This window comes from Triticum dicoccoides, chromosome 6B, assembly GCF_002162155.2.
Source record: "Triticum dicoccoides isolate Atlit2015 ecotype Zavitan chromosome 6B, WEW_v2.0, whole genome shotgun sequence".
In the NCBI taxonomy this organism is placed as follows: Eukaryota; Viridiplantae; Streptophyta; class Magnoliopsida; order Poales; family Poaceae; genus Triticum; species Triticum dicoccoides.
In genome coordinates this window covers 148328036-148472214 of record NC_041391.1, presented here as the reverse complement: position 1 = coordinate 148472214, position 144179 = coordinate 148328036, and positions in this window count along the sequence as shown.

Here is a 144179-nt window from a genome sequence, read left to right as displayed (position 1 = left end):
GCGGTACCCGATGGCGCACTCCTTCGTCCTGATCCCAAGCGTACACGGGGAGGGGGAAGCCAGGTGGAGGCCTCGACTGCTAAGGCCTGGTCACCTCTTGCCTCGCGCTGGTGTCGAAGGAGAGGCGAAGCCGTTTCTTCGGCGGAAGAGGAGCGCCCCTTCCCTAGGGGCCTTCCCCTTTTGGGCCGCGGAATACGGTGCCATGGGAGACGGAGAGGAGAGAAGAAGGTGGGAGAAAGACGAAGGAACGATGGACGGGGGGCTCTGCCCCTCCCTCACATTTATAGCCAGGAGAAGGTAAAATCGTCGGCCTCCCACGATTTTCAGTAATGATGATCCTCTCTGCATGCAACATATAGTTGTCAAGTTGAGCAGTTGCCGAGGCAGCATGGGGAAGCAGAGTCTCCCACGTCCCATCAATTGCCACGCGTCATCAAGGCCGCATGCAGTTAGGGCCTGCGGCACTCCGCACTTACCCTTTGGCTTCGCCTGGAAGCCAAGTCCGAGCGCGCCTTGGGCTCGAGGGCTACTGTCAGCGTCCTGGATTTGGGGGTATCTAGCCCTGCCTGCCTGCGACCCACCACGTGGCTCCATCGACGGCCCGATACGGCCCAGCTTCAACACTAGCACCACAATACCCTCGCGAGGGGATAAGCCTCGTGAGGCGGACGATGCCAAGACCCCCAAAGAAAGTAGCCTCCTTAGGAGGGCTCCTGAGGGGCGGAGAGTTCTATGAAAGATACCTCACAAGGCTCAGCTGACGTGAGCCATGGCGACCAAGGCCAGGCAGGCGCCAGGCGGGCGCAGAGCGCAGGTTTCCTTTTCGGTGCAACGAGACCAAGAACGCCAGGACGGCAGGACGGAGGTCATGAGCGAGCCCACCGCAGCGTCACAACCAGAGGCTTTTCGCAAGCGAAGACTACTTTTGTCAGGATAGACTATACTACTTGTCCCCTTTCAAATCCCGCCGTTGTGAAATCCCTTCCTGCTCATATTTGGGAAGAGGACCAAGGCCACTATAAATAGGGCTAGCCACCACCATAGGGGGGGCCCGGACCAAAAAAATCAGCAGAAGTAGAACAACACACTAGCTCAAGAACACCTCTCCTCCGGAGGCTTGTTCATCCGTTGTACTTGTTCATCCATAGCCCATCGAGGAAATGCACCACACCACACTGGAGTAGGGCAGTACACCACAATGGTGGCCTGAACCAGTATAAATCTTTGTGTCTTTGTGTCTCTTTGAGATCGACGCGCTAGGCCTAGGAGAATCACGAGTAGGCAGGCTGGGCAGGTTGAGATCTCCGCATGCACCCTAGAGTTCGAACCTCTCAAGGGTTGCCGGATCCCGAAATCCGATAGTAGAGCACCTTTATAATCACCCATTTACATTATGATGTTTGGTAGCACACAAAGTGTTCCTCCGGTATTCGGGAGTTGCATAATCTCATAGTCTGAGGAACATGTATAAGTCATGAAGAGAGTAGTAGCAATGAAACTGTAACGATCATAATGCTAAGCTAACGGATGTGTCATGTCCATCACATCATTCTCCTAATGATGTGATCCCGTTCATCAAATGACAACACATGTCTATGGTTAGGAAACATAACCATCTTTCATTAACGAGCTAGTCAACTAGAGGCATACTAGGGACACTATGTTTTGTCTATGTATTCACACATGTACTAAGTTTCCGGTTAATACAATTCTAGCATGAATAATAAGCATTTATCATGAAATAAGGAAATAAATAATAACTTTGTTATTGCCTTTAGGGCATATTTCCTTCAGTCTCCCACTTGCAGTAAAGTCAATAATCTAGTTCACATCATCATGTGATTTAACACCAATAGTTCACATCTGTATGTGATTAACACCCATAGTTCACATCGCCATGTGATCAACACCCAAAGGGTTTACTAGATTCAATAATCTAGTTCACATCGCTATGCGATTAACACCCAAAGAGTACTAAGGTGTGATCATGTTTTGCTCGTGAGAGAAGTTTAGTCAACGGGTCTGATACATTCAGAGCCGTATGCATTTTGCAAATATTCTATGTCTACAATGCTCTGCATGGAGCTACTCTAGCTAATTGCTCCCACTTTCAATATGTATCCAGATTGAACTTAGAGTCATCTGGACCGGTGTAAAAGCTTGCATCAACGTAACTCTTTACAATGAACTCTTTATCACCTCCATAACTGAGAAACATTTCCTTAGTCCTCACTAAGGATAATTTTGACCGCTATACAATGATCCACTCCTGGATCACTATCATACACTTTTGCCAAACTCATAGCAAGGCACACAACTGGTCTGGTACAAAGCATGGCATACTTTATAGAACCTATGACTGAGGCACTGGGAATGACTTTCATTCTCTTTCTATCTTCTGTCATGGTTGGTCTTTGAGTCTTACTCAACTTTACACCTTGTAATACAGACAAGAACTCCTTCTTTGACTGATCCATTTTGAACTCTTTCAAAAAAAATTTAAGGTATATACTCATTGAAAAAACTTATCAAGCGTCTTGATTTGTCTCTATAGATCTTGATGCCCAATATGTAAGCAGCTTCACCGAGGTCTTTCTTTGAAAAACTCTTATTCAAGTATCCTTTTTATGCTATCCAGAAATTTTATATCATTTCCAATCAACAATATGTCATCCACATATAATATTAGAAATGCTACAGAGCTCCCACTCACTTTCTTGTAAATACAGGCTTTACCGCAAGTGTGTATAAAACTATATGCTTTGATCATACTATCAAAGTGTTTATTCCAACTTCGAGAGGCTTGCACCAGTCCATAAATGGATCACTGGAGCTTGCACACTTTGTTAGCACCCTTTGGATCAACAAAACCTTCTGGTTGTATCATATACAACTCTTCTTTAAGAAATATACATTTAAGGAATGCAGTTTTGACATCCATTCACAAGATTCATAAAATATGGCAACTACTAACATGATTTAAACGGATTTAAGCACCATTACAGTTGAGAAAATCTTATTGTAGTCAACACCTTGAACTTGTCGAAAACCTTTTTGCGACAAGTCGAGCTTGATACGTCTCCAACGTATCTATAATTTTTGATTGTTCCATGCTATTATATTACCTGTTTTGGATGTTTATGGGCTTTATTTTATACATTTATTATCATTTTTGGGACTAACCTACTAACCGGAGGCCCAGCCCATATTGCTGTTTTTTGCCTATTTCAGTATTTCAAAGAAAAGGAATCAAACGGAGTCCAAACGGAATGAAACCTTCGGGAGCGTGATTTTTGGAACGAACAAGATCCGGAGAGCTTGGAGTGCAAGTCAAGAAACAATCGGAGCCTCCACGAGATAGGAGGGCGGCCCCCTGTAGGGCGCGCCCCCTTGTCTCGTGGGCCCCTCGGGCGTCCACCGACATACCTCTTCCTCCTATATATACCTACGGACCCCGAAAACATCGAAGGCACCACGAAACACAATTTCCACCACTGTAACCTTCTGTATCCGCGAGATCCCATCTTGGAGCCTTCGTCGGCACTCTGCCAGAGGGGGAATCAACCATGGAGGGCCTCTACATCAACATCCTTGCCCCTCCTATGAGTTGTGAGTAGTTTACCACAGACCTATGGGTCCATAGTTATTAGCTAGATGGCTTCTTCTCTCTTTTTGGATCTCAATACAATGTTCTCCCCCTATCTTGTGGAGATCTATTCGATGTAATCTCTTTTTGCGGTGTGTTTGTCGAGATCCGATGAATTGTGGGTTTATGATCAGATTTATCTATGGATATTAATTGAATCTTCTCTGAATTCTTTTATGTATGATTGAGTTATCTTTGCAAGTCTCTTCGAATTATCGGTTTGGTTTGGCCTACTAGATTGATCTTTCTTGCCATGGGAGAAGTGCTTAGCTTTGGGTTCAATCTTGCGGTGTTCTTACCCAGTGACAGAAAGGGTTGCAAGAAATGTATTGTATTGTTGCCATCGAGGATAACAAGATGGGGTTTATATCATATTGCATGAGTTTATCCCTCTACATCATGTCATCTTGCTTAATGCGTTGCTCTGTTCTTATGAACTTAATACTCTAGATTCATGCTGGATAGCGGTCGATGTGTGGAGTAATAGTAGTAGATGCAGGCAGGAGTCGGTCTACTTGTTATGGACGTGATGCCTATATACATGATCATGCCTAGATAATCACATAACTATGCGCTTTTCTATCAATTGCTCGATAGTAATTTGTTCACCCACCGTAATACTTATGCTCTTGAGAGAAGCCTCTAGTGAAACCTATGGCCCCCGGGTCTATTTCTTATCATATTTGCTTTCAATCTACTTTTATTTGCATCTTTACTTTTTTGCATCTATATTATAAAATACCAAAAATATATTTATCTTATCATACTATCTCTATCAGATCTCACTTCCGCAAGTGGCCGTGAAGGGATTAACAACCCCTTTATTGCGTTGGTTGCAAGTTCTCAGTTTGTTTGTGTAGGCGCGTGGGACTTTTGAGGAGCCTCCTACTGGATTGATAAATTGGTTCTCAAAAACTGAGGGAAATACTTACGCTACACTTGCTGCATCACCCTCTCCTCTTCGGGGAAAACCAATGCTAGCTCAAGACGTAGCAAGAAGGATTTCTGGCGCTGTTGCTGGGGAGGTCTTCGCTCAAGTCAAGACATACCAAGTGCCTATCACAAACCCATCTCCCTCGCATTTACATTATTTGCCATTTTCCTCTCATTTTCCTCTCCCCCACTTCACCCTTGCCGTTTTATTCGCCCTCTCTTTCCCAATCTCCTCTTCTCTTTTTGCTTGCCCTTTTTCTGTTTGCTTGTGTGTTGGATTGCTTTTTGCCATGGCGCAAGATAATACCAAATTGTGTGATTTCTCGAATACCAATAATAATGATTTCCTTAGTACTCCGATTGCTCCTCTTAATGATGTTGATTCTTGTGAAATGAATGCTGCTTTGCTGAATCTTGTTATGAAAGATCAATTCGCCGACCTTCCTAGTGAAGATGCCGCTACCCATCTAAATAATTTTGTTGATTTGTGTGATATGCAAAAGAAGAAAGATACAGATAAGAATATTGTCAAATTGAAGTTATTTCCGTTTTCACTTAGAGATCGTGCTAAAGTTTGGTTTTCGTCCTTGCCTAAAAATAGTATTGATTCTTGGAACAAGTGCAAAGATGCTTTTATCTCTAAGTATTTTCCTCCCGCTAAGATCATCACTCTTTGGAACGATATTATGAATTTTAAACAACTTGATCATGAGCATGTTGTCCAATCTTGGTAAAGAATGAAATTGATGCTTCGCAATTGCCCTACTCATGGTTTGAATTTATGGATGATCATACAAAATTTTTATGCCGATTTGAACTTTGCTTCTAGAAATCTCTTAGATTCGGCCGCGGGAGGCACCTTTATGGAAATCTTGCTAGGAGATGCTACAAAACTTCTTTATAATATTATGGCTAATTATTCTCAATGGCACACCGAAAGATCTTCTAGTAAAAAAGTGCATGCTATAGAAGAAATCAATATTTTGAGTGGAAAGATGGATGAACTTATGAAGATGTTTGCTACTAAAAATACTCCTATTGATCCTAATGATATGCCTTTGTCTTCCTTGATTGAGAATAATAATGAATATATGGATGTGAGTTTTGTTGGTAGGAATAGTTTTGGAAACAATGCTTATAGAGGAAATTTTAATGCTTGACCATTCCCTAGTAATTCCTCTAATAATTATGGAAATTCCTACAATAATTCTTATGGTAATTTAAATAAGATGCCCTCTAATTTTGAGAATAGTGTGAAAGAATTTATGATTTCTCAAAAGAATTTTAATGCTTTGCTTGAAGAAAAATTGCTCAAAGTTGATGATTTGGCTAGGAACGTTGATAGACTTTCGTTTGCTGTTGATTCTCTTAAACTTAGACCTTCTCCTCCTAAGCATGATATCAATGAGTCTCTCAAAGTGATGAGAATTTCCATTGACGAGTGCAAGGAAAGAACCGCTAGATTGCATGCTAAGAAAGATAACTTTATAAAAGCGTGTTCTTCTAGTTTCCGTGAAAATAATGATGAGGATCTTAAAGTTATTGATGCGTCTCCTGTAAGTGCATCTAGTGCCCCTTAGTGATTTTGGTGTATTGAAGACTTATAGGTTAAGGGACTAATGCATTTGTGAGTGTACACAGGTCTATAAGTCTATGAGGAGTTTGATATTTACAGAGAAAGTCGACCCCTAAAAATGAAGTTCTTCGACTGAGGACTTTGGATTTTTGAAGACTTTCTGAAGACTTTGAAAGTGAAGAAATTGGCGTGACCTTGAAGACTTGGTATTCATTCGAAGAACATGAAGCGCGGATACTTTTGTTTTCATAGTTTCATTTTCTCTTTCTTGAGTCATAGGAAACACCGTACTATTAAAGGGGGTCGAGGAAATAGAAAGGAGAAATTTCCATGTGATGCTCAACTCAAATCCTACACCTACCAATCCCTTCGAGTGAAGCCATTGGAAATCTCACACAGTTCAGCCACATTCTTCAGTGACAGAGATCAAGTTCTTCTGGTCTCTGAGGAATTTGTGCTGACTGAAGAGTTAGGAATTCGCTAGTGCGGATTGCCTATCAAGTGAGGAACATGATAGCCCTGAGGAATTCAAACCTCAAGAATACCGACCGTTGTTGTGCTATGCACCAGCTGTTCCAAAATATCTACCTACCTAACAGTCATATCAGACAAGGGCATTTATGTCTTATCATGTCGGGCTGCTCCCCGGCTATAAATAGCCGCCCCCTACAACCACTAGCTGGTTGGCTACTCTGAGAGAAACTGACACTTGTCATTTGAGAGCAACCCATCCTCCGAGGACTTTGGGTGAAAATTATCAAGTGAGGAAATCCCAAACCCAAACCTACAAAACCCCAAGTGATTGAGCATCACTGAAGAGATTGATCCTGCGTGGACCCGATGCTTGTTTCCTTTGAAGACTGTGCTTCTTCCAGACGGTTAGGCATCAAGGTTTAGAGCATCCAAAAGGAATTGTGGATCACCGAGTAACCGAGTTTGTGAAGGTTCGGAAGTCACCTGAAGACTTACCACGAGTGATTGGGCGAGGTCTATGTGACTTTAGCTCAAGGAGAATACGGTGAGGACTGTGTGTCCGGGACTGGGTGTCCTCGAGTTTAAATACTCAGCCGCTCCAACCAGATGTACAACTGAGACGACAGTTGGAACTGGTCTACCAAATCATTGTCTTCACCGAGCTTACTGGTTCTATTTCCTCAACTCTTTCATTTCCTCATGTATGTTGTTGTGTGCTTGTTCATATCTGTTTGAAGACATTGACTGAAGACTTTCTCAATTTCCTCATCTCTATTTCTTCAGTCTGGCCGTCTTCTTCCCTTGTTATCCTGTTCTTACGCTTTCTGTACTCTTTGCTTGTCTTCATTTCATCATGATGACTATGCTTGTGTTCTGTTATGTTCCTTTCTGAGTACTTATTCCGCTGCTAGTAGTTCTTCATTTAGGAATTTCCTCACCAGCAAATTCCTAAGTGAAGAATTCACAAAAATCGCCTATTCAACCCCCTCTAGTCGATATAACGCACTTTCAATTGGTATCAGAGTAAGGTACTCCCTTGTTCTGTGTGATTTTGGTTTAACCACGTGGAGTGTTCTAGTTATGTCGACTGCAGGATCGAGGAACGTTTCCTACCCCATTTTTGACGGTCATGAGTATCCTTGGTGGAAGGCCATGATGAAGAAGCGACTCATGGCTATGGACAGTGAACTGTGGACCATCACCGAGATCGGTCTTACCGATCTATGCAAGATGGCTGAGGCTGATGACATTCGCAAGTACACTCTACTTAACCTCACAACGAAGGATGTCATCTACTCAAGTCTATCCCGAAATCAGTTCAGGAACGTCATGCATCTCAATCAAGTGAAGCTAATCTGGGACCGTCTCTCTGAGGTCTATGATGGACATCGAACTCATCATGATCCTTGGTTTGAGGATTACAAGGAATCTCTCAAAGAGATGAAATTCGAACCAGAATCATCATCATCCAACCCCTGCCTTATGGCAAACAGTGCTAAGGTAACCGATTGCTACCTATCCGAGTCTAGTGATGATGAATCTGGCGATGAATTTGGACCTAGCTATGTTAAACTTGCTTCCCTTGCCACTAAACAAAAAAGAGCTTTGGAAAAAGTTCAATACATGCTAAATAAGAGCGATGATATGTTGGGTGAAGAAATGGATCAGTCAGAAGCCTTGGCTGAAAGTCTTCAGGGACTCCATTCCAAGTTTGACGACCTCCAAGGTCATCATAACGCTCTCTTATCTGATCACGAGAAGCTTTCTCTTGAACTTCTTCAAAGAAAGCAAGATCTTGAGAGGCTAAGAGTGAGTTATGAAGATCTTCAGAAGGAGCGCGATTCATTACTTGCTCAATGTATCAGCGCTACTCAGGAAGAATTTGTTCCTCCATGTTTAAAGTGCATTGAACGTAAATCTGCTAATTCTTCACCTGAATGTTCAAATGCTTCAACTGTTACAAATTCTTCACCTGTCTCTGCTATCACTAATTCCTCATCTGAGGACATTGCTAGTACTACTAATGATGCAGGGCTGAAGGAATTGTACACGATAGGCATGTACAAAAGCCTCAAAGGGCATCAGATTCTGTGTGATGTGCTCAAAAAGCAGATCCTCAACAGAAACCCTAGGAAAGAGGGTATTGCCTTTGAACGGAAACTCAATGCTGATGGAACATATTGGAAGCCTGAGCAGTACCCCAAAACCTCATGGGTTGCTGCAAAGGGACCTCCAGTTGATCCATCTAACCTATCTGGCTTTACATGTGAATCTTCTCATTCTTCTGATGAGTCTTTTGACTCCAACTATAAACTGTTCAAAAATCAGAATGGTGAAGTATTTGCTAGATATGTTGGCACTAATTGCAGGAACGGTTCACCTATGAACAAAATCTGGGTTCCCAAAAGTTATGTTGAAAATCTTCAGGTGAATGTCCTCATGACACCACCTGTGAAGAACAGGAACCCCAGATCAAATTCTTCATATGGACCTAATTCTTCACATGGATCAAATTCCTCAAGTGGATCAAAGTCCTCATATGATCATCATCGTGCTAACCCTTCTGTTTCGCAGGGTAGAGCTAAGGGCTATGAATATGCGCATTATTCTTCAAATCATTATATTCATAAGTCCTCGAAGAATTTCTCTGCTTATTCATATGCTTACTCTAAACCCTCTTATGTGAAATGAAGTGGACTAGCTTCTATGCCACCTTTCTCATATGGTGCTCGCAGAGTGATGAATTCTTTGCCACCCCTTCAGATGTGGGTGGTGAAGAAAAAGAACTAATCTCTTATGCAGGGTCAGGTCTCCAGACATGCTTAAATCTTCTGAAGAATTTGCTGGAGACCTGAAAAATGCCTGAAAGGACGCATGCTAATCATGAAGAAATGAACTTTCATATCTCACGTCCTCATACTGTTTTAACTGTGCTATTGCTTGATGAAATTGAACTGATGAAACTAATGTCATATTCTTCACTTATGAAGTATATGAGTTCATAAGATGCACTAATTCATCTGCAGGATGATTAGCCCAAAGCAAACGAGTGGGTCCTCGATAGTGGATGTACAAATCACATGACGGGTGACAAGAATCTATTGATCGATGCTCCTTTATCACCTTCACATCTGAAGCATATCATCTTCGTGGACAAAGGCAAAAGTCAGGTATTGGGTCTAGGTAAGGTTGCGATCTCAAAGGATCGACACATGGACAAAGTCATGCTTGTCGAGTCCTTAGGATACAACCTCATGTCTATCTCAATGCTTTGTGATCTGGATATGGTTGTTGTCTTTGGAAGATATCATTGTGTTGTGATCATGGAAGCTGACAATTCCAAAGTCTTCGAAGGCTTTAGGAGAGGAGATCTGTATATTGTTGATTTCTCTACAGGACCACAACCAGCCGTGTGCTTACTGGCAAAAGCTTCAGAAGGCTGGCTATGGCATCGACGACTTGGTCATGCTGGCATGAGGAATCTGAACACGCTTGCGAAGAAGAAGCACGTCATTGGCATTGAGAATGTCAAATTCCTCAAGGATCACTTATGCGGAGCTTGTGAAGCTGGAAAGATGACAAAGGCCAAGCATCCAGCGAAGACTATCATGACCACCACTCGACCATTTGAATTGCTTCACATGGATCTTTTTGGTCCTAATCATTATTCTGCTGTTTCAAATGATGCATCTCTATATGGCTTTGTTTTTGTTGATGACTATTCTCGTTACACATGGGTACACATTGTCACTTACAAACATGAAGTGCAGGAAATTTTCAAACGATTTTCCTCGAGGGATTCAACCAACTTTGGTGTGAAGATCAAGCACATCAGAACTGACAATGGAACTGAATTCAAGAATTCCGGTCTTGATGACTATCTTGATGAACTCGGTATTACTCATGAGTTATATGCTCCTTATACTCCTCAGCAGAATGGCGTCGTGGAGCGCAAGAACATAACCCTCGCTGACATGGCTCGCACTATGCTTGATGAATACAAGACGCCTCGTCGCTTCTGGATTGAGCTAATTGATACTGCATGCCACGTCATCAACAGGGTATATCTTCATAAATTCTTCAAGAAAAATGCTTATGAACTCCTCACTGACAAAAGGCCAAATGTGAGTTATTTCAAAGTCTTCGGTGCAAAATGTTGGATTAGAGATCCTCATCACACATCTAAATTCTCACCGAAAGCACATGAAGGTTTTATGCTTGGGATGGAAAGGACTCACACACCTACAGAGTCTTCAACAATGTTCTTCACAAAGTTGTTGAAACTGTAGATGTGCGGTTCGATGAAACTAATGGCTCACAAAGAGAGCACCTACCTTCTGTAATACATGAACCTGCACCTGAATATTCTATCAAGTTCATGGCTACTGAGGATGTCATTCCTACCGAAGAATCTGCTGAAGAATTCATTCCTGACCGTGATGATTACCGAGCTGACACACCTGAAGAAAATGGTGCTGAAGAAAATACTCCTGAAGGGAATGCTGATCAAATTCCTCGAAGAAAACCCACTCATCCTCGCATCGCTAATGAAGTGCAAATTGAGAAGATCATTGATGACATTGAAGCACCAGGTCCTCTCACTCGCTCAAAATCTTCACATTTATCTAACTTTTGTGGGAACTTTGCTTTTGTCTCTATCGTAGAGCCCACTAAGGTAGATGAAGCATTTCTGGAGCCTGAGTTGATTCAGGCTATGCAAGAAGAATTACATCAGTTCGAGCTCAACAATGTCTGGGATCTGGTCAAACGTCCAGATCCTCGCAAGCACAACATCATTGGCACAAAGTGGATCTACCGCAACAAGCAAGATGAAAATGGCCTTTTGGTGAGGAATAAGGCACGTCTTGTAGCTCAAGGCTACACACAGGTTGAAGGAATTGATTTCGATGAAACTTTTGCACCTATTGCTAGACTTGAGGCTATTCACATATGACTTGCTTACGCTAACCATCATAATATTATCTTACAACAAATGGATGTGAAAAGTGCATTCCTCAATGGTAAGATTGAGGAAGAAGTATATGTTGCTCATCCCCCAGGTTTTGAAGATCCAAAGAATCCCGACAAAGTCTACAGACTCAACAAGGCCCTGTATGGCCTCAAGCAAGCCCCTCGGGCGTGGTATGACACGTTGAAGGAATTCTTAGTGAAGAATGGCTTCAAACCCAGTTCACTCGATCCAACTCTTTTCACTAAATCCTATGATGGTGAATTGTTTGTGTGCCAAATACATGTTGATGATATTATTTTTGGTTGTACTAACCAACGTTATAGTGATGAATTTGCCTATATTATGAGTGAATAATATCAAATGACTACGATGGGAGAGTTGAAATTCTTCTTAGGTCTTCAAATTCGTCAACAGCGCAATGGTATATTCATTTTGCAGGAGAAATACCTCAAAGAAGTATTGAGGAAATTTGGCATGCAAGATTGCAAAGGGGTCAAAATTCCAATGCCCACAAATGGCCATCTATGCACTGATGAAAATGGTCAAGACTTCGATCAAAAGGTATACCGCTCCATGATTGGATCTTTATCGTACTTATGTGCATCTAGGCCAGATATTATGCTTAGTGTTTGCATGTGTGCCCGATTTCAAGCTACACCGAAGGAATCACATCATAAGGTTGTGAAGCATATTCTTCGATATCTAGCTCACACACCAACACTTGGATTATGGTATCCCAAGGGCTCTTCATTTGATCTCGTTGGATATTCAGACTCTGACTATGCTGGCAATCGCGTGGACCGCAAATCAACGTCAGGCACTTGCCATTTCCTCGGACGATCTTTGGTATGTTGGTCCTCAAAGAAACAGAACTGCGTATCTCTCTCCACTGCAGAAGCTGAGTACATTGCTGCTGGATCATGCTGTGCTCAATTATTGTGGATGAAGAAAACTCTCAAGGACTATGGCATCAATGTGAAGAATGTGCCTCTCTACTGCGACAATGAGAGTGCTATCAAGATTTCTCGCAACCCAGTTTAGCACTCGAAGACAAAGCACATCCAGATTCGTCATCATTTTCTTCGTGATCATGTGTTGAAGGGCGATATCTCCATCTTCCATGCAAGAACTGAAGATCAGCTGGCCGATATTTTCACTAAGCCCTTGGATGAGAAGAGATTTAGCATGTTGCGGTGTGAGCTAAATATCCTAGAATCTTCCAATGTTCTCTGAAATAGGACACTCATCCTAACACTTATGCTGACTTGATGACTTAGATGCGCAACACACGAAGTAACGTTTTTCTTCAAACAATGAAGACTAACCCTCTAAGTGTGAAGAAATTAATGAAGAAATTGATTCTCACAACCCTACGACAATTGTACGCGATGTCTGAAATCAATTTCTTATACGGTGGGTTACGCCACCACAAAAGTTGAAAATCTTCAATTTGAGTTTTTCCTCAGTTTTGAAATTCCTCAGTTTCTCAAATTCTTCAACTTGCAATGTCTTCTCTACTTCCGTCGTCTATCTTCAGTTGAATATATATATGAGTTTATGTCCTCTACATCATTCACTTATTGCTAATTCTTCAAGTTGACTTTTCCACTAAGTGAATGTGATCGGACCCTTCCCCCTCTATGCTAGACTCAACCCAGTCTATTCACAAATCCTTCATATGCGTTCTGATTTGAAACTCGTTCAAAATCTTCACCGTGTCCTTGACAGCTGAAGAAGTTGCGAACGGTAATATTAAAACTTATCTTATCCAAATTTTTGGCTTTGCCGCTCAAACCGTTCCGCTTCTCACGACAAATACTTATCTATTCACCAACGATCCTACATGATCGCCACCTCACAGTACGTGGGTGACACATGTCACGTGAATGAGAAGAGCTACGGGCATGTTCGTCCGAAATCCTTGGGCACACAGTTATTCACTGCTGCTATAAATACCCCTGTCTTCTCCTCACTTCACTTTTACTCTGCTCGACCTCGCTCTCTCGCTAGAGGTTCCCAAACCCTAGCACTGCCGCTACTTCATCGTCGCCCGTGAGGAAGAGCTTCATTGCCTCGACCTCGTCGCCGTCGTACTCGCGCCGGTTGCGGATTTCTTCACTCCGCCGCCGCCGTAGCCGTCTTTCTCTGCCGAGTTAGGGCATGGAAGATCTGAACGGACGAACTTCACTTCTACTCTTTCCAGTTCGTCGTGTTCTTCAGTTCGGGTAATTAAAAGTTACTTTTACTGCCCGCTTTGTTTCATGTGTTTTCCAAAAAATCTTCAAAGGTGTTTATTCTTCAAATCTTCACACACTAAACACCTCACATGTTATCTGTTCTTGATTCGTTTCTCTAAGCAATGATTTTCTTCAAGATTCCTCAATTGTGTGGATTTCCAAATCTGTACAACTCTGGAACCTAAGATAAAGAACACTTAGTGAAATTCTTCAAGACTCATCGGTCAAATTCCTCAAACCTATTCCTTTTTGAAAATCTTCTAAGAACGCATATGACCTCTCCAAATTCCTCGCAACTATACTCTGTTCACAGGTACAAAAATGTCCCCTGCTGAATCACTAGGTTCTCATCAACTTAACTCATTTGCAGCGTTCCTTGAAGAAAAGTTGCATACATCTTCAGAAACTTCAGTTGTAAATCCTCAGCTGAAGAAAATGGCTGACAGCAAGAAGCCACAGAAGGGAGGAAAAAGGCATGAGGTCAACACAGCGTTTGAAATCCCTGAGGATATATATGCTGGATATTGCACTCCAGATGAGGCCAAGTTTGGCAAGGAGGACAAGAATCAGTGCAAAGTGCACATACAGCGTATTGAACAGAGATGGGCACGAGAATGGAGGGAGTACAGGTATGTTACTCCCAAGTACATGAAGAAATTCGCACTCAACCCTCCATGCTCAAGACCTCCATTGAGGCCTGGCCAACTGGCAGATCCCACCGGCCTCAAGCATGGTGAGGACTATGCTGCTGAATGGGCTAGGCTCCAGGCCAAACTAGCCAAGCAAGCAAAAGAGGCAGTGAGGAAATTCAATGAAGATTCTGCTGCTGCTGCTCACGCAGCTGAGGCCTCTGGTAGTAAGCCCACGAAGGCTATGCCAAAGAAGCCTGCCCACAAATCCAGTGCTTCTCCGTCAATGCCCTCACGGCCAAGCTCTTCAGAAATGCCCTCACGGCCAGCCTCTTCAAAGCCCTCACGGCAAATTCCTTAGTCTGCTCCTCCTCCAAAATCCTCAGCACCTCCGACAAAGTCTTCGGCTGCTCCAACAAAATCTTCGGCACCTGTGCATCTTGCCTCGTGCCAAAGGACTCAAGGCATCTCTATTGCCTCAGGAGCATCTGCAAGCTCCACTGCTGCACCAAGTTCCTTAGCAGGACCATCTCTGCTGAAGAAAAAGGCCACTGCAGGACGAGGCCTTCGCCCAAGTCCTCACAAGAAGTAGGTTGCCTTCCAAATCCCGTCTGATGACGATGAAGCTGATGATGAATAACTCGCTGAAATCATTAGGGACAGGCAAGCCAAGGCCGCTAGAGCCAAAGGCAGCAACGTGCCTCTACTTTTGGATCCCAAGTTGATCCTGGATTTCATTGACCTATGGCACAAGGACCCCACTACACCTTTGCCGGAGATGAACCTCACTCCTGCTCAAAGTCATGTTCTGACCCACTTCATTGAAGAAGAGAAGTGGAAGTACCAAGAAGGAAGAAGGCTGAAGAAAGCACAGTACAAGAAACGGCGCTACCTTAAGGACAATATCGTCTCCCTCACTCCTAAAGAACTCATTTCTGTACAAGCTGAAATCAAGAAATTGACTGATGAATTCGATCGGTATCATGCTGATTGGAAGGGTGCAAAATTTCGTTTCATCAATCTGACGAAGACTTTCTCTTCAACTGCCACTGCCCCAGTGCATGTTGAAATTCCTCAAGCTGAAGAATTTTCCCAGCGCACTAAGGAACATGCCAGCATTGCGGATGTCAGTATGGCTGCTGAAGAAAGTGAGAATACCATGGCTGATGACTCCATTCCAGCCACTGATGATATTGCCAGGGCATCCACTTGTGATGCGCCTGAGGAAAGTGAACAAGCCAGGGAAACTGCAACAGTTGTGCCTAAAGAAAATGCACCTCTTGCACCTACACCAACTCCGATACTTCCATCTGCATTAGATGTGAAGAAGACAAAGGCTGCAGAATGTGCAGCGATAAAGAAGAGGAAGGCATCAACTTCTTCAAATTCTTCAGCTTCGAAGAAGATGAAGACGCTGACAAGTTCAATTGATAATCCAATTGATGTCGTTCCAGTCTCCTCAATGCCATCAAAGGACCTTGTTCCTTATAGTGAAGAATATGAGATTCCCGAGGAATCTGATGAAGAAACTCCATCTGCTGCTTCCACAGAGCAGTTGGACGAAGAAATTGAAGTGGATAAGCTCCCTTCAACTCCAGTTATTTCCTCACCGATGCCTCATTTCACTGCTGAAGAGTCAGGTGTTGAAGAACTTGAAGATGAGGATGTGGACATTGGGTGTACCACTCCTGTGCTGAATGCTGACTTCTGGGAAAGTCAGCACCCCAATTCTCCTCTGTTCACTCCTCTCCAAGTTGTTCCTCAGTCCCCAGTTGCTACAGAAGTACGAGTGGAGTCTGATGAACCTCGTGCAACCCCGTCCGTCAATTAGGAAATTCCAGCCACTAGCGCTGATGAAAATGTAAATGAAGAACAAATGCCTCAGGCTGCCACTGTAGAAGAAGCTGAAATTCCTCAGCATGAGGAACCTGAGATTGCTATTCCTGAGGTGATACTGCAAATAACTGACACTCCTCAGCCCAAGCCCAAGAATCCCTTCTCCAAGAAGCCAAAATTTAAGGCTGATGATTTCTTCGGCGAGCACGTATTCTTCACAGAATTCAACCGCTATGACAATGCTCGTCTTAGAAGGAAGCGATTCTGGATAGCCAGCCAGGCCAACTTCTATTCCTCAGTTCTTTTTGACAAGGACAAAGTCTTCGATCATGAGCACATTCCACACGTGGACATGGAGTCTATGCCATGCTTCACACCGGTTCTCAGTCTGCTTCACGATGCAGGCTTGCTAAATTTCTGCACTGACATTGTTGACTGGAATGAAGAGTTAATTCTTCAGTTCTACGCAACCTTGCACATCACAGGCAACGCAGCTGACGTCAACTCTTGGGTGTTGGACTGGATGACAGAAAACACTCACTACAAGGCACCAACCACTGAATTGCTTCGTGCCTTGCCCCTCAGTCCTCCAACAGAAGGCGCTCGATGTCTGTATGATGAACCTGAACTTACTGATCATTATATGCAAGTGCTCATGAAGCCTCTAAAGCCAGGACAAGTTCACAGGACCAAATTCCTCGTGAAGGATTTGCTCTATGTGCCCAGAACCATTTACCGCATTCTGAATAAGACTATCAGCCCAATCAAAGGACACGATTCTTCAGATGAAGAAATTGTGGGGATGATGAAGAATATGATCTTCAACATCATACATGGAATTCCTATCAACTACCATGATTTATTTATGAGGACTCTCGCGAATGTTGCACTTTCACCATTTGAGCTGAAGCCTTATGCACCTTGGATCATGAGATTCCTCAGATCAAGGACTTCACTCAACTACAAGGCTGATACTCTCAACCATGACAGCTACTTGCCCCCAATTGAAGTCCTCAAGCGGACCATTTCCTCATCTGATGATAAGGGCAAGTCACCTGCTGTGATAGATGAAGGCATTCGTCCATTGGATGGTCAATTCCGCAAAGCTGCATCCTATTCCACCAATGATGACTCTGCCACACATGATTCTGCTGCCAATGCTCCAAAGTCAAGTCCTCAATCTACTGCTCCACGTGTGATGACTGACCGTGAATTTCTCATAAGTCTTCACCAGAAGGTCGATCGAAACCACAAATGGGTCAAGCGTCAGTTTGTTTCTATTCTTCACAACATGACTTCTACACACAATGCAGTGAAGAAAGACCACTACTACCTCCATGAAGTGTTTGATCGCACCTGGGCTATACTGTCACATCTATATGGCGAAGAAGATTTAAAGCAAATGGGCTTCAAGGAAGACTTTGAGTGGTCTGCACCTCCACCGAGGAAATACAAGAAGGTCAAGATTCCTTCCTTGATGGCCAGCTCGTATTCTTCATCACACGGTACGGACGAGAATGAAGATTTGGACGACACTACAGCAGGCCCTACATCGACTCAAGACCCTGACATCGCTGGCGCTCCTCTAGCATCATGATATTCTTCAGGGGTGTTAGACCTCAGTTTAACCCTTTTGGTCTTCGATGACAAAGGCGGAAAATTTTGAGTTAGTCTTCAAGCGGGTCTATATATGGGCGTTTTTTTGCTAAGTTACAACTCTCGTTCTTCTGATGACTTTGCTAGATCGATTTGTAATCTTAAACTCTATGGTGGCTTGATACTTTTGCTGTGTTCTTCTGCATGCTTATTCCTCATTAATGTTAATGCACGCATGCTGAATTACATCAGTCACCATATTCCATCATGCATTTCAAATTCCTCATATTATATGTCAAATGCGTGTATGAATTACAAGATATAGGGGGAGATCTCCTTGATTATACTCTTCAAGTGTGCATTGCTTCAAAAGAAAATTCCTCACGATGCACATCTTCAGGGGGAGTTCTTCTATATCTTGCAATCAAATTCCTCAAAATCAGCATTTACACTTCACATGTTTATCCCCTTTGAAAACTTAACCTATATTGTCATCAATCACCAAAAAGGGGGAGATTGTAAGTGCATCTAGTGCCCCTTAGTGATTACGGTGTATTGAAGACTTATAGGTTAAGGGACTGATGCGTTTGTGAGTGTACACAGGTCTATAAGTCTATGAGCAGTTTGATATTTACAGAGAAAGTCGACCCCTAAAAATGAAGTTCTTCGACTGAAGACTTTGGATTTCTGAAGACTTTCTGAAGACTTTGAAAGTAAAGAAATTGGTGTGACCTTGAAGACTTGGTATTCATTCGAGGAACATGAAGCGCGAAGACTTTTGTTTTCATAGTTTCATTTTCTCTTTCTTGAGTCATAGGAAACACTGTACTGTTAAAGGGGGTCGAGGAAATACTAAGGAGAAATTTCCATGTGATGCTCAACTCAAATCCTACACCTACCAATCCCTTCGAGTGAAGCCATTAGAAATCTCGCACAGTTCAGCCACATTCTTCAGTGACAGAGACGAAGTTCTTATGGCCTTTGAGGAATTTGTTCTGACTGAAGAGTCAGGAATTCGCCAGTGCGGATTGCCTACCAAGTGAGGAACATGATAGCCCTGAGGAATTCAAACCTCAAGAATTCCGATCGTTGCTGTGCTACGGGCCAGCTGTCCCAAAATATCTAACCACCTAACGGTCATATCTGACAAGAGCATTTATGTCTTATCATGTCGGGCTGCTCCCCGGCTATAAATAGCCGCCCCCTACAACCACTAGCTGGTTGGCTGCTCTGAGAGAAACTGACACTTGTCATTTGAGAGCAACCCATCCTCCGAGGACTTTGAGTGAAAATCATCAAGTGAGGAAATCCCAAACCCAAACCTACAAAACCCCAAGTGATTGAGCATCACTAAAGAGATTGATCCTGCGTGGATCCGATGCTTGTTTCCTTTGAAGACTATGCTTCTTCCAGACTTTTAGGCGTCAAGGTCTAGAGCATCCAAGAGGAATTGTGGATCGTCGAGTGACCGAGTTTGTGAGGGTTTGGAAGTCACCTGAAGACTTACCACGAGTAATTGGGCGAGGTCTATGTGACTTTAGCTCAAGGAGAATACGGTGAGGTCTGTGTGTCTGGGACTGGGTGCCCTCGAGTTTAAATACTCAGCCGCTCCAACCAGATGTACAACTAAGACAACAGTTGGAACTGGTCTACCAAATCATTGTCTTCACCGAGCTTACTGGTTCTATTTCCTCAACTCTTTCATTTCCTCATGTATGTTGTTGTGTGCTTGTTCATATCTGTTTGAAGACATTGACTGAAGACTTTCTCAATTTCTTCATCTCTGTTTCTTCAGTCTGTCCGTCTTCTTCCCTTGTTATCCCGTGCTTACGCTTTTTGTACTCTTTGCTTGTCTTCATTTCATCATGATGACTATGCTTGTGTTCTGTTATGTTCCTTTCTGAGTACTTATTCCGCTGCTAGTAGTTCTTCATTTAAGAATTTCCTCACCAGCAAATTCCTAAGTGAAGAATTCATAAAAATCGCCTATTTACCCCCCTCTAGTCGATATAACGCACTTTCTTCTCCTATTAGATAAATGTTTTGCAATATGAATTTTGATGATTATGGGACTGATGATGAATCAACTTTGCCTTGAAGGCGTCCCAAGAATTCGGAGTCTTTAGATCTTAATGCTAAATTTGGTAAAAGTGAGATTGGAGAATCCTCAACTTCTAATAGTGTTGAACCTACTATCTCGGATTTCAAGGAATTTGACTATGATAATTGCTCTTTAAAAGGTTGTATTTCCTTGTTGTAATCTGTTGTTAATTCTCCTCATGCTTATAGTCAAAACAAAGCTTTTACCAAACATATTGTTGATGCCTTGATGCAATCTTGTGATGAAAAACTTAATTTGGAAGTTTCTATACCTAGAAAACTTAATGATGAGTGGGAACCTACTATAAAGATTAGAATTAAAGATAATGAGTGTTTTGCCTTGTGTGATTTGGGTGCTAGTATTTCCACGATTCCGAAAACTTTATGTGATATTCTAGGTTTCCATGATCTTGAAGATTGCTCTTTGAATTTGCACCTTGCGGATTCCACCATTAAAAAGCCTATGGGAAGGATCAATGATGTTCTTATTGTTGCAAATAGAAATTTGGTGCCCGTAGATTTTATCGTTCTTGATATAGATTGCAATCTTTCATGCCCTATTATTCTTGGTAGACCTTTCCTTAGAATGATTGGTGCGATTATCGATATGAAAGAAGGGAACATTAGATTCCAATTTCCCTTAAAGAAAGACATGGAGCACTTTCCAAGAACCAAAGTCAAATTACCTTATGAATCTATCATGCGTGCTACTTATGAATCAAGTGCCAAAGATGGCACTCGTTAGATCTATCTTCGCTTTTATGCCTAGCTAGGGGCGTTAAACGATAGCACTAGTTGGGAGGCAACCCAATTTTCTTTATGTTCTTTGTTTTTGTTCTTGTTTAGTGTTAAATTTTGTTTCTACTTTCTGTTTAGATGTGTTTTTATCTTTTGTTTAGTGTTTGTGCCAAGTAGAACCTATAGGATAAACTATGGCGATGGTTGATTTGATTCTGCTGAAAAACAGAAACTTTGCGCTCACGAGAAAAAATTCAATAAATCACATAAACGTGCTTTTGCATTGGTTCTTTTTGCTTCTGATCAATAAACAAATTTTCCAGTACGTCCTATTTTGGTAGGATTTGTAGAGTTCCAGAAGTTTGCGTTAGTTATAGATTTCTACAGACTGTTCTGTTTTTGACAGATTCTGTTTTTGGTGTGTTGTTTGCTTATTTCAATGCATCTATGGCTAATAAATTAGTTTATAAACCATAAGGAAGTTGGAATACAGTAGGTTTAACACCAAAATAAATAAATAATGAGTTCATTACAGTAACTTATGTGGTGGTTTTGTTTTCTTTCACTAACGGAGCTTATAAGATTTCCTGTTGTGTTTTGTGTTGTGAAGTTTTCAAGTTTTGGGTAAAGCTTTTATGGACTATGGAATAAAGAGTGGCAAGAGCCTAAGCTTGGGGATGCCCAAGGCACACCAAGATATTCAAGAATAGCCAAAAGCCTAAGCTTGGGGATGCCCCGGGAAGGCATCCCCTTTTTCGTCTTCGTTCATTGGTAACTTTACTTGGAGCTATATTTTTATTCGCCACATGATATGTGTTTTGCTTGGAGCGTCATGTATTATATTGGTCTTTTCTTGTTAGTTTACCACAATCATCCTTGCTGTACGCACCTTTTGGGAGAAGCCTATTTGATTAGAATTTGCTAGAATACTCTATGTGCTTCACTTATATCTTTTGAGCTTGATAGTTTTTGCTCTAGTGCTTCACTTATATCTTTTAGAGCATGGTGGTGGATTAATTTTGAAGAAATTGCTAGTCTCTCATGCTTCACTTATATTATTTTGAGAGTCTCTTAGAACAGCATGGTATTTGCTATGGTTATAATTTGGTCCTAGAATGATGAGCATCCAAGTTGGGTATAATAAAAACTATCATAGAAAGTGAATTGGATGCGATGATCAATTTGATGCTGGATAATTGTTTTGAGATATGGAGGTAGTGATATTAAAGTCATGCTAGTTGGGTGATTATGAATTTAAATAATGCTTGTGTTGGAGTTTGTGATTCTCGTAGCATGCATGTATGGTGAACCGCTTTGTGATGAAGTTGGAGCACAATTTTATTTATTGAATGTCTTCCTTATGAGTGGCAGACGGGGACGAGCGATGGTCTTTTCCTACCAATCTATCCCCTAGGAGCATGCGCATTGTGCTTTGGTTTTTGATGACTTCTAAATTTTTACAACAAGTATATGAGTTCTTTTGACTAATGTTGAGTCCATGGATTATATGCACCCTTTCACCCTTCCATTATTGCTAGCCTCTCTTGTATAGTGCAACTTTCACTGGTACCATACACCCACCATATACCTTCCTCAAAACAGCCACCATACCTACCTATTATGGCATTTCCATAGCCATTCCGAGATATATTGCCGTGCAACTTTCCACCGTTCCGTTTATTATGACATGTTTCATAATTGTCATATTGCTCTTTGCATGATCATGTAGTTGACATCGTATTTGTGGCAAAGTGATAACCCACAAGTATAGGGGATAGCAACAGCTTTTGAGGGTAGAGTATTCAACCCAAATTTATTGATTCGACACAAGGGGAGCTAAAGAATATTCTTGAGTATTAGTAGTTGAGTTGTCAATTCAACCACACCTGGATAACTTAGTATCTGCAGCAAAGTGTTTAGTAGCAAGAGTGGTATGATAGTAATGGTAACAGTAGCAACAGTAATGGTAAATGTTTTTGGGTTTTTGTAATAGTTGTAACAGTAGCAACGGAAAAGTAAATAAGCGAAGAACAATATATGAAAAGCTCGTAGGCAATGGATCAGTGATGGATAATTATGCCGGATGCGATTCCTCATGCAATAGTTATAACATAGGGTGATATAGAACTAGCTCTAATTCATCAATGTAATGTAGGCCTGTATTCCGTAAATAGTCACACGTGCTTATGGAAAAGAACTTGCATGACATCTTTTGTTCTACCCTCCCATGGCAGCGAGGTCCTAGTGGAAACTAAGGGATATTAAGGCCTCCTTTTGATAGAGAACCGGACCAAATCATTAACACATAGTGAATACATGAACTCCTCAAACTACGATCATCACCGAGAAGTATCCCGATTATTGTCACTTCGGGGTTGTCGGATCATAACACATAATAGGTGACTATAGACTTGCAAGATAGGATCAGGAACACACATATATTCATGAAAACATAATAGGTTCAGATCTGAAATCATGGCACTCGGGCCCTAGTGACAAGCATTAAGCATAGCAAAGTCATAGCAACATCAATCTCAGAATATAGTGGATACTAGGGATCAAACCCTAACAAAACTAACTTGATTACATGGTAAATCTCATCCAACCTATCACCGTCCAGCAAGCCTACGATGGAATTACTCACACACGGCGGTGAGCATCATGAAATTGGTGATGGAGGATGGTTGATGATCAGCCCTCCCGAGAGAGATTAGGGCTTGGCGGCGGCTCCGTATCGTAAAACGCGATGAAACTTTCTCTCTGATTTTTTTCTCCCCAAGACGGTATATATGGAGTTGGAGTTGAGGTCGGAGGAGGTCCGCGGGGGCGCACGAGATAGGGGGGCGTGCCCTAGGGGGGGCGCCCCCTGTCTCGTGGACAGGCCCTGGGCCCCCTGGCCCTGATTCTTTCGCCAAAAATTCTTATTAATTTTGAAAAGTCCCTCTGTGGATTTGTAGGTCATTCCGAGAACTTTTCTTTTCTACACATAAAACAACATCATGGTAGTTCTGCTGAAAACAACGTTAGTCCGGGTTAGTTTCATTCATATCATGCAAGTTAGAGTCCAAAACAAGGGCAAACGTGTTTGGAAAAGTAGATACGTTGGAGACGTATCAACTCCCCCAAGCTTAAACCCTTGCTTGTCCTCAAGCAATTCAGTTGATAAACTGAAAGTGATAAAGAAAAACTTTTACAAACTCTGTTTTCTCTTGTTGTTGTAAACATGAAAAGCCATCATTCAAGTTTCAGCAAATATTATGAACTAACCATACTCACAATAACACATAGGTCTCACAATTACTCACATCAATAGCATAATCAGCTAGCGAGCCATAATAATAAAACTCGGATGACAACACTTTCTCAAAACAATCATCCCGTGATATAACAAAATGGTATCTCGCTAGCCCTTTCTGAGACCGCAAAACATAAATGCAGATCACCTTTAAAGATCAAGGACTGACTAAACATTGTAATTCATGGTAAAAGAGATCCAGTCAAGTCATACCCAATATAAACCAGTAATAATGAATGCAAATGACAGTGTGCTCTCCAGCTGGTGCTTTTAATAAGAAGGGTGATGACTCAACATAAAGGTAAATAGATAGGCCCTTCGCGGAGGGAAGCAGGGATTTGTAGAGGTGCCAGAGCTCGATTTTAAAATAGAGATTGAATAACATTTTGAGCAGCATACTTTTGCTGTCAACGCAACACCTATGAGATGGCTATATCTTCCATACTAAATGGATTATAGGCAGTTCCCAAATAGAATGGTAAAGGTTTATACTCCCCCAACCACCAACAAGCATCAATCCATGGCTTGCTCGAAACAACGAGTGCCTCCAACATACAACAGCCCTGGGGGAGTTTTGTTTAACTATTTTTGATTTGCTTTGATCTTTTTGGATCATGGGACTAGGCATCCCAGTTACCAGCCCTTTCTCATGAATGAGGAGCAGATTCCACTCCTTTGAGAATAACACACCTAGCATGGAAGATATAGGCAGCCCTAGTTGTTACATGAGCTGCTCGAGCATACAAAACAGAATTTAATTTGAAGGTTTGGAGTTTGGCACATACAAATTTACTTGGAACGGCAGGTAGATACCGCATATAGGAAGGTATAGTGGACTCATATGGAACAACTTTGGGGTTTAAGGAGTTTGGATGCACAAGCAGTATTCCCGCTTAGTACGGGTGAAGGCTAGCAAAAGACTAGGAAGCGACCAACTAAGAGAACGACAACAGTCGTAAGCATGCATTAAAATTAATTCACACCGAATTCAAGCATGAGTAGGATATAATCCACCATGAACATAAATATCGTGAAGGCTATGTTGATTTGATTCAACTACATGCGTGGACATGTGCCAAGTCGAGTCACTCAATTCATTCAAAGGAGGATACCATCCCATCATACCACATCATAATCATTCTAATAGCATGTTGGCACGCAAGGTAAACCATTATAACTCATAGCTAATCAAGCATGGCACAAGTAACTATAATCTCTAAATGTCATTGCAAATATGTTTACTTCATGATAGCTGACTCAGGAGCGATGAATCATCATATTTACAAAAACAAGAGAGGTCGAGTTCATACCAGCTTTTCTCATCCCAATAAGTCCATCATATATCATCATTATTGCCCTTCACTTGCACGACCGAACGAAGTGTATAATAATAAGAGTGCACGTGCATTGGACTAAGCTGGAATCTGCAAGCATTCAACTCAAGAGAGAAGACAAGTAATATGGGCTCTAAATATAAATAATCATGCATATAAGAGCCACTAAGCATTTTCAATATGGTCTTCTCGACCCCCAGAAGAAAGAAAATAAAATAAAACTATTTACACGAGAAAGCTCCCAACAAGTAAAAGAAGAATGAGAAATCTTTTTGGTTTTTCATTTTAATTCCTACTACAGGCAAGGAAATTAAACTAACTATTTTTTTGGTTTTTCTCAAGGTTTATCAAACACACAAGAAGAAAACTAGAAAAAGGAATTTAAACTAGCATGGACAATACAATAAAATATTATGAGCACCGACGACTAGTGTGTGAACATGAATGTAAAGTCGGTGAGGAATACATACTCCCCCAAGCTTAGGCTTTTGGCCTAAGTTGGTTTAATACCAAGGATCCCCTGGCTGATATCCATAAGTGAAACCGGGGTTGTATTGAGATGCAGCGGCAGCCGCCTCTTGAGCTGCAGCATGTTGGCTGGCTGCCTCCACTCCCTCTCGTATTCAACTGCTTCCTCTCTGGTGACAACAAATCTTCCTTTTGCCTGATAATCAAAAAGGTAGGGAGCAGGAAGAGTAACAGGGACGACATTGCGTCTGTCATAGATTAGTCGATAATGGAGGAATTGTACATTCCTCTCAAGAAAATGATGACTAAACATAGCTTCTTTATCCAAATAAACATGAGGTATTATCATATCTCCTTCTCGTGGGGCTATACCAAGAAAATTAGCCACACAGGTTGCATAAATTCCTCCAAAGAAATTTCCCTTTCTACTATTATTCTGCAACCTACGTGCAACTATTCCCCCCAAGTTATAGCCTTTATAACCTGACACAGCACTCTTGAGGACACAAAGATTGGGGGCACACATGTGGCATACCTCGTCCTTACCGTTAATGCATCTACCAATAAAGAGAGCAAAGTAATGTAAAACAGGAAAATGAATGCTCCCTATGGTAGCTTGTGCTATGTCCCTAGATTCTCCCACAGTAATATTTGCAAGGAAATCACTAAATTCAGATTTGGGAGGATCATTAATATTACCCCACTGCGGGAGTTTGCAAGCAGTTGTAAAATCCTCTAAGTCCATTGTGTAAGATGTATCAAAAATATCAAATAGGACACTAGGAGAATTACGCGTACAATTATATTTAAACCTCCGCACAAAGGAATCAGTCAATTGAGAGTATTGAGGACACTTATCTTGTAAGAAGTCCTCCAGCTCAGCATTACGCACATACGCGTCAAATTCCTCCTTGAAGCCTGCTTCGATCATAAAATCATCGGATGGCCACTCACAAGCCCGTACATATGCATTCCTCGGCAATTCAACGTCTTGCTCACGTATAGCAATCCTTGGCCCTCTCTTTGCCGAGGAACCACCTTGGTACATTCTTCTAAGCATATTTCTTTCTCTGAATTTTTTTGAAATTTTAGTAACTTCAAAATAAAAGTGCATAAAACTAAACAAGATTGATAGCAACTACTCCTACAAGTGCCTAGAGCCCATATCAGGCATTGGAATTGCTTGGGACCTCAAAAATTTAACATGCAAGCTCAAGAACAGGGTCACCAAGATAGCAAGGATTTGCACTGAATAAAGAACTAGAACAAAAACTAATTGGACCAACGGAGGAGTCACATACCAAGCAACAATCTCCCAAAGCAGTTTTGTGAAAGGAGCTTTGAGCCAAGAGATCGAAAATCGCAGCAAAACGAGCTAGAACTCGGGCTTGAGCTGGATAGGGATTTTTTGGGTAGAAGATGAAGTGTGTGGGTGCTGGCATAAGTGGAGGGGAGTCACCAGGGGCCTACGAGACAAGGGGGCGCGTCCTACAGGGGGGGGGGGGCGCCCTCCTCTCTCGTGGCCTGGTGCTTGGCCCTCCTGCAGTGTTTTCAGTGCCTAAAATCCTCAAATATTCCAGAAAAAATCATACTAAATTTGCAGGGCATTTGGAGCACTTTTATTTTCGGACTATTTTTTTTATTGCACGGATAATTCAGAAAACAGACAGATAACACTATTTTTTCTTTATTCAATCTAAATAATAGAAAGTAAAAAGAGGGTATAGAAGGTTGTGCCTTCTAGTTTCATCCATCTCGTGATCATCAAAATGAATCCACTAACAAGGTTGATGAAGTCTTGTCAAGAAACTCATTCCGAATAACACGGAACCGGAGAAATTTCGAATAACACTAAGTTACCTCAACGGGATATGAAAATCCCCAACAATAAGAATATCATACTTTTTCTTGACAGTAGGGAGAGGAAACTCAAAACCTCCAAAAATGATAGTTGGAACTTTTTCAATAGAATTGATGCTATGAACTTGAGACTGTTTCCTCGGAAAGTGTACCATTTGATCATTGCCATTAACATCAAAAGTGACATTGCCTTTGTTGCAATCAATAACAGCCCCTGCAGTATTAAGAAAAGGTCTACCAAGGATAATAGACATACTATCGTCCTCGGGAATATCAAGAATAACAAAGTCCGTTAAGATAGTGACTTGCTACCACAACAGGCACATCCTCGCAAATTCCGACAGGTATAGAAGTTGATTTATCAGCCATTTGCAAAGATATTTCAGTAGGTGTCAACTTATTCAATTCAAGTCTATGATATAAAGAGAGAGGCATAACACTAACACCGGCTCCAAGATCACATAAAGCAGTTCTAACATTATTTCTTTTAATGGAGCAAGGTATAGTTGGTACACCCGGATCTCCAAGTTTCTTTGGTATTCCACCCTTAAAAGTGTAATTAGCAAGCATGGTGGAAATTTCAGCTTCCGGTGTCTTTCTTTTATTTGTGATAATATCCTTCAGATACTTAGCATAAGGATTTACTTTAAGCATATCAGTTAAGCGCATACGTAAGAAAATAGGTCTAATCATTTCAGCAAAGCGCTCAAAATCCTCATCATCCTTTGACTTGGATGGTTTAGGAGGATAGGGCATGGGTTTCTGAACCCATGGTTCTCTTTCCTTACCGTGCTTCCTAGCAACAAAATCTCTCTTATCATAACATTGATTCTTTGATTGTGGGTTATCAAGATCAATAGCAGGTTCAATCTCTACATCATTGTTATTACTAGGTTAAGCATCTACATGAACATCATTATTAGCATTATCATCAGGTTCATGTTCATCTTCGGATTGTGTTTCAGCATCAGAGATAGAAATATCATTGGTATTCTCAAGTATTTCAGCATTAGGTTCACTAGAAGTTTGCACAGTCCTATCGTTCTTCTTTTTCTTCTTCTTAGAAGAACTAGGAACATCTAGATTATTATTCTGAGAATCTTGTTCAATTCTTTTAGGGTGGCCTTCAGGATACAAAGGTTCCTGAGTCATTCTACTAGTTCTAGTAGCCACTTTAACGACAAAGTCAGTTTTATTATTCAATTCATCAAGCAAATCATTTTGAGCCTTGAGCACTTGCTCATCTTGAGTAGCAACCATAGAAGCATATTTGCTAACACGATGAAGTTCATCTTTAACTCTAGCCAGATTATCACCTACGCATCCTATCTCGAAAGCATTATTCTTTAACTCTCTACCAACATAAGCATTAAAACTTTCTTGTCTAGCCATAAATCATCAAATTCATCTAAGTATGGGCTATGAAATTTAGTAGAGGTTATTTCAACTTTATCATATCTATAGAGAGAATTTACCTTTACTACCTGTGTCGGGTTATCAAGACAATGTGGTTCTTTAGGCGGTAAATTAAGACCATGTATTTCTTCAATAGGTGGTAAATTCTTAACTTCTTCAACTTAAATACCTTTTTCTTTCATTGATTTCTTTGCCTCTTGCATATCTTCAGGACTGAGAAATAAAACACCTCTCTTCTTCGGAGTGGGTTTAGGAATAGGGTCAGGAGTTGGCTCAATTGGTTCAGGAATTACTTCAAGAACTGGCTCAGGAAGAGTCCAATTATTTTCGATAGTCAACATATTGTTCAATAATATTTCAGCTTCGTCGGCTGTTCTTTCCCTGAAAACACAACCAGCACAACTATCCAAGTGGTCCTTGGAAGCATCAGTTAGTCCATTATTGAAGATATCAAGTATTTCATTTTTCTTAAGATGATGATCAGGCAAAGCATAAAGCAACCGGAGAAGCCTCCCCCAAGCTTGTGGGAGACTCTCTTCTTTGATTTGCACAAAATTATATATTTCCTGCAAGGCAGCTTGTTTCTTATGAGCAGGCAAATATTTAGCAGAGAAGTAATAAATCATATCCTGGGGACTACGCACACAACCAGGAGCAAGAGAATTATACCAAGTCTTAGCATCACCATTTAATGAGAACGGGAAAATCTTAAGGATATATAAATAGCGAGACTTCACATCATGAGTAAATAGGGTGGATATATCATTCAACTTGGTAAGATGTGCCACAACTGTTTCAGATTCAAGGCCATAAAAAGGATCAGATTCAACTAAAGTAATAATATCAGGATCAACAGAGAATTCACAATCCTTATCAGTAACACAGATAGGTGAAGTAGCAAAAGTAGGATCGGGTTTCATTCTAGAATTTAGAGACTGCTACTTCCATTTAGCTAATAATTTCTTAAGATCATTTCTATCATTGCAAGCAATAATAGCTTCAGCAGCTTCTTTGTTCATAACATAACCCTTAGGAACAACAGGTAACACATAATCATTGGGGGAACGTTCATCATCACTATCATCAATAGCATCTTCAATAGTTTCATTCCCCTAACTCTAGCAAGTTATTCATCAAGAAATTCACCTAATGGCAAAGTAGTATCACGCACAGAAGTAGTTTCATCATAAGTTTCATGCAAACCAGAAGTGGCATCATCGATAACATGCGACATATCAGAATTCATAGCAGTAGCAGGTTTAGGTGTCGCAAGCCTACTAATAACGGAAGGAGAATCTAGTGCAGAGCTAGATGGCAGTTCCTTACCTCCCCTCGTAGTTGAGGGCAAAATGTTGGTCTTAGCGTCTTTCAAGTTCTTCATAGTGATCAACAGATATAAATCCCAAGTGACTCAGAGAATAGAGCTATGCTCCCCGGCAACGGCGCCAGAAATTAGTCTTGATAACCCACAAGTATAGGGGATCGCAACAACTTTTGAGTGTAGAGTATTCAACCCAAATTTATTGATTCGACACAAGGGGAGCCAAAGAATATTCTTGAGTATTAGCAGTTGAGTTGTCAATTCAACCACACCTGGATAACTTAGTATCTGCAGCAAAGTGTTTAGTAGCAAGAGTGGTATGATAGTAATGGTAACAGTAGCAACAGTAATGGTAAATGTTTTTGGGTTTTTGTAATAGTTGTAACAGTAGCAACGGAAAAGTAAATAAGCGAAGAACAATATATGAAAAGCTCGTAGGCAATGGATCAGTGATGGATAATTATGCCGGATGCGATTCCTCATGCAAAAGTTATAACATAGGGTGATATAGAACTAGCTCTAATTCATCAATGTAATGTAGGCCTGTATTCCGTAAATAGTCACACGTGCTTATGGAAAAGAACTTGCATGACATCTTTTGTCCTACCCTCCCATGGCAGCGGGGTCCTAGTGGAAACTAAGGGATATTAAGGCTTCCTTTTAATAGAGAACCGGACCAAAGCATTAACACATAGTGTGAATACATGAACTCCTCAAACTACGATCATCACCGAGAAGTATCCCGATTATTGTCACTTCGGGGTTGTCGGATCATAACACATAATAGGTGACTATAGACTTGCAAGATAGGATCAAGAACACACATATATTCATGAAGACATAATAGGTTCAGATCTGAAATCATGGCACTCGGGCCCTAGTGACAAGCATTAAGCATAGCAAGGCCATAGCAACATCAATCTCAGAACATAGTGGATACGAGGGATCAAACCCTAACAAAACTAACTTGATTACATGGTAAATCTCATCCAACCCATCACCGTCCAGCAAGCCTACGATGGAATTACTCACACACGGCGGTGAGCATCATGAAATTGGTGATGGAGGATGGTTGATGATGACGACGACGATGAATTCCCCTCTCCGGAGCCCCGAACGGACTCCAGATCAGCCCTCCCGAGAGAGATTAGGGCTTGGCGGCGGCTCCGTATCGTAAAACGCGATGAAAATTTCTCTCAGATTTTTTTCTCCTCGAGACGGTATATATGGAGTTGGAGTTGAGGTCGGACGAGGTCCGGGGGCCCACGAGATAGGGGGCGCGCCCCCCTGTCTCATGGACAGGCCCTGGGCCCCCTAGCCCTGATTCTTTCGCCAAAAATTCTTATTAATTCTGAAAAGTCCCTCCGTGGATTTGCAGGTCATTCCGAGAACTTTTCTTTTCTACACATAAAACAACATCATGGTAGTTCTGCTGAAAACAGCGTCAGTCCGGGTTAGTTTCATTCAAATCATGCAAGTTAGAGTCCAAAACAAGGGCAAAAGTGTTTGGAAAAGTAGATATGTTGGAGAGGTATCACAAATCCACCATCTAATCTTCATACATGTCGCTCTTGATTCATTGCATATCCCGGTATACCGTCGGAGGCATTCACATAGAGTCATATCTTGTTCTAGCTTTGAGTTGTAATTTTTGAGTTGTAAATCCATAAAAGTGTGATGATCTCCATTATTAGAGCATTGTCCTAGTTAGGAAAGGATGATGAAGACTATGATTCCCCCACAAGTCGGGATGAGACTTCGGACTTTACAAAAAAAAGAAAAAGGCCAAAAAAAAGAAGGCCAAAGAAAAAAAAGAAAAAAAGAAGAGAAAAAAAAAAGAATGAGAGGAAAAGAGAGAAGGGACAATGCTACTATCTATTTTTCCACACTTGTGCTTCAAAATAGCACCATGATCTTCATGATGGAGAGTCTCAAATGTTGTCACTTTCATATACTAGTGGGAATTTTTCATTACAGAACTTGGCTTGTATATTCCAATGATGGGCTTCCTCAAAATGCCCTAGGTCTTCGTGAGCAAGCAAGTTGGATGCACACCCACTAGTTTTCTTTTGTTGAGCTTTCATATTTTTATAGCTCTAGTGCATCAGTGGCATGGCAATCCCTACTCACTCACATTGATATCTATTAATGGGCATCTCCATAGCCTGTTGATACGCCTAGTTGATGTGAGACTATCTTCTCCTTTTTTGTCTTCCCCACAACCACCATTCTATTCCACATATAGTGCTATGTCCATGGATCACGCTCATGTATTGTGTGAAAGTTGAAAGAGTTTGAGATTATTAAAGTATGAAACAATTGCTTGGCTCGTCATCGGGGTTGTGCATGATTAAATACTTTGTGTGATAAAGATAGAGCAATAGCCAGACTATATGATTTTGTAGGGATAACTTTCTTTAGCCATGTTATTTTGAGAAGACATGATTACTTTGCTTAGTATGCTTGAAGTATTACTATTTCTTATGTCAATATGAACTTTTATTTTGTATTATTTGGATCTGAACATTCATGCCACATTAAAGAAAATTACATTGAGAATTATGCTAGGTAGCATTCCACATCAAAAATTCTCTTTTTATCATTTACCTACTCGAGGACGAGCAGGAATTAAGCTTGGGGATGCTTGATACGTCTCCAACGTATCTATAATTTTTGATTGTTCCATGCTATTATATTACCTGTTTTGGATGTTTATGGGCTTTATTTTATACATTTATTATCATTTTTGGGACTAACCTACTAACCGGAGGCCCAGCCCATATTGCTGTTTTTTTGCCTATTTCAGTATTTCGAAGAAAAGGAATATCAAAAGGAGTCCAAACGGAATGAAACCTTCGGGAGCGTGATTTTTGGAACGAACACGATCCGGAGAGCTTGGAGTGCAAGTCAAGAAACAACCGGAGCCTCCACGAGATAGGAGGGCGCCCCCCCTATCTGGTGGGCCCCTCGGGCGTCCACTGACGTACCTCTTCCTCCTATATATACCTACGGACCCCGAAAACATCCAGGGGCACCACGAAACACAATTTCCACCACCGTAACCTTCTGTATCCGCGAGATCCCATCTTGGAGCCTTCGCCGGCACTCTGCCGGAGTGGCAATCGACCATGGAGGGCCTCTACATCAACATCCTTGCCCCTCCTATGAGTTGTGAGTAGTTTACCACAGACCTACGGGTCCATAGTTATTAGCTAGATGCTTCTTCTCTCTTTTTGGATCTCAATACAATGTTCTCTCCCTCTCTTGTGGAGATCTATTCGATGTAATCTCTTTTTGCAGTGTGTTTGTCGAGATCCGATGAATTGTGGGTTTATGATCAGATTTATCTATGGATATTAATTGAATCTTCTCTGAATTCTTTTATGTATGATTGAGTTATCTTTGCAAGTCTCTTCGAATTATCGGTTTGGTTTGGCCTACTAGATTGATCTTTCTTGCCATGGGAGAATTGCTTAGATTTGGGTTCAATCTTGTGGTGTTCTTACCCAATGACAGAAAGGGTTGCAAGAAACGTATTTTATTGTTGCCATCGAGGATAACAAGATGGGGTGTATATCATATTGCATGAGTTTATCCCTCTACATCATGTCATCTTGCTTAATGCGTTGCTCTGTTCTTATGAACTTAATACTCTAGATGCATGCTGGATAGCGGTTGATGTGTGGAGTAATAGTAGTAGATGCAGGCAATAGTCGGTCTACTTGTTATGGACGTGATTCCTATATACATGATCATGCCTAGATAATCTCATAACTATACGCTTTTCTATCAATTGCTCAACAGTAATTTGTTCACCCACCGTAATACTTATGCTCTCGAGAGAAGTGAAACCTATGCCCCCCGGGTCTATCTCTCATCATATTTGCTTTCGATCTACTTTTATTTGCATCTTTACTTTTTTGCATCTATATTATAAAATACCAAAAGTATATTTATCTTATCATACTATCTCTATCAGATCTCACTTTCGCAAGTGGCCGTGAAGGGATTGACAACCCCTTTATTGCGTTGGTTGCGAGTTCTCAGTTTGTTTGTGTAGGCGCGTGGGACTTTTGAGGAGCCTCCTACTGGATTGATACCTTGGTTCTCAAAAACTGAGGGAAATACTTACGCTACACTTGCTGCATCACCCTCTCCTCTTCGGGGAAAACCAATGCTAGCTCAAGACGTAGCAGAGCTTTGTAAATAGTAACACTAGGATCAGTGTCTGTCTTCCTCTTGAAGATCCATTTATTTAATATGGCTTGCTGATCATCGGGCAAGTCCACCAAAGTCCACACTTTGTTCTCATACATGGATCCATCTTAGATTTCATAGTCGCAAGCCATTTCGTGGAATCTGGGCTCATCACCGCTTCCTCATAGTTCGTAGGTTCATCATGGTGTAGTAACATGACTTCTAGAATAGGATTACCATACCACTCTGGTGCGTACTATACTCTGGAAGACCTACGAGGTTCTGTAGTAACTTGATCTGAAGTTTCATGATCATCATCATTAGCTTCCTCACTAATTGGTGTAGGAATCACTAGAATTGATTTCTATGATGAACTATTTTCCAATTCGGGAGAAGCTACAATTACCTCATCAAGCTCTACTTTCCTCCCACTCACTTCTTTCGAGAGAAACTCCTTCTCTAGAAAGGATCCATTCTTAGCAACAAATATCTTGCCTTCGGATCTGTGATAGAAGGTGTACCCAACAATTTTCTTTGGGTATCCTATAAAGATGCACTTCTCCGATTTGGGTTCGAGATTATCAGGTTGAAGCTTTTTCACAGAAGCATCACAACCCCAAACTTTAAGAAACGACAACTTTGGTTTCTTACCAAACCACAGTTCATAAGGCGTCGTCTCAACAGATTTTGATGGTGCCCTATTTAAAGTGAATGCAGCCGTCTCTAAAGCATAACCCCCAAAAGATAGCGGTAAATCAGTAAGAGACATCATAGATTGCACCATATCCAATAAAGTATGGTTATGATGTTCGGACACACCATTTCACTGTGGTGTTCTAGGTGGCGTTAATTGTGAAACTATGCCATGTTGTTTCAAATGAAGACCAAACTCGTAACTCAAATATTCTCCTCCACGATTAGATTGTAGAAACTTTATTTTCTTGTTACGATGATTTTCCACTTCACTCTGAAACTCTTTGAACTTTTCAAATGTTTCAGACTTATGCTTCATTAAGTAGATATAACCATATCTGCTCAAATCATCTATGAAGGTAAGAAAATAATGATACCCACCACGAGCCTCAATACTCATTGGACTGCATACATCGGTACGTATTATTTCCAACAAGTCAGTAGCTCGTTCCATTGTTCTGGAGAACGAAGTTTTAGTCATCTTGCCCATATGGCACGGTTCGCAAGCACCAAGTGATTCATAATCAAGTGATTCCAAAAGTCCATCAGCATGGAGTTTCTTCATGCGCTTTACACTGATATGACCCAAATGGCAGTGCCACAAATAAGTTGCACTATCATTATTGAACTTATATCTTTTGGCTTCAATACTATGAATATGTGTATCACTAGTATCGAGATTCAATAAACCATCAACATTGGGTGTATGACCATAGAAGGTTTTATTCATGTAAACAGAATAACAATTATTCTCTATTTTAAATGAATAACCGTATTGCAATAAACATGATCTAATCTTATTCATGCTTTAACGCAAACACCAAATAACATTTATTTAGGTTCAACTCTAATCCTGAAAGTATAGGGGTTGTGCGATGATGATTATATTAATCTTGGAACCTCTTCCAACATACATCGTCATTTCACCCTCAACTAGTCTCTGTTTATTTTGCAACTCATGTTTTGAGTTACTAATCTTAGAAACCGAACAAGTATCAAATACCGAGGGGTTACGATGAGCACTAGTAAGGTACACATCAATAACATGTATATCAAATATACCTTTGTTCACTTTGCCATCCTTCTTATCCACCAAATATTTGGTGTAGTTCCGCTTCCAGTGACCATTTCCTTTGCAGTAGAAGAACTTAGTTTCAGGCTTAGGTCTAGCTTTGGGATTCTTCATGGGAGTGACAGCCTACTTGCCATTCTTCTTGAAGTTCCCTTGCATTCCCTTTGCCCTTTTTCTTGATACTAGTGATCTTGTCAATCATCAACACTTGATGCTCTTTCTTGATTTGTACCTTCGTTGATTTCAGCATCACGGAGAGCTCAAGAAATATTTTCATCATCCCTTGCATACTATAGTTCATCACTAAGTTCTAGTAACTTGGTGATGGTGACTAGAGAACTCTGTCAATCACTATCTTATTTGGAAGATTAACTCCCACATGATTCAAGTGATTGTAGTACCCAGACATTTTGAGCACATGCTCACTAGTTGAGCAATTCTCCTCCATCTTTTAGGCAAAGTACTTGTCAGAGGTCTCATACCTCTTGACACGGGCATGAGTCTGAAATACCAATTTCAGCTCTTGGAACATCTCACATGTTCCACGTTTCAAAAACGTTTTTGAAGTCTCGGTTCTAAGCCGTAAAGCATGGTGCACTAAACTATCAAGTAGTCATCATATTGAGCTAGCCAAACATTTATAACGTCTGCATCTGCTCCTGCAATAGGTATATCACCTAGCAGTGCATCAAGGACATAATTCTTCTATGCAGCAATGAGGATACACCTCAGATCATGGACCCAGTCCGTATCATTGCTACTATCATCTTTCAACTTAGCTTTCTCTAGGAACACATTAAAATTCAATGGAACGGTAGCACGGGCCATTGATCTACAATAACATAGACATGCAAAATACTATCAGGTACTAAGTTCATGATAAATTAAAGTTCAATTAATCATATTACTTAAGAACTCCCACTTAGATAGACATCCCTCTAATCATGTAAGTGATCACGTGATCCAAATCAACTAAACCATGTCCGATCATCACGTGAGATGGAGTAGTTTTCAATGGTGAACATCACGATGTTGATCATATCTACTATATGATTCACGCTCGACCTTTCGGTCTCATTGTTCCGAAGCCATATCTGTATATGCTAGGCTCGTCAAGTTTAACCCGAGTATTTTGCTTGTGCAAAACTGGCTTGCACCCGTTGTATGTGACCATAGATCTTATCACACCCGATCATCACGTGGTGTCTTGGCACGACGAACAGTAGCAACGGTGCATACTCAGGGAGAACACTTGTACCTTGAAATTTAGTAAGGGATCATCTTATAATGCTACCACCGTACTAAGAAAAATAAGATGCATAAAAGATAAACATCACATGCAATCAAAATATGTGACATGATATGGCCATCATCATCTTGTGCTCATGATCTCCATCATCGAAGCATCGTCATGATCTCCATCGTCACCGGCGCGACACCTTGATCTCCATCGTAGCATCATTGTCATCTCGCCAACTATTGTTATTATGACTATCGCTACCGCTTAGTAATAAAGTAAAACAATTACATGGCGATTGCATTGCATACAATAAAGTGACAACCATATGGATCCTGCCAGTTGCCGATAACTTTGTTACAAAACATGATCATCTCATACAACAATTTATGTCACATCATGCCTTGACCATATCCCATCAGAGCAAGCCCAGCAAAAACAAGTTAGACATCCTCTACTTTGTTGTTGCAAGTTTTACGTGGCTGCTACGGGCTTCTAGCAAGAACCGTTTTACCTACGCATCAAAACCACAATGATTCTTTGTCAAGTGTGATGTTTTAACCTTCAACAAGGACCGGGCGTAGCCGCGCTCGATTCAATTAAAGTTGAAGAAAAAAACACTCACCAGCCACCTATGTGCGAAGCACGTCGGTAGAACCAGTCTCGCATAAGCGTACACGTAATGTCCGTTTGAGCCGCTTCATCCAACAATATCGCCAAATCAAAGTATGACATGCTGGTAAGCAATATGACTATTATCGCCCACGACTCTTTGTGTTCTACTCGTGCATATAACATCTACGCATAGACCTGGATCGGATGCCACTATTAGGGAACGCGGTAATTTCAAAAAAAATCCTACAATCATGCAAGATCTATCTAGGAGATACATAGGAACGAGAGGGGAGAGTGTGTCCATGTACCCTCGTAGACCGAAAGCAGAAGCATTTAGTTAACGCGGTTGATGTAGTCAAACGTCTTCACGATCCAACCGATCCAAGCACAGAACGTACGGCACCTCCGCGTTCAGCACACGTTCAGCTCGATGACGTCCCTCGTACACTTGATCCAGTTGAGGCCAAGGGAGAGTTTCTTCAGCACAACGGCGTGATGACGGTGATGATGAATTTACCGGCGCAGGGCTTCGCCTAAGCACTACGACGATATGACCGAGGTAAGAAATCTGTGGAGGGGGCACCGCACATGGCAAAACAATCAACTTGTGTGTCTATGGGGTGCCCCTGGCCACATATATAAAGGATGGGAGGGAAGAGGTGTCCGGCCCAAGGGGGGCGCGCCAGGTGTGGGGAATCCTACTAGGACTCCCCAGTCCAAGTAGGATTCCCCTCCTCTTTCCTATTCCTAGTAGGAGAAGGAGGGGAGAAGGAAGGAGGGGGGCGCCGCCCCCTCCTAGTCCAATTAGGACCGGCCCATGGGGGGGGTGCGGCCACCCCTTGAGGCCCTTCTCTCCTTTCCCGTATGGCCCATTAAGGCCCATTACTTCCCCCGGCGAATTCCCATAACTCTCCGGTACTCCAAAAAGTATCCGAATAACTCGAAACCTTTCCGATGTCCGAATATAGCCTTCCAATATATCGATCTTTACGACTCGACCATTTTGAGACTCCTCGTCACATTCGTGATCTCATCCGGAACTCCAAATAAACTTCGGTCATCAAATCATATAACTCATAATACAAATCATCATCGACCGTTAAGCAAGCGGACCCTACAGGTTCGAGAACTATGTAGACATGACTAACACACATCTTCGGTGAATAACCAATAACGGAACCTGGATGCTCATATTGGCTCCTACATATTCTACGAAGATCTCTATCGGTCAAACCGCATAAGAAAATACGGTGTTCCCTTTGTCATATGTTACTTGCCCGAGATTCGATCGTCGGTATCATCATACCTTGTTCAATCTCATTACCGGCAAGTCTCTTACTCGTTCCGTAATACTTCATCCCGCAACTAACTCATTAGTCACAATGCTTGCAAGGCTTATAGTGATGAGTATTACCGAGAAGATCCAGAGATACCTCTTCGAAACACGGAGTGACAAATCCTAATCTCGATCTATGCCAACCCAACAAACACCTTTGGAGACACCTGTAGAGCACCTTTGTAATCACCCATTTACGTTGTGACGTTTGGTAGCACACAAAGTGTTCCTCCGGTATCCGGGAGTTGCATAATCTCATAGTCTGAGGAACATGTATGAGTCATGAAGAGAGCAATAGCAATGAAACTGTAACAATCATAATGCTAAGCTAACGAATGGGTCATGTCCATCACATCATTCTCCTAATGATGTGATCCCGTTCATCAAATGACAATGCATGTCTATGGTTAGGAAGCATAATCGTCTTTGATTAACGAGCTAGTCAAGTAGAGGCACTAGGGACACTATATTTTGTCTATGTATTCACAAATGTACTAAGTTTCTGGTTAATACAATTCTAGCATGAATAATAAACATTTGTCATGAAATAAGGAAATAAATAATAACTTTATTATTGCCTGTAGGGCATATTTCCTTCAATTTCCCTGTCCGAACCGATCCCAAGTTGGCTTCTCACCTTCTTGGCCCAACAACCCCCCCCCCTCCTGCGCGTGATTCCCGCCCGCCGCCAGCTGAGCCCGCCGCTCCACATTGATGGCAAGTCAGGGAGACGCGACCTCTCACTGCTTCCGCCATTGAAGCGACGCGTCGACCGAGGGCACCGACCGCTGCATGCCCAGTATTTCAGACTACATAATGGAGAGTAACTTTAGAGCAAGTACTACAATTAGATGACATAAGCAGGCTATAAGGATTTAAATATAGTATTTGTGCTTAGTTGAAGGAGAGAGAAGAGGGGAGAGAAGAGAAGCAGGTTGTAAACTTGTAGTCGGTTGTAGCAGGAGCTCAAACATACTTTGTGAGACAAAAGGTGGGGCCATTATTAATGATATAGCATTATACTAAAGGGACTAACTATTGTACTAGCAGGCTATTAGGTTGGTTCTAGATGATGTGTCAACTTCATATAGCTGGATGTTGGCTATACTATTAACCATGCTCTAAGTTTGGTGTGAGTGGGACTAAAGTTTAGTCCCATACTACTAGGTGGGTGTGAGTTGCACCACTTTATAATGTGATCTATTCTAGCATTTTCATGAGCATGATTATAGGAAACCTACACGCACGCTCTTCGGGAATGAGCCTGTCTAAGGACAAAAGCTATCCACGTGGTCTATATTTTTGTTGGTCGGAAAATTTATTTTAAGCCATTAATTAATAATTAACAGACGCCTTAATTATTCAGTTTTTTTGAGACAAACCTTGGTGGGGCTATTATTGACTTGGACATGGGGTTTGGGGGCCAAAGGCCTACTATTATACTTGGTCTTACTCGCACGACCGACCTGACATGCTCTACCCTAGCCGCCACTGTATCATATGGTTTCATACTGTTCCAGATCTTAGCGCCGCCACACAATTCTTCTCCAGCCCTCCTTCTGGCATGCACCGCGAGAAGGGACAGCAGTCCTCTGAACCCCGCCTTTCATGATCATGTACGCACTACAAAAAAAGACACATCCGTGACATTTTGGGCCGAACGAATTTTTTTTGTCATACATGTGACACTTCTATGACAATAATTGTGACAAAACCCGGTATCATCATAGATGTGGTGGGCTCCTACTTCTATGACAAAAAATCATGACAGAAAATGGGCTTTTTGTCCTGGGCGGGCCGGAGACGCGGCTGCATGACATTCCTTGGGCCGTCCATGACGAAAAAAACCGTGGTAGAAGCGAGGGCGAGGAAAATTTCGGGGAGTTCCCGGTTACGGTGGGTGGTCAGGGGCTGAGCGATGCGTGTTTCTCTCGTACACATACGCGCGTGTGTGCGGGGCGTTGGCTCTAACTGAACCCGAGCGAGGCGTTGGGCTCTAACTGAACCCGAGAGATTGCACTGCAGGCTACGCGTTACTGAACCCGAGCGATCGATCGATGGCTGTTAACTGAACCCGATCAAGCGATTCCTTTGCTACTGCTGCTAACTGAAGCCGATCGATGCTGCCTCTCTGGATGAACAGTGAGTGTTGCAGGGGGTGGGGGGTTGGATGAACAGTGAGCGGTGGGAGTGGATGAATAGGACCGGTGGCATTGCCTCTGGTTGAACAGGACCCCGATCGATCGAGCCGGTTGGGGCTGGATGAACAGGACCCCGTGGATGGCTGGATGAACAGGACGACCCCGTGGAGGGCTGGATGAACAGTAGACGGTGGAAGGGTGGATGAACAGTAGCCCGTGGAGGGGTGGTTGAACAGGAGCCCGTGGAGAGGGGTGGTTGAACAGTAGCCGGTGGAGTAGCGCGCGGTGGAGGCTGGATGAACAGGAGCCCGTGGATGAACAGTCACAGGTGGAGGCTGGAGGAGGTCGACGGTGGATGAACAGTAGCCCGTGGAGGCTTGAGGAGGTCGAGGGTGGAGATGAACAGTATCCCGTGGAGTCCCGTTTTGCGGTACGCCACACCCCTCCCAATGAACAGGACCCCCGTTTCGACCATAGCGCTCCAACACAAGTCCGTTTCGTCCATTTTGCGGTACGCCACACCCCTCCCGATCAACAGGACCCCCGTTTCAACCGTAGGATGTCCGTTTCCTCCGTTTTGCGGTATGCCAGACCCCTCCCGATGAACAAGATCCCGTTTCGAACGTGGCTGGTCGAACACAAGGCCGTTTCCTCCGTTCTGCGGTACGCCAGGCTTCGTTCCATCGCCTATTCCGTCCAAGCCCTCCCGATGAACACGACGACCGTTCCGACCCAGCCGGTTGGCTCCCCATGAACACGACGACGACGCTGTTTCTCCATTCCGACCCAGCCATGTACACGAGCCCTGGCCGTACGTATGCACGAGTAGGCGTTCGAGATCCCGGCCATATGTACGTATGTGGCCATATTTTCTTTATTGCACCCTGGCCGCTGTACGTACGTGTACATGCTACATGCGTGCCTCTACTACGACACGTGCGCACCTTTACTACGACACGTGCGCGCCTCTACATCCACCAGTATGTACGTACACGTTCGCGACCAGAATGACAGCGCTACGTACGCTTCGACTAGGTGGGTCCCGACTGTCAGGCACTTCCTTGCATGCGAAGATGTAGCTAGTGGGTCCCAGCAGTCAGGGGGACGAATCATCTTTTTCGGACGCACTTCCTTGTGTGCGAAGATGTAGCTGGTGGTCCCAGCAGTCAGGGGTGCGAATCGTTTTTTTTGCCCGAACGCACTTCCTTGCATGCGAAGATGTAGCTGGTGGGTCCCAGCAGTCAAGGGGGAAACTTTTTTTATGAAATACAGTGGCCCGTCCGGTGGGTCCCTGATGTCAGGTGGAGGTATCATTATTTTCCGCGTAATAAGGAGGCACTTCCCTGCTACGGCCATGGACCCAGCTATCAGCCTCTCCACATACAGTCCACGTCTGATGGAAGTCGTTCCTTGACCACGTTGACCACGCCCTGCCGAGAGCACCAGGGCGGTGGACGATGGCGAGGCCTAGGAAGGGGACGACGCGGAGCCGGGGAAGAGGCGGCACTGGACGCCCACGCGGAGATGATTACGAGGGTCCACTGGTCCGACTTTGGTGTGAGGCTGCCGTCGCCGCAGAATAACAGGGGGTGTGGGTGAGTAGAGGGATGGCCTGGCCAGCGGTGGGAGTAGTAGGAGGCGGTGAGGCCTCCGCAGCATCACAGCCGGCCACGGGAGGCAGGAGCATGCGGCACGACCGGCGCTGCTTTGGGCGGCTGGAGCAAGAAGACCAGAGGTTGAAGAAGCACTACGACCGTTGGATGGACATCGTACGGTCAGTCGAGCTAGAATTGTGCATATTGACTAAGTTGACAAAGCCCTCCGTCCCCATCAACTTAGTACGCCCACTATACTGGGTCCCAGCTAGCAGGGGAGTATTCATTTTTTTGTGCGTAATAAGGAGGCACTTCCTTGCGTGCGAAGATATAGCTGGTGGGTCCGAGCTATCAGCGGCGGTAACGTTTTTTTCACGAAATAGAGAGGTTCTTTCGATGGGTCCCAGATGTTAGGTGGAGGAATCATTATTTTGCGCGTAATAAGGAGGCATTTCCTTGCGTGCGGTCGTGGACCCAGCTTCAGCCTCTCCACGTACAGTCCACTTCAGATGCATGTCGGTCATTGACCATGTTGACCACACCACGCCGAGAGCACCAGGGTGGTGGACGACGGCGAGGCCTAGGAAGGGAACGACACGGAGCCAGGGAAGACTCGGTAGTTGTTTCCCACGCGGAGGGAAGTACGACTGTACGAGGGTTTACTGGTTCGTCTACCCTCTCCAGAGAATAACAACAGGTGTGGGTGAGTAGAGGGATGGCTAGCCCAGTGATGGAGTACGATGGGGCGGTGAGGCCTGCGCGGCAGCACAGCCGGCCGCGGGGAGGAGGGAGCAGGCAGTCTCGCCGGTGCTTGTTTGAGCGACTGGAGCAGGAAGAGCAGAGATTGAAGAAGCACGACGACCGTTGGATGGACATCCAGTAGTCACTACTTGTGCGTCAACCTTTTTTTAGAAAGCCTCAAATCTGTGGAAAACAGCATACAGCAAATCTGCCATTATTTCAAATAATTTACAGCCCATTTGCTAATTCTTACGGTTTTTTTGGAGCCCATATTCTTTTTGTTAGCATTACAGCCCATATTGTGGCCATGGTTAAAAAATTAAACGAAATTTTGCATATGTCGGTGCGGTCTGAACTGTTTTTAATCCCGAAATTTTGAGTCACATGCAGACTGATTTTAAAAATAAATGTATATCAATATAAAATCCAATAAATTGTCCATGCATAAAAATCAATGCAATTTAAAATCTCGAAATGAAAAAAAGATATTTGAAACTAATTGTCAGTTTGATGTGTTTTAAAAATGTACAGCCCATTTCTCATTACTGATAGGCCATTTTCTCGGCCAACCGAATGAAGCTCAACCTCGTCTTGAAAGAAGATTTGCAGCCCAACAGGCCTGATAAAGCGACTTACTTGACAAATCACAAAAAAAACTGGGCTAGCCATTTTCAAAAAGAAAGAAAAACTACTGGGCTGGTCTGTGGTAAACATAAAAGAAAAGGCTGTCTAGACAGTCCAGAGTCTCCCGCACAGCCCGGTTGACACCCTGCTTCCGTCTCAAAAACAAATTAGATAAATTCCATTCCAATTATGGCGATTCATAAAAATTCCACTGCAATTTCCAAACTTTGAAAAATGCAACTGCAATTTTTGCAAACTTTGAAAAACACCACTGCAGTTTGCAAATTTGAAAAACGCCACTCCAGACTTCAAAAAATGCCACTAGAAATGGCATGAAATGGCATTTTTCAAAGTTTGGAAATTGCAGTGGCATTTCTCCGAAACACCAGATTTGGAGTGGCATTTATGAAATTAACCTAAAACAAAAATAACTGGGCGAGCTGCTGGGTCCCTGGTGTCAGCCGCTCGTTGTGCAATTCTCTCGTTTATTGACTACGTTGACAATGGCATGGGACCCAGATGTCAGAAATTCACTAGGAGGAGCCATTTTTTTTATTGACTTGAAATAAGGAGGCACTTGCTTGCATACTGCCATGACCTTGGTGGGTCCCTGCTGTCATCCTCTCCATGTACAATCATCTCCTGATTGTGTACGCATCAACTTGGTAGGCCCACAAGTCAGCCTCTAAACCCGTGGAGGACAAATACAACCCATTTAAAAAAAATAACATCCCATTCCATAGGTTCAAACGGAAAGTTCAACATTCAGAGCAAAGTAACAGGTCTGATCCACATATGGAGTACTGAACTTCCATGTTGACAACCATCATAGCCAAGTTAACTATCTACTCCCACTAATACTCTAGTAGCGTACAAGTACTAACTTACTCTTAGCTAACTAGACGATGCCGGCCGCCATCTGTGGTACATGCTAAACGTCGGCACCGGCGTCCTGCACCTCGCCTCGAACTTGCAAGAGGTGCGATAGGGCGCGTTGCTCGCGCGCGTTGGCCCTTTCCGTGCCGGCGTGGTCCACCGAAGCTTCGGCTTCCAAGCGGGAAACCCACTTGACGAGCTTGTAGTAAAAATTGGTGTTGGGAACGCGTGCATGCCCGACAGCCTCCAGGGCTATTTGTCGGGCGCCGGCCTCCACGTAGTCGGCCCAGTTGCGGGCGCTCTGCTCACGACTCAGAGCGTCGGTGCGCTGCTGCTCCATGTCCCGCTGGCGGCACAAATCGGTGATACGCTGCTCCTCTGCCAGGCGGTCACACTCTAATAACTCCTGCTCCTCCGCCAGGCGGTCGCGCTCAAACAACTCCTTGATCTCCGCATTGCCATCTAAAGACAGATAGAATGCCTCCTCCCTCCGTCTGCCTTCCGTGAAAAACCGAACACTAGTTCCGGCGGTGACCGCCTCCGGCGTTGCCTACTGTGGACGGGTGGGGGCATGGCGGACGTGGCGAGCAACGTCAGGCCGGTGGGGGCTTATGAGGATATGGCGAGTTGGGTCACGGTGCCACCGGAGAAGGCCAGGAAATAGTACTTATAGGCGGAAGGTAGCGCGGCAGACATCGGAATTCAATGCATAATGGCTTAGCGCGGCAGCTTGCCGTGGAAAACTAGAGAAACTGAAATTATGACTGTGCCATCCCGTCCCGTCTGGGGCGCATGCGGGCATGGCGGTTAAACAAGTGCACTCGAATCATCTCCCTCCTTGTCAATAATGATTCCACGGATTTAAAAAGCCCGCAACAATTAAAGCGCATCTTTTTTCGCATCAGTTAGCTACCTTAATTACGGCCGGCTACATGCAGGCACTCAGAATCGCTCGCAGCCAGTACGCGGAGCAGCATGCAACGAGTCGCAGCCGAGGGCACGCATGCAACCACTTAAATCGCTGGAATTAATTAGGCTTAAACTTCTGCATGCCGTTAATTATTGCCATGCCTTGGTGTTGCTGCTTTGCTCATGGGACTAATGAACCCGGACGGAGGGACTACCTTGGTTGGTGAGAGGTTTGAATTAAGCCCTGCAAACCGGAAAGGAGGTACTAGTACGTGTGTGATCCGCTATTTATTCGTGTAGGATCGAGTAGGTCGTTTCTTGAATTGAGCCCTGCAAACCGGAAAGGAGGTAGTACGTGCATGATCCGCTATTTATCCGTGTAGGATCGAGTAGGTAGGATAGTGTAGCTTGTCAGTTTCTTCGGAGGTAGGCATTTTTATTCAAAAAACTGCCACTTCGGGTCTTGCGTCGCAAATAAAACTACCAGGAGCGCATCAGTAGGCTAGCTAGTGATTGATCAGTAACTTGTAAGCACTGAGCGGATAGAAATAAGTAACTGTTAATGCATCGGATCATATACAAATATGTTGCTCCAAAAGCAAAGATCAGCCACTTCAGATCTTGCGTCGCAACTAAAACTAACTAGTACGATTCCCATACATAAGATCAACATGTTAATGCATGTCAATGATTCATAGATCATACAAATATGTAGCTCCAAAAGCAAAGATCTAGAAAAACATCTGTTCTTCCTACTAACATGGATGCTTCTCTTGGCCAACATTCAGTACAGACTGAAAGACAAATTTGTTTGTGAAGTCTATAATTCCTCTTGCAAACGTAAGTAGTTTCACCAACACCTGGAACCATGAGAATGAACCACACATGATGGAGGAACATCCACTGCAATATGATTTGGTCTTCTCTCGATCACACCGCGAGACTATTTTCGGAATACAAACTTTAACTTAGGCAAAATGATGCCCATTGTATAATCAGACCAAAGCAATGAAGCACCTAGTGTTGGCCAATAAATAGTACATTGCTACTTTTATGCAGTCCATGAAGTGACTATCCAATCTTTCTGTGTCTATTTTCAAATGGCACTACATGTAATGACTATACTATTTTCTTGTGCAGTTCAACCAAAATCACGGACACTTTGTTTGTTTGCCAAATAGCAATGGGCAGACATCTCTGTCTGCACAAATATCAAGCATCTAGTAAACATATAACACACAATGTATTTTCGGTTTAAACATGTCTATTCCGCTTAGCATATGTCATGTTCTGCACTGGACAATCTGATACAGTTATGTTTTGCCCTGGACAATTTCATACTGAATTGATTTTCTAGTTCAGAGCAGAAATATAGCGCCTATTCTTCATTAGACCAAGGATATCCATGTTCACAGTGATGGAAGAGGTGAAATCAATACAATCGAAATTGAGCATCCAATCATTGAATCCTGTCCTGCACCTCAAATGTAGGTCCACCCTGCCAATAAATTCACATGCAAACCACTAGTACTTTACTATCTAATGACATTACAAAAAGAGTAGCAAGATAGTAGCAAAGCATGTGCCTTCATAATGAACAGCTCATAGTGCCACCAATTGGATATAAAGGTTAGGAAAAAAATGGTCCTAATGTTGAACCAGTTGGACTTTTTGTGCAGTTCCACTAAAATCGAGCATCCCTGTTTGCATAGATATTGAAAGTGTGATTACTATGAAAGTGGCACTAGTTTAAGCATAGACTCACAAATATAAGCATTCCAATTTCTTAATGGGAAAAGGTAGCAAGACTGTTTCTAACCACCTGTTTGAAGGAATAAATAAAGCAACATCGGCTGATGTCAGGAAGGCATACATAGTTTTTTTCTGAAAAATTAAGCCATTCCCGACCTTTCCTCTTGTTTTAAGCATATTTTGTGCAGTTCAACTAAAATAAAATGACATCACCGCCTTGACAATTTAGTGACACTATACAAAAGGAAATGACTTAACATTACATCATGATGTCAGGTATGTAGTCGACAGGCATTAGAGACAAACATACAGACCTCCTCTGATAACATAATGAACATTAATTTTAACAAAGGTGTGACTAGCTTTACCGGGATAATTTGAGTGAACTCTACACCCTCTGTTCCTTAATATACGACGTTTTCGTGGTTCAATTTAAAGTACCCAAACGTCTAGTATTTAGAAAAATAGGTAGTAGTTTTCTTGAGCACATATCTGGGAAAGCTTGCCACACTTTATTTATGTCCATACGCTAATGCAACACCATTCAAATACTACAAATATACACTAATCTAGTGGCTAGTGCAACAATAGAGTAGTTAGTTTATTACAGGGTATAGTACAATGGTTTTACTGAATAGATTTCAATAAACTCTAGCACTGGAAGATTTCTATAAGAATTAACAATACAAAATGTAATGGTAACAAGTTTCAGCATTGGTATACTAGCTGTGCATGAGCATTAAACCAAATACAAAAGTCTGAAGGTAACTAGCATTATTAACTAATGACAGTATAAAAAAATTGCAAACCATGTACCTCCAAGGTAAATATCATTTTGAACTCGGGGGGACCTAAAAAATTGCTATCCCAATCTTGATAATCGATCAAACATAAAAACTTGATCGAACGAATCAAGAGAACAGCCGGAGGAGGAGGTGCCCACTCTTGACCTTTCCTCTTGTCTTCATATTTTTTTGTGCAGTTTAACCAAAATAAAATGACATCAATGCCTTGGCATTTTGGTGACACTATACAAAAAATTTAACTTATCTCATGAAAGTGAGGTATGTAATCTATAAGCATTAACAGTGCAAAAATCTGAAGGTAGTAACAAGTTTCATCGTTGGTATACTGGCTATGCAACAACATTAGAATGCCTTAGCTGAAAAATCTTTAATACATCCACAATCAACAGCTAACCCTGAAATAATCCAGTGACATTAAATGACATTGCTTAAATTTATCGGTGGCATTAGACTGAGAGCGGCATTAGTTAAATGTGGCATCACTTTAGCAGTAGCATTGCTTGACTTGACTGTTGGCGTTATACTAACAACAAAACAAGTGGAAATAAGAGCATGGGAGGCCCATTCGGACAGTGGGCGCACCAGTACGATGTACCTCCACGGATGCAGAGTGCTGAGGGGGGTATGGTTGCCTAGAGAAACAAATATCCAGGCAACATATGTGGATTACGTCCCATTTTTGTTCTCTTTAGCCACCTTTTTCCTATGTGAGGACAACAAATCGATCGACCTGGTCATTCCCTATTGCGTTGTCATGCCTTTCTACCCTTCTTCAACCAAGAGACACGAGACTCGTTCCTTAGCTACTGATTTTCCCCTTAGCTACTCGTTCCTTAGCAGAGGATAGCAAATTGGGAAGATGGCGGAGTGGAAAAAGATCCACATGCAACGACGTGGCAGATGGGGCAATAGAACAAGGGTATGGTTCGAAAAGAGGTAGCATACCTGAGGGTCGGCGGGAAGTGGCTTCGCTCGTGGTCGTCGTCCTCCGCACACACTACGGCAGCGAGCTTGGGGACGGAGGCCATCCCGCGCGGGTGCTAGGTCTGAGAGGACAGCCTTGCCGTCAGTGCGTGACCTCACTCACCGACGACGAGTGCGTCAACGCTGCACGTCCTTTTCTTCCCCGGCGGATCTGTGACCACCGGTGAGGAGGGAGAGAGAGGCCGTCTTTTTTAGATCTGGAGAGAGGGTGGTAGTGTGAGAAGCAAGTGGGCAGCCCTTAGCAAGAAAGCGCTGAAGCTCCAGCCTATATATCTTTTTTATACTACTAGTACTGGAGGTGGAGTAGTGGTAGAGTAGTTTAAATTTTCTCTGCGTACAGTACCAGTTAGTCGTGCTTCAAAACTGAATGACACGCCATTAAAAAAATAAAGGTCGAGAACTAATGCGGCACCTTGGGCCAACGCGGCCAGATCACATTTTGCACGAGAAATTACACACCATGTTTCGTTGACATGTGGTCCCGTTCCAACATATGAGTGAGACAACGGCGAGTCCTTTTCTACTAGTATTTCCGAACGGACGTGTAGGCCGGTAAGCCTCTTCGTGAACCATGGAAAACTGGCAACCGTCCACCGACTCTTCGCCTTTCCCTCTCGATTTGGAACTGCTGTCGCATGCTCTTCCTCTCCCGCCTCCATTTTCCTTCAGCCCTTCACCCTTTCTTCTGCCATTGTTCGATCTTCTTCTCCATGGAGGGAACAGGCCGGAAATGACCCCATTATTCTTGCCCCGATCTAAAAGATGACGTGGTGGAGGAACTCATTGATCGGTGTGACGTCATCACCTCGGCTAGCATGGCAGGTTCTTTCAAGACCATTCTCGACTCAACTAATAACATCATTACAAGGAACCCAAGAGTCAAGGAGCGGTTTGATCTCCCCTATCTTCTTCGTCGTGACCCTGATGACTGGCGCGGGGACGACGGAGGCCTCGCCTTGTGAAAGTTGATGCCGCTTGATAATGATACGTATGATGTTAAGATGCCATCGCTTGAGGGTAAGTCTTGGGCAGGTGCAAATGGAGATTGGGTTGTTTACATTGGGTCCAACTGCGAGTGGGAACTTGTGAATGTGTACACTCGTGACCGGGTTCCACTTCCAAAAATCTCAGCAGACTGTCTAGAGGTTGAGCACACTGGTATTGTACACACGTTCAAATATGATCATGGTGATTGTCTTCTACGGAAGATAACAATTTGTCGAGTTCCCAACCGCTCTTGGAATTACAACAACTATGAAGTTGTTGCTATCTTCGACAAGCTTGTTGTCGTCCTTCGTGGTTCGACCGGATGGATATTGCTCAAAAATCAATTTTTGTACACGGATGAGTACTGTGATGCAATTCAATACGAGGGCCTTGTGTTTGCTGCCACCACTCGTGGCACTGTTTTTGCATGGAATCCTTATGCTTTCGGTACGTTTGTCTTCCACCATAATTATAATTGTTTCATCCACATGCATGCGGGTTAGCAAGTTTCCCTTTACTAATTAACCTTCTTCTTGTGTTTCCAAGGTCCTGTGAACATTCCACCACCTATACTTGAAAAAATTTATAACCAAGGGGGAGATGACGATGGTGATGATCACGAGCATGAGGACGAGCAGCACCCATATACTCTATGGCGCCTGGCAACTAACTCCGATGGATCACCTCTTCTTGTGTGTCTACAGCCCACTGATGATGTTACTACTAAGGAAGCAGGTGTAGTCTCCCATGGTCGCACTCTCCGGACCTATTCCAACAACCGTTGCATGGTATTCGGGATGGATACTAGTGTGCTAGAGCCAACTCCTTCTCCCTGGTACAGAATTGATAGTCTTGGAGAAAACTCGCTCTTCCTTGGACAAAACTATCCAATGATGGTGAAAGGCGATCCAACTGCTGTTCACACAATGTCCCTACCCTGGTACTGATATAGTAGGCCGCTTCAGCCTGGATGACCAGTCCTGCGTTGGTCTCGAGATCGACAATGGATGGCCCATCCCAGAGGATCACTTGTTGTTCAAAGCAAGCGTTTCCAACGCTGAGGAATGGTTGAATTGAAGTTCATTTCATTGCTTGTTATTTGTTGTGTGATGAAAACTTTAGTATTTATAATGTATCCTCGTTGTCGATATGGGTTGATGACCTGTTGTATGTAATAAAATGATATGCCTGTGATAAACTTACTAAATTTATGAATGGCTTTCGAGTCGCTTCTCTGAGTGAGTGGTGCGACGAGGCAAAAAAATATTTTCTGAATACATAATTGTATGTGCATTGCAACAAGTTACCAGATGAGGCCAATCAACAATAGTAGTACACTATTTGTACTAGCTTCACATGCTTCGCGCGTCGGGCGGGTGTTTTTACAGTAGCATTATGTTAATGTGTTTGCTGTACGTAACCAGCACCTCGAATCTTCGATACTAGTACTATATAGTAAGTACTAGGAGTAGTAGGGTGGCATGGGCCAGAACAAGCATTCACGTCCAGGAGTACAGCACACGCCACCAGCACGACATCCATCTGACACCATATTATTTCTTGGAGTCTGTGCTAGATCAATCTCTTCAACCTCGTCGTTTCTCTAACTTCAGCCATCGCGCGGCGGGCGAGGTGGGGGTTTGCCGATAGTCGGTTTCCTCAACTGCGGTCCCACTTGTAAGGCCAACTCCAACGCACGACCCCAAAGGGACCTCTGTTTTGCACGAACTCCAACGATAATTTTGACTAGAAAAGCAATACCAACACACGAACTCCTGTAAGTTGGATTAGTGCCTTCTCGATGCATTCATTATTGATCTGTGGAGGCTCGATCTTGCGTGCTTCTTTCTTCTTCGAGTGTAAAGAAGTAGACGTTGTTTCCTCGCATACTAGTCTCATGTCTAGCCTCTAGTAGGAGTATCAAAAAGTGCACTAGTCTCATCTCTAGCCTCTATGCTAGCTAAAAGTGCTTGAACATCTACTAAATTACGCTCTATCAATATATCGATGTACTTTTCTTCCCAATACCAAAACTTGCATCCATTCTACTCCCACTGTTCCACAATAGTACATGCCTTCTATTTGTCAAAATATAGATGTATCTAGACATGCTTTAGTATATAGGTACATCCATTTTTGGACAAATGGAAGTCAAGTATTTTGGAACAGAGGGAGTACACAATAAAAATTTTAAGTTAGCACAACTAGTCTAATCCAAGAGCACAACCAAAGATTTGGTCGGGTTCTTCCTCCTTTTGCCGACACATGGGACATCCAGCATCCAGGTCGTGCCATGCAAGAAAATAGAGTGGTAGTTGAAGCCACGTGATGTGCATCTTGGGTTAAAATGTAAATAGAATCTTACTACCCTTGAGTAACTCCAAAAGCGGCCACCGAAGATCTTTATTGGATTTGTTTTTCATCACCAGCATGTCGAGTTGAAAGATGTGCAGGTTCAGTGGGTCCTCTTGCGTTTTCACTGACATGTGGGACCGCATGTGAGCAAACAGACGATGGGCTTCATGCGTCCGCTGGCTGGCTGAGAAGAGAGATAGAGGAGGGCTGAGCACGAACTCCAGGAAATTTGTTATATGTACCTCGATATAGGCTCGATATAGTGGGGTGGCATGGGCCATAACTAGCATTCACGTCTAGCAGTACGGCACACGCCACCCACACGAGTCCCATCCGACACCAATTTTCTTGGAGTCCGTTCTACAACCATCTCTTCTCCCTCCTGTTTTCTCAGCCATCGCGCGGTCGACGGGGTGGGGGTTTGTCGATAGTCAGTTTGCTCAACTGCGGTCCCACTTGTAAGTGAAAATGCAACACCGCACGCATTCCCCCTTGAGAGGCCAACCGTGTGGGGTGCGACGCGAACACGGCAGACTTTTCCTTTTGAACTTGTAACTTGTAAAATTTGGTTCTGCTCCATGGCGCGACCGATAGATAGAAAATAGCGATTTTGCCTAGAGTAATGAGAAGTTTGGTTCTACCACCGTTCAAGCATGGAATACGTATGAAAATTATGAAGTTGATGCGAAAGGTAAGATAATTACTAGTAGTACCATATACTACTACATGGATTTGACGAAAAGATAAAAATACATACGGATACATCAACGACATCCTCACGCCCTAGTGCGTCGGGTCACCAACCGACGTGTGAGGAGAAGCGGCGTTGGCGGCGAGCTCAACGTGCTTCTAAACAATGCCGTCCAAGGTTGCCCTGTGGTCCAAGAAGGCCAGCGTCCTATCGTCCTCCTCTTGCGTGTAGTAGTCCTTGTGGATGATTTGCACGTAGACGTGAGTGATTATGTCGATGGTGTCTTGCTACGCCAGGCGCTGCGCGGCGAGCGCGACCTCGGGGTGGACATTCTCTGGCGTGACAGCGGGCGGTCGCAGGGCCACCAGTGCGTCGAAGAGGTTGTCACCATAGTGGTCGTTGAGGGTGGCGGGCATCGCAGAGCCTGGGCGCGTCAGCTGGAGGCGTACGTCAAAGTCGTCCGCGAGCTTCTTGATGACGGTGAAATTGTCGAGGAAACCAACGAGGACCTCGTCGAGCAAGGAGATGAAACTGTCATCCAAGCGGCCCCTCGCCCTGGCGGCCTCAAGCAATACCTGGAGATGTTCCTTGATGTCGGGCCGCAGGCCGGCGTCGTGGACCATCTGGCACAGCCGGCTGATGCTCGCGCTCATCGCCTCCATGGGTCTAGCTTAGCTTCTAGTCAACTGATCTTGCAATTCGAGTGATCACTCTTGCCCTTGGTTAGCATGCGTAGGTGCGTAGGATTTCGTACTACTCCTCGGCCCTCTACTGCACCTGCCTTTGGCTGTATGATAGGTGGGCCAACCACCCCTTGGGCCCACATGTCATTCACCCAAAGGCAGTTGCAGTAAGGCAATGAAGCTGCGTCCCCCTCCGTGCCGGTGCAGTATAGTCATCTCACCGGACCTCTAGTTGGGGCCAAACGAGAGAAGTTTGATGTTTACTGGTTTGTTGGTCCCATTTGCATTTTGCGCCAAGTTTTGACCTTTGATTTAACTAATAAAATGTTAATGCATGTAAACAAAAATGTTGTGTAAGTCACCTTACGAAAACCAAATAATCCCAAAACACTTAGGCATGGTGCATTAACTCCCTCCTTGTTTCTTATTTCGTGACATATCAACCAATGAGAGATGTGGGCCGTGCATGCTTTCAATGGCTTGAGACTACCCAACATGACATGAGTGTTTAGTTCATTCCATGTAATCCTATTACTCTAGTTAGCAAAAAGACATTAAGTTCTCTCGCCGATAGGAATAAAACACCATGTATTTATTTATAGAGGGAGTAGTACATTTTTTGTGACATGCATTCCTAGATATTGCTAGTCAAATACTAAAATCCAGATGGACGTGGTAGTACTCCTAAATCCAGACGGTGGTGTTACTAGTACTAGTAGTAGTACTACCAATGTAGTAGGAGTAATAGCACTATACTACCCGTTGGTCAAATTATTATGTGCTGCTCCTCACAATGAAGTGACAAGACCCTGCGGCGGAGATGACACCTGAGTATAGGCGCCGTGTTCGGCATACCATAGTCAGCCTCACCGTCTACAAACACTGTCATCATGGCTGTATAGCTAGCCTACTTACAACTAGCCCTGTTCGACATAATTTCCCGTGCGTAGATGCCCGTGCATTGCACGGAACACCAAGATTGGGGGTGGACGGCGCCGGCAGCGGCCATCGTGCCAGATTTTTCAACGGCCTTCTAGATGTGGTGGGGAGGAGATAAGGCTGATTGTGAGAGACAAGGAGTTGTTTGTAATAGGGAACAAGTGCGTGCATCTTTTTGCAAAAATGGAGAATCTTGGTTTGTATGCTTCAGATCTAGATCCGACGGCTATTGGTGAAAGATGGGAGGCACAACATCATCACCAACTCAGGACCTGTTTGATCCGCAGGATTTTGAAAACGCAGGAATAGGACATGGCAATATTACAAGTTTCAAACTGATATTGCAAATGTTAGGAGTAATGCTGCACCTACGAAGAGGGAATTACTAGGAAGTTTACGTAAGAACTTTCTTACTTTAGGTGGATGCAGCATTATCGTACAAACTAAAATCCACCGCCCTGACAAGTCACTAATGGGCAAATAAGTTTTTGAGTCTCTGGCCACTTGATGTTTCAAAAACAAATTCAGCTTCTGCGGAGACTTTGTCATTTAGGCTTAGACGCTTGCGGTGATCAGCATGCCATTCATTGTTGCGCCAGAGAACGCCAAACTTCATTACCTTGAGCACACTTGCCTCCAGAACAAAGAACCTGGCCAATTTAATCTCAGATGTGTTGCCTTAGTAGTCGATCAAATCAATTTCTGTAAGATGGAGATCAAGTCATTCGATGAGATTGTTATAGTGCAGCACATTTTCACTTTCGGGTCTTTTTTTATCTGCAAAAGAAGAGAACATATTAGAGCAGTTGGCTGTATAAGATTGTCGTGTCATCAAGAGGTACCAATATCATTCGCTCATACGATAGGGTTGGTTGGCTAGTGATATGTTTTCACTCTCTCTCTCTCTCTCTCTCTCTCTCTCTGTTTCCTCTCATCTAACTAGGAGCACGTGAAGAGCTTGGGCATTTGTTGCCTTCCACTATGTGGTTGATGCCATATTTTGCAAAAGTATGCTACATAATATGCATCGATGTCAAATCAAAAGATTTTGGCACCGCTCTCGCGATGTGAGAGAGTTGGCACCGTTGTGCACACAGACTCACATGTATAAACAAATCAATCAAACTAACTACACCAGCCTCTCACTCTCCCAAACAAGTGTTTTTTTATTGCCTCAGTCCTCTATCTCTCACATGCAGTGTTTTTTCATTGCGTGAGTTAATTTGGCACCGGAGCAAAGTAGGTGATCCAGATTGGGGCACCAGGTGAGCAATGGAGGGGCATCGATGCTAAATGCATCACAAGTGAATTTGGCACATGTTTTGGCCTACATAGCCCACTTCTGTAATACTACCTCGTATTTAGTATAAAATTTTGACCATAGATTTACCTAAGAAAATGCTAATGCATGTCACTAAAAATTACACCATTTGAAATTATGTTCAAATACGAATCCAATGATATAGTTCTTAGTGACATGCATTAACATTTTGTCAGTTAAATCTATGGTCAAATTTTGATACTACAAATTGGAAGAGTAAACCAGGACAGAGGTAGTACTTGCTCTTAGGGTAACCATAGAGTTACTGGAGTAGTCTAAGTTACTTTCCACTATGACTAGCCTAGGATACTATAGTAGTACAGCATAAAAACGATGCAGGTAATCACGTGAGAAAAAATACTAAAAACATTTCTTTCGGTGCACTGTGTAGATGCAGTTTTGAACACTACACTTGTCATCATAATTTGGGAAAATTATGAAAAAAATTGAGCAACGTTGTGATTACCGTTTACTTATAGGAAAGAAGTATCACCTCGATGAGTAGCTTCTCCGTGCACGTAAAGCATGTAAGGAATCCAATAACTTGATCCAGATTGGGGCCGATAGATTTTAGTGTCAAGATCTTCATTGTGCGCATGGACTGGGTCAAGCTTGTGGGAATCATTTTCTGGAAGACGGTCGTAAATACATCAAGAAGAAATTTAAAAATGTGAATTTCAAGAAGACGGAGAAGAACATGAGTGTTGTACCTGAACGATTACGGATCCAATAAAGAGTTCGGAGAATTTGGCAGACGAGTACACCAACGCTATCAATTTTGGCGCGTTAATGACCCTGATTTTTGTTGGACCTTCTAGATCCGATACAAGCAATCTCTCAAGGAAAGGCGCATTCTCAATGACCATAATGTGGAACAGCTGGAGTGATCTCTTCCCAATTGATGTCTTGTTGCGGGGCCAGCAAGAAACATAAATCCATCGGAGATTCGTCGAGGCGATGTGGAGGCTAATGAACCCGTGGATCTGCTCAAGACGAAGGTACTCGAGCGCAGTACCACTACGGAGCAGATGCTCCATAGCCTTCTTTGAGATGACAACGTCGAAGAGGTCATGCTGCTTGAGTTGAGGGAGAAGAAGGGCGGGCGCGACATTAATCTGGGGAAGATAGAAGGAGCTGAAGCTGGCGCGGCACAGCGTTGGCATGAGGCGGAGTGCGGCAGAGAGCAACATCGTCCAGCTTCAAAGTTGAGCTCCTCGAGCTGATCTAGGGCGGGGGATAAGAACCACTCGTCGAACTTGGGTTGGACCTTGCAGTTGGTACTGAACATGCGGATGTCAAGGCGTCTGGCTGGCCCAGCGTGCGATGAAAGGATCTTGGAGTCTGCGGCCATGCGATTGCAATCCCCGTCACAGAGGCAGCTGTCCACGATGAGGTTGAGGGGGACGCAACGCCAGAGGGGGCGCCACCACCGGGAGAGCAGGGCAGTCCGCACGGCAGATTTGGTGGGGAGGAGGCCGATGATGATGAGAAGCATGTCGTCGGGGAGGCTGCTGATGAAGTCCAGGCTCGCCGGATGCGGTTTTGGCTCGCGCTGCCTCCGCTTGTTGGCTGCCTCGCCATCCATCTCAACCGGCGGCGATGCCGGTGTACACGTGTGCTGGATTGTGTTATGTGCTGGGTGTGCGTGAGTGCGTCCTTCTGTGCATGCCGCCGTGCAGTGGTGAATTATGCGCGAGTGCGTCCTTCACACGCAAGAAGTGTGTCCTCAATGCACCCTCAATTTTCTAGCGAGCGGGGTGCTACCCCGAGTGGTTTCAACTTTGTTTACTTCATAGCGTGTCAGATGGGCCTCTTGTTTACTTATTTTCACCCACTGCCACATGGGCCAGCACACGAAGATACAGAACACGAGCTGACAAGGCAGCATGTGGATTGGTTGACTGGTCAACTAAACAATATACGGAGCTATATGCTGACACAATGAGCGTATAATCCGTCGGTACAGAGAGTTCGAGTGAGAGGGGAGGCCCGTGAGAGATAGCAGAGAGAGAGAGAGAGAAAGAGCTACTCCCTCCATTTGATAATGTAGTTCCAACATTTTTTTAAAAGTCAAACTTTTGAAACTTTGACCAAGTTTATAAAGAAATTACTTATATCTACAAATACCAAAGATAAATGATAGTATGAAGTAAGTACATGTTGTGATGAATCTAATGATTGTTCCAGATGTAAATGTTTTTCTCCACATATACCTGGTCAAACTTTTCTGAGGTTTGACTTTTCAAAACATCCATATGCTTATGGACATGACAAAGTCCCTAACTAGAGAGAGAGAGAGTGAAAAGGTGTGTGTGCGTGTGTGAAAGAGACATGGACAACACACAATAAAAGTAGAGAATAAGTGTGCGTGTCTTATGCAAACATATGACACATGCATCTTCGACAACGGAGACAAGGTGAGGAGATAGTGTGTGGTTGTTTGGAACCGAGAGAGCAAGACCCCTAGCAGGTGGCCAAGAGGGGTCTGACAAACAAGGGAGAGAGGTCGAGAGAGACGTACGGAGAAAATGCAGACATGGGGAGGAGAGAGTGTATGTTTGTCATAGAGAGATCCCCTGGAGATCGCGATGGGACTACATGGGTGGGAGATCGAGTGACAAGGTGTGTGCACGATAGAAGATGCCCCGAGAGATATTGAGATAGACGTATGGATGGAAGGAGACAATACGTGTGTTCCTAATGGCTAGTAAGAGATAATTATACTTAGGAGGGGGGGGGGTGCTTGCGCCTATGATGGAGTGAGGGATTATGGTACTTAGGGGGGTGCATCTCACATGGAGAGAGAACAAGGGCGGAGAGTGTTGGTTGGGTCTATATGTATAGCGCGAGCAAGACATGTGTATGTGTGAACCAGGGAGATATAAGGTCAGTTTAGCTTGCGTCCTGAGCATATTTTGCTTGGCCTGGGGTTGTGGCTGGATTTCATGCACGCTTGTTTGGTTGCTACCCTGTGAAAAAGAAAGCCCGTCTGGCCTGGGTTCCCTTGCACTTTAATTAGCCTGGTTGGACTCCAGACATTGCAAGTAGCCTGGCCCAGGCGACCGATTTGGAACGCCTGGCCGTGCCTAGTCATGCGGCCACGAGGCTAACAGCAACATGGATGGATATTAGCATTAAATAATTGCTGCATGGATTGATTTATGGGAGTTGATGCTTTGCCTGGCCCAGGCATGAACCAAACGCTTCAGCACCACACAAGCCTGGCCAGGCAGAAATATTTTACATCTCACATCCACACCAGGCAGTGCTGGCCATCAAGGCATGAGGGGCAGTTCACGAACCAAACTGATCAATAAAGTTTGAGAGAGATTGAGGAGCCCGATAAGGCTGAGTGGTGCGTCAGATAGCTGAGAGGGGGAAAGAGATATTCCATCGCATGATAATGCAGTGCATGTAAATTTTTTAGAAGTCAAACTTTGGAAACTTTGATCAGGTTTACACAAATGTTATTTATATCTACAATACCAAAGATACATCATACAAAACTACATCTCATGGTGAATCTAATGGTATATGTTTGCCGTACTAGATGTAATTGTTTTTCTCCGCGTACATGGTCAAACATTGTGATGTTTGACTTTTCAATAAATCTATATGCTATGGACCGAGGATAGTGCCTAAGTCGAGACAGATCAAGTGCATGTGAAGGAGAATGAGTAAGTGTGCAAAAAAGAGTATGTGTGTGAAAGAGAAAGTGACAACAAACGATAAATTAGAGAGGGTGTGTTTTCTTTCGTTTCTTATGCGAACATATCACGCATGCATCTCCGAGATAGAAAAGAGACGCGAGGAGATACACGAAGATAGCTAGTGTGTGATTGTTTGCAATGGAGAGAGACACCCCTGTAGCACATGTCCAAAAGAGGTCTGGCCAACAAGGAACAAAGGTTGAGAGGGACACATGGAGGACATGGACGCATGGGGAGGGAGAGAGGGTGTGTTTGTGATAGAGAGATTCCCTCGAGATCGTGAGGGGACTATATGGGTGGGAGATCGAGGGAGGTGTGTGCGCGATAGAAAGATGCCCCAAGAGAAATCGAGATAGACCATGCACATGTTTGTGATGGAGACTAAGATTAGCTAGTCATATACATATAGGGGGAACTGTGTGTGCCTACAATTGAGTGAGAGACCACCATACTTGGCTAGCTAGGCATGAGATTGTGTGTGTGTGCGTGTGAGATGAAGAGAGAACTAGGGAGAGAGATAGAGTTTTAGATGGGCCTATAGAGTGTGAGTGATATATGCATGTGTATGTGTGACCCAGTTGGATGGAGAGTTTGAGAGAGGGGGGAGAGCTTCGAGACGACAGAGTGGTGCGTTAGAGAGTTACGGGCAAAGAGACAAGGAATTTTTGTGCGTACGATGAGTGCACCCAAGATATCTAGCTTGGACTAGCTAGAGTATCATACATAGTGTGCGAGAGAGACCTATAGATGGTGTATATATGCATGCGAACTAGAAAGACCCCCTCCACACACACACACACACAAAGAGAGAGAGAGAGAGAGAGAGAGAGAGAGAGATGGGGAGAAAGGGAGAGGGACCAACAAGGTTTTTGTGTTGGATGCGTGCGACGGAATTGAAGATTGTTGGCGAGAGAGAGAGAGAGAACAGGAGTCCGGGAGAGGGGGAGGTCACGTTTTATGCATCAAAGACTGATATAAACCATGTTTTGATATAAACTTGCATTCAAATATTTAAATTGGAGAACATGTTATCTGCAATCCACACATGAACAGATATATGCGTATATCAAACAAGTTCATTAATTTGACATTCAACATGTTCATGGAGTACTATAATATTGTACAACATGCTACTCGATTGAGGTGTTCAATTTTGGATTTAGTTCACTATTTTGACCTAGTGAACGAGCTATTTCATTGAATCGAGATATTTCATTTTGGGTTTGATTCGCGTTTTTGAGTGGGTCAACTATTTGTCATATAGTAAATCGCTAGCAACGAGCATGCAAAAACACATTACTCCCGAGCATCATCTCTCCATCTAAAAAAGAAGTGGCAAGCTAATATTTCAAAATTTGATTCGAATGGACTTGGTAAGGTAGATGTGGATGCTCGTTCTCCCAAAATTTGAACGAACCGTTAAACATCCTCTCTGCTCGGTGGAATTCCCCCGAGCAAATAAATGGGAGACGCGAAATTACTGTCCTATGTGGGACACGCATCAATTGGCCTGTTGTACATCGAGGGTAGGTTTGTAACTTCATCCAAGCACGCCTTCTCCTCGGCCGAAATGACATGTGCCAAATAATTCATAAACCATGGTTGGCAAAACATGCTCTCCTCGCCCGAAATAGCTCGCGCCCACTATTTCAAAACACTCTCTCCTCGCCCGAAATTGCTCGCGCCCACTATAGTTCAAAACACACCCTCCACACCCGAAATCGCTCCCACCCACTATTTGGGGAGAAACAAAGTTACTCTACTATCCCCGACCCTCAGTACACAGACCCAAGCCGAGAAGCCTAAAGGCAAGGGTAGAACTGTAACTCCCCCTCACATTTCAGACAAATGCGTCCGTAAGACATGGTTCCACTCCCCTCCCAATTCTCCCCCCCATTCATACCTCATGGGCGCCAAATCACCTTTTCCCCGGGAAGCTCCCTTCTCCTGAGCCGCGAAACCTCATCCCCACCTCCATGGCGTCCCCAATCGCACCAATTTCACAGCCGCCCTCCTCCCTAATGCCGGAGATGCTGTCCATTTGTCGTCGTGCACTGGGTCGTATGCCTCTTACTCCGTGCTGCTGGTGCTGCCTCGATGACTACCGCGTGAACCGTATCGGAGCCGATTCACCCCCGCCATTGTTCACGGCGTCGGAGCGGCTCCAACTTTGGATCCGTCCATAGTCCTAGCGCTGCTTCCCCGTAGCCGTCGACCGTTGCGACATCGATGTTTCCCTACCGCCGGTCGCCACCGCAATCGCGTCGGCCTCACCGACTCGGTAGCTGGACCTGCCTACTTCACCATGCCGCCAGATAGGTCGCACCCTCATCTCAAATCACTTTATTTAGGCGTCTGTTGTCTGAATTTTTATTCTGGGCCAATCGATTCCCAATGGGAAGCAGCACCCCTTGAGGCGGCGGAGCTCCTAGGCTGCCGGTTGGCTGGTGTCTAACGTAACGGTGTGGGGCCACAAGTTTGCCGCGGAAGCAGCGCTTAGATGGCTATCTTTTAGAGTTGCGTGGGTTGAAGGTACTGCCGCCACCGGATCTAGATGACGGGGAGTCTTTGTGGATTGGCCCGGGGGCGGCGCAACCACGGCAGTGCGGTGGGGCGGGGAAAGGGGTTTTGGCCGCGGCCACAGACGGCGGAGGCAGGCTGCTCGGCCGTTGGTCGCTGCCTCTTTGAGGAAGATTCCGGACAGTGTCAGCCGGGAGGCACAAGACGGCCTTCAAGCCATCCGACGTAGATTGGACAGTACCAAAATAAAATAAAATCGTGTGACCCCAATTTAGTCTTTAGTCAATAGACGTGTGACCACTCTTGTACCTTGCTGTTGATCTCTTAGTGTATTTCTTCAGATCAAAGAGATATGTCGTTCTTAACATTATGTGTTATCTGCATCTTCAGACACACCATCTTCCGACTCACCACAGCTGCTCCAACAAGGGAAACATACACCAGAAGGGAGCTATAGTCCCCACTCAACAGTTCCCTGCATCGAATACGGGTGCCCGACATGGACAGCCACAACAACTGCGGGGCCATCGACAAGTCAGCACATGATGCTCACTCATATGGATGGCAGCCAGATAGGTTGTACCCTCATCTTACTTGTGTGCAACATTTATGGCTTTGTTATTCATCTAAGCATGGAAAATAGATCATCACATTTCACTGTATATTCATGTTGATCTCTTATGGGTCTTATTCAGGAGTTAACGTTGTTCCATAGTTCAGCTAAGATACTTGTTCTTTAGGTAACGTTGTTCCATAGTTATCATCCATCAACCAATGCTATCCCACAGGCTGGTGATTATAGTAGTATACCACTTCTAGTATTACCTATGTTGTTCTTTAATACTTTTGTGTGCCATCTAGTTAATCTTGAGTACAAACGATACATATTCTGTAGCTTTCATATGTGTTCTCCCTTTAGTTTATGAGACCTGTTGCTGCTAGTTAACCCCAGTCCTACTATTTATGTCGTCTCCTACAGGCACTCATTACATAAATCTAACTACTCCCTCCGTCTGGAAATACTTGTCATCAAAATGAATAGAAGGGGATGTATCTAGATGTATATTAGTTCTAGATACATCCCTTTTTATCCATTTTGATGACAAGTATTTTCGGACGGAGGGAGTACTAGTTGTCTTCCATGCATGTCAGATATAATTGCACACATTGATATATCCACAAGAACCTCACGGAGCAATGTAAAGGCCAATAAACTTGATGTCAATGATACCCAATATGATGGAACATGTAAAGGCAGTTCTTCAGAAGACTTGCAGAAAGATGATGAATCCTCTTCACCCCACAAGGTCCTTGCTCTAACTTGGCCTGTGATATGGGTACAACATGCATATAATGTCCTGGAGTGTATCTACTCTGTTGCAATGCCATGTACTTAGCATGCTGATCATGCATGTAAATATGTCATGCCTTCCTGTTTTTCAGTACCTATTCCATTCATGATAACATGTTTTCAAATTCAAGTGCTGTCATTCTACTCTATCGCAATGCCATCTGCTTAATTTGGACATCATGCTTCTGAATATCTTATGCATTGTTATTCATCAGTATGTACTTCATCTGTCTACCATACCATGTTTTTTTACATTGAAGTGTTGTTCTAGTGCTCTGTTGCAATGCCATCTTAGTTTCCCAATCATACACGTGTATGTTGCCTTAGTTATTTCTGTATGTATTCCGCTAGCATACAGTTTTACATTCAACTAGTGTTTTTTTTGCTGTGTTGTCCTGTCGTATCCCTAGCTCTTACACCATACTCCCTCCGTCTGGATTACATGTTGCCGAAATGGATAAAAAAGGATGTATCCAGAACTGAAATACACCTAGACCCATCCATTTTTTCCGGATGGAGGGAATACATGTCAATATGTCATGCCTTTCTATTCTTCAGTACCTATTCCATCTCTCTGCTGTAGCATGTTTTATAATTAAAGCACCATTCTTCTATACAAGGCATGCAAGGGGAAGACGACTATGTTAGAATCTGAAGGGTTACAAACAAGGCCTTTGCAAAAGATCCAAATGATAGGAGATAATAAACCAACTCCTGTTTTTATAGATACTGCTCCAGCACAGAGAAACCCAACTCCTACCAATAATAAGCAGGTTCCAGTGGTGAAAGAACTAGTCCGCTCCAGTCCAGCAAAAATATTTCAACTCAATTCTAAGAAGTGTGTGCGTATCCTTGCATCATGAAATTTTATAGCATGCTGATCATATTTTCTACATGTTTCTTACCCATCTCTCTTTTAGAAAATAAGCTTAACAGATAGAAGAGTTTCTGCAATGGTATCGTTTGAGGAAAGATTCTTGCAGGAATTCTCTATGCTCCAATGTAGATGTAAGTACCTGTTGTATATCACTGTATTTTTTACATCAGCATGTATTTTGTTAATCGGCATGAATCCAACCTTTATCTGATCTAAATTTAGTTGTAGCAAAATGTATGATTAAAGGCCACAATGTTGATTTATGTAAGGAAAACTGCCTGGTAGTTTTGGATCCTAAGCTGTAGGAGTGTACTATCTCATATCAGTGGGTTTGAATACTTTGGTTCTGCAGTGGGTTTTTTAGTGTTTTTTTACTATGTTGTCCTGTCGTATCCCTAGCTCTTACATCATACTCCCTCCGTCCGGATTAAATGTTGCAGAAATGGATAAAACTGGATGTATCTAGAACTGAAATACGCCTAGACCCATCCATTTATTTCTGGATGGAGGGAATACATGTCAATATGTCATGCATTTCTATTCTTCAGTACCTATTCCATCTCTGCTATAGCATGTTTTATAACTGAATCACCATTCTTCTATATAAGGCATGCAAGGGGAAGACGGCTATGTTAGAATTTGAAGGGTTACAAACCAGGTCTTTGCAAAAGATCCAAATGCCAGGAGATAATAAAGCAACTCCATTTTTCATAGATACTGCTCCAGCACGGAGAAATCCAACTCCCAGTGATAATAAGCAGATTCCAGTGGCGAAAGAACTAGTCCGCTCTAGTCCAGCAAAAGAATGTCAACTCCATTCTAAGAAGCGTGTGTGTATCCTCGCATCATGAAATTTTATAGCATTCTGATCATATTTTCTACATGTTTCTTACCCATCTCTCTTTTAGAAAATAAGGTTAAACGACAAAAGACTTCCTCCATTGGGATCGTATTCGAGGAAAATATCTTGCGGGAATTCTCTGTGCTCCAATGCTGATGTAAGTACCTGCTGTATATCACTATATTTTTACATCAACATGTATTTTGTTAATCGGCGTGAATCCAACCTTTATCTGGTCTAAAATTAGTTGTAGCAAAATGTTAAAGGCGCCAATGTTCATTTTTGTAAGGAAAACTGCCTGGTAGTTTTGCATACTGAGTTGCATGAATGTACTATCTCATATCACACACATTACAGAATTGTAGTGCTTCTCTGGTTGCCCATTCATTCATTGTGTCAATGTTGCTTTCGTACTACCTTACCTAGTTGATGATAGTTGTGCCATATTGTGTTAATTTGGTGTAGGCTAGTTGCCCAAACGTTCGTTGTGTCAATGTTGCTTTCCTATTATCTGACTTGGCCAATGATAGCAATGCTAGTGTGTTAATTTTGTGCAGGTTGCTAAAAATAAGAAGACAAACTCTGAAAACAGCAAGGCAACCCCATTGTTTCTTTCCAGTAAATCTAGGCCAGGTAATATGGCAATAACTCATGATTAATCTGTTTGGTTCCCATCCTAATTTATGTTATGATGTAGTGGTCGAGACACTCTCCACTATCAATAATACAGGCCTGCCAAAATCGCCATCTGAATCTGTTCAGTATCCTCTGTCTCGAATGCAACGGAATAAATGTATGTTTGTGAACCAGTTAATGGCTGAAGCAATGATGGAAATGGTGGATGAATCAGAGGTGCAGAGTTGTGCGACACAACAACTGATCAATGTTTTCAGAGACAGTGTAGCAAAGCAGCAAGAACTTGCCCACATGCTTATGGGCGTCATCTGTGCTGAGGTTGCAGATTGTGACGTTGTAGATGGTTAGGTTCTGCTCATTTATTTGCACTGGCATCAATCTTTGATTGCCCAGTGGATGCAATTTCCTGTAATATATGCTGGATTGGCAATGTTATTCCATGTATGTCGTACCTTTGCTTGATCAGTTTTGGTCATGTGCCATAATTGCTCATCGTAATGGGCTCAAATTATCTAATTTGGCCTAAAGACATGTATGAACTTTAATGGGCCCATTAAGTTAATGGGTCATTACTAGGCCGAAAGTTAATGGTCGGCCTGCCCCTTACCTCCCGGGTCGTTAACAGGCCAACATTGAAGCGGGTAACAGGTGGGCCCAATTTATTTCACGGGCCGTTAACAGGCCGTTACTAAGTTTGGGCTACATATGCCCCAACTATATTGTAGGCCTTTAGCAGGACGAAAGAGACAGCGGGCTTGTACTGGACCATGAAGAGCATGGGCCGCTAAGGGGCCAAAAGTCAGGTCGTATTGTAAATGGCCCAACTGTGTTGTGGGCCTTTAGTAGGCCGAAATAGAAACCGGGCTGGTATTGGACCATGAAGGGCATGGGCCGTTAAAAGGCCAAAACTAAGGTCCGACTACAAATGGCCCAACTCATTTATTGTCCGTTAACAGGCTGAAAGGCACACAAGGCCGGGAATTGGCCCAACACTTAAATGGGTTGCTAAAAGGCCGAAACTCAGGTCCGACTACAAATAGCCCAACTGATTTATGGCCCCTCAACAGGCTAAAAGTGACACCGGGCCAGAAATTGGCCCAACACTTAAATGGGCTGCTAAAAGGCCAAAACTCAGGTCTGACTACAAATGGCCCATCAGATATATGGGCCATCAACAGGCTGAAAGACACACCGGGCCAGAAATTAGCCCAACATTTAAATGGGTCGCTAAATGGCTGAAAGATGTACATCCTGAAAATTGGCCCATCCATTGAATGGGCCGTTAGCAGGCCGAAATCTCATCGGGCCGATATTGAGCCCAAATATATAGCGGGCTCTTAACGGGCTCGAACTGACGATGGGCTGCAATGGTGTCAAATCTTTAACGGGCCGTTGACGGGCCGAATTGGCACATCTCGTATGGGCCGTGGGCATAAATGGACCTGACACAAGTAGGCCTTATATGGGTCGGCCTTCTAATTTTTACTGGGCCGGCCTTTTTCACCGGAAAGGGCCACTGTTGGGCCGTGCCACGTGTCAACCTATCATAGGCACCTCCAGTCCAATGAGTGGATGACATCTGTCCCAACGGTGAGGCAACACGTGTTTCCTGCGGCCAATGATGATTTCACACATGGAAAATCCCCATTGGTCCGGGCTATTAACGGGTTATCAGATCCAAAACCGGAACCGATAGCTTAACGGTGTTCCATTACGGTGGATGCCACGTGTCGGTCACCCTTGACGAAAGCACTTCTGTGACGCGCAATTTATCATCATGGAAGTGGACACTTCCGTGATGATAATTTTGGTAATGTTATGGAACACTTCCATGACAGCACAGGTATGACTATCTTGATTCTTTCATAAAATCGTCATGGATGTACATGCATGAAAGAAAACGTGACCTACTGTGACAAACATGTATCATCATGGAAGTGTATTTTTTTATAGTGACGGGAGAGGGGCGATCAGGTTTTTGGGGAGCACACTCCTGTTACTGCTGCCAGTGACGACTTCCTCAATAACAGCCTTCTTCCCCGACCTCAGTAACCTCTTCATCAACGACATGAGTGACAACATCAACCACAGCGGTTCTGCTCCCGCTGTACAGTATGTGATTCTGTCCTCCTGGTTTAGTCCGCATCATTACTTTGATATTTGCAATTGTTGTCATGATCTATTTACTATTGATTCAGATTAAATCTCATAGTAAATTTCTCATATATTCAACAATCCAATCCAAAAACCTGGTTATAGGCAATTTACTCCGAGTGGTTTTGTTGCGCTTTTGAAGCTGCCTACTTTTAAGGGGTTGCAATATAAAAGGTGGCGCACAAGAGCAGTATATTGATTTCAGATCATGTACTGCTATGACGCCACTAAGGGTAAGCCTGAGGGCGATCTTAATCCTACACAGCAGGAAGCTTTTGAGAACATGGATACCCTCTTCAAAGCCGCCCTGCCGAGTGTTCTTGACGATTCCATTGTGGATTCATATATGTCGTTTGACAGCGGCAAATACATGTGGGCTATGCTCAGGGCCACGTTTGGGGCCTTGGGCACTGGCAACGAGTTGTACGTCATGGAGCAATTCTATGACTACAAGATGACTGATGAGCGTTGTGTTATTCAGCAAACTCATGAGATACAGTCACTCTCTAAGGAACTTGAGTACTTTAAGTGTGTGTTACCGGAAAAATTTGTTGCTGGGACCATCATTACCAAGCTTCCACCTTCGTGGAATGATTTTGCTACTTCTCTGAAAAACAAGAGACATGAGTTTTCTGTTTTGGATCTCATTAGCACTCTTGATTTTGAAGACAAGTCAAGATTAAAAGACACACGTGCTCGGGTCGCTGAGGGAGCTTCTAGTGCCCACATGGTACACGAGAAGAACTTCCAGCCCAACCAGCCCCAAAACAATAAGAACAAATCTCAGGGGAAAGGCAAGTTTGATGCAAAGAACAAGTTGTCACATACTACCAACTTCAAGAAGAATTCTCATAACGGGAAGGGATACAAACCTTAATTTTGGTAGCACCACACAAAATTTATATGGCTGCATCTACCTGCTGTCAGCTAACCTCATGGTGCTCCGGGTATTCCTACATTCGTAACTAGGTATAATGACCACCGCAAGATGAAATAAGCTTATTCGTATGTTGACTTTCTGATTGCAGTGCGGAACGATCCTGTCGTGTGTGGAGGAGCAAACAAGCAGTGCAGCCGAAGGTGGAAATCAACCAAGGACTTATGAAATTATATATAATTTTCCTCAGGCAGGTCAGTATTCCCTTCGTCCAGATGATTGTGTTTTGTCATGTCGAGCTATTGATATGTGCTACTGTTTTGCAACACCATTTAAGTATAGCTATTGTTTTCCTATCTTTTCATATTCAGGACAATGAAGATGATTTCAGGGGAACTACACAATATGGACTCATGTTGAGTCATCTCTATTGCCTCATGTATTTGTTGCAAATGTGTCAGCATCAATTGCAAGATGAGGCAGCTACCTAGCTGTGGAGTTGCCAACATACTCAAAGTGCTCGCAACATTGAGAAGAAACAAGCATGCCTAGGAAATTAATGCATGCGCAGGGAGGCCCTTTGCTCAAAGAAGCATCGACCGATTTTCTTTATTTCCACACCTTCTCACACTTTGTGTTGGTTATAGTATGGTGAATCATTGAGATGCATAAACATGTTAAACTTTTGTTCTTCTGAATGTTAGTATGCATACCGTATCTTCTGAAGCTTAGTTTAATGTGAGTGTCTACATCCAGTACCACATCTTCTAGTTTGGTGTATGCCAAGTTGAAAAAGGTTACTGATGAGTAGCCATAAGCTGGAGGCGTCTCTTTTCTTCTTTTGAATGGGCAATAAGCTGGAGAGTGTCTCGGGTTGCCTCTAGCACAAGGCCCTCCAGTATGAAACACGGGCAGCCGACTGGGCCGACACAAAAGCCTATCCATCTTAAAGCCCATTTGTTTTGTTTTTTGCGAGGAGAAGCCCATATTTCTTGAAGAGGGGGCGGTCCCAGAAAAATCCTCCTTCCTCCTCGCTTCCACTTATACTCCCTCCGTTCGGGTTTATTAGGCCCATGAGCCAATTGCTAAGACCAAGAAGATGCACACAGAGAAAATAAATCTCCTTAATTTACTCCATAACCACCCTATTAAATAGGCCTAGTAACAAACCAGGCGCATGCAGTGGCCGGCGGGCACATGCATCCTGCATGCATGGCCAGTCAGCCAAGTCCATGCGCCAGCTCCAATGCCGCAACACAAAAGAAGAGAGCAATTCTTGGGAAAAAGGGAGTAGTTAGTGCAGTAGCCTTATAAACATGAACAACTCGCTCTCCCGCTTCCGTCTCCCCCCAATTTCCCCCGCTCCCCAATCTTCCTCACTCGTCCAGAAAACCCCCGCTCACCTTCTCCCTCACTCGTACAGAAAACGCCTGCTCCTCTTCTTCCACTCCTATAGAAATCCCCGGCCTCCTTCTTCCCCACTCGCACTGCCACTAGGCTCGCCTCTGGCTACTCTGCTCAAACTCGTGAGATCAGCGTGACGCCTACAAGGAAAATGGAGTCGACTGGCCCCAGCGCCAAGAAGATGAAGCTCCCGCCAGCGGCGACGCCGGTTGTAGATCCCGCACCCAGTAGCGCGGGGAGAAGCGGCGAGCCCTCCCCCCCCCAGATCTGAGGAACCGGTAGAATCTCTGATGGACTGCATCAGCGATCTCCCGGACGTCATCCTTGAGGAGATCATCTCGCTTCTCCCCAACAAGGATTGCTGCCGCACACAAGTCCTCTCAACTCAGTGGCGCCCTCTATGGCGCACCGCGCCCCTCAATCTCGAGTGTCATCAGATATTTGTCCTTCCTGAATTTGATCTCCTCAGAGCCATCATCTCCTCTCACTAGCAGGGCCCCATTCAATGCCTCTACATCCCGATACGCTACCTGCTGTCCATACCCGGCATGGTGGACGCTTGGCTGACATCCCCTGAATTCAGAAAACTCCAGCAGTTTGAGTTGTACCATTACCACAAAAGTTTCATACCACAAACACACCAAAAAATCGTGCCCAAACCATCGTTGTCCATATCGTGGTTTTCCTCCTCTCTCCACACCGCCACCTTCGCCCGGTGCCATCTACCAAGCGATCTAGTACAAATGCTTCAACTTCCACTGCTAAAAAAACTTTCGCTTGTGGTGGTTTATCTGTCGGAGGCCTCATTGCACAACATCATCCACTCTAGTTGCCCTGCCCTGGAGCGCTTGCTGATTGTTTTGGGAATAGAAATCCCTATCAGTTGTCTCCAAATAAAGTTGCCTCACCTTAAAAGCATTGGAATTTGTTTTGAAGGACAACAGCTCATCATCAAAGATGCCCCTTCACTTCAAAGGTTGCTCCTTGATAATTGTTATAAAACTTCACAAATAACTGTCGTCTCTGCACCCAAACTAGAGACCTTGGTTGTAATTTGTGACCCGTTTAATGATTAGAAGGAGTTGGTGTTTGGCTCCTCACATTTTCAGGTACAGTATATTATCATCTACACATTTGGAATCATAAGCTGCATTTTTCATTTATGCGCATAAGTTTTATATCATCTTGGAGTACACTTTGGGTACTAATATTATGTTATATGCTCAATGAAGAATTCGTCCATTATAGCCTATCAATGCTACTGGATTCTGTCAAGATCTTATATATCAGAATGTTTAGTTTTGATCTGAACATAATTATTGGCTTGCTGCGATGCTTTCGATCTCTGGAGAATTTATATATAGAGGTGATGATTTCATGCACATTGAAAGCCCGTATATATTGTACTAGAATTAACTGTCCAGCAGTCGTTCTTTCGACATACTCTTTTTTTCAGACCTTAACTGTTTTCAGTCTTCATGTCTACTTAGGCACAACCACATGGAGCAAAACATATAACCAATCGGTGGCGTAGTAAGCACCAGGATTTTCTCAGTTCTCATGACATTTGTTTGAGGACAATAACAATGGGAGGATATGCATCCAACCAGGCAAATAGAAGCTTTGTCACATTCTTCCTGTTGAATGCGAGGTTACTATTGTCCATGAGGCTTAAGTTTTACCGCAAGAGATTTCTCACAGACGGACACGTTGAAGAGCAAAAAAATAAGTTTCAGCTGGACAAATGGGCTTCTAAACGTGCTCGGCTTCTATTTAAAACAAGTTGTAGTCATCCTGAAATATTTTTTTTGCACAGGATGTTGATTTTATGGATCAAACCGATCCATTTGTTTGTGACTACAAAAAAGAGTTGTTGGGTTAGATGTTACTGCCATGTTCAATCTGGGTTTTGTCTAAAAATTTGATGAATAATTAATCCTTGGGCTTTTTTGTACCATTCGTAAGCTTGAGTTGCATGTTGTTGCCATCGTACTCCCCTCCACCTGCCACTACACTGCCGCATCTTCCACGGTTGCTGTTCATTCCCGTCCTAGGGCTCGCCGTCGTTCTCCGCCTTGGTTCGCTCGCTGTGCCCGCCGCCCTCTGCCATTGTCAACATGGCCAACAACCAAGAGGAAACAGGAGATGACTGTACGTGGCTGACAGTAGGGACCCACCAGGGTCATTGCATTTCGCAAGCAGGTGCCTCGTTATTACAAGCCAAAAAAATACTTCCTCCTAATTGTTTGCCAACTAGGTCCCACGCCATTGTCAATGTAGTCAATAAACAAGAAAATTACACAACAAGGGGATAACACCAGGGACCCAGCAGCTCGCCCAGTTGCTTTTTAGTTTCAGAGACGGAGCTCAACTACACGCTGTGTAGGGGTTGTGGCCCGTCCAGCCCACGCTTACGCTTTTATTTAAGCACATGACGAGCCCATTTGATATATTTTTTCTTTCTGAAAATAGCTATCCTAGTTATTTTTTTTGGAGAATACCAAAAGCAAGGCCTACTTGCTTTCTCAGCCCTGTTGGGCTGCAAATCTTTCAAGACGAGGAGGGATGTAAGTAATAAGAAATGGGCTTCCCCAGAAACGGGCTATAAGTTGTAAGAAATGAGCTGTAAATTTTTAAACCAAAGCCAACCGGCAATTGCATTAAAATATCATTTTTTCCAGGATTTCTCTACTCTCTACTCTTATAAAAACCAAAGCCAACTAGCAATTACGTTAAAATATCATCTTTTCTCCCACAAGATAAACTACTCATACAGATGCATCTTCATGTTCTGTACAAAGAACGGGCATCTTGCTAGTTAAGATTCTAAATTTCATAATTTTTTTGCGGAGAATTGTTTTTGAATTTTATTTTGATATAATTTTTAAAAATATATTTTTAATATGACTCAAAATTTCGTGATTAAAAGAGTTCGGACCCCACCGAAATATGCAAAATTTCGTTGAGTTTTTTAGCAGTGCCCAGAATATATGGTATGCTAATAAAAAGAATATGGGCTTCAAATATCCTTAAGAATTAGCAAATGGGCTGTAAATTATTGAAAATAATGGCTAATGGGTTGTATGCTATTTTCCACAGATTTGGAGGCTGACTTTTGGGCCTACTAGGTTGACGATGACGCTGTCCTAATTTTTTTTGACCCGTACACAAAGCTTTGTCAACTTAGTCAACACAGAGCAGTGACTGTTGGATGTCCATCCAACGGTCGTCGTGCTTCTTCGATCTCTGATTTTCCCGCTCCAGCCACCCAAACCAGCGCCGGCGGGACTGCCTGCTCCCTCCTCCCGTGGCTGGCTGTGCTGTCGCTAGGCCATCCCTCTACCCACCCACACATCCTGTTATTTTCCAGCGATGTCAGCCTCACCCGGCAGCCGACCAGTCAGCACTCGTACTCCCCTTAGCATGGGCATTCGCTGCGGTGGCTTTTCCGGCTCCGGATCGTTCCCTTCCTGGGCCTCGCCCTCGTCCATCGCGTTTGTGCTCTTGGTGCGGCAAGGTAAACATGGTCAACAAATAACAGCCATCAGAAGAGGCTGACAGTAGGGGCCCACAAAAGGAAATGCCTCCTTATTACACGCAAAATAATGATTCCTCCACCTGACAGCTGGGACCCACCGGAAGGGCCTCTATATTTTGTGAAAAATGTTCCCCCCGCTGTCAGCTCGGACCCACCAGCTATATCTTCACACACAAGGAAGTGCCTCCTTATTTCGCACAAAAAATGAATACTCCCCCTGCTAGCTGGGACCCATCTTGGTGGGAGGCTGACTTGTGGGCCTATTAAGTTAACGGGAATGGAGGGCTTTGTCAACTTAGTCAATATGAATGATTCTAGCTCCAGTGACCATACAATGTCCATCCAACGGCTGTAGTGCTTCTTCAACCTGTGGTCTTCTTGCTCCAGCCGCCCAAAGCAGTGTCGGTCGTGCCGCATGCTCCTGCCTCCCATGGCCGGCTGTGCTACCGCGGGGGCCTCACCGCCCCCTACTATGCCCACCGCTAGCCAGGCCTTGGGCGACGGCAGCCTCACACCACAGCCGAACCAGTGAACCCTCGTACTCCTCTCCGTGCGGGCTTCCACTGTCGCGTCTTCCCTGGCTCCGCATCATCCCCTTCCTAGGCCTCGCCCTTGGTGTATGTTGTCATCAATTACCCAAAAGGGGGATATTGAAAGGACAAATTGATCCCTTGGTGGTTTTGGCAATTCATGTCAACATACATGTTGTTGGACTAATGTTTTCCTCAAGTATATTTCAGGAAAAGTTCAACCTAGGCAAGTAGATGGATGGATATGTCGACCCCTCAAGCTACTAAGGAAAAATATTGGCAAAGCTTCAAGACTCTACATTTTTAGTTAAGTGATCCAAGATCACATTAAGTCCATAGGAAAGCCAATACTTTAAAATTGAATGAGGTCTTGATCATGAGTCAGTTGCTCAAGTGCATAGAGATATCGCTCCAAGAACCCTAAACCACACCCTCATATTCCTATCAATCGAAAACCCTAAACCCTATCTCGGTACCATCAATACACATCACGCGGACCCACCGATATACACTTGACAGATCCACTTCCTAAACCCTAGCAACTCGGTCTCATGGAGATGGCATTCAGTCCCACTGAAGTGTGGTTGCCAACCTTCTGTTAACTATTGATTTCACTTCAGAATTTTTGAGTGGTTTCGATCGGTGTCACCGAAGTGTGGAAAGTGCTTAGGTCATCACCCATCAGTCCCTTCGAGCTATTTCACCCGGTCTCACCGAAAAACCAAAAGTTCAAACATTTTGCATTGGTCGGTCTCACCGAGTGGTTTCACCCGGTCCCACCGAGTTGTGCATAAAGGTGTGTAACGGTTAGATTTTTTGCGATGACTATATATATACCCCACTAACACCTCCTACTCTCAAGGAGAGCAACCAGGACGAAACTACCACCTCCCACCTACCGCTTCCCACAAGCTAGGGCCAGGCGGGAACGCGACGCTATATCTTGCTTTACGCCAGATCGAAGGATCTCTCGCTTGAAGCGTATACAGTAACGAGCTGGCTCATTAGCGCTACTAAAATCGAAGAAGCAGGGATTTGACCCAAGGTCGCCCAGGTAGTGCGAAGCGCTGCCAACCATCGCGCCATGGTTGCATTCATGGTACTATAGCACGCGCGGTTCACTTGAGGAAAAGACCCTAGATTTTTTTAATTCTCCTTTTTACGTTTCTTTTGTTCTTTGTTTGGTTTCTTATTTCTTCTCCGGTTTTATTTGTTTTTTTCGTCGCTATACTTAGGTTTTTTTTCTCACTCTTTTCTTTTGGTTTCCCTTTGTTTCTTTCATGATTTTTATCCCTTTTTTCTTTTCTTTCTCATTTTTCCTTCCTTTTTGTCTTCAGTTTTTTGTTTCTTTTTTTTCCTTCTCCGGTATTTTTGTTTTGTTTTCATTCTTTTTTTAATTCTTTCTACATTTGTTTCTTCGTTTTTTAATGTTCTTTTTTCTTTGGTTTATTTTGTTACTTTCTTTGGTTTTCTTTGTTTCTTTTGTTCTTCATTCTACATTTTTTTTATATGTCAACAACATTTTTCTAATACATGTTTAACATTTTTCCAATACAAATTTAACATTATTTAAAAACATGGTCAACATTTTTTCTATACACATTTTGTTCATTTTTCAAATTCTTGATTTAAATTTTTTGAAATACAAGATTAATTTTTTTGAATACATGGTCAACATTTTCTATACACACTTGTGAACCTTTTCGAATTCTTGATTAACATTTCAAAATACAAGATTAATATTTTTTAATACATAGTCAACTATGCACATTTAACGTCCGAATGCTTGATTAACATTTTTCAAATACTTATTCAATATTTTTTCAAATGCTTGATTAATATTTTTATATTCATTATAAAGGAATCATTTTCTTCTCTACACGGCGAACAATTTTTTCTATACACATTTAACATTTTTCAAATGCTTGATCAATATTTTTCAAATACTTGTTCAATATTTTTTTCAAACTCTTAACTAACATTTTTATATACATGATAAAAAAATCACATTTTCTAATACATTTAACATTTTTCAAATTCCTGATAAAAAAATTCAAATACTTGTTTCAAGATTTTTTCAATGCGTGATTAATATTTTTTTGTTCATGATGAAAATTCATAATTTCTATAATACATGGTCAACATTTTTTCTATAGACATTTAACAAATTTCAAATGCTTGATCGACAGTTTTGAAATACATTTTCTATTTTTTTTCAAATACTTTATTAACATTTTTTTAAATACATTATCAAAATGTTGAGGCACATTTTTTATACATTTTCATACGTGATAAACATTTTCTCTAGACACATTTAACTTCTTCAAATGCTTGGTCAACATTTCTCAAATTATTTTTATTGTGTTTTTTGGTAATATATATATTTAAAATATTTTAAAGTATAAACAAAAGGAAAAAAATAAAGTGAAAAACGAAAGAGAAAACGTAAAGAAAAAACAGAAAAGGAGGCTCTAGCCTCCCACGCACCTGGCTGGCCTAGCTTAGTCTCCCCTTCGGTGAGGGTTCCTACCATCCCGCTGAAGGGGAGATAGGGGCCTCCTATGTGACATGCTCTACGGCAAATTGCCGTCGCGACACACGAGGAGCCCCGACTGGGCCGGGCCATTTAGCCTCTATGGCGATGTAAAAGTACATCAGAGGCATTCTCGCTAGCCACTCGGGCTGGCGAGTGCTCCTGACATTCACGCAAAGTGAATTCCTAAATAACCCTATAATTTTCAAAGTTTTTCAAACATTCTCTTGGAAAATGTGAAGAATATTTTAAAAAAATATGAGTAATGTTTGAAATCATGAACGAAATTTTGAAATACTTAACAAGTCTTGAATAGTTATCGAAACATGTGAACAAATATTGAACTTCAAACAATAATTTAACAACATGAACTATTTTTAGAAACTATGAAGAAACATTGAAAAATGTGAACATATTTTGAAATTTGGCACATTTTTTATTTGTGAATGGAAGTTGAAAACAAGGACATTTTTAACCCTTTGAACATTTTTTAAAATTTGAGAACAAAATTTAACAACGGCAACTCATTTCAAAGTTTTGAGCATATTACGGAAAAGCAAACATATTCTAAAAATTTCTGAATTTTTATTAAATCACTAACAATTATTTTAAAAGGAAAGAAAAAGAAAAAAATGAATAACTTTATGAAAGACAAACATTTTTTTGAAACATAAACTTTTTTAAATGGGAATTTTATATGAAAATTATAAACAAAATTCGAAATTCTTAATATTATTTAAAAAATGTGAACAAAATTTTATAAACATGAACAGAAAATTGAAATTCTCAACATTCTCTGAATTTGAACAATTATTAAATATTGTGGCTAAAATTCGAAATTCGGACCAGTTTTTCAAAAGCACGAATAAATTTTGGAAAACGGGAACATTTTTTTTATATCCTTAACATTTCTGAAAAGTTGTGAGAATTTTGTACCAAAACATGACGATTTTTTCTATAACTGGAGCATTTTCTGAATGTCGTGAACATATTTTAAAAAGAGAACATTTTTGAATTTATGAGGAAAATTTGAACTTAAGGACAATTTTTAAAATTCGGTTAAAAAATTGTATCATTTTTTAAAATGCGAAAACAATCGAAGAAAGAAATATAAACTTGAAAAAGGAAAAAGAAATAAGAAAAGAGAAAAGGAAAAGAAAGAAGAAAGAAGAAAGAAGAAAAAGAAACAGAAAAATGACCAAAAAGGTAAAAAAATAAATCGGTTCCCAAAACCAGATGATGTTGTACGCGAACTGCGTACACAAATTAGGTCGGTATATCGCATCACTCGGTCGCTTCTCGTATGCGAAGTGCCGGCAGTTTGACGCAAAGCTTGTCAAGTGGGGAATTCCGGCGAGATATAGAAAGGGAGCCAGGGCGGGAAGGAATTAGCATAAGAGAGAAAAACCAGATTGGGTAGGCCCATTAAGCTGTATTGAAGAGACAGATGTAATAAGAGTGGAGGCAAACTGGGTTTACGAGGCCGCCTCCTTTTAGCAGATTATTATCCCAAGCAAGCCATCTTGGAATTCCAAAAGACGAGTACCACCGCGGAATGTACTCGCACAACATAATCTGCGCCGATGTACTTTCCTACACCTCTGTCCAACGCGGTGGATTGGAACTGGTGGAACCTGTCCAACACAAATGGGTGATATCTAGTACTCCCTCCGTTTTAAAATAGATGATCCAATTTTGTATTATTTTTTACTAAAGTTCAGCGGCGGAGCCAACGTAGATGCGTTGGGTTCAAGTGAACCCAACGACTTTTGCCTGGTACGTCCGTGTGGGTACGTATTTGCGTGATGTGAACCCATTAAAAAATCTTGGCTGACCCCATCAAATTACACACCACGTCACGTGGATAGGTAAACAAATGGCCCAAAAGGCAAAAGCCCAGGAGCAAAGCAAATGAGTGCGTATATACAGGCTGCGTCTGTTCGTTTCTCCAATTTCCACCGCTCGCATGTTCAGCCTCGGCGCCTCGGCGGCCGCACGCCAGCTCCCACCCCCAGCAGTAACGTCGGCAAGCAGGCCCCTGTAGATCGAGGTAATTAGATTACATTGTCATATGCCCATATCCCCTCTCTCTTGTGGATATTCTATCTAGCCTAATAGCAATGATTTTTTTGCCCTAGTTTATTTATTTATTTTTCTCCATGGACTTTGATTGATCTAGGATATGAAGTAGTATTATTCAAGAAGAACTCGGTCATTAGATCCAGATAATGATACAGGCACACGAAGGTCACCATTAGACATACTTTGGCAAACCAAAATAAAGCAATATGGAATGCAGTCTTTGAGAATGCTCCAAAAAACTGTAAGTGGGTATGTGTGGAGATATTCAAGGAAATTGCAAATTATTTTGAAGAGGTCACATCAAACTAACTTGTCATTTTTTCAATGTTCCAGGAAGATAAGAAGCTACACCTGGAGCTACAAAGTTATTTGATACTACTCATTCATAATATGTAAACAAGTGATTTTATAATTTTATTGAACCAGTATGCCTTGCACTCTTCAGTTTTTAATGCAAAACAATATGTGATATGTGATACCGTATTTCTGTTCATTATGTTGTTTTCCGGTGTCATAATTTTGTGGTAAGATAATTCAAAACTAGACTTTAAACTTCACATATTAGTACCAACTTCTCACAATGAGCCATGGAGTGAACCCAATGACCAAAATTTCTGGCTCCGCCCCTGCTAAAGTTAATACAAAGTTGAGTCATCTATTTTAAAACGGAGGGAGTAATTCCGATACCAGAACAGCCGCCATGGTCATACATAAACAACTCCTTCCAGAGCAATTTACTTTGCAGGATGAAATATACTGCTACTCGTACTGCAGTTCGCTTGCTGTGACTTTAGTAGTTTGCAAAAGGGTCGTCACCAGAAAAACCGGTTCCTAATTTGAAGCTCCGAATGGAACCTTCTTGAGGATCAGAAGGTACGGTGACCAGCACCGTAGAGGTTTCGCTGGCCCGTTTCACCGACCCCAGTCTCAACAGTTTGGACTGCGCTTCCTCTGTCGTGTCGAAGCTAACGGCGAACAAAATCACCGCCTTCTTCAGCACCAATGCAGTCTCAAAGAAGTATTTGAGGAAGGCGAGCTCGCCTTGGCCCCCTCGGAAATCACGGAAAACCAGCAGCTTGATGCGCGACCGGACGCACTCGATGTCACCACACTCATGCCAGAACTTCAGGTTCAGCTTGCCAGTGGATCGATTGGTTTTTGCAGACTGAAAATTCGACCAGTCAAATGCAGAACATGGTGCAGATGGAAGACAAAAGAAGCGTCAGGGAGTTCACCTTGATGTGGGGCGTCTCAACGTTCTGAAAGCACCTGAGGACACTGGGAACCATCTTGGCATCGTTGCGGACTCCGAAACGCACCTCCAAAGCCAGGATTCCCACACCTGGCCCCGTTTGGAATCTCTCCCCTCCTCCACTCTGCGGAGTTGGTGGAGCTCGGTTTTGGCAGCTCCGTTAAAGTGAGCTGAAGTCTGGTCGGCTCCGAGAACGGGGTTAAGAGGAGCAGAGAGGAACCGAACGCTCCCTTGGTACCATGGTGCTCTGGCTCACACTTGTCCCAGGCTGCAATTGCAATCACAAACTTGCAATTCACATTGACCGCTTAGGAATTTGTTTACATTAAGCGAATGGAAAGATGAGGCACCTTGATTACGGTATTGCCGACCACTAGGACGTGCCCTGGGTCCAACTCCAAGTATCCCAACATGTGCAGCTTGGGGGCATGGCCGATCTTCAGCTTGGTGCAGTTGCCATCAGTGTCTTCAGGGCACCAGCCTCCCGACTGGATGAGCCGCTCAAGGCATGGCACGTCCACCACGAAGATTTCTTGAACCGAGCACCTGATGATCTGCACGCCAAAAATGTTGTACGGAATCATGGTTCAGCCGAACCTATGCTCGACATCATTGATTTCTAGACACTATTCATGAGGATCTATGTATGATTGATTAAAAAATGCAGTTGGTATGCATGTCACAGATCCACATGTAGTAAGATGTTAAATCATACGGTATAGACCATAGGTTCGGCTGAACCATGGTCCTGAATCACGTCTCTCTCTGCACGCGCTGGAGGCTTTGGCTGACAAGGCAGAGAGGGGACTCGGTGAGGTGGACGCAGCGGAAGGGCCTGGGTGCGCCGTGTTAGACTGTATATGGATACGTAGAGTTGTGTATACGCGTTGTACTTGTACTTGTACCCTTTGGTACTTATATATAATGAGATAGCCGCACCCCCCAAGGCTGTCGAGCAGTTGCCCCAATATTCTAGTTTTACATGGTATCAGACTAGGGTTCCCGTCTTCCGCTGCACCCCTTGCTGCCGCCGCCGCCTCCGCCGATCGCTGCCGCCGCCTAGCCCGATGGCCTCCGCGCACTCCGCCGCCGCCTCGGCTTCCTCTCCTGCTGGCGCGCCCGTCGCTCCCTCGTCGCCCTTCCTCGCATCCCTCCCGCTCGCCACGGCTTGGCGGCAGCCGTCGCTGCCTGCCGAAAGCCATCTGCAGGGCGGGCAGGGCGGGCAGGAGCAGGGCGGGCCGAGCCTGCCCCAGCCGCCGATCGCCACTGGTGGCGCCTCGCCCTCGACCTTCGCCTTCGCGCCGCCACCCTCTCATGGAGCTGCACCGTCCGCCTACGGGGCGGCTCCCCAACCCTACGGAGCCCCTCCACCCTACTATGGCGCTACCCCGACCTACGCTCCGTGGTACGGCGCCCCTGCACCAACCTACGGCGCCGCGCCACCGATGCCTTCTACCTGGCCGATGCCTCCGCCGTCACAGATGGCGCCGTCACCCTATGGCGCGGCCTACGGCACCGCGCCCGCCGTGTCTTCGGTGGCCACGCCTGGTCCGGTCGATGCCCCTTTCGGTCCTAGCTACGAGGCGTCCTTGGCCCTCGCTCCCCATGATGGGCAGAACATGGGTCCCAATGCGGGTTATGCTCCGGCGCCATCGCCGTTCTACTTCTCGCATCTTTTTCTGGTGAAGCTTACACCGGACAACTACCTATCCTGGCGGGCGCAGGTGCTACCTCTCCTACGGAGTCGCTACTTGGAGGGCTATGGTGATGGCTCTATCCCGTGTCCGCCGCCGTATCACCCGGCCTATCATGTGTGGGTGGCCCAAGACCAGGCGATACTTTCGGCCATCCAGTCCTCGCTGACTCCGAGCGTGTCGTCGCTTGTCATCTTCGCCGCGACATCCCCGGAGGCTTGGTCTGCACTTCACAGCAGTTTTGCCTCTCAGTCTCAGGCGCGTGCTCACTCTATCCGCACTGAGTTGGGGGAGACCAAGCTTGGAGGCCTCACCATCACAGAGTACTTCAATAAGATGTCAGGACTTGCAGATATGCTGGCCTCCATTGGCCAACCCCTTGGAGATGAGGACTTCACCACTCATGTGCTCAATGGCCTCGATGATGACTATGACAATCTCATTGAGAACGTCCATGGGCGCGAGGCACCCCTCCCGCCACGGGAACTGTATGCGCGGCTCCTTGGTCGCGAACAGCGCATCAAAGCATGTCGATCTACTCAGAGTTTTGCCTCTGCTAACGCCGCAACCCGTGGAAAATCGCAGAAGCCGTCGCTCCCTGCCAAGCCGGCGGGCACATCTCAGCCCTCACGGGGCGCCGCGCCGTCCATCACAGTGGGATCACGGCCGGTGGCTTGCTGCCCCAGTTGTGGTGCTCAGCAGGCGTGCCAGCTGTGTGGGATTGAGCGCCACGTAGCTTCTCGCTGTCATCGCCACTACAAGCAAGATTTCCTTGGCCTCGGCAACAATGACAAGGGGAATGAAAAACAGGCGGCCGCTGCGGTGGTGGGTCATGAGCACGGGCGTACTCCATCCTACTCGATTGATCCCTCGTGGTACATGGACACGGGAGCTACCAACCACCTCACCAATGACATGAGCAAGCTCTCGGTCCAGGAGCCATATCGCAGTCATGATCAGGTGCACACCGCTAACGGAGCAGGTATGCGCATCTCCCATGTTGGTCAGGCATCCCTTCTCGCACACAATTCACGAAAACTGCATTTGTCTAACATCCTTCGTATTCCCACTACTTCGCGTAGTTTGTTGTCTGTTCCACAACTTACTCGTGACAATAATGTCCTTGCTGAATTTCACCCTTTTCGTTTCTTTATCAAGGATTGGGACACGAGGACCGTTCTGCTTAGCGGTCGTCTTCGCCGTGGCTTGTATGCACTTGACGCGCCAACCGCACCTTCCATGCAGTTTTCTCCTCAGGCGTTCAATGGTGTTCGTGTCTCGCCTACACATTGGCACGCACGAATTGGTCATCCTGCCACTCCCATAGTCCGTCATGTGTTACATCGTCATGAGCTACCAGTTGTGTCAAATAAAACTGCTGAAACTATTTATGATGCTTGTCCGCAGGGCAAGAGTCACCAACTCCCGTTTTCAGAGTCTAGTCGTGTTGTGAAACATCCTCTTGAGCTTATTTTTTCTGATGTATGGGGTCATGCCCAACCGTCTGTTAGTGGCCATAATTATTATGTCAGTTTCATGGATGCTTACAGTCGGTTTACCTGGCTCTATCTTATTAAGAAAAAAATCTGATGTGTTTGATGTGTTTATCCAGTTTCAAGCACATGTTGAGCGTCTCCTTCGCCAGAAAATTATTCATGTCCAAAGCGACTGGGGGGTGAATACCACAACCTCAACTCGTTCTTTAACAAGCTTGGGATTACGCACCGTGTGTCTTGCCCCCATACGCATCAGCAGAATGGGACTGCCGAATGTAAGCATCGTCACCTTGTAGAAACTGGCATCACTTTGTTAGCTCATGCCTCCGTACCTTTTAGGTTCTGGAGTGATGCTTTCTCCACTGCCTGTTTTTTGATCAATAGGCTTCCTTCACGACTACTAAATATGAAAACCCCACTTGAACTCTTGCTCAATGAAATCCCAGACTACACCTTTCTCAAAGTCTTCGGGTGTGCCTGTTGGCCTCATTTGCGTCCATATAATAAACATAAGCTAGAGTTTCGGTCGAAAAAGTGCGTTTTTCTTGGGTATAGTTCCCTTCACAAAGGGTACAAATGCCTACATGTTCCCACCAATCGCGTTTACATTTCTCGTGACGTTGTTTTTGATGAGAATGTGTTTCCCCTCCGTGCACTTCCGAATACCTCTATCACTCTTATGCCAGACGCTTCTTCTACCACACCTCTGCCTGATCAATTTGTGGATGTTGCATATGCTCCTGTGTTGCTCCCTAACCATGCTGCAGGTGTTGGCCGTGGCGCTCGTCTCGAGCTCCTTGAAGAACAAGCACCGGTGCGTCCGGAGGACGATCGCGTGCATGGGGCATGCATATCGGGCGGCACACCGCAACCCGCAAGAGCTGCGCCCGCGGCTGCCTCGCGGGCATCGCCCGACCCCGCTCCGCGAGCGGCGTCCTCGCCCGCCTCGTGGGAGTTGCCCGAGCTGGCCTCGTAGGAGGTTGCTCCTGGGCCAGCCACGCCAGGCTCGCCTGGGCCGGCTTCGGCTCCCGATGGGCCGGCCACCCCAGGCTCGCCTGCTTCTTCGGCGCTCAGCGGCTCCGGCGTGGGCCTGGGCGATGTGGCCGTGTCGGGCGCCACACCGCCCGCCTCCCCGACGCCCAGTGGCTCCAGCGCGAGCCCTGGCGACTCGTGGTCGCCTTCTTCCTTGCCTGCATCATGCCCTGCATCGTCACCACAACCTGTTGCTCCTCGACATCGCATGCGCAGTCAGACCGGTGTCTTTCAGCCTAAGATCTGGACCGATGGGACTGTTGCGTGGCTCGCCACGTGCATGGCTCATGCTGCTGTGGATCCCACTGCTGAGCCTCGCCACTTTCAGGCTGCACTAGGCATTCCCCACTGGCGTGCCGCGATGGAACAGGAGTTTCAAGCATTGCTGAAGAATGACACCTGGCAGCTTGTTCCTCCAGTGTCTGGGGTCAATATCATTGACTCTAAGTGGGTGTTTAAAGTTAAACGGCATGCTGATGGCTCCATTGAGCGTTACAAGGCAAGGTTAGTGGCTAAGGGCTTCAAACAGAGGTATGGTCTTGACTATGAAGACACATTTAGTCCAGTTATCAAGCCTACTACCATTCGTCTGCTACTATCCCTTGCTGTTACTCGAGGATGGTTTCTCCGTCAGCTTGATGTGCAGAACGCTTTTTTGCATGGAGTTCTGGAGGAGGAGGTTTATATGCGTCAGCCACCAGGGTTTGTGGATCCTGCACATCCTAATCATCTCTGTCATCTTTTTAAGGCGCTCTATGGTCTTAAGCAGGCTCCCCGTGCCTGGCATGCACGTCTTGGTTCGGTTTTGCGAGCACTTGGGTTCATTCCTTCTACTGCTGACACATCACTGTTCCTTCTTCAATGCCCTGAGGTTACGATGTATTTACTGGTCTATGTTGATGATATTATTCTCATCAGTTCCTCTGATGTTGCGGCAGACCGCCTTGTGGCTGCATTGAGTGGTGATTTTGCCGTTAAGGATCTCGGTGCTCTGCACTTCTTCCTTGGTCTAGAGGTGTCACGGTCTTCTGCTGGAGTCACTCTTACTCAGAAGAAGTACGCTCTGGATTTGTTGCATCGTGCTGGTATGCTGCAGTGTAAACCTGTCGCTACTCCTATGTCTGCCACTGATCGGTTGTCTGCTTTTGATGGTGACCCTCTCTCCTCTGATGATGCCACTGAGTACCGCAGTCTTGTTGGAGGCCTGCAGTATCTTACTATCACCAGACCAGATGTCTCTTATGCAGTCAATCGTGTCTCTCAGTTTCTTCATGCACCCACGACATCCCATTGGTCCGCTGTGAACCGCATTCTACGATATATATGCCTCACTGCATCTCATGGTTTGCTTCTCCAGCGTGCGCCGTCTTATGAGATCTCGGCCTTCTCTGATGCTGACTGGGCTGGTAGTCCTGATGACCGGCGATCCACGGGGGGGTGGGGGGGGTGGGGGGGGGTATGCAGTGTTTCTTGGTCCCAACTTGATTGCCTGGAATGCTCGCAAGCAGGCTACGGTGTCTCGCAGCAGCATAGAAGCCGAGTACAAAGCAGTTGCTGATGCGACAGCTGAGATCATTTGGGTTCAGTCCTTGCTGAGGGAGTTGCGAGTTCCTTCAGTTCACTCTCCAGTGCTTTGGTGTGATAACATTGGTGCTACATACTTATCATCTAACCCAGTGTTTCATGCTCGAACAAAACATATTGAGGTTGACTATCACTTTGTTCGAGAGCGTGTTGCACAGAAGCTGCTTAGCATCAAGTTCATATCATCAAAGGATCAACTTGCTGACATCTTCATGAAGCCTCTTCCACAACCACAGTTTGTAGGCTGCAGGCGCAATCTTAACTTAGTTTGTACTTCAGGCCACAGTTAAGATTGAGGGAGGGTGTTAGATTGTATATGGATACGTAGACTTGTGTATACGTGTTGTACTTGTACTTGTACCCTTTGGTACTTATATATAATGAGATAGCCCCACCCCCCAAGGGTGTCGAGCAGTTGCCCCAATATTCTAGTTTTACACGCCGCAAGGACACGGGAGATGGCGCAGGTGACGTGCTGCATGTATGCAGTGCCTGCGGGGTGGACGTGGGAGTCGACGAGGACGAGTGGGACAGAGCGCTAGACCCCGCGCCAGCGCCAGGAGAGCGCAGAGGTGCGCGCCACATCCTTGAAGGGGATGCGGGAGACGATGTCACCGAGGAGCACGTCGTGGAGGAGGCTGACGCGGTCGACGGAGTCGTCGGGGAGGAGGGCGAAGAGGCGAGCGTTGACCGTCACGGGTGGCTCCAGGAGGGCGTAGTGGGTGTAGGAGAGGAAGCGGGCGAGGAAACCCTCCACCTCAGACAGGTCACCGCCTAGGTGCCAGAATATCGCCGCCATCACCGGATTCAAGGGAAGTGTCGGCACCCCGGCGTCCATGGCCGTCGCTGGAAGTGCCGCGGCGGGGACGAGGATTTTGATCCCGAGCCGTGGTACCAAATGTCCTGGGACTAGTGGGCTTTCAGAGGGTCTCACAAGAATACAAAGTTGGGTCATGTGAGACAGGAAAGATCCATTGGTAAATATCACCAAATTGTTGCACTGGTGTCCGACAAGGAAGAGGAGGCTCAAACGCTGCGGTGTGTCGAGACAGATATGGCAATTTCCTCGGAAGTTCTGCTCTAGTCATTCAGGAAGTTGATGACCCTGCCACATTAGAGGCTATCGCATGTAGAGAAGCAATATCTTTGGCGGAGGATCTTCATATTCAACAATTCCTTGTTGCTTCAGACTCGAAACAAGCGGTGGAAGATATCAAGAACTTTAGTCCTAGTACCTACAGGTCATTATTAGTGAGATCAATGTTATAGCGTGGATATTTCAGTGCAATTTTACTTTTGAAGGTCGTACCGTGAACTTTGAGGCACTTGGTTTAGCGAAGTTTGTTTTGTCACTAGGTTCGAGGCATTACTTTTGGTTTGATGATTCCCACGACCTGAACTGTATCCCACATTGTCGTGGAATTTTCATGGCAGATGTCCTAGTGGAAGGACTTAGTCATGGAGCTATCGCAACTAGGAAGCTTAAAGGGGTTAATCGGGACAAAGGACACGAGGTTTATACTGGTTCGGCCCCTTACAGTGAAGGTAAAAGCCTACGATCTAGTTTTGAGTGGATTGCTTATGTCTCGATAACCAGGGAGCGAATCGCTTGACCTAGCTCTCGAGTTGATGTTACTTGCCCTGAACCGCCGCCGGGTCGTCCCTTTATATATAGAGGTCGATGCCCAGCGGCTTACAGAGTCCCAGTCGGCTCATAAACAGTGTCCGGCTCGGTCTCTTAACTACTCTTGCCTTACAATACAAGTTACGCACATATGGCGGTTTATCACTACAGGCCTCAAGTCGCCTCTGGGCTTTGGGCCCTTAACTGAACCGCCATCTCTATCCTTGGTCTTGGGCTTCAAGAATACTTGTAAGTATAACCCGGCCCCTCCTGGGCGGGTCATACCAATAGTTATATCCCCAATATTAGGCCCCAGATTGATTTGGATTGGTTCATGTCAATCTTCCATACTTAAAAAATCTCCTGCCCTTATGAAATTTTTGTAACCCGCCATGACGTCATCCTCTGGATTTGTTGTAACCCACCATGACATCACCTGTCATAAAAGCACGTTTTGTTCAATGTACCTCAATGGGTTTGTCTTGATGACCATCCCGAAAATCGAGGCGTCCTTGTAGTTGGATAATTTATGTTTTCAGCCTCCTCGTTTTTTGTGCTCTTTTAGTGGCCCTTCCTTATAAATAGACCCAACTAGGTCTTCTTCATTCTTCCCTTTCTCCATCTTCTTCCTCTCGCCCCCTTCTGTCACTCGAGCTCCGCCACCGCCGCCGCAGCGCACCTCGTCTCCGTCAACTTTGGCCGCTGCATCGACCTGAACCCGACCAGAGAATGGCGGCGCCCCTCCGCAACAGATCTACCGCTGTAAGTTTCCCCTTTCTGCACCGTAGATCCATACTAGGGTTAGCGAGTTCTTCTGCACAATTCGGAGTTCATCTTAGTTCTTCGTGTTCCTTCTGCTGTGGCTTCTTTTGATCCAACAATATCATAGATCTCATGCGGTAAGTGTTCCGCATCCATCTTAGGTACTAGCAGATCTTCTTTCCTTGTAAAGAATCCCCATTAGAACGCATGAACTCCTATGTGCCATGTTTTTAGGTCTAGAAAATTTTCTTTTCCGAACGTCCATTTGATCCATAATAATAGCTGCAGTTTGTGAAACCTGTTTATGCAACACTTAGGAAAAAATCTGCACTTTGTTAGATTCACCTAGCCATGGCGACTCTGATCAGCGGCTTTAAAGAGGCAATTCTCAATTGATAACTTTGACCACCCACGGCGGGTTAAATAGTCCTGACGGCTTATAGTACCCATGGTGGCTTAAATAATCTTGACATAATTATCCTTATACCATTAGGCCCCTTCATAAGCCGCCGTCTTGAATATGCACTGTAATGTTTTTTCCTGCCCGTCTTAAATTTGAACCGGTACTTTTTACTCTGTCTTAGGCTTTGATCGCAATGGCACCAAAAGCACCCACTTCCTACAACTGGGTCAAATCCATTGTCATAGACAATACTCTTGACAACTTTGTGAAGACCGGCTATCTGCCGAAGAAAGAGATCATGTCTTATCGTGCTCCTAACCCGGAGGAGGAATTTCCTCAGCCCAAAGAGGGAGGAGTTGTTGTTTTCACGGATCACATGAACCGGGGTTTCTCTCCACCTGGCTCAAAATTCTTCAGAGATGTGTTGCACTTCTTTGATCTTCACCCACAAGACATCAGACCCAATTCCGTGTCCAACATATGCAATTTCCAAGTATTCAGTGAAGTATATCTTGGAGAAGAACCCAACATTTTGCTCTTCAGAGAGCTATTCTATTTGAACCGCCAGAATGAGTGCGCCAGCGGCCAGAGCTTAGAACTTGATGGTGTCTCGATCCAGCGTCGTAGGGACGTAATCTTTCCTTATGCCAACCCGCCGAGTCATCCAAAATACTGGAATCAGACGTAGTTTTATTGCCAAGACACCTCTCCAGCTGGTGAAAACCCTTTGACTGACTTTCATGCTCTTCGTCTTGGGCCCAACCACCATCTGCCTGACAAGATTACAGCCGCCGAACGCAAAACACTCGCCCCACCATAGCCAAGATCAAAGCTCTTCTGGGGAACGGCTTAATCGACATTGACTTAGTCCGGGTTTGGCTTGCCTGGCGGGTTATTCCATTGAGCCACCACCCCGGCTTGATGTGCGATTGTACGAGCGCAAAAGATGACCCTCTACGGCACATCCCTGATGATTTGCTTGAAGATCTCATCGATGATATGACAAAGTCCCTTCTGAACGAGAGCCTAACAGGTTGTGGTAAGGTGGGCTTAGCCCCCTTCTACAAAGCTAACCCGGCTCCAAAGGTAAGCCGCCCATATGCAATAATTACTTTGAGTTTTCGATGTTTCACCCATACTTATACCTCTGCTAAATCTCACAGGCAGGTGATAAATTCTGGAAGGTCAAATATGACCATGAAGCTGCCAAGAAAGCCAGGAAGGAAAAGAAAGCCGCCAGGAAAGAGGCTGCCAAGAAGAAGGGCAAGAAAGCCACCGCCTCTGACCTGCTTCGACTAGCAGATTCTTCTGAGTTGGAGGTAGCCCTTGACTCTCTTGGCTCCTTTTTAACCATCTTATTGACACTGATTATCAACAGGAGGACACAAGAGCAAGCCGTAGCAAGGCTGCTGAGGTAACTATCATTTCCTCCGGCTCCGAGCCTTTGCCAAGACAGAAAATCCGCAGAGTAACCCGGAAAGTAAGGTTTTCACATCCCTTAGCTTATAAGATCCTCAATTTCTTTTGAAGTGACAGATTCACGAGAGCCGGAGGCAGACCCGGACCAACAAGGATGCGGAGCTTGTTGGAAATATGCCCTAGAGGCAATAATAAATTAGTTATTATTATTATATTTCCTTGTTCATGATAATCGTTTATTATGCATCCTATAATTGTATTGAAAGGAAACTCAGATACATGTGTGGGTACATAGACAACACCATGTCCCTAGTAAGCCTCTAGTTGACTAGCTCGTTGATCAATAGATGGTTACGGTTTCCTGACCATGGACATTGGATGTCATTGATAATGGGATCACATCATTAGCAGAATGATGTGATGGACAAGACCCAATCCTAAGCCTAGCACAAAGATCGTAGTTTGTATGCTAAAGCTTTTCTAATGTCAAGTATCATTTCCTTAGACCATGAGATTGTGCAACTCCCGGATACCGTAGGAATGCTTTGGGTGTACCAAACTTCACAACGTAACTGGGTGGCTATAAAGGTGCACTACAGGTATCTCCGAAAGTGTCTGTTGGGTTGGCACGAATCGAGACTGGGATTTGTCACTCCGTGTGACAGAGAGGTATCTCTGGGCCCACTCAGTAGGACATCATCATAATGTGCACAATGTGACCAAGGGGTTGATCACAGGATGATGTGTTACGGAACGAGTAAAGAGACTTGCCGGTAATGAGATTGAACAAGGTATTGGCCTACCGATGATCGAATATCGGGCAAGTACAATACCGCTAGACAAAGGGAATTTTATACGGGATTGATTGAGTCCTTGACATCGTGGTTCATCCGATGAGATCACCGTGGAACGTGTGGGAGCCAACATGGGTATCCATATCCCGCTGTTGGTTATTGACCGGAGAATGTCTCAGTCATGTCTGCATGGTTCCCGAACCCGTAGGGTCTACACACTTAAGGTTCGATGATGCTAGGGTTATAGGGAATAGATGTATGTGGTTACCGAATGTTGTTCGGAGTCCCGGATGAGATCCTCGACGTCACGAGGAGTTCCGAAATGGTCCGGAGTTAAATATTTATATATGGGAAGTCCTGTTTTGGTCACCGGAAAAGTTCCGGGTGCTATCGGTAATGTACCGGGACCACCGGGAGGGTCTCGGGGGTCCACCAAGTGGGGCCACCAGCCCCAGAGGGCTGCATGGGCCAAGTGTGGGAGGGAACCAGCCCCAGGTGGGCTGGTGTGCTCCCCACCAAGGCCCAAGGTGCCTAGGGCTTGGGGGAAACCCTAAAGGGGGGCAAGGCAACCTCCCTGGCCGCCGCCCCCTCCTCAGATTGGATCTGAGGGGGCCGGGCCCCCTCTCCTTTGCCCCTATATATATGTGGGGGGTGGGAGGGCAGCCGCACCCAAGTTCTGGCGCAGCCCTCCCCCTATCCCAAGTACTCCTCCTCTCCCGTGGTGCTTGGCGAAGCCCTGTAGGATTGCCACGCTCCTCCACCACCACCACGCTGTTGTGCTGCTGCTGGACGAGTCTTCCCCAACCTCTCCCTCTCTCCTTGCCGGATCAAGGCGTGGGAGACGTCACCGGGATGTACGTGTGTTGAACGCGGAGGTGCCGTCCGTTCGGCACTAGGATCTCCGGTGATTTGGATCACGACGAGTACGACTCCTTCAACCCCGTTCTCTTGAACGCTTCCGCTTAACGATCTACAAGGGTATGTAGATGCACTCTCCTTCCCCTCGTTGCTGGTTTCTCCATAGATAGATCTTGGTGACTCGTAAGAAAATTTTGAATTTCTGCTACGTTCCCCAACAGTGGCATCATGAGCTAGGTCTATTGCGTAGATTCTTTGCACGAGTAGAACACAAAGTAGTTGCGGGCGTTGATTTTGTTCAATACGCTTACCGTTACTAGTCCAATCTTGTTTCGATGGTATTGTGGGATGAAGCGGCCCGGACCGACCTTACATGTACTCTTACGTGAGACAGGTTCCACCGACGGACATGCACTTGGTGCATAAGGTGGCTAGCGGGTGCCAGTCTCTCCCACTTTAGTCGGAACGGGTTCGATGAAAAGGGTCCTTATGAAGGGTAAATAGCAATTGGCATATCACGTTGTGGTTTTGCGTAGGTAAGAAACGTTCTTGCTAGAAACCCATAGCAGCGACGTAAAACATGCAAACAACAATTAGAGGACGTCTAACTTGTTTTTGCAGGGTATGCTATGTGATGTGATATGGCCAAGAAGAATGTGATGAATGATATGTGATGTATGAGATTGATCATGTTCTTGTAATAGGAATCACGAGTTGCATGTCGATGAGTATGACAACCGGCAGGAGCCATAGGAGTTGTCTTTATTTATTGTATGACCTGCGTGTCGTTGAACAACGCCATGTAATTACTTTACTTTATTGCTAACCGTTAGCCATAGTAGTAGAAGTAATAAGTTGGCGAGACAACTTCATGGAGACACGATGATGGAGATCATGATGATGGAGATCATGGTGTCATGCCGGTGACGATGATGATCATGGAGCCCCGAAGATGGAGATCAAAAGGAGCAAAATGATATTGGCCATATCATGTCACTATTTGATTGCATGTGATGTTTATCATATTTATGCATCTTATTTGCTTAGAACGATGGTAGTAAATAAGATGATCCCTCATTAAAATTTCAAGAAAGTGTTCCCCCTAACTGTGCACCGTTGTGAAAGTTCGTCGTTTCGAAGCACCATGTGATGATCAGGTGTGATAGATTCTTACGTTCACATACAACGGGTGTAAGCCAGATTTACAGACGTGAAACACTTAGGTTGACTTGACGAGCCTAGCATGTACAGACATGGCCTCGGAACACAAGAGACCGAAAGGTCGAGCATGAGTCGTATAGTAGATACAATCAACATGAAGATGTTCACCGATGATGACTAGTCCGTCTCACATGATGATCGGACACGGCCTAGTTGACTCGGATCATGTAATCACTTAGATGACTAGAGGGATGTCTATCTAAGTGGGAGTTCATGAGATGAACTTAATTATCCTGAACATAGTCAAAAAGATCTTTGCAAATAATGTCGTAGGCTCGCGCTTTAGTTCCACTGTTTAGATATGTTCCTAGAGAAAATATAGTTGAAAGTTGACAGTAGCGATTATGCGGACAGTAGAAAGCTTATGTCCTTAATGCACTGCTCAGTGTGCTGAACCCCAAACGTAGTCTGTGGATGTTGCGAACATCGGACATGCACGTTTTGATAACTACGTAATAGTTCAGTTAAACGGTTTAGAGTTGAGGCACCAAAGACGTTTTTCGAAACATCGCGGAACATATGAGATGTTTCGAGGGCTGAAATTGGGATTTCAGGCTCGTGCCCACGTCAAGAGGTATAAGACCTCCGACGATTTTCTTAGCCTGCAAACTAAGGGAGAAAAGCTCAATTGTTGAGCTTGTGCTCAGATTGTCTGAGTGAAACAATCACTTGAATCGAGTGGGAGTTGATCTTCCAGATGAGATAGTGATGTTTCTCCAAAGTCATTGCCACCAAGCTGCTAGAGCTTCGTGATGAACTATAACATATCAGGGATAGATATGATGATCCTTGAGGTATTCACGATGTTTGACACCGCGAAAGTAGAAATCAAGAAGGAGCATCAATTGTTGATGGTTGGTGAAACCACTAGTTTCAAAGGGAAAAGGGCAAGAAGGGATACTTCATGAAACGACAAATCAGCTGCTGCTCCAGTGAAGAAACCCAAGGTTGAACCTAAACCCGAGACTAAGTGCTTCTGTAATAAGGGGAACAGCCACCGGAGCAGGATTACCCTAGATACTTGGTAGATAAGAAGGCTGGCGAGGTCGATAGAAGTATATTGGATATACATTATGTTAATGTGTACTTTACAAGTACTCCTAGTAGCACCAGGGTATTAGATACCGGTTCAGTTGCTAAGTGTTAGTAACTCGAAATAAAAGCTACGGAATAAACGAAGACTAGCTAAAGGTGAGCTGACGATATGTGTTGGAAGTGTTTCCAAGGTTGATGTGATCAAACATCGCACGCTCCCTCTACCATCGAGATTGGTGTTAAAATAATTGTTATTTGTTGTTTGCTTTGAGCATAGACATGATTGGATTATGTCTATCGCAATACGGTTATTCATTTAAGGAGAATAATGGTTACTCTATTTATTTGAATAATACCTTCAATGGTCTTGCACCTAAAGGAATGGTTTATTGAATCTCGATCATAGTGATACACATTTTCATGCCAAAAGATATAAGATAGTAATGATAGTACCACTTACTTGTGGCACTGCCATGTAAGTCATATTGGTATAAAACGCATGAAGAAGCTCCATGTTGATGGATCTTTGGGCTAACTCATTTTTGAAAAGTTTGAGACATGCGAACCATGTCTATTGGTGTATACGCATGAAGAAACTCCATGCAGATGGATCGTTTGGACTCACTTGATTTTGAATCACTTGAGATATGCAAATCATACCACATGGGCAAGATGACTGAAAAGCCTCATTCTCAGTAAGATGGAACAAGATAGCAACTTGTTGGAAGTAACACATTTTGATGTGTGCAGTCCAATGAGTGCTGATGCATGCAGTGAATATCGTTATGTTCTTACTTTACAGATGATTCGAGTAGATGTTGAGTATATTTACTTGATGAAACACAAGTCTGAATTATTGAATGGTTCAAGTAATTTCAGAGTGAAGTTGAAGATCATTGTGACAAGAGGATAAAATGTCTATGATATGATCATGGAGATAAGTATCTAAGTTACGAGCTTTGGCACGTAATTAAGACATTGTGGAAATTGTTTCACAATTAATACCGCCTGAAACACCATAGTGTGATGGTGTGTCCGAACATCATAGTTGCACCCTATTGGATATGGTGTGTACCATGATGTCTCTTATCAAATTACCACTATCGTTCATGGGTTAGGCATTAGAGACAACCGCACTCACTTTAATAGGGCACCACGTAATTCCATTGAGACGACATCGTTTGAACTTTGGTTTGGAGAAACCTAAGTTGTCGTTTCTTAAAAGTTTTGGGCTGCGACGCTTATGTGAAAAGTTTCAGGTGGATAAGCTCGAACCCAAAACGGATAAAATGCATCTTCATAGGACACCCAAAACAGTTGGGTATGCCTCCTAATTCAGATCCGAAAGCAATAGGGATTGTTTCTTGAATCGGGTCCTTTCTCGAGGAAAAGTTTGTCTCGAAAATTGAGTGGGAGGATGGTGGAGACTTGATGAGGTTAATGAACCATTACTTCAACCAGTGTGTAGCAGGGCGTAGGAAGTTGTTCCTGTGGCACCTACACCAATTGAAGTAGAAGCTTATGATAGTGATCATGAAGTTTCGGATCGAGTCACTACCATACCTCGTAGGTGACAAGGATGCGTACTACTTCAGAGTGGTACAGTAATCCTGTCTGGAAGGTCATGTTGCTAGAAAACAATGAACCTACGAGCTATGGAGAAGCAATGGTGGGCCCATATTCCAACAAATGGTTAGAAACCATGAAATCCGAGATAGGATCCATATATCAGAACAAAGCATGGACTTTGGTGGACTTGCCCGTTGATCAGCAAGCCATTGAGATAAATGGATCTTTAAGAAGAAGACGGATGTGAACAGTAATGTCAGCGTCTGTGAAGCTCGACTTGTGGCGAAGAGTTTTTTCACAAGTTCAAGGAGTTGACTACGATGAGATTTTCTCATCCACAGCGATGCTTAAATCCGTCAGAATCATGTTAGCATTAGCTGCATTTATGAAATCAACCAATTGGATGTCAAAACGAGTTTCCTTACCAGTTTTCGTAAGGAAAGGTTGTATGTGATACAATCAGAAAGGTTTGTCGATCCTAAGGATGCTAAAAGGTATGCTGGCTCCAGCGATCCTTCTAAGGACTGGAGTAAGCATCTCGGAGTTGGAATGTATGCTTTGATGCAATGATCAAAGATTTTGGGTTTATACAAAGTTTATGAGAAACTTGTATTTCCAAAGAAATGAGTGGGAGCACTATAGAATTTCTGATGAGTATATGTTGTTGACATATTGTTGATCAGAAATAATGTAGAATTTCTAGAAAGCATATAGGGTTATTTGAAAGGTGTTTTTCAATGGAAAACCTGGATTAAGCTACTTGAACATTGAGCATCAAGATCTATGAGGATAGATCAAAACCGCTTAATGGTACTTTCAAATGAGCATATACCTTGACATGATCTTGAAGGTGTTCAAGATGGATCAATCAAAGAAGGAGTTCTTGCCTGAGTTGGAAGGTATGAAGTTAAGAGTTAAAGCTCGACCACGGCAGAAGAGAGAGAAAAGACGAAGGTCGTCCCCTATGCTTCAGACGTAGGCTCTATAGTATGCTATGCTATGTACCGCACCGGAAGTTTTCCTTGCCATGAGTCAGTCAAGGGGTACAAGAATGATCCAGGAATGGATCATTGGACAGTGGTCAAAATTGTCCTTGGAGTAAATAAGGACATGTTTCTCGATTATGGAGGTGATAAAGAGTTCGGCGTAAAAGGTTACGTCGATGCAAGCTTTAACACCTATCCGAGTGACTCTGAGTAGCAAATCGGATACGTATAGTGGAGCAACCATTTGGAAATAGCTCCAAGTGGAGCGTGGAAGCAACATTTACAATATGACCTAGAGATTTGCAAAGTACATACGGATCTGAATGTTACAGATCTGTTGACTAAAACCTCTCTCACAAGCAAAACATGATCAAACCCCAGAACTCATTGAGTCTTAATCACATGATGATGTGAACTAGTTTAGTGACACTAGTAAACTCATTGGATGTTGGTCACATGGCGATGTGACCTGTGAATGTTAATCACATGGCGATGTGAACTAGATTATTGACTCTAGTGCAAGTGGGAGACTGTTGGAAATATTCCCTAGAGGCAATAATAAATTAGTTATTATTATTATATTTCCTTGTTCATGATAATCGTTTATTATCCATGCTATAATTGTATTGAAAGGAAACTCAGATACATGTGTGGGTACATAGACAACACCATGTCCCTAGTAAGCCTCTAGTTGACTAGCTCGTTGATCAATAGATGGTTATGGTTTCCTGACCACGGACATTGGATGTCATTGATAACGGGATCACATCATTAGCAGACTGATGTGATGGACAAGACCCAATCCTAAGCCTAGCACAAAGATCGTAGTTCGTATGCTAAAGCTTTTCTAATGTCAAGTATCATTTCCTTAGACCATGAGATTGTGCAACTCCCGGATACCGTAGGAATGCGTTGGGTGTACCAAACGTCACAACATAACTGGGTGGCTATAAAGGTGCACTACAGGTATCTCCGAAAGTGTCTGTTGGGTTGGCACGAATCGAGACTGGGATTTGTCACTCCGTGTAACGGAGAGGTATCTCTGGGCCCACTCGGTAGGACATCATCATAATGTGCACAATGTGACCAAGGGGTTGATCACGGGATGATGTGTTACGGAACGAGTAAAGAGACTTGCCGATAACGAGATTGAACAAGGTATCGGCATACCGACGATCGAATCTCGGGCAAGTACAATACCGCTAGACAAAGGGAATTGTATACGGGATTGATTGAGTCCTTGACATCGTGGTTCATCCGATGAGATCATCGTGGAACGTGTGGGAGCCAACATGGGTATCCAGATCCCGCTATTGGTTATTGACCGGAGAACGTCTCGGTCATGTCTGCATGGTTTCCGAACCCGTAGGGTCTACACACTTAAGGTTCGATGACGCTAGGGTTATAGGGAATAGTTGTATGTGGTTACCGAATATTGTTCGGAGTCCCGGATGAGATCCCGGACGTCACGAGGAGTTCCAGAATGGTCCGGAGGTAAAGATTTATATATGGGAAGTCCTGTTTTGGTCACCGGAAAAGTTCCGGGTGCTATCGGTAATGTACCGGGACCACCGGGAGGGTCCTGGGGGTCCACCAAGTGGGGCCACCGGCCCCAGAGGGCTGCATGGGCCAAGTGTGGGAGGGGACCAGCCCCAGGTGGGCTGGTGCGCCCCCCACCAAGGCCCAAGGCGCCTAGGGCTTGGGGGAAACCCTAAAGGGGGGCGCCCCCCTTGCCTTGGGGGGCAAGGCAACCCCCCTGGCCGCAGCCCGCTCCTCAGATTGGATCTGAGGGGGCCGGGCCCCCTCTCCTTTGCCCCTATATATATGTGGGGGGTGGGAGGGCAGCCGCACCCAAGTTCTGGCGCAGCCCTCCCCCTCTCCCAAGTACTCCTCCTCTCCCGTGGTGCTTGGCGAAGCCCTGCAGGATTACCACGGTCCTCCACCACCACCACGCCGTTGTGCTGCTGCTGGATGGAATCTTCCCCAACCTCTCCCTCTCTCCTTGCTGGATCAAGGCATGGGAGACGTCACCAGGCTGTACGTGTGTTGAACGCGGAGGTGCCGTCCGTTCGGCACTAGGATCTCCGGTGATTTGGATCACGATGAGTACGACTCCTTCAACCCCGTTCTCTTGAACGCATCCGCTTAATACAAGGGTATGTAGATGCACTCTCCTTCCCCTCGTTGTTGGTTTCTCCATAGATAGATATTGGTGACTCGTAGGAAAATTTTGAATTTCTGCTACGTTCCCCAACAGAGCTCTCCTCCGGCTTGCCGAACACCCCAAGAAAACGCCGGAATGAGGTCACTTCTGATTTAAATATCTTTTATACTTTGGCGGGTCTCACTCGTCAACCGCTCAACTCTTCTGACTCGGATTATCAGGAAACTTCCCCTTCCTCCGACGACTCAATGCAGTCCAATTTGCCAGCTTTCAAGACCGCACCAGGGTAATGATAACCTGCTTATCCTGTATTCATTTCAATCCATTGCATCTGTACTAACCTTTTGATTTGATGTAGTGGATAAGCCAAACGCAGCAAACGGGTTAAGAAGCACAAACCGGCTGAAGACACGGTCGTGACCAAGCTAGTACTTGGAACAGCTGCGCCTGAATCGTCAACTCATGAGCTGCCATCTGAATCAGCTCAAGATATACCGACTTCAACTTCTAACCCACCTGCTGAACGAGCCGTGGATGGCTCAGAAAATCCAGAAGCCCCTAGCCCGGTCAGGACGGATGATCCGCAGGATACTGATGTTTTGAGATCACCAGAACCGGCTTTGCTGAGCCGGGAAGGCCAACTGTGCTGGCCAAGTGTTCCGCCAAGGAGGAACTTCTGGAACACCGCTGGGTCAAGCTTGACGTTGCGAACTATGCTCACATGAGTATTGGAGAGATCTTTTCTGGCTACATGAGCCAAGTGCACAGCAGCCGGAACCTCGAGATTGACATGGTGAAGCAGATGCACCAAAAATTTGAGGTACAACCCGTTTCTTTGTATTCATTATCTTTACTATTCCAGCCCCCAAGTCTATTGCTTATGATAAATATGCTGTAGACTTAGAAACAAATGTAGTGACATTAGTATCATAAATGGATAAAATATGCAAGAAGTCCGGCTTACTCCGTAGTCCCCAAGGGGCGACTTAACCAGCATGGTTGAACTGGTCCTCCATGTGAATATAGAAAATAAAATACTTACAAAGCTTTGAACAACAATATGCATTAGCCCCCAAGTGCCAAGTATTATTGCTTGCAAAGTGCTTGGGACTTACTGTCATGAACCACCACTGTAAGTAAAATTCTTCGGTAGACATTAGCCCCCAAGTGCCAAGTGTTGTTGCTAGCAAAAGGCTCGGGACTTAATATTGCATCGAAATTGTCTTGATTTTGACCTTGTATTTGTATAGGCCGCCACGAGGCAACTTGAATCAGAGGTTACTGATCTAAAGAACCGCCTTGAGGCCCAAGAGACGGAAATCCAAATAGCCGACTCCAAGTTCAAATTCAGTGTTTCTGAACAAGAAAAACTAAAAAAAGAATTTGAAACGGAGAAGAAGGCCTGGGCTGATGAAAAAACTGCATTGATTAACTGAGCTGAGAAGGCAGAGGCGGCTCTTGAAGAAGCAACCGGGGAATTAACCGGCTTAAAGCGCCATGTTTCTCAAATGGTCTCAGCGATCTTTGGTAAGTCGCCCTGTAATACTTGAACCTTTCAATTGATCATATAATTGGAATTGACTCACCTGATCATGTTTATGCAGGCCCCAGGAGTTCAAATCTGAACCAAGATATGCTGATCAAGCTGAAGGCAGTTTATACATTGGTGGAGCAACTGTACACCGGGTCTCAATGTGCATTAGCCATAGTGGCTTTGTCAAATGAAGTGCCTACCGTCCTGGAAGAGTTCTTGAAGAAGCTTTCCATGCTGCCCCAACGGTTCAATGAACTAAGGCGGTCAGCTGCAAGAGCCGGAGCGGTAAATGCTTTAAGCCGGGCCAAAGCTTGGCTACCGGAGTTAGACCCAGCCGACATTGCCACTGGCTATCCAAGCTTGAAGGAGGATGGCACTCCTTTTGAAGAAAAAGATTTTACCGCTTGTGTAAAGGAGATACGCCCCGTGGCCACCCTGATAGCTAACAAAGTGGATCTTACCAAGTACCAGGCGGGTTATGACACAGAGAACCGGAGAATTCCAACGCCTCACTATAAAGTGACCAGTCTGATCCCCCCACTCCGTAAGCATACCTTCGCCCCTGAAGTTGACCCGACCGGACTAGTTGATGATGAAGCTGAATTTGAAGCTTTGAACAACATTGACTGGTCATCATCAACCTTCCAGGAAAGGGGACAGGGCGAAGAAGCGGAGAGGGCTGGCCCAGACGCTTCAGGCAACCATGAGAGGTAATCTGGCGTGGCGGCTCATACTTGTGATGTGCTAAAAAACAATATGAATCATTTGGACTCGGAGAGTCGTGTAATAGAATAGAAATAACTTTAATTTGGTCATGCCACCGTGCACATTTTTAGTGCTTAATGCCATTAAGCTGCCGTGTTATATTTACTCGTGTTTACTTTTCATCTGCTTTCTGCATGCTTGACCAAATCCTTTAACTGTCCTGCACATAAAAACAGACCACAAGATCCCTTGGCAGCTTACCGCAAGGCGGGTCATAATAACTTGATATACTAAGATGAAAAAAGAATCACAGATAAGTTAGTTGTAACATATAATGTTTAAAACACAACTATAATCTTACACTTGCGACCTTTTTGAATTTGCACTGTCGGCTTGTATGACCCGGCCAGTAAGGGTGATAACCCAGTCTTCGGACACCAATATGTCCAAAGGTATAATGATGCTCATATATTGGCGACTTATCAGCTAATATCAAGCCGGGGTAAAATTAACCACACTTGTACTTGTAAACCTCAAAAAAGTCTCAAGTCAAATAAAGGGTGCTTCCAAAGAAAACTCAAACCAAATAAAATATATAAAAAATTCAAGGCTTCTGATTCGAATACGATCAGTAAACCTTTCCAGAGGGGTTAAGCTAGGATTTGAATACGATCATGTAGCCCCCAGTGGCTTTGGCGTTGCACCGATCAAGAGGGTACCGACAGCTATGTTCTCTTTGGTTCGAATACGACCTATGTTTGAACAGGAAGCCCCTAATGACCTTGAGAGTTTTTTAACGCCTCTGATTCGAATACGAGCAAAGTCGGTTCCCAGAAGGAGTTGAGCTATGATTGGATACAATTAAGAAGCCCCCTAGTGAGATCGGTAGTGTGCCAATCAAAAGGGTACCGACAGATATGTTCTCTTTGGTTCGAATATGACCTATGTTTGAACAGGAAGCCCCCTAGTGACCATAAAATTTAACGGCTATGTTCAAATACGATCGTAAGCCGGATTAACAGGGTTAAGCTAGATCGAATACGATCAGCCCCCAAGTGATCATGTGAGATGACAATGACAATAACAATGACACATTTACCTTTGAGGAGGAAAAAAGGATAGAGGTCCTGCTTTATTATTTATCATAATATATACATTGTCAAAATATGTACATCATGAGAGCCGGTGGCTCAAGTGTAGTAAGGCCGAAGATGAGCAATATTCCACGGCCGACAGGTCTCCTCCTCCGACTTACGTGAGTCTTTGTGCTCTCAAACATCGATAAGGTAGTATGACCCGTTGTTCAAGTTCTTGCTGACCACAAAGGGCCCTTCCCAAGGTGGGAATAACTTGTGTGCATCAGTTTGATCCTGGATGAGCCGGAGCACCAAATCACCTTCCTGAAAGGTTCTGGTCTTAACCTGGCGGTTGTGATAATGGCGAAGGTCCTGTTGGTAAATCGCCGAGCGAGCTGCTGCCAAGTAACACTTTTCATCTAACAGGTCAAGGGCATCCTGACGTGCCTGCTCATTGTCCACCTCAACATAAGCCGCCACGCGGGGCGAGTCATGACGGATATCACTAGGGAGAACCGCCTCAGCTCCATAGACCATGAAGAAAGGCATATAACCCGTAGATCTGTTGGGAGTAGTGTTGATGCTCCATATCACAGAGGGTAACTCCTCAACCCAACAACCCGGCGTCCGCTGCAAGGGGACCAAAAGGCGGGGCTTGATGCCTTTCAAGATCTACTAATTGGCTCTCTCGGCTTGACCATTGGATTGGGGGTGAGCCACTGATGAAACATCAAGCCGAATATGCTCACGTTGACAAAATTCTTCCATGGCACCCTTAGACAAATTAGTGCCATTATCAGTTATAATGCTGTGTGGAAAGCCGAAGCGAAATATCACTTTTTTCATGAACTGAACCGCCATAGCTGCATCACACTTACTGACTGGCTTTGCCTCAACCCAATTTGTAAATTTATCAACCGCCACCAAAAGGTGGGTCTTTTTATCTTTTGACCTTTTGAAAGGCCCAACTATGTCAAGCCCCCAGACTGCAAACGGCCAAGTAATTGGAATCATCCTCAACTCTTGAGCCGGCACATGAGCCCGTCTTGAGAACTTCTGACAACCGTCACATTTACTGACCAGGTCCTCTACATCAGCATGAGCCGTCAGCCAATAGAATCCATGACGAAATGCCTTGGCTACAAGGGACTTTGACCCAGCATGATGGCCACAATCCCCTTCATGAATCTCCCATAGAATTTCTTGGCCTTCTTCAAGGGAGACACAACGCTGAAACGCCCCTGTAACACTGCGATGATGCAACTCACCATTGGCAATTGTCATTGACTTATACCGCCGGGTTATCTGCCTGGCCAAGGTTTCATCCTTAGGCAACTCGCCCCAGGTCATGTAAGCCAAATATGGCACTGTCCAATCTGGGATGACATGAAGAGCCACCACCAATTGTGCTTTTGGGTCAGGAACATCCAAGTCTTCCTCTATAGGTAACTTGACAGAAGGGTTATGCAAAATATCCAAGAAAGTATTAGGCGGCACCGGCTTACGCTGAGAGCCTAGCCAGCTTAAGGCATCAGCCGCCTCGATCTTTCTGTGGTCAATGTGCTCCACTTGGTAACCCGTAAAATGTCCAGCAATGGCATCAACTTCACGGCGATAAGCCACCATGAGAGGATCCTTGGAATCCCACTTGCCTGATACTTGTTGAGCCACCAAATCTGAGTTGCCAAAGCACCTTACCCGGCTTAAGATCATCTCCTTAGCCATCCGAAGACCGTGGAGTAAGGCCTCATACTCAGCTGCATTGTTAGTACATGGAAACATCAACCGTAGCACATAACAAAATTTGTCACCTCGAGGGGAAGCTAAAACAACTCCAGCCCCCGAGCCCTCCAGTTGCTTGGACCCGTCAAAGTGAATAGTCCAATATGTATTATCCGGCTTTTCTTCACGCATCTACAGCTCTGTCCAATCGTTGATCAAATCCACCAGTGCTTGAGACTTGATAGCAGTGCATGGCACATACTCTAAACCAGGAGGCCCAAGTTCAATGGCCCACTTGGCAACTCATCCTGTGGCCTCTCTGTTTTGAATGATATCTCCTAAAGGAGCAGAACTAACCACAGTGATAGGGTGGCCCAGGAAATATTGCTTAAGCTTCCTACTTGCCATGAACACCCCATAAATGAGCTTCTGCCAATGTGGATACCGTTGCACTCCACCACGATGGCCACGCTGACGGCACGTGTTTTAGCAGCCACATATAACAATAAGGGCTCCTTATCAATGGGAGTAGCAAGAACCGGCAGCTCAGCCAGCTGTCTCTTCAAATCTTCAAAGGCAGCATCACTCCAAACAAAGTCATCTGTCTTCTTCATCATTTGATATAGTGGTATGGCCTTCTCACCTAACCGGCTTATGAACTGGCTTAAGCAGCGATACGACCCGCCAAACACTAAACATCATTGATATACGCCGGCTTAGCCAGAGAGGTGATGGCCTTGATCTTCTCCGGGTTAGCCTCGATGCCCCTGTTAGAAACCAGAAAACCCAAAAGCTTGCCTGCAGGCACGCCAAAAACACACTTGGCCAGGTTAAGCATCATCTTGTAAACCTGAAGATTGTCAAAGGTTTCCTTCAGGTCATCTATCAAGGTCTCCTTCTCTTTGGATTTCACCACAATGTCATCCACATAAGCATGAACATTGCGCCCAATGTGATTATGAAGACAATTCTGCACACACCACTGGTAAGTCGCCTGGGCACTCTTGAGCCCGAAAGACATAGATACATAGCAGAAGGCTCCAAATAGAGTAATGAACACCATCTTCTTCTGGTCCTTAACTGCCATCTTGATTTGATGATAACCAGAGTAGGCATCCAAAAAGCTCAAGTGCTCACAATCCGCCACAGCATCAATGATTTGATCAATACGAGGGAGAGCAAAAGGATCAGCCGGACAGGCCTTGTTTAGGTCCGTGTAATCCACACACATCCGCCAGGTGCCATTTTTCTTAAGCACCAGCACCGGGTTAGCCAACCACTCTGGATGAAAAACTTCAATGATGAACCCAGCCGCCAAGAGCCGGGCTACTTCCTCCCCAATGGCCTTACGCCTCTCCTCATTGAACCGCCGAAGAAATTGCTTGACCGGCTTAAACTTTGGATCAATATTAAGAGTGTGCTCAGCGAGTTCTCTCGATACACCCGGCATGTCAGAAGGTTTCCATGCAAAGATGTCCCAGTTCTCGCGGATGAACTCGATGAGCGTGCTTTCCTATTTGGGATCCAGATTATCACTGATACTGAACTGCTTGGATGAGTCACCTAGAACAAAGTCAACAAGCTTAGTATCATTGGTCGACTGAAACTTCATGACCGGCTCATGCTCTGTGGTTGGCTTTTTCAAAGACGCCATATCTGCCGGGTCAACATTGTCCTTGTAGAACTTCAACTCTTCTGTTGCACAAACCGACTCAGCATAAGCCATGTCGCCTTCCTCACATTCTAAGGCTATCTTCTGGCTCCCATGCACTGTGATGGTCCCCTTATGACCCGGCATCTTGAGCTGTAAATACACATAACATGGTTGTGCCATGAACTTGGCATAAGCCGGTCGCCCAAACAGAGCATGATACGGGCTTCTGATCTTAACCACCTCAAAAGTCAATTTCTCGGCCCTGGAGTCATACTCATCTCCAAAGGCTACCTCCAGCTCGATCTTGCCAACAGGATACGCCGACTTACCAGGCACTAAGCCATGGAAAACAGTGTTGGACTGCTTAAGGTTTTTATCTGTTAACCCCATGCGACGGAAGGTCTCATAATAGAGGATGTTGATGCTGCTGCCTCCATCCATGAGCACTTTAGTGAACTTATATCCACCAACCTGAGGGGCACCACCAAGGCCAGGTGACCCGGATTATCAACCCGGGGAGGGTGATCTTCCCTACTCCATAGAATAGGTTGCTAAGACCATCTCAAATAACGAGGAACTACGGCTCAACAGTGTTCACAACCCTTTTATGAAGCTTCTGGTCTCGTTTGCACAAACTGGTGGTGAACACATGATATTGTCCACTATTCAGCTGCTTTGGATGGCTCTGGTATCCACCCTGCTGTTGTTGCTGATGCTGCTAACCATCCTGGCCAGATTGCTGGTTATAACCACCTTGGTTACCTTGAGAATTTTGAAAGTTGGAATTTGAACCGCCGCCCGGGCCATGAAAACCGCCATCACCCGAGCCACCGCCCTGCCCATTATTACCGTCGAACATGTTGGAATTCTTGAAAGCCATCATGATCGTACAGTCCTTCCATAGACGAGTAGCCGGCTTCTGCTGAGTGTCGTGCCTCGGACAGGGCTCATTCAGTAACTGCTCAAGCGTGGGTCCTGACCTGCCAGACCGGGGAGGTGGTCTCCCCTTAGGCCGTTGGTTGTTGCCCTGCGCATTAATGTTAGCCACAAACTCCAAACTACCATCAGCCTTACGTTTATTACCTCCTTGATTTGCCGGGTTATGCTGAGTGCCCTTGTCGTTGCCATTCTTCTTCCCTTTCCTGTCTTTTCATCATCAGACTCGGGATCCTTGGTACTATCAGAGTTGGCATACTTGACCAGAGCCGCCATCAGGGTACTCATATCATTGCAATCGCACTTGAGCCCCCCTAGCTTCATCTTTAGAGGCAAAAACGGCAATTTTTCTCCTACATTAAGACTGCAGAGCTGACATCCATCTTACCAGACGAATGTATTATGGCCTTAACCCGACGCACCCAATGGATTGTGGACTCGCCCTCCTCCTGCTTGCAACTAGTCAAATCCACAATTGACATGGGCTGCTTGCATGTATCCTTGAAGTTCTGAATGAACCAAGCTTTTAACTCTGCCCATGAACTGGTTGAATTAGGCGGCATGCTTTTCAACCAAGTGCGGACGGTCCCATCCAACATCATGGTGAAGTACTTGGCCATCGCATCATCACTGACCTCCAGTAACTCCATAGCCATCTCATAACTTTCAATTCATGCCCCGGGCTGTAAGTCAGCCGTATAATTAGGCACTTTCCTAGGTCCCTTGAAATCCTTGGGCAAACGCTCATTACATAGAGCTGGCACCAAACAGGGGACACCTCCGGTCCCAGTGGCCATGCCTGCCTCGATAGAACTCGTTGGATAAACCGGGTAAGGCTGGTAAGCCGTCAGCTGAGCCGCCTGCTCAGCCTCTTGACATATTCTGTCTTGATCCCCCAAGTTACAGGCTCCATTGCGCACCGGGTCATGCCCGCCTGGCTGGTTACATCACCGGACGTTGCTTGAAACGGCCGCTGAGTCCATGTGCCTGCTATAACTCAGGCTTCGGCTCGGACGAGGGGTTGAATGAATCCTGTCCCGGCTATATGAGTACACCTCCTTGTCGGGGGTTGGGTACGACATATGCCAACGGATGGCTTATCACGGTGGAAGCGAGTAGAACGTCGTCGGTGCCCGGAAGCGGGATGAGGCGAAGACATGCACGCCGGCGGATCTTACCCAGCTTCAGGGCTCTCCGAGGAGATAACACCCCTACTGCTGCTCCGCGGGGTCTCCGCATGATCACTATGGCAAAGTGAATACAAGGTTGCTCCTAGAGCTGTTTTCTGGAGGTAGGAGAGGGCAAGGCTAGCCCCTTCCTTCCTATATGATTGGGTCTAATCCTAGAGAAGCTATTGTTGGGGAACGTTGCAGAAAATTAAATTTTTTTCCTACGGTTTCACCAAGATCCATCTATGAGTTCATCTAAGCATTGAGTCATGGGAGAGAGATTGCATCTACATACCACTTTGTAGATCGCGCGGAAGCGTTCAAAAGAACGGGGTTGAAGTAGTCGTTCTCGTCGTGATCCTATCACCGGAGATCCTAGCGCCGAACGGACGGCACCTCCGCGTTCAACACACGTACGGTCAGTGTAACGTCTCCTCCGTCTTGATCCAGCAAGGGGGAAGGAGAGGTTGATGATGATGGCTCCAGCAGCAGCACAACGGTGTGGTGGTGGTGGAACAGCAGCACTCCGGCAGGGCTTCGCCAAGCACGTGACGGAGGAGGAAGAGGTGTAGTAGGGGGAGGGGGCGCCAGGACTTCAGGGTGCGGCTGCCCCCTTCCCCCCTCCCTTTATATAGGCCCCCAAGGGGGGGCGCCGGCCCTGGGAGATCCAATCTCCCAAGGGGGCGGCGGCCAAGGGGGGTGGAGTACCCCCCAAGGCAAGTGGGGCGCCCCCCCCCCCCACCCTAGGGTTTCAACCCTAGGCGCAGGGGGTGGGCCTAGGGGGCGCACCAGCCCACTAAGGGCTGGTTCCCCTCCCCACTTCGGCCCTTGGGGCCCTCCGGGATGGGTGGCCCCACCCGGTGGACCCCCGGGACCCTTCCGGTGGTCCCGGTACAATACCGGGTGACCCCGAAACTTTCCTGATGGCCGAAATACCACTTCCTATATAGTTTTCTTTACCTCCGGACCATTCCGGAACTCCTCGTGAAGTCCGGGATCTCATACGGGACTCCGAACAACATTCGGTACGCTGCATACTCATATTCATACAACCCTAGCATTACCGAACCTTAAGTGTGTAGACCCTACGGGTTCGGGAGACACGTAGACATGACCGAGACGGCTCTCGGGCAATAACCAATAGCGGGATCTGGATACCCATGTTGGTTCCCACATGCTCCTCGATGATCTCATCGGATGAACCACGATGTCGAGGATTCGAAGAACCCCGTATACAATTCCCTTTGTCAATCGGTACGTTACTTGCCCGAGACTCGATCGTCGGTATCCCAATACCTCGTTCAGTCTCGTTACCGGCAAGTCACTTTACTCATACCGTAATGCATGATCCCGTGACCAAACACTTGGTCACTTTGAGCTCATTATGATGATGCATTACCGAGTGGGCCCAGAGATACCTCTCCGTCATACGGAGTGACAAATCCCAGTCTCGACCCGTGTCAACCCAACAGACACTTTCGGAGATACCTGTAGTGCACCTTTATAGTCACCCAGTTACGTTGTGACGTTTGGTACACCCAAAGCACTCTTACGGTATCCGGGAGTTACAGGATCTCATGGTCTAAGGAAGAGATACTTGACATTGAAAAAGCTCTTGCAAAACGAACTACACGATCTTGTGCTATGCTTAGGATTGGGTCTTGTCCATCACATCATTCTCCTAATGATGTGATCCCGTTGTCAATGACATCTAATGTCCATAGTCAGGTAACCATGACTATCTGTTAACCAACGAGCTAGTCAACTAGAGGCTCACTAGGGACATGTTATGGTCTATGTATTCACATGTGTATTACGATTTCCGGACAATACAGTTATAGCATGAATAAAAGACAATTATCATGAATAAGGAAATATAATAATAACCCTTTTATTATTGCCTCTAGGGCATATTTCCAACAGTCTCCCACTTGCACTAGAGTCAATAATCTAGTTACATTGTGATGAATCGAACACCCATAGAGTTCTGGTGTTGATCATGTTTTGCTCGTGAGAGAGGTTTTGTCAACGGATCTGCGACATTCAGACCCGTATGTACTTTGCAAATATCTATGTCTCCATCTTGAACATTTTCACGGATGGAGTTGAAATGACACTTGATGTGCCTAGTCTTCTTGTGAAACCTGGGCTCCTTGGCAAGGGCAATAGCTCCAGTGTTGTCACAGAAGAGTTTGATCGGCCCCGACGCATTGGGTATGACTCCTAGGTCGGTGATGAACTCCTTCACCCATATTGCTTCATGCACTGCCTCCGAGGCTGCCATGTACTCCGCTTCACATGTAGATCCCGCCACGACGCTCTGCTTGCAGCTGCACCAGCTTACTGCTCCACCTTTCAACATATACACGTATCCGGTTTGTGACTTAGAGTCATCCAGATCTGTGTCGAAGCTAGCGTCGACGTAACCCTTTACGACAAGCTCTTCGTCACCTCCATAAACGAGAAACATGTCCTTTGTCCTTTTTAGGTACTTCAGGATATTCTTGACCACTGTCCAGTGTTCCTTGCCGGGATTACTTTGGTACCTTCCTACCAAACTTACGGCAATGTTTACATCAGGTCTGGTACACAGCATGGCATACATAATAGATCCTATGGCTGAGGCATAGGGGATGACGCTCATCTCTTCTTTATCTTTTGCCGTGGTCGGGCATTGAGCCGAGCTCAATCTCACACCTTGCAGTACAGGCAAGAACCCTTTCTTGGCCTGATCCATTTTGAACTTATTCAAAATCTTATCAAGGTATGTGCTTTGTGAAAGACCTATGAGGCGTCTCGATCTATCCCTATAGATCTTGATGCCTAATATATAAGCAGCTTCTCCAAGGTCCTTCATTGAAAAACACTTATTCAAGTAGGCCTTAATGCTGTCCAAGAATTCTATATCATTTCCCATCAAAAGTATGTCATCTACATATAATATGAGAAATGCTACAGAACTCCCACTCACTTTCTTGTAAACGCAGGCTTCTCCATAATTCTGCGTAAACCCAAACACTTTGATCATCTCATCAAAGCGAATGTTCCAACTCCGAGATGCTTGCACCAGCCCATAAATGGATCGCTAGAGCTTGCATACTTTGTTAGCATTCTTAGGATCGACAAAACCCTCCGGCTGCATCATATATAGTTCTTCCTTAAGATGCCCATTAAGGAATGCCGTTTTGACGTCCATCTGCCATATCTCATAATCATAGTATGCGGCAATTGCTAACATGATTCGGGCGGACTTAAGCTTCGCTACGGGAGAGAAAGTCTCATCGTAGTCAATCCCTTGAACTTGCCGATAACCCTTAGCGACAAGTCGAGCTTTATAGATGGTGACATTTCTATCCGTGTCCGTCTTCTTCTTAAAGATCCATTTGTTTTCTATCGCTCGCCGATCATCGGGCAAGTCAGTCAAAGTCCATACTTTGTTTTCATACATGGATTCTATCTCGGATTTCATGGCTTCTAGCCATTTGTTGGAATCTGGGCCCGCCATTGCTTCTTCATAGTTCGAAGGTTCACCGTTGTCTAACAACATGATTTCTAGGACAGGGTTGCTGTACCACTCTGGTGCGGAATGTGTCCTTGTGGAGCTACGAAGTTCAGTAGCAACTTGATCCGAAGTACCTTGATCATCATCATTGTTTTCCTCTTCAGTTGGTGTAGGCATCACAGGAACATTTTCATGAGCTGCACTACTATCCCGTTCAAGAGGTAGTACTTCATCGAGTTCTACTTTCCTCCCACTTACTTCTTTCGAGAGAAACTCTTTTTTCCAGAAAGGATCCGTTCTTGGCAACAAAGATCTTGCCTTCAGATCTTAAGTAGAAGGTATACCCAATGGTTTCTTTAGGGTATCCTATGAAGATGCATTTTTCCGACTTGGGTTCGAGCTTTTCAGATTGAAGTTTCTTGACATAAGCATCGCATCCCTAAACTTTTAGAAACGACAGCTTAGGTTTCTTCCCAAACCATAATTCATACGGTGTCGTCTCAACGGATTTAGACAGTGCCCTATTTAATGTGAATGTAGCTGTCTCTAGAGCGTATCCCCAAAATGATAGCGGTAAATCGGTAAGAGACATCATAGATCGCACCATATCTAGTAGAGTGCGTTTACAACGTTCGGACACACCGTTACGCTGAGGTGTTCCAGGCGGCGTGAGCTGTGAAACGATTCCAAATTTTCTTAAGTGTGTACCAAATTCGTGACTTAAATATTCTCCTCCACGATCCGATCGTAAGAACTTTATCTTTCGGTCACGTTGATTCTCTACTTCATTCTGAAATTCCTTGAACTTTTCAAAGGTCTCAGACTTGTGTTTCATCAAGTAGACATACCCATATCTACTCAAGTCATCAGTGAGAGTGAGAACATAATGATATCCTCCGCGAGCCTCAACACTCATTGGACCGCACACATCGGTATGTATGATTTCCAACAAGTTGGTTGCTCGCTCCATTGTTCCGGAGAATGGGGTCTTGGTCATTTTGCCCATGAGGCATGGTTCGCATGTGTCAAATGATTCATAATCGAGAGACTCTAAAAGTCCATCAGCATGGAGCTTGTTCATGCGCTTGACACCAATGTGACCAAGGCGGCAGTGCCACAAGTATGTGGGACTATCGTTATCAACTTTACATCTTTTTGTATTCACGCTATGAATATGTGTAATATTACGTTCGAGATTCATTAAGAATAAACCATTGACCATTGGGGCATGACCATAAAACATATCTCTCATATAAATAGAACAACCATTATTCTCGGATTTAAATGAGTAGCCATCTCGTATTAAACGAGATCCAGATACAATGTTCATGCTCAAACTTGGCACTAAATAACAATTATTGAGGTTTAAAACTAATCCCGTAGGTAAATGTAGAGGTAGCGTGCCGACGGCGATCACATCGACCTTGGAACCATTCCCGACGCGCATCGTCACCTCGTCCTTCGCCAGTCTCCGCTTATTCCGCAGCTCCTGCTGTGAGTTACAAATGTGAGCAACGGCACCGGTATCAAATACCCAGGAGTTACTACGAGTACTGGTAAGGTACACATCAATTACATGTATATCAAATATACCTTTTGTGTTGCTGGCCTTCTTATCCGCTAAGTATTTGGGGCAGTTCTGCTTCCAGTGACCCTTCCCCTTGCAATAAAAGCACTCAGTTTCAGGCTTGGGTCCATTCTTTGACTTCTTCTCGGCAACTGGCTTACCGGGCGTGACAACATCTTTGCCGTCCTTCTTGAAGTTCTTCTTGCCCTTGCCCTTCTTGAACTTAGTGGTCTTATTGACCATCAACACTTGATGTTCTTTCTTGATTTCAACCTCTGCTGACTTCAGCATTGAAAATACTTCAGGAATGGTCTTTACCATCCCCTGCATATTGTAGTTCATCACAAAGCTCTTGTAGCTTGGTGGGAGCGACTGAAGGATTCTGTCAATGACCGCCTCATCCGAGAGGTTAATGTCCAGCTGGGACAGGCGGTTGTGCAACCCAGACATTTTGAGTATGTGCTCACTGACAGAACTATTTTCCTCCATCTTACAACTATAGAACTTGTCGGAGACTTCATATCTCTCGACCCGGGCATGAGCCTGGAAAACTAGTTTCAGCTCCTCGAACATCTCATATGCTCCATGTTGCTCAAAACGCTTTTGGAGCCCCGGTTCTAAGCTGTAAAGCATGCCGCACTGAACGAGGGAGTAATCATCAGCACGAGACTGCCAAGCATTCATAATGTCTTGGTTCTCTGAGACGGGAGCGTCACCTAGTGGTCCTTCTAGGACATATTGTTTCCTGGCAGCTATGAGGATGATCCTCAGGTTCCGGACCCAGTCCGTATAGTTGTTGCCATCATCTTTCAGCTTGGTTTTCTCTAGGAACACGTTGAAGTTCATGTTGACATGAGCGTTGGCCATTTGATCTACAAGACATATTTTGCAAAAGTTTTAGACTAAGTTCATGATAATTAAGTTCATCTAATCAAATTATTTAATGAACTCCCACTCAGATCAGACATCCCTCTAGTCATCTAAGTGTTACACGATCCGAGTCGACTAGGCCGTGTCCGATCATCACGTGAGACGGACTAGTCATCATCGGTGAACATCTCCATGTTGATCGTATCTTCTATACGACTCATGTTCAACCTTTCGGTCTCTTGTGTTCCGAGGCCATGTCTGTACATGCTAGGCTCGTCAAGTTAACCCTAAGTGTTCTGCATGTGTAAATCTGTCTTACACCCGTTGTATGTGAACGTAAGGATCTATCACACCCGATCATCACGTGGTGCTTCGAAACGACGAACTTTAGCAACGGTGCACAGTTAGGGGGAACACTTTCTTGAAATTATTATAAGGGATCATCTTATTTACTACCGTCGTTCTAAGTAAACAAGATGCATAAAACATAATAAACATCACATGCAATTATATAGTAGTGACATGATATGGCCAATATCATATAGCTCCTTCGATCTCCATCTTCGGGGCTCCATGATCATCTTCGTCACCGGCATGACACCATGATCTCCATCATCATGATCTCCATCATTGTGTCTTCATGAAGTTGTCACGCCAACGACTACTTCTACTTCTATGGCTAACGCATTTAGCAATAAAGTAAAGTAATTTACATGGCGTTCTTCAATGACACGCAGGTCATACAAAAAATAAAGACAACTCCTATGGCTCCTGCCGGTTGTCATACTCATTGACATGCAAGTCATGATTCCTATTACAAGAACATGATCTCATACATCACAATATGTCATTCATCATTCATCACAACTTCTGGCCATATCACATCACATGACAATTGCCGCAAAAACAAGTTAGACATCCTCTAATTGTTGTTGCATCTTTTACGTGGCTGCAATTGGGTTCTAGCAAGAACGTTTTCTTACCTACGAATAACCACAACGTGATCTTGTCAACTTCTATTTACCCTTCATAAGGACCCTTTTCATCGAATCTGCTCCAACTAAAGTGGGAGAGACAGACACCCGCCAGCCACCTTATGCAACTAGTGCATGTCAGTCGGTGGAACCGGTCTCACGTAAGCGTACGTGTAAGGTTAGTCCGGGCCGCTTCATCCCACAATACCGCTGAAGCAAGATAAGACTAGTAGCGGCAAGCAAGTTGATAAGATCTACGCCCATAACAAAATTGTGTTCTACTCGTGCAATAGAGAACTACGCATAGACCTAGCTCATGATGCCACTGTTGGGGAACGTTGCAGAAAATTAAAAAATTTCCTATGGTTTCACCAAGATCCATCTATGAGTTCATCTAAGCAACGAGTCATGGGAGAGAGATTGCATCTACATACCACTTTGTAGATCGCGCGGAAGCGTTCAAAAGAACGGGGTTGAAGTAGTCGTTCTCGTCGTGATCCTATCACCGGAGATCCTAGCGCCGAACGGACGGCACCTCCGCGTTCAACACACGTATGGTCAGCGTAACGTCTCCTCCGTCTTGATCCAGCAAGGGGGAAGGAGAGGTTGATGATGATGGCTCCAGCAGCAGCACAACGGCGTGGTGGTGGTGGAACAGCAGCACTCCGGCAGGGCTTCGCCAAGCACGTGACAGAGGAGGAAGAGGTGTAGCAGGGGGAGGGGGCGCCAGGACTTCGGGGTGCGGCTGCCCCCTTCCCCCCTCCCTTTATATAGGCCCCCAAGGGGGGCGCCGGCCCTGGGAGATCCAATCTCCCAAGGGGGCGGCGGCCAAGGGGGGTGGAGTACCCCCCAAGGCAAGTGGGGCGCCCACCCCACCCTAGGGTTTCAACCCTAGGTGCAGGGGGTGGGCCTAGGGGCGCACCATCCCACTAAGGGCTGGTTCCCCTCCCCACTTCGGCCCTTGGGGCCCTCCGGGATGGGTGGCCCCACCGGGTGGACCCCCGGGACCCTTTCGGTGGTCCCGGTACAATACCGGGTGACCTCGAAACTTTCCCGATGGCCGAAATACCACTTCCTATATAGTTTTCTTTACCTCCGGACCATTCCGGAACTCCTCGTGATGTCCGGGATCTCATCCGGGACTCCGAACAACATTCGGTACGCTGCATACTCATATTCAGACAACCCTAGCGTTACCGAACCTTAAGTGTGTAGACCCTACGGGTTCGGGAGACACGTAGACATGACCGAGACGGCTCTCGGGCAATAACCAACAGCGGGATCTGGATACCCATGTTGGTTCCCACATGCTCCTCGATGATCTCATCGGATGAACCACGATGTCGAGGATTTGAACAACCCCGTATACAATTCCCTTGTCAATCGGTACGTTACTTGCCCGAGACTCGATCGTCGGTATCCCAATACCTCGTTCAGTCTCGTTACCGGCAAGTCACTATACTCGTACCGTAATGCATGATCCCGTGACCAAACACTTGGTCACTTTGAGCTCATTATGATTATGCATTATCGAGTGGGCCCAGAGATACCTCTCCGTCATACGGAGTGACAAATCCCAGTCTCGATCCGTGTCAACCCAACAGACACTTTCAGAGATACTTGTAGTGCACCTTTATAGTCACCCAGTTACGTTGTGACGTTTGGTACACCCAAAGCACTCTTACGGTATCCGGGAGTTACACGATCTCATGGTCTAACGAAGAGATACTTGACATTGAAAAAGCTCTAGCAAAACGAACTACACGATCTTGTGCTATGCTCAGGATTGGGTCTTGTCCATCACATCATTCTCCTAATGATGTGATCCCGTTGTCAATGACATCTAATGTCCATAGTCAGGAAACCATGACTATCTGTTGACCAACGAGCTAGTCAACTAGAGGCTCACTAGGGACATGTTATGGTCTATGTATTCACACGTGTATTACGATTTCCGAACAATACAGTTATAGCATGAATAAAAGACAATTATCATGAATAAGGAAATATAATAATAACCCTTTTATTATTGCCTCTAGGGCATATTTCCAACAGTCTCCCACTTGCACTAGAGTCAATAATCTAGTTACATTGTGATGAATCGAACACCCATAGAGTTCTGGTGTTGATCATGTTTTGCTCGCGAGAGAGGTTTAGTCAACGGATCTGTGACATTCAGATCCGTATGTACTTTGCAAATATCTATGTCTCCATCTTGAACATTTTCACGGATGGAGTTGAAACGACGCTTGATGTGCCTGGTCTTCTTGTGAAACCTGGGCTCCTTGGCAAGGGCAATAGCTCCAGTGTTGTCACAGAAGAGTTTGATCGGCCCCGACGCATTGGGTATGACTCCTAGGTCCGTGATGAACTCCTTCACCCATATTGCTTCATGCGCTGCCTCCGAGGCTGCCATGTACTCCGCTTCACATGTAGATCCCGCCACGACGCTCTGCTTGCAGCTGCACCAGCTTACTGCTCCACCTTTCAACATATACACGTATCCGGTTTGTGACTTAGAGTCATCCAGATCTGTGTCGAAGCTAGCGTTGACGTAACCCTTTACGACAAGCTCTTCGTCACCTCCATAAACGAGAAACATGTCCTTTATCCTTTTCAGGTACTTCAGGATATTCTTGACCGCTGTCCAGTGTTCCTTGCCGGGATTACTTTGGTACCTTCCTACCAAACTTACGGCAAGGTTTACATCAGGTCCGGTACACAACATGGCATACATAATAGATCCTATGGCTGAGGCATAGGGGATGACGCTCATCTCTTCTTTATCTTTTGCCGTGGTCGGGCATTGAGCCGAGCTCAATCTCACACCTTGCAGTACAGGCAAGAACCCTTTCTTGGACTGATCCATTTTGAACTTCTTCAAAATCTTATCAAGGTATGTGCTTTGTGAAAGACCTATGAGGCGTCTCGATCTATCCCTATAGATCTTGATGCCTAATATATAAGCAACTTCTCCAAGGTCCTTCATTGAAAAACACTTCTCCATAAGTCTGCGTAAACCCAAACGCTTTGATCATCTCATCAAAGCGAATGTTCCAACTCCGAGATGCTTGCACCAGCCCATAAATGGATCGCTGGAGCTTGCATACTTTGTTAGCATTCTTAGGATCGACAAAACCCTCCGGCTGCATCATATAGAGTTCTTCCTTAAGATGCCCGTTAAGGAATGCCGTTTTGACGTCCATCTGCCATATCTCATAATCATAGTATGCGGCAATTGCTAACATGATTCGGACGGACTTAAGCTTCGCTACGGGATAGAAAGTCTCATCGTAGTCAATCCCTTGAACTTGCCGATAACCCTTAGCGACAAGTCGAGCTTTATAGATGGTGACATTTCCATCCGCGTCTGTCTTCTTCTTAAAGATCCATTTGTTTTCTATCGCTCGCCGATCATCGGGCAAGTCAGTCAAAGTCCATACTTTGTTTTCATACATGGATTCTATCTCGGATTTCATGGCTTCTAGCCATTTGTTGGAATCTGGGCCCGCCATTGCTTCTTCATAGTTCGAAGGTTCACCGTTGTCTAACAACATGATTTCTAGGACAGGGTTGCCGTACCACTCTGGTGCGGAACGTGTCCTTGTGGACCTACGAAGTTTAGTAGCAACTTGATCCGAAGTACCTTGATCATCATCATTGTTTTCCTCTTCAGTTGGTGTAGGCATCACAGGAACATTTTCCTGAGCTGCATACTATCCCGTTCAAGAGGTAGTACTTCATCGAGTTCTACTTTCCTCCCACTTACTTCTTTCGAGAGAAACTCTTTTTCCAGAAAGGATCCGTTCTTGGCAACAAAGATCTTGCCTTCGGATCTTAAGTAGAAGGTATACCCAATGGTTTCTTTAGGGTATCCTATGAAGACGCATTTTTCTGACTTGGGTTCGAGCTTTTCAGGTTGAAGTTTCTTGACATAAGCATCGCATCCCCAAACTTTTAGAAACGACAGCTTAGGTTTCTTCCCAAACCATAATTCATACGGTGTCGTCTCAACGGATTTAGACGGTGCCCTATTTAAAGTGAATGTAGCTGTCTCTAGAGCGTATCCCCAAAATGATAGCGGTAAATCGATAAGAGACATCATAGATCGCACCATATCCAGTAGAGTGCGATTACGATGTTCGGACACACCTTTACGCTGAGGTGTTCCAGGCGGCCTGAGTTGTGAAATGATTCCACATTTTCTGAAGTGTGTACCAAATTCGTGACTTAAATATTCTCCTCCACGATCCGATCGTTAGAACTTTATCTTTCGGTCACGTTGATTCTCTACTTCATTCTGAAATTCCTTGAACTTTTCAAAGGTCTCAGACTTGTGTTTCATCAAGTAGACATACCCATATCTACTCAAGTCATCAGTGAGAGTGAGAACATAACGATATCCTCCGCGAGCCTCAACACTCATTGGACCGCACACATCGGTATGTATGATTTCCAACAAGTTGGTTGCTCGCTCCATTGTTCCGGAGAACGGGGTCTTGGTCATTTTGCCCATGAGGCATGGTTCGCATGTGTCAAATGATTCATAATCGAGAGACTCTAAAAGTCCATCAGCATGGAGCTTCTTCATGCGCTTGACACCAATGTGACCAAGGCAGCAGTGCCACAAGTATGTGGGACTATCATTATCAACTTTACATCTTTTGGTATTCACGCTATGAATATGTGTAATATTACGTTCGAGATTCATTAAGAATAAACCATTGACCATTGGGGCATGACCATAAAACATATCTCTCATATAAATAGAACAACCATTATTCTCGGATTTAAATGAGTAGCGATCTCGTATTAAACGAGATCCAGATACAATGTTCATGCTCAAACTTGGCACTAAATAACAATTATTGAGGTTTAAAACTAATCCCGTAGGTAAATGTAGAGGTAGCATGCCGACGGCGATCACATCAACCTTGGAACCATTCCCGACGCGCATCGTCACCTCGTCCTTCGCCAGTCTCCGCTTATTCCGCAGCTCCTGCTCTGAGTTACAAATGTGAGCAACGGCACCGGTATCAAATACCCAGGAGTTACTACGAGTACTGGTAAGGTACACATCAATTACATGTATATCAAATATACCTTTTGTGTTGCTGGCCTTCTTATCCGCTAAGTATTTGGGGCAGTTCCGCTTCCAGTGACCCTTCCCCTTGCAATAAAAGCACTCAGTTTCAGGCTTGGGTCCATTCTTTGACTTCTTCCCGGCAACTGGCTTACCGGGCGCGACAACATCTTTGCCATCCTTCTTGAAATTCTTCTTGCCCTTGCCCTTCTTGAACTTAGTGGTCTTATTGACCATCAACACTTGATGTTCTTTCTTGATTTCAACCTCTGCTGACTTCAGCATTGAAAATACTTCAGGAATGGTCTTTACCATCCCCTGCATATTGTAGTTCATCACAAAGCTCTTGTAGCTTGGTGGGAGCGACTGAAGGATTCTGTCAATGACCGCCTAATCCGGGAGGTTAATGTCCAGCTGGGACAGGCGGTTGTGCAACCCAGACATTTTGAGTATGTGCTCACTGACAGAACTATTTTCCTCCATCTTACAACTATAGAACTTGTCGGAGACTTCATATCTCTCGACCCGGGCATGAGCCTGGAAAACTAGTTTCAGCTCCTCGAACATCTCATATGCTCCATGTTGCTCAAAACGCTTTTGGAGCCCCGGTTCTAAGCTGTAAAGCATGCCGCACTGAACGAGGGAGTAATCATCAGCACGAGACTGCCAAGCATTCATAATGTCTTGGTTCTTTGAGACGGGAGCGTCACCTAGCGGTCCTTCTAGGACATATTGTTTCCTGGCAGCTATGAGGATGATCCTCAGGTTTCGGACCCAGTCCGTATAGTTGCTGCCATCATCTTTCAGCTTGGTTTTCTCTAGGAACACGTTGAAGTTCATGTTGACATGAGCGTTGGCCATTTGATCTACAAGACATATTTTGCAAAAGTTTTAGACTAAGTTCATGATAATTAAGTTCATCTAATCAAATTATTTAATGAACTCCCACTCAGATCAGACATCCCTCTAGTCATCTAAGTGTTACACGATCCGAGTCGACTAGGCCGTGTCCGATCATCACGTGAGACGGACTAGTCATCATCGGTGAACATCTCCATGTTGATCGTATCTTCTATACGACTCATGTTCAACCTTTCGGTCTCTTGTGTTCCGAGGCCATGTCTGTACATGCTAGGCTCGTCAAGTTAACCCTAAGTGTTCTGCATGTGTAAATTTGTCTTACACCCGTTGTATGTGAACGTAAGGATCTATCACACCCGATCATCACGTGGTGCTTCGAAACGACGAACTTTAGCAACGGTGCACAGTTAGGGGGAACACTTTCTTGAAATTATTATAAGGGATCATCTTATTTACTACCGTCGTTCTAAGTAAACAAGATGCATAAAACATAATAAACATCACATGCAATTATATAGTAGTGACATGATATGGCCAATATCATATAGCTCCTTCGATCTCCATCTTCGGGGCTCCATGCTCATCTTCGTCACCGGCATGACACCATGATCTCCATCATCATGATCTCCATCATTGTGTCTTCATGAAGTTGTCACGCCAACGACTACTTCTACTTCTATGGCTAACGCATTTAGCAATAAAGTAAAGTAATTTACATGGCGTTCTTCAATGACACGCAGGTCATACAAAAAATAAAGACAACTCCTATGGCTCCTGCTGGTTGTCATACTCATTGACATGCAAGTCATGATTCCTATTACAAGAACATGATCTCATACATCACAATATGTCATTCATCATTCATCACAACTTCTGGCCATATCACATCACATGACAATTGCTGCAAAAACAAGTTAGACGTCCTCTAATTGTTGTTGCATCTTTTACGTGGCTGCAATTGGGTTCTAGCAAGAACGTTTTCTTACCTACGAATAACCACAACGTGATCTTGTCAACTTCTATTTACCCTTCATAAGTACCCTTTTCATCGAATCCGCTCCAACTAAAGTGGGAGAGACAGACACCCGCCAGCCACCTTATGCAACTAGTGCATGTCAGTCGGTGGAACCGGTCTCACGTAAGCGTACGTGTAAGGTTGGTCCAGGACGCTTCATCCCACAATACCACTGAAGCAAGATAAGACTAGTAGCGGCAAGCAAGTTGATAAGATCTACGCCCACAATAAAATTGTGTTCTACTCGTGCAATAGAGAACTACGCATAGACCTAGCTCATGATGCCACTGTTGGGGAACGTTGCAGAAAATTAAAATTTTTCCTACGGTTTCACCAAGATCCATCTATGAGTTCATCTAAGCAACGAGTCATGGAGAGAGATTGCATCTACATACCACTTTGTAGATCACGTGGATGCGTTCAAAAGAACGGGGTTGAAGTAGTCATTCTCGTCATGATCCTATCACCGAAGATCCTAGCGCCGAACGGACGGCACCTCCACGTTCAACACACATACGGTCAGCGTAACGTCTCCTCCGTCTTGATCCAGCAAGGGGGAAGGAGAGGTTGATGATGATGGCTCCAGCAGCAGCACAACGGCGTGGTGGTGGTGGAACAGCAACACTCCGGCAGGGCTTCGCCAAGCACGTGACGGAGGAGGAAGAGGTGTAGCAGGGGGAGGGGGCGCCAGGACTTTAGGGTGCGGCTGCCCCCTTCCCCCCTCCCTTTATATAGGCCCCCAAGGGGGGGCACCGGCCCTGGGAGATCCAATCTCCCAAGGGGGCGGCGGCCAAGGGGGGTGGAGTACCCCCCAAGGCAAGTGGGGCGCCCCCCCCCACCCTAGGGTTTCAACCCTAGGCGCAGGGGGTGGGCCTAGGGGGCCGCACCAGCCCACTAAGGGCTGGTTCCCCTCCCCACTTCGGCCCTTGGGGCCCTCCGGGATGGGTGGCCCCACCCAGTGGACCCCCGGGACCCTTCCGGTGGTCCCGGTACAATACCGGGTGACCCCGAAACTTTCCCGATGGCCGAAATACCACTTCCTATATAGTTTTCTTTACCTCCGGACCATTCCGGAACTCCTTGTGACGTCCGGGATCTCATCCGAGACTCCGAACAACATTCGGTACGCTGCATACTCATATTCATACAACCCTAGCGTTACCGAACCTCAAGTGTGTAGACCCTACGGGTTCGGGAGACACGTAGACATGACCGAGACGGCTCTCGGGCAATAACCAATAGCGGGATCTGGATACCCATATTGGTTCCCACATGCTCCTCAATGATCTCATCGGATGAACCACGATGTCGAGGATTCGAACAACCCCGTATACAATTCCCTTTGTCAATCGGTACGTTACTTGCCCGAGACTCGATCGTTGGTATCCCAATATCTCGTTCAGTCTCGTTACCGGCAAGTCACTTTACTCGTACCGTAATGCATGATCCCGTGACCAAACACTTGGTCACTTTGAGCTCATTATGATGATGCATTACCGAGTGGGCCCAGAGATACCTCTTCGTCATATGGAGTGACAAATCCCAGTCTCGATCCGTGTCAACCCAGCAGACACTTTCGGAGATACCTGTAGTGCACCTTTATAGTCACCCAGTTACGTTGTGACGTTTGGTACACCCAAAGCACTCTTACGGTATCCGGGAGTTACACGATCTCATGGTCTAAGGAAGAGATACTTGACATTGAAAAAGCTCTAGCAAAACGAACTACACGATCTTGTGCTATGCTTAGGATTGCGTCTTGTCCATCACATCATTCTCCTAATTATGTGATCCCGTTGTCAATGACATCTAATGTCCATAGTCAGGAAACCATGACTATCTGTTGACCAACGAGCTAGTCAACTAGAGGCTCACTAGGGACATGTTATGGTCTATGTATTCACACGTGTATTACGATTTCCGGACAATACAGTTATAGCATGAATAAAAGACAATTATCATGAATAAGGAAATATAATAATAACCCTTTTATTATTGCCTCTAGGGCATATTTCCAATAGCTATCCCCCTTGCATGGGTGCCCCGGGGGGCTTATATAGGCCTACCCCCCGGGGATACAATGGTAATCCGGCTGGGTGTGGGTCCCAGCCGTCTGTCTCTCAGGCCGCCGTCTTCTCCGCCGACTGCTGGGGCCCACCGTCTGGTGGGCCCCGCTGACAGGCCTGGTACTGTAGTTGTGCTTCTGATGACGCTGGCTTGGTCATGGGGTCATGGCAACAGTGCTGCTGTCTGGCGGGCGATCACTGTCGCCATTCCCCGTCTTGTCTGGTTAATGGCGTGCGGGGCCCGTGGGAGGGGCCGGCCGACTCCAGGGGGCCGACTCCCACGGGGCCGTCTTCGTGGCGCTCTCGCCGCCTTCGGTACTTCCGCTGATGGACGGGTCCCGCCGTCTCTGGGTCGTACAGGTAGGCCGTCGTGGGCACAGTGCGCCACCCACGGGGGCTGAGGTCAGGGCAGGCATGGCAATAGTGCCGCGCCGCGATGGAGATCTCCAGCGGTACGGCGCACTGTAGCCATGCCAGCCCCTCGTAAGCGGGGTAGAGACGGCCATGCTGCGACCGTACTCTGCCCCGCCCATCGTGGCGAAGGAAGGAGGAGGTTGGAGTCGTGGCCCGACTCCCACAGCCGGCTTCTCTGGAAGTCGTCAGCTAAGAGTCAACTTATCTGGAAGCCGGCACCTGAGAGTCAGCTTATCTCGAAGCCGTCCCTGGGACTCGGCCGTGAGGGACAGTTGATGCCGTCTCCCAGGAGGCGGCTCTTCATCATCGGGTCTTGAGGGGCGTAGTCTACCCCGATGTTTTGAAATGCTTTGGGGCTCGGGTTAGCCTACCCGTGGCCCATTACTCCGACAGTAGTCCCCGAAGCTGGTGAGGCGCTGCGGGAGACGCGCTGAGGAGCCTCAACAGTTTCATCTCTCCGGGGGTGGAATCTCGGCCTCGCTCGTCGTCTTCCTCCAGGCCGACTAGCTGGAGTCGGACTCGCAGAAGGCCGTCTTGCCTCTTAGAGGGTTTGAACGTCGCGGCGGGGTCTAGGCGGCATGCCTGATAAGCTTCCGGGAAGCCGCCTGTTGCGGGTCCGTCGCATGGCGCCACGTGGCGGGGTTAGTCTGCCCACCCATGCACGCGACGGGACAGGACCTCAGGCGGGGCCCGCCACTACCGTGCCTCGGCACGCGAGCGGATTTGCTGCGGCCGTGCGGACGGTTGGGTTTCCCATGCTGTAATTGCACGCAGTTACAGCATGTGGTAAATCATGGGGGGCGTGGGGGCCGAGGCGCAGTTAATCCCACGCCCGCCCCATCGGCTTCTCAGCCCTATGAGCCTATAAGTAGGCGGGAGGAAGGGAGCGGCGAAGCACGCGCGCCCATCTCCCCTACTCCCCTTGCTTCCTTCTTGCTTCTTCTTCCTCTCGCCGCCGCCGCACTGAGCTACGCCACGCTTGCGATGATGAGCTCTTCCTCCGCCGCCGCACCTGCTGTCATGCGCTCCGGCATGTGGGACGGCTCTGAGGTGGACGACGACATCATCGAGTTCCTCTGCAAGACGCGTCGCCTCCCCGGCGTGGGCCTAGTGCGAGCCTGTGCCGCGCCGGAGAGGGAAATAGTGCCGGCGCCGGAGGAGGGCGAGCGGGTCGTGCTCCTCTCGCACCTTATGCGCGGCTTGGGGCTGCCGGCGAGTGGCTTCTTTTGCTCCTTCTTGGAGTTCCACGGGCTCCAGCCGCACCACCTCACCCCGAACACGGTGGTGCTGCTGGCTGCCTTCGCCACCCTGTGCAAAGGCTTCCTTGGCGTTCTCCCCACCATCGAGCTGTGGGGGGAATTCTTCCAGTCCAAGCTCGGCACGCACGTCGCCGGCATGCCGGCCCAGTGCGGCGCCTTCATCGCGATGCGGAGATCGACGGCCGACAACCCTTTTCCCACCATTCCGCTGATCAAGTCAGTGAAAATGTTGCAGCAGTCGTACTTCTACGTGAAGAATGTTGCCCAGACGGCGACTGGGTCAACCTGCCGCCTTATGAAGCTGGCGCACCGGCTGGGAGGCTCCCCAGCTGGTCCCACCGAGTCAAGACGCTGACTCCCGCCGGAGCCGCCGCCCTCGCGCGACTCCGAGTTCTGACGCAGTCGGAAGGTCTGACCGGGGCCGACCTGCTGGCCGCCTTCGTGGCGCGCCGAGTCCTCCCGCTCCAAGGCCGACCTCATCTGATCTGTCAGATGAGCGGCCACCGAGACCCAAGTCGGATGTGCTCCAAGGACATGCCCCACGCGGAGGTGGCGGGCACAGTGAACTACATCGCGAACTGCGGTCTCACGGCGGATTGGCAATTCGGCAAGGAGCCGTACTCACGCGCCAACCCCCCGCTTGCGGTAAGTTATCTCTCTTTTTCTTCTGTCTTCCTTTGTAGCCGAATCCGACTTCTGATCTTTTTGGTTTTTTCTCGAGTCAGAACCCCCTCATCCAGCCCTCAGCCGACACCACGGGCCCGACCCGTCAGTTCGTCTCCGACCGGGCGGAGAGCAACGTCGACGACCCTGACTTGGGGGCGGCGGCGATGGAGGCCGATGCCGAAGGAGACGGAGGAGGAGGAGGAGGCTTCAGGCCGTCGGCCACCTTTGCCGACTGGCCTGATGACGATGCTGAGGGGGAAGTCGTCCCGCGCCGCCGACCGAGGGTTGGCCATCCGGGCGCGGGCTCCTCCGCTGGCTTGGATGGTCAAGGCGGCGCGAAGAGGCGCCGGGCCGGGCCGAGCTTGCTTGGCGTACGGTCGAAGAAGTTCAAGGGGGCGGCCGCCACGACCAAGCGGGAAGAGGCGCTCGCGAAGGCCAACCACTTCCATAAGGAAGTGAAGAAGCCGCCGCTGGTCTCCGTGTAAGTGCCTCCGCTCTTGACTTGTTTTGCTCTTGGTGGATTTTTGTCCAAATCTTTTACATGCTTTCTTTGCCTCAGGGCTCCCCTCACCTTCGAGAGGGTCGCCGCCGCCTCCGTCATGGGGTCGGCGGAGACTTCCGCCAGTACTCGGCGGATTGATACCGCCGCCGACCTTCGGGAGGTGACGGAGAGGAACGCGCGGGAGAAGCGCGACGAGGACGAAGCCGCCCGTCTGGAGAAGGCGGAGGCCAAGAAGGCGGCTGCCTCCGCCCAGAGGAAGCTGGACGAGGACGAAGCCGCCGTGGCGGCAAGGCGGCGAGCTGAGGAGGCGGCGCGCTGCCAATCGGCGCTGCTTGTCGTTCCGCTGAACTCTGCGCCGCCACCCCTAGAGTTCACGGGGCAGACTGGGGAAGCCGGTGGTGAGCACCCTATCATGGAGAGGGAGAGCGGCGAGGCCTCCATTTCAGACACGGCCGCGCCACCTCCGCCGCCGTCTGCGAGCGCGCGAGGTAAACAGCCGGTGGGCCCTCCGGCGCCGCCAACTGCGGATGAGTCCGACGCAAGGCTACTCCTTCAAGTCGCCTCGCCAGTGCGTTGCCGCCTTGAGAAGGCGACTTCGGCGCCACGCCCGTTGGAGATCGGTGCCACTAGCTCTGCCATCCCAGACGCCGAGGTGACGAGCGCCGCGCCCGTTGGGTGGGTGCGAGGAGGCGGCACGGGCCCGCTGAGCCAGGCGCTTCTGGACATTCTGGCGAAGCTGCGAGCCGAGGGCGACACCATCCAGAGATGCACCAAGGCGCATCTGGCATCGCGAGTAACCGTCCGGGTATGCTTCATTTTTGACTTTGCTTTTCTTTGTTCTTCTCTGTGGGGGCGCGCCAGCGCACCCACTGGTTGTAGTCCTCGAGTTTCAGGCCGGCTGCTGAGCAGGCGGCTCGGAACTCCTTCTGGCGAGTTCCGATACTTATCTTCGTCTAAAAATTCTTACTTCAGGAGTACCACAACCTCCGCGTCACTGCCTTCAACTGCAATGTTGAGGAGCTGAGCAAGCGGACTGCCGACTTGTCAGAGAGTCGGAGGGATTCTTCCTTCTTCTTCGCAGGGGCGCGCTGGCGCACCCGCGGGCTGTAGTCCCCGAGATTCGTGCCGACTGCTGAGCAGTCGGGCCGGATCTTCTCAACGACTTTCTTTGTTGACGACTTAACGTCTTTCTTTCTTATTCTTCAGAGGCCAATGCCACTCTTCAGCAGCAGCTGGGCGAGGCCAACACTGCCTTGCGCGCCAAGGGGGAGGAGTGTGGCAAGCTTGCCGCGGAGCGTGATCTGCTGGCCGCGCAGCTGGCGGAGCAAAAGGAGCTGCTTAAGGAGGGCAGGAGGAGGCCGAGAAGAAAGAGGCTGCGCTCCTGGCCGAGTTCGAGAGCGAGCGCTCCTCCTAGACCGACAAGGAGGCGCAGCTGACTTCCGGCTTTCATGAGATTGAGGACATCGTCGACAGGGAGTTTCTTTACTTTCTTTGAGCCGCCGACTCTGGGTCGGGCGCCTCCTGATTCTGACTTGCTTCTTTTTTGTCTTGGCAGACTTCTTCCCTTGCCACTCGCAGGCAGCCACTCAGGCCATCGAGGCAGATCGCGAGGCGCGGAGGGCAGATGGTGCGGAGATTGCCGCCAACGCCCCTCGGACCCTTGACGAGCAGCTTCTGAGCATCGAGGCTCGTCTGCGGCCGGCCCATCGGATGCTGCGCCGGCTTCAGCATGCCGGCGCCCAGGCCATTGCCGCCCTGTGGACAGACATGCCGGTTCTGCGCACTGCCTGTCGGACTGCCGACTGGCTGGAGGTCGCAGTTGGTCGTCTTGAGGCTTGGAAGGGTTCCTCGGCCCGGGCTGGAGCGTGTCGGGCCTTGGAATTCGTCAAGGCGTGGTATCCAGGGCTGGACCTGGACCGTCTGGCCGCGTTCCGGTCAGAGGCCCAGGCGGAGCTGGTAGCTGTGGAAGACGCCCTCGTCGCTCATGCTGCGGCGATCGCCGACTATGCCGACATCAGCATCTTCGTCCCTGATCGGGCTGAAGACGGCAGGGAGGCACCGCCGGAGTGGTTCCAGATGAACCCAGATTACGACGAGGACTCGGCGGAGGTGATTGCTTCCAGCACCGAGGAGGAACGCGAGGCGGAGGACGAAGGTGAGACGGAGGTGCCAGAAGACGGAATGAGCGACCAGCCTCAGCTCGACCGCGCCTCCAGCAACGAGCCGCGTCCGGAGAAGGCGGCTGCCGCCGGAGACGATCAAGCCGAGACTGCCCAGCCGGTCGCCCCGGCGCCTGACACCGCCGTCTCCTCCGACCCTCCGAACCCGAATGCCGCCTCCTAGGCTGCCGTCTTTTCCTTCATTTTATCTGCCTTAGTAGTCTTTGAAGAATTTTGTTAATTCGAACAATTCCACCCGCGGGGTGTAATTTGAACTTCTACTTGAAGATTCGGCCAAGGGCCTATGTTATGTAAATATTTATCCAAGTTCTATCTTTCCTTGCTCATTGCTCTTTTGGCTTTTTCCTTTGCTGCCTTCCCTTAGTCGCCGCCTTGCCAGTCGGACAACTGCTCTGCGGACTGCCACTGGATCAAATGCTTGGCTACTTTGGAAAGGCAAGTACTTGGCTATTTTAGAGTCTTTTTAACAAGTCGGATAGAAAGCGGTAAGCCGACTACTTACGAGTCGGCTTCACTTAAGAGAGGCTAGAAGAAAGCGGCAAGCCAACTACTCATGAGTCAGCTTTTGCTTGAGAGAGGCTGGAAGCCGTCTTAGGCTATGTTTGTGCTTTGGGTCCTTAGCCATTTTTCGTGTGGGCGCCCGTTCTTCCTTACTCCTGCCTACCAAACAGTCGCTCTGCGAGCTGCGGCTTCTGACAGGAGACAGCTTAGGCGCCACACACTACTTGTCTGACTGCGGGAAGCATTTCATAGCGCGAGGCGGCGAGTCCCCGGGCCAACTAGTCGAGCCCGGTGCCAAGCGGTATAACAAAGAGTAATATACTCGAAGGCATAATTCTTATCATACAGATAACAAAAAAGAGCAATCCCCGAGCTCGTCTCGGGGGGCCCGAAGTCTTGGTACTTTAACACAAAGGGTAGCATGATACATACTACATCAACTGTAAAATCTTCGGAGAAGATTTGCATTCCATGAGCGCTCCGTCTCTTTGCCGGAGTCGTCCCTCTTGCGTGCTCGGGGCTTCTGAGCGTCGATCAGGTAGTAGGAGTCGTTTCCCAGCACCTTGCTGATAATGAAGGGGCCTTCCCAAGGCACCGACAGCTTGTGCTGGCCGGCTGTTCTCTGGATCAGCCGGAGCACGAGGTCGCTCTCTTGGAAAGATCTCGGACTGACCTTCCTGTTGTAGTATCGGCGCAGGATCTGCTGGTAGATGCTGGACCGGCTGAGTGCCAACAGTCGGCCCTCTTCCAGCAGATCGACACCGTCTTGACGTGCTTCTTCTGCTTCTTCCTCAGTGTACATGGTGACCCGCGGAGAGTCAAACTCTATGTCCGTTGGGATGACGGCTTCAGCACTGTAGACGAGGAAGAAGGGTGTGAAGCTCGTTGACTTGTTTGGAGTCGTGCGCAGACTCCAGAGGACAGCTGGCAACTCGTAAAGCCAACAGCCGGCCAAACGCTCTAGTTGCTCGACCAGTCGAGGCTTGGTGCCAGATAGGATGAGGCCGTTTGCTCGCTCTACCTGGCCGTTTGACTGCGGATGGGCAACAGACGCTAAGTCCAGTCGGATGCCCTGAGTCGCACAAAAATGGGCCAAGGCACCTTTGGCAAAGTTTGTGCCATTGTCGGTGATGATGCTGTGCGGTATGCCGTACCGAGTCATGATGTCGGCGATGAAAGTCACCGCAGTCGGACCATTCAACTTCTTGATGGGCTTTACTTCTATCCACTTGGTGAACTTGTCCACCGCGACGAGTAAGTGAGTTAGGCCGCATCGGGCTATTTTGAATGGTCCCACCATATCCAGGCCCCAAACCGCAAAGGCCAGGCGATTTGGATAGTCTTGAGTGCCAAAGCCGGCTGATGTGGCTTGGAGCAGAACTTCTGGCACCCTTTGCACATTTGAACCCATTCTTTGGCCTCTTCTAGGGCAGCCGGCCAGAAGAAACCGTGTCGAAATGCTTTGGCGACGAGTGCTCTTGAAGCCGCATGGTGGCCGCACTCGCCCTGATGGATATCTTTGAGAATCGCTTGGCCTTGCTCTGGCTCGACGCAACGCTGGTAGACGCCAGTGACGCTGCGCCTGACCAACTCTCTGTTGACTATGGTGTAGGCTGCCGCTCGGCGTTGTACTTGCCAAGCCAAGGTTTCATCAATTGGCAGTTCTTTGCTCACTAGGAACTTGAGGATGGGCTGTGCCCATGAGGGTGCTTCTATTTCTTCGACTACCAGTACTGCGACTTGGACGAGGGCGGCTGGGCTGGGAGGCGGCGGGTTGGAGTCCGCAGCCGCTTGCTGGATTGATGAAGTCCGCGGGCCGACTGGAGCAGTCCCCGGGCCGAGTTCTGGAGTCATCGGATTGGTCGCCACAGTCCCCGGGCCAGGTTCTGAAGTATCCGGGCCGGCTTCGACTGGAGCGCTCTTGGAGTCGGATCCGACTTCTTCGGGTGGAGCCGACACAAAGATGGAGTCTGATTCTGGTGAAGGCTTGACAGACGGCTTGAGGAGGCGCCAAAGGGCGACGCCGGATGGTATTGCTTGGCGGGTGGAGCCGATTCGTGCCAAGGCGTCTGCTTGGTCGTTGTCATTCCTTGGCACGTGGAGGAACTCGCACCCCTCGAAGTATCCGCTGAGTTGCTGCACAAGGAAGCGGTAGCTCGCCATGTTTGCATCCTTAGCATACCAATCGCTAGATGACTGCTGGACCACCAAGTCAGAGTCGCCATAACACAGGATCCGGCGAATGCCGAGCTCTTTGGCAAGCTGGAGCCCGTGAATGAGCGCCTCGTACTCAGTGACGTTGTTGGAGGCGGCAAAATGGATCTGCAGCGCATATCTGAGCTTGTCGCCTTTGGGGGAAGTGAGGACGACGCCGTCTCCCAAGCCGGTGCGCATCTTGGAGCCGTCGAAATGCATCCGCCAATGGGTGGAGTCAGGCGCTGGCGGCAGGTATTGGGTCTCGGCCCAGTCGACGAGGAAGTCGGCCAGTGCTTGCGACTTGATGGCGGTGCGGGGCTGGTAGTAGATGGTGTAGGGAGCCAGATCGATGGCCCATTTGGCCACTCGGCCAGAAGCATCTTGGCTTCCGATGATCTCGACAAGTGGGGCTGTGCAAACCACAGTGATTGGATGCTCCTGGAAGTAAGGCTTCAATTTCTTGGCGGCAAAGTGCACGCTGTAGCACATCTTCTGGTAGTGGGGGTAGTTCTGCTTGGAGGCCGACAGTACTTCGCTCAGGTAATATACCGGTCTCTGGACAGGTAGCGCCTTGCCTTCCTCCTTGCGCTCAACTACAATGACTGTGCTGACTACCCAGCTGGTGGCGGCAATGTATAGGAGCATGGGCTCTTTAGGAGTCGGAGCCGCCAGCACAGGGGGAGTAGTCAACATTTTCTTCAACTGGAGAAAAGCTTCATCCGCCTTGGGGTTCCACTCAAAGAAGGTCATCTTCTTCATGAGCTGGTACAAAGGGAGAGCCTTCTCGCCCAGCCGACTGAGGAAACGGCTGATGGACGCCAAGCAGCCGGTGAATTTTTGCACATCTAGCAGTCGGCGGGGTACCTCCATCCTCTCAATGGCCTTGATTTTTATAGGGTTGCACTCTAGGCCGCGTTCAGAGACCAGGAAGCCAAGGAGTTGGTCGGCTGGTACTCCGAAGACGGATTTCTCAGGGTTGAGTTTGATCTGGAATCGGCGCAGATTCTCAAAGGTTTCTTTGAGGTCTTCCAGCAACGTTCCGTGCTTCTCCGTCTTCACCACCACATTGTCCACGTAGACGTGGGCGTTTCTGCCGAGTTGCTTGAGGAGTCACTTCTGCATGCAACGCTGAAAAGTGGCGCCGGCATTCCTCAAGCCGAACATCATGGTCAGGTAGCAGAAGGCACCAAACGGCGTGATGAAGGCGGTCTTCAGTCTGTCAGCCGGGTTCAGCTTGATCTGGTGATATCCAGAATATGCATCTAAGAAACTCAACAGCTCGCATTCGGCTATGGAGTCTATCACCTGATCAATTCTCGGCAAAGCGAATGGATCCTTGGGGCAGGCTTTGTTGAGTCTTGTGTAGTCGATACACATCCGCCACTGCTTGTTCTTCTTCAGCACCAGGACTGGGTTTGCTAGCCACTCTGGGAAAAACACTTCCATAATGGAGCCGGCTGCCAGGAGCCGGGCTATCTCTTCTCCAACAACTCTTCTCTTCTCTTCTGACAGGCGGCGCAAGGGCTGCCTGGCAGGCTTCACATCAGACCGGACATGTAACTTGTGCTCGGCGAATTCCGTCGGTACACCTGGCATGTCTTTAGGGGACCATGCAAAGATGTCTCGATTCTCACGGAGGAAATCGACGAGCTTGCCTTCCTATTTGCTGTCAAGGTTTGTGCCCATGACAGCGTACCTCTCCGGGTGCTCCGGGTCCAAGGGTATCTTATTCATTTCTCTGGCCGGCTTGAACGATCCTTCTGCTTCCGACTCCTTGGGGTCGGGCGACATCTCGAGCTACTTGCCGGCCATCGCCACAACCCGATCAAGAAGCCACTTCTCAGCTGCGATCACCAAGGACTCGGCCAGCCGACTGCTTTCGGCCGCTCAAGCGGACGACTTTCTGTAGTTGTCGGCTATGGTTAGAATCCCCTTGGAACTCGGCATCTTCATCTTGAGGTAGGCGTAGTGGGGGACCGCCATGAATTTGGCCAAAGCAGGTCGGCCAAGCAACGCATGGTACGGGCTTTCGAGGTCCACCACTTCAAACCAAACTGGCTCTCGGCGGAAATGATCTTTGTCCCCAAAGAGGACGTCTATTAGGATTTTGCCGATTGGCGAGCAGGAAAGGCCGGGAACAATGCCATGGAACACAGTCTGGCTGCTTTGAAGCTGTCTTTGCTTGATTCCTAACTTCTCCATAGTATCTTTGTACAAGATGTTGATACTACTGCCTCCGTCTATCAACACTCGTGAGAAATGAGCGGCCCGCCTATCTGTGGCGAGTGTGGCGCCTAAGACCAGGGCGTAGGAGCCCGGATTCGGCATCACCTCTGGGTGATCAGCTCTGCTCCAGCTGATAGGCCTTTCAGACCAGTACATGAACTCTGGAGTGCTTGACGCGACTGCGTTCACCTCTTGCTGCTGCTGCCGCCTGCTGCGTCGATCGTCAGTCACACTGGTGAACACCACATAGGCTCCGTGCTCATCTGGGAACTCATCTTGTATCGCGCCGACTGGCCTGATAGCCGGCTACTGGGGCGACGGTGGAGGCGGCGGCCCAGCAGGCGGGGGAGGGAGTAGGCCGTCTCCCTTGGCAATTCTGGTGAGCCAGTGGCATTTCCGGGTGGTGTGATTTGACAGCTTCGCGCCGCTGTGGAACTTGCAGGGGCCATCTAGAGTCTGCTCGTAGGAGAAGGTCGGCAACCAATTCGACTTGCTGCCTCTCTGTCTCTTCGCCGGAGGCTGCTCCTCCGGCTGTTGGTCTTCGATTGTTGCAACTTGCCGGCTGCTGGAAGCCGGCTTCGGGGCTTTGCGCTTGTGGTCGTTCTGCTGTTGTCGTCGACTGGCGTCCCTAGTCGGAGCTCTGGGAGCCTGAGGGGCGACTTTGCCAGTCGCACTAACTTGAATCTCCGCCTTCATCAAGGAGTCGGTTGTGGCGTACTTGTCTCCTGTGACCAGCAGCTCGTTGAGGGTCTCCGGCTCATCGCAGAGGAGCTTGTGCTTGAGGAGGGTGCCTTCTCTGCACCTGGCAGTAAAGTACTCGATAGCCTGCACCTCGTGCACGCCCTCGCAATAGTTCCGAAGCTCGGCCCAGCGCGTGAGGTAGTCGCGAGTGGACTCGTCGGGGCCTTGCACGCACAAGGAGAGTTGGCGAGGCTTGGGAGGCCGCTTGTACGTGCTCGTGAAGTTGCGGACGAAGGCTTCGGTGAAATCAACCCAGCTGTTGATGTTGCGGGGCTTCAGGCTGTTCAACCATGTCCGTGCCGTGCCCTGGAGCATGAGTGGAACATACTTCACGGCAACACGCCTAATGCCGTTCGCTATGTTGACGGCCGTAGAGTAGTCAACTAGCCAATCTTCCGGCTTCACGGAGCCGGTGTACTTGGGTGTATCTCGGGGGAGCGTGAACCCTTTGGGGAAGAGCTCGCCTCGGATGCGGGGTCCGAAACAGGGAGGACCCAACTTGTCTTCTTTTTCCAGCGCCAGGGATCGGTGGAGTCGGTCGATCCGGTGGCGGGCGTCATTCTCTCCGACTCCCTCTCGGCGGCCAAGGCGGTTGCCGAGAGTCGGATGCTCTACGGGTGGCGGGGAGACTCGCCTTTCTCTGCGAGGAGGGGGAGGCAGATAGTCGTCTCGCTGTTCCACTGCTTTGGGGCGGCCGTCTTGGTCGCGCTCGATGGTGATGCGAGTCCGACTGTGGCTGACAGCCGGATCCTTGTCTTTTCTTCCACGGACACCGCCTGTTGGTGTTCGAGACATTGCGCCTTGATCTCAGCGGGGAGGTAAGTCGTCGTTTTGTCGTTGCAGCGCTTCCGTGCGGCAGCCGGTTTCGTTCTGCGCAGCAGCTGCGTCGAGGAGCTGCTGAACTCGCTCCGTCATCAGGCGGCGCTCTTCGCCTTCAAAGTTGTCTAGCTCATCCGCCGCCTCCTGGGCAGCGCGCATGTTCTCCGCAGGCGTGGTGTACACAGGGCGATTGGCCCCGAACAGGCTGGCGATGGCCGCGCCACGCTGCCAGACCGCGCCTAGGCGGCTAGGCCCAGTTGGAGCCGGCGAGCCGCCCACAGCGCGATCCATCTCACGCTGGTATGCTTCTGACAAGCGTCTCATGCTTGCCAGCTTCTTCGCGCCCTCGACGAGCTAGAGGCGGCGCGCCTCCAGCGTTTCGGCGTCAGCGTCTCCCGGAATCGGCGGCAGGTCTTGCAGGGCCGCGTCAAGTGGATCATGAGCTCCTTCATCGGAACGCTCGCCGTGATCAAGGATGAGGACCTCCGTGACGGTGCTTCCGCCGCTCTCCGCGCAAGGGAGCGGCTCATCGTAGACCACCACGTTCGTGGGGAACGCGTCGAGCGACGCGGTGTCGGAGTCGACCAGCATCGGGTCAGTGGAGCCTATGGACTCCAGGTCCACGGCAGGCTCGCCGGCGACGTGGAGTTGGTCGAGGAGACCCGCGAGGAGGCTCTCGGGGCCACTCGTGATAAGCTCGGCGAGGCAGCTGGCCGCGCAGGCGATCTCAGCGCCATGCAGCACGTCGGCGCAGACTCCATCTTGTGTGCCGGGCTGGCTGTGCTCGCCAGGGAGGAAAAGGGTTCCCGTCCAGAGCAGGTCTCCGGACGATGGTGCACCTCGCCCCACGGTGGGCGCCAAATGTCGGGGGTTGGGTACGACATATGCCAACGAATGGCTTATCATGGTGGGAGCGAGTAGAACGTCACCGCTGCCCGGAAGCGGGATGAGGCGAAGACATGCACGCCGGCGGATCTTACCCAGCTTTAGGACTCTCCGAGGAGATAACACCCCTACTGCTGCTCTGCGGGGTCTCCGCATGATCACTATGGCAAAGTGAATATAAGGTTGCTCCTAGAGCTGTTTTTTGGAGGTAGGAGAGGGCAAGGCTAGCCCCTTCCTTCCTATATGATCGGGTCTAATCCTAGAGAAGCTATCCCCCTTGCATGGGTGCCTCGGGGGGCTTATATAGGCCTGCCCCCCGGGGATACAATGGTAATCCGGCTTGGCGCGGGTCCCAGTCGTCTGTCTCTCAGGCCGCCGTCTTCTCCGCCAATTGCTGGGGCCCGCCGTCTAGCGGGCCTTGCCGACAGGCCTGGTATTGTAGCTGTGCTTCTGATGACGCTGGCTTGGTCATGGGGTCATGGCAACAGTGGCGCCGTCTGGCGGGCGATCACTGTCGCCATTCCCCGTCTTGTCTGGTTAATGGCGTGCGGGGCCCGTGGGAGGGGTCGACCGACTCCAGGGGGCCGACTCCCACGGGGCCGTCTTCGTGGCGCTCTCGCCGCCTTCGGTACTCCCGCTGACGGACGGGTCCCTCCGTCTCTGGGCCGTACAGGTAGGCTGTCGTGGGCATAGTGCGCCGCCCACGGGGGCTGAGGTCAGGGCAGGCATGGCAACAGTGCTGCGCCGCGATGGAGATCTCCAGTGATACGGCGCACTGTAGCCATGCCAGCCCCTCGTAAGCGGGGTAGAGACGGCCATGTTGTGACCGTACTCTGCCCCGCCCATCATGGCGAAGGAAGGAGGAGGTTGGACTCGCGGGCCGACTCCCACAGCTGGCTTCTCTGGAAGTCGTCAACTTAGAGTCGGCTTATCCTGAAGCCGGCACCTGAGAGTCGGCTTATCTCAAAGCCGTCCCTGGGACTCGGCCGTGAGGGACAGTTGATGCCGACTCCTAGGAGGCGGCTCTTCATCGTGGGGTCTTGAGGGGCGCAGTCTGCCCCGATGTTTTGAAAGGCTCTAGGGCTCAGTTTAGCCTACCCGTGGCCCATTACTCCGACACTCCTGTTGTGCTAAGGACGTCTGAAGAAGTTCTCTAACCCGATGGGTTTCAACCGCTGCCAGAGAGTCACCGTCCATCGGGAGAGCCGCCAGTCGTGCCGCCGCCGCGATCATGTTCTCCAACGGGTTAGAATAATGACCTAGTGGCGTTGGTACATACTGAGGTGGAGCAGTATTCATGCGGGGAGGCCCCATCACCCGTGGTTGAACTGGCGTCCCAACCACGGGTGTCGCAACCCGGTCTATCTCCGGTGGGTTACTGGGCCCTGCACAGGGTGTATGGAAGAGGTTTCGAGGATCATAAACCTAAGGGAGCCGAGACTGAGTCTTCTGGTATCTCCTCCTCATGACCTCATTAGACGCGTTCTGATCTTGCATGAGCCGGAAAGTTTGCGCCTGAATCCGCTGAGCCTGGGCGTCCAGAGCCGCCCGCTCTGCGATCATCCTGACATCTTCTGCTGTCAGGTCCTACTTAGCCTGCACTATATCCAGCTTTAACTGCGCCACTTCCGCCTCATGTTGAGCTTGATCCGCCGGGTTGACCACGGCGGTTAACAGTGCGGTCATCTTGTCCGTAAGATCCAGCCACACCTGAGCCGGCGAGTGTCGGTGTCAAAGCCGGCGAATGTCGGGTAGGGGGTCCCGATCTATGCGTCTTAGGCTGATGGTAACAGGAAGCAAGGGACACAATGTTTACCCAGGTTCGGGCCCTCTCGATGGAGGTAAAACCCTACTTCCTGCTTGATTAATATTGAAGATATGAGTAGTACAAGAGTAGATCTACCACGAGATCATAGAGGCTAAACCCTAAGAGCTAGCCTATGATGGTATGATTGTAATTGTGATCGGCCTTCTAAGGACCATCCTCTCCGGTTTATATAGACACCGGAGAGGGCTAGGGTTTACATGGAGTCGGTCACAAGGAAGGAAATACAATATCTGGATCACCAAGCTTGTCTTCCACGCAAAGAAGAGTCCCATCTGGACACGGGCCGAAGTCTTGAGTCTTGTATCTTGACGCTTCGATGGTCCGGACGACGTATATAGTCTGGCTGTTCGGATACCCCCTAATCTGGGACTCCCTCGGTAGCCCCGGAACCAGGCTTCAATGACAATGAGTCCGGCGTGCAGTCTTGTCTTCGGCATTGCAAGGCGGGTTCCTCCTTCCGAATACTCCAAGGTTATTGTCGAACACGTAGACTGTGTCCGGATCTGCAAAATGATCTTCACATACCACCATAGAGAGAATGATACTTCAGCTGACAACTTTTAGACGACGTGACATGCCATTATAGCCAGGTCATTATTCGAACCGTTTTCCACAACTAGCCACAGCGCGCATTGCGAGGCGGTTTCCTTGACACATCTTGTCAAAGCAGAGATCATGTCCCCTTATCACAGGATTCTCATCAATACGGGTATGGGTAATCCCCCCGTGCCATCAACCGTGGTGCTTGGGAAGTAAGCGATTCTCAACAGGCTAGTGGGGAGGCGCACTGCTTTCATCGCCTCTATAAAGGGATAAGAGTTCCCCATTCTTACCCACGCCTTCTTCCTCCTCTGCCCACTCTTGCCTTCTCGAGCTCCAGCGCCCTAGTCCAAGTTTTCTCCGCACAACTAAACATGTCCCGAGCAAGAGGCAAATGGGTGGCTTCCACCGTGAAGGAGAAGAACATCACAAGTCTTCGGGCGGCCTGATACTTGGCTGCAGACATAACGCACCGGCTACCAGACGGCGGGCAGGTCATTCCAACTCCAGGACCCCACGAGAGGGCGTGTTCCTTGCCCACTTCATCCGTGGACTGGGGTTTCCACTCCGCCCCTTCGTCTGCGGGCTCATGTTCTACTACGGGCTAGATTTCCATGATCTAGCCCCGAACTTTGTCCTCAACATCTCGGCGTTCATCGTCGTATGCGAGGCTTTCCTCCGCATCAAGCCTCATTTCGGCTTGTGGCTGCAAACCTTCTGCGTGAAGCCGAAGATCGTGAGCGGCCAGCAAGTGGAGTGCGGAGGAGCCATGGTGGGCAAAATTCCTAACATTATCTGGCTTGACGGCTCCTTTGTGGAAACCCTGAAGGGGTGGCAATCGGCGTGGTTCTACATCATCGAGCCGCGCGATGCCAACTGGGTGGCGGCCCCCGAGTTTCGATCTGGAACCCCTATGCGGCTCACCTCCTTGGAACAGAAGGGCCTGTTATGGGGCGAATCTATAGAGCTGACCGGACTCATAAACTGCATCAAGGGCATGAAGGACAAGAACATCAAGCTCGTCAACGTGATCCAGGTCATGCTCGTTCGCCAGATCCTGCCGTGCCAAAGGCGGGCATTCAATCTGTGGGAGTTCATCCCGGCTGAACACCAGACGCTTCAGAGGCTCTACGGCATGAAGCACAAAAACGCGTGGAAGGCGTTGTTCAAGGCCTCTGAAGTACCTCCTCCCATATCCGAGGACCGCGGGCTCCACGCCGCACGGCGTCCTATTCAGGTGAGTTCTCAGGCTGCCACCGGATTCGGGTTTTCCCAATACACTCATGGGGGGAGGCTTAAGTAATTGTGTATATTTGTGCAGGATTATGTGGAGACAACAGAGCGGATTGACTATCCGGCTCCGCTGCCAGAAAGACCAGTCGATGATCTTCTGACGAAGATGCTTGTCCCGGCGCCCTATAAGGGGCCGGAGAAGAAGGCCGATAAGAAGGCCCCAGGGACCCGAAAGGGTCTCCGATGTAAGGTTGCGCAAGCCTCGTCCGAAGACGACGAGGCGCACTCCTCCCCCGAAGGGGAAGAAGAAGAAGAGGAGGCCGCCCTATCCGGAATGGATGGGGGGCCAGAGACGGCGGACCAGGGGACCAGGAGAGGCCCCCGGCGCAAGGCCGTCATACCCTTGTCGTCTGATGATGACGAGGCAGATTCCTCCCGCGGAAGCGGGGGGAAACAAGAAGAAACTCCACCTCCCCGTACTGGGGGGGGGGGGAGAAAAAGAGGAAGGCCGCCCCGATGGGGGAGGCTGGGACGTCCAAGAAGGGAAAGGTGTCCCTTCCGGACTACTCCGCCACCGCCGCTGACAACGAGGAAGGGTGGCTGCCCAGGAAGAAGCCCCTAGTGAGATCATAAGTATCCGCACTCCATCATAATTCTGCTTCATAGTTTTGTTGTAATGCCGAACTTGTATGAAGTCCGGCCAGGGCCCATCTCGAAGTGTCGTCTCCGGACAGGTCCTTGAGTGAGTCAGCAATGAACTCACTCCCGACGGCCACTTCTCCTCGGCCTGCGGACGACACGGAGGTGTTGTCCCAAAGGCTCCCAGAGATGGGGGAGGTGGCCCTGGAGGCGCCTCAAGGCGGCGTCCCAGACATCGGACTCGCGGGGTTCAAGATCCCCGCGGATCGTGTTAGTGAGAGCCACGGTAAGCCGGGCTCTCAGCCGAACACTGTTCCGGAGCCTTCAGTGGTTCCGGACTCAGGCGGGCATCCCCTCGTTAGGGAGGGAGGGCCGTATGTATCGAGGACTTCCGTTGTGCCCGAGGCACCGGATTGTCTGCTGGAAGCGCTTTGTGGCGCTTCCCTAGATGAAGAGCACCGTACTCTTATGAGTGCAGTGATTCAAAAGGTTTCGTCCGCCAAGAGCGGACTAACTGAAGCCTGCATCAGCCTCCTGACAGGCTTTGAGGTAAGTAAAAACGTGTGAAATTACCACCCGATAGGTAGTAGCCCCTGATACTCTGTTTGGTGTTCGGAAGGAAAAACCAGACAGAGGGTCAATAATAATCCGCAGGAGTCTAACAATAAGTTTGAATGTAAATAAATAGGCTGTGCTGCTGGCCGCTGCTGGCCGTACGGCCGAAATCGCCGGCCTAAAGCAGGACTTGGAGCGGGCACACAGAGAGCTCGACCTCACGAGGAGGCAGCTCGAGGAGAGCAAAGGTGAATGATTCCCTTCTCTCATATAGTAAAGTATAAATAAAATTGGTTATTTTAACAGCGACGCGTCGTGATTTGGTAACAGAGGCCACCACCGAAGTGGCGTCTCTTAGTAAAGCGCTGTCCGAGGCCGAACACAAGGCGGCCTTGGAATGGAAGGAGCGCGAAAAGCAAGAAGCCCGAGTGGGTGAAGTACAAGAAGAGCTCCAGGAGCTCGGCAAGAAGTTCGAGTCTGTAGAGCATGATCTTAAAGCAAAAGAGGCTGAGCTTGCGAAGGCCCTTATAAGTATAAAAGACGCCAAGGCCAAAGCCGAGAAGGCACAGCAGGAAATCCAGGAGGCCAGAAAGATAGCGGCGGGTAAGAAATTCTTTATGCAAAGCAAACATGTGGAGGAGGCGGTTCTTTTACTTACATGAGTCCGGAGCTCTCCAGGGGCATTCGCAGATCTGCCACGCAGCGTATCAGACGTCGTGGAGTTCTATCGTGCTCAGGAGGGGAGCTCAACGGAGAAGCTGTTCTGGTCCCAGTATGCTGGGGCAAACATTCAACGCCTCTGAGTGACCAACTGAAGCAGTTAGTCGAACTCCACAGGGCGGCCGAAGTGGCTATGAAGGATTTCATAGTCTGGATGTGGCTTGATGAGCTCCTCCCCACCAGCTACTTCGGCCTGATCAAGCGGATGGTGAATGTCTGTCCGCGATTAGAAGTCATCAAGCAATCGGTTTGCATTGAGGGTGCCTGCCGGGCCCTTGCCCGTGCGAAGGTGCATTTGGGCAAGCTGGATGCGGAGAAGCTGGTGAAGGACAGGCCGCCAGAGGGCAAGCCGCATCACGTTCCCGAGAAGTATTATGATGGCGTTATGAAGGGTGCTCGCCTCGTGGCCGACGAATGTACCAAGGACATAATTTTTGAATGAATTCACTTCTTTCATGTTTGTAATTTAAAGACGAAGTTAACTGCGCTATGTAGCGCTTTTGTCATTTAAAATATTACCTTATGTGCGGCTGTTTATCAAATTCTGAAAGTAGGCCAGTCGTCGGCTTCCGCCCCCATGTAACTAGTACTGGGGTGTTCGTGGATAACCCAGACATTCTTTATCCAAATGTTTGGTCCCTTAAGGAGGTGTCCAGCGCAGCGAACAAGGCAATCGGACTATGCGGCTTTATAACCTTCACTTAGCCATAGAAGTCTATAATTTTAAATTTCGACGAAGCCCCAAGAATCCGGAAGCCGAATTGGGGCGCTATACACGCCTAGATCGGATGAAGCCGATTTATCGCCTAAAGCGGAAAAATCTTTAAGGATTTTAAGACCTCTCGAACAGCGACCAACTCTCGCCACATCATGCCGGTCAGTTTTCGGCTTTCTCTACTGAGGTTCTCGTCCGGAAGAACCAGGGCACAATCGCAGTAGTTCTCCTTGCGCTACCTTAGCCGATATAATGGAATGTAAGGCACCAAAACAAGGGAGCCGGGCTATCCCAACTGTAGACCCAAGACATGATTCAGAGCTGATGCATATAATGCTATAAGTTCGGGGTGCCGCACTGCTGAAAGTGTTCGGACTTGTCGTGCCATATTATGGGGCGCCATAAGAAGCCCCTGGCAAGCTCAACGTACCAAAGTGTACGGATGCAATATTAAAAGACATTTGTAAGAAAAAATGCTCAAATAAGAATAATAAGTTGAGGCTGTATATGATCTCCCATTGATGAATAATACGTTTAGGCGTATGTTTACAATGAATGCATGAAGCGGAGATAAATACGATTATTTGACATACCCTATCCAGAGGCAGGCTACGTACAGATAGATGAAGCAGGTATAACGATCATAAATAGATTCCACCTGGGTATTTCCTGCTGTGTGCAAAGCCTGTTGCCTCCTTGGTTTGCTCTCCTATGTAAGTCCGACAACCGGCTCTTCTAGAGAAGCTGCACTAAAGCCATGTCCTTAAAGGTAAAAGAAAAGGTTACAAAGCAATACCGTACTGTTGACCGAGCTACTGCTACGCCTCCGCCTGTGCCCATGGTATTTTGAGTGCATAATTGTGTACGCGTGGCACGAATGCGGCTTTGATGGGAT